General features: G+C 43.4%; 7 protein-coding genes across 20 annotated transcripts in view; 2 read left to right on the top strand and 5 right to left on the bottom strand.

The window, feature by feature from the left end:
• The window catches only part of LOC308349428 (fer-1-like protein 4), a gene marked incomplete at its 5' end in the record, with an annotated part of 33,535 nt that extends 12,672 nt beyond the window's left edge, over window positions 1–20,863 (bottom strand). The window contains 31 exons of the mRNA XM_080814119.1: window positions 16–147; window positions 237–295; window positions 425–623; window positions 3,914–4,075; window positions 4,178–4,294; window positions 4,964–5,137; window positions 5,263–5,397; window positions 5,820–5,944; window positions 6,079–6,232; window positions 7,282–7,434; window positions 7,769–7,885; window positions 7,960–8,047; window positions 12,832–12,932; window positions 13,350–13,470; window positions 13,566–13,743; window positions 13,935–14,043; window positions 14,319–14,677; window positions 15,313–15,499; window positions 15,575–15,758; window positions 15,887–16,046; window positions 16,284–16,368; window positions 16,449–16,511; window positions 16,767–16,898; window positions 17,017–17,077; window positions 17,614–17,769; window positions 18,063–18,104; window positions 18,300–18,391; window positions 19,756–19,855; window positions 19,970–20,058; window positions 20,445–20,500; window positions 20,785–20,863. Coding sequence (XP_080670245.1) covers window positions 16–147; window positions 237–295; window positions 425–623; window positions 3,914–4,075; window positions 4,178–4,294; window positions 4,964–5,137; window positions 5,263–5,397; window positions 5,820–5,944; window positions 6,079–6,232; window positions 7,282–7,434; window positions 7,769–7,885; window positions 7,960–8,047; window positions 12,832–12,932; window positions 13,350–13,470; window positions 13,566–13,743; window positions 13,935–14,043; window positions 14,319–14,677; window positions 15,313–15,499; window positions 15,575–15,758; window positions 15,887–16,046; window positions 16,284–16,368; window positions 16,449–16,511; window positions 16,767–16,898; window positions 17,017–17,077; window positions 17,614–17,769; window positions 18,063–18,104; window positions 18,300–18,391; window positions 19,756–19,855; window positions 19,970–20,058; window positions 20,445–20,500; window positions 20,785–20,863 — 3,969 coding nt within the window. The remainder of the gene's footprint in view (window positions 1–15; window positions 148–236; window positions 296–424; window positions 624–3,913; window positions 4,076–4,177; window positions 4,295–4,963; window positions 5,138–5,262; window positions 5,398–5,819; window positions 5,945–6,078; window positions 6,233–7,281; window positions 7,435–7,768; window positions 7,886–7,959; window positions 8,048–12,831; window positions 12,933–13,349; window positions 13,471–13,565; window positions 13,744–13,934; window positions 14,044–14,318; window positions 14,678–15,312; window positions 15,500–15,574; window positions 15,759–15,886; window positions 16,047–16,283; window positions 16,369–16,448; window positions 16,512–16,766; window positions 16,899–17,016; window positions 17,078–17,613; window positions 17,770–18,062; window positions 18,105–18,299; window positions 18,392–19,755; window positions 19,856–19,969; window positions 20,059–20,444; window positions 20,501–20,784) is intronic.
• Window positions 20,864–24,484: 3,621 nt separating this feature from the next.
• On the top strand, window positions 24,485–28,867 carry SPAG4 (sperm associated antigen 4; the record flags this gene model as incomplete). Of its 2 annotated transcripts, none has more annotated exons than XM_080813979.1 (12): window positions 24,485–24,860; window positions 25,374–25,478; window positions 25,743–25,809; window positions 25,977–26,038; window positions 26,280–26,323; window positions 26,638–26,663; window positions 26,782–26,890; window positions 27,152–27,227; window positions 27,397–27,512; window positions 27,858–28,025; window positions 28,520–28,609; window positions 28,718–28,867. In XM_080813979.1, 12 exons carry the CDS (start codon window positions 24,551–24,553, stop codon window positions 28,865–28,867), a joined length of 1,323 nt encoding a protein of 440 aa, XP_080670105.1. The 2 variants fall into 2 exon arrangements, with proteins under 2 accessions (XP_080670105.1, XP_080670104.1); XM_080813978.1 differs by having other exon boundaries at window positions 24,769–24,841.
• Window positions 28,868–32,676: 3,809 nt separating this feature from the next.
• Window positions 32,677–67,832, bottom strand: CPNE1 (copine 1). 8 transcript variants are annotated; one of them, XM_080814534.1, is made up of 17 exons: window positions 67,779–67,827; window positions 61,701–61,785; window positions 38,025–38,153; window positions 37,747–37,926; window positions 37,525–37,599; window positions 37,371–37,442; window positions 37,139–37,219; window positions 36,881–36,970; window positions 36,680–36,766; window positions 36,448–36,534; window positions 36,295–36,354; window positions 36,082–36,215; window positions 35,942–35,996; window positions 35,643–35,694; window positions 33,596–33,729; window positions 33,210–33,446; window positions 32,677–33,011 (listed from the first exon to the last, which is right to left on the bottom strand). In XM_080814534.1, exons 3-17 carry the CDS (start codon window positions 38,151–38,153, stop codon window positions 32,871–32,873), a joined length of 1,614 nt encoding a protein of 537 aa, XP_080670660.1. In that variant the 5' UTR covers window positions 61,701–61,785; window positions 67,779–67,827; the 3' UTR covers window positions 32,677–32,870. The 8 variants fall into 8 exon arrangements, with proteins under 8 accessions (XP_080670660.1, XP_080670655.1, XP_080670659.1 ...); XM_080814529.1 differs by having other exon boundaries at window positions 61,701–61,753; window positions 67,661–67,812; XM_080814533.1 differs by having other exon boundaries at window positions 67,661–67,807.
• Window positions 52,616–58,931, bottom strand: RBM12 (RNA binding motif protein 12; the record flags this gene model as incomplete). The annotated part of the gene is made up of 1 exon (XM_080814525.1): window positions 52,616–58,931. One exon carries the CDS (start codon window positions 58,929–58,931, stop codon window positions 56,055–56,057), a length of 2,877 nt encoding a protein of 958 aa, XP_080670651.1. The 3' UTR covers window positions 52,616–56,054.
• Window positions 67,833–71,415: 3,583 nt separating the features above from the next.
• Window positions 71,416–97,161, bottom strand: NFS1 (NFS1 cysteine desulfurase). 2 transcript variants are annotated; one of them, XM_080813279.1, is made up of 13 exons: window positions 97,029–97,161; window positions 95,875–95,984; window positions 95,053–95,169; window positions 93,246–93,329; window positions 86,016–86,168; window positions 82,318–82,411; window positions 81,434–81,568; window positions 77,695–77,852; window positions 77,163–77,268; window positions 77,002–77,083; window positions 76,243–76,326; window positions 75,552–75,641; window positions 71,416–72,088 (listed from the first exon to the last, which is right to left on the bottom strand). In XM_080813279.1, exons 2-13 carry the CDS (start codon window positions 95,899–95,901, stop codon window positions 72,025–72,027), a joined length of 1,194 nt encoding a protein of 397 aa, XP_080669405.1. In that variant the 5' UTR covers window positions 95,902–95,984; window positions 97,029–97,161; the 3' UTR covers window positions 71,416–72,024. The 2 variants fall into 2 exon arrangements, with proteins under 2 accessions (XP_080669405.1, XP_080669404.1); XM_080813278.1 differs by lacking the exon at window positions 97,029–97,161 and adding an exon at window positions 96,598–96,751.
• Window positions 96,770–98,425, top strand: ROMO1 (reactive oxygen species modulator 1). Its single transcript, XM_080813280.1, has 3 exons — window positions 96,770–96,855; window positions 97,044–97,174; window positions 98,236–98,425. Exons 2-3 carry the CDS (start codon window positions 97,044–97,046, stop codon window positions 98,342–98,344), a joined length of 240 nt encoding a protein of 79 aa, XP_080669406.1. The 5' UTR covers window positions 96,770–96,855; the 3' UTR covers window positions 98,345–98,425.
• A 1,326-nt stretch (window positions 98,426–99,751) lies between these two features.
• On the bottom strand, window positions 99,752–133,979 carry RBM39 (RNA binding motif protein 39). Of its 5 annotated transcripts, none has more exons than XM_080813085.1 (17): window positions 133,504–133,979; window positions 132,810–132,873; window positions 131,008–131,057; window positions 126,358–126,552; window positions 123,967–124,032; window positions 123,817–123,870; window positions 121,209–121,326; window positions 120,594–120,746; window positions 117,449–117,586; window positions 115,196–115,261; window positions 111,543–111,747; window positions 111,081–111,158; window positions 106,966–107,016; window positions 104,853–104,934; window positions 102,242–102,347; window positions 101,649–101,727; window positions 99,752–101,561 (listed from the first exon to the last, which is right to left on the bottom strand). In XM_080813085.1, exons 2-17 carry the CDS (start codon window positions 132,858–132,860, stop codon window positions 101,461–101,463), a joined length of 1,593 nt encoding a protein of 530 aa, XP_080669211.1. In that variant the 5' UTR covers window positions 132,861–132,873; window positions 133,504–133,979; the 3' UTR covers window positions 99,752–101,460. The 5 variants fall into 5 exon arrangements, with proteins under 5 accessions (XP_080669211.1, XP_080669212.1, XP_080669213.1 ...); XM_080813086.1 differs by having other exon boundaries at window positions 106,966–106,998; XM_080813087.1 differs by lacking the exon at window positions 123,967–124,032.
• Between the last annotated feature and the right edge of the window lie 7,997 nt (window positions 133,980–141,976).

The raw sequence follows: 141,976 nt of genomic DNA, 5'->3' as shown, positions 1-141,976 counted from the left end.
CGCCCCTGCCCCCACCTGGCCCCCGAGCTCCTGCAGTGATGCGTAGTACTTGGACCACCAGTCGAGCTCCTCTGGATCTGGGACTTCCTCCTCCAGCTCAGGGCCTTGGTTCAGGAGGCTCCCCAGGGGGAACTTCTTCAGAGGAGCCTGAGGGAGAGAGAACTCATTGCCCCTAACCCAGCACCACTCTAAGCCCTCCCCAGCCTCTTCTCCACCCATCTCGCATAGCCCATCACCTTGAGTAGCCGTCTGGGCATCCCCACTTCTGCCAAGAAGGGATCTGGGGACTTCTGTCCTGGGAGAGGGGAAATGACACCAGGAGGAGGTCAGGTGAGTGAAAGTGAGACTCCATGCCCCACAGGAGGGTCCCCTGGAATAATTCTCAACCAGGAACCAGAGGGGCTTCTGTGTGGTGGCCCCTTACCTTGTGGTCCCTTGAGCATTAGGTCCCCTGCCTCTTCCTCTTGTCCTTCCTCCTCGGGGGGCTCCTCATGACCTCGGAGTATGAATCGCAGCATGTGGGAGACGACATGCGAACCCACGAGCACTGTGCGGCCAAAGGCCCGGCGCTCGATCACCAGGATGCTGAGTGGGGGCTGCAGGTAGGGCTGCTCGGGGAGGTCCTGGGGTGGGGAGAGAGGAACTGGGTCTCTGAAGGCCTGTGGGCAAGGGAGAGGCAGCAGCAGAGACGGACAAACAACGCAGCCAAATCTGCCTTCTCAGCTCAGCTCCATCACAGCCTCACTGTGTCCTGTCTGGTAAGCGACTGAGCCTGCTTTCCCGGCAAAAAAGGGACACAATCCTGGACTCAAAAGACTGTTGTAAATATCAAATCACATAACAGATATAAGACTACTTTGGAGCCTACAAATCGCTATTAGAAACATGTGGTTGTGGTTGTTATGATATAATGGCACAATGTTCAGTTTGCCAACACAGATCTAGAGCCATAAAAATGAGTATGTCCTTTAATACAGGAATTCTATATCTATCAGTGGATCCTGAGGGGGAGGGACAATAATTAAAATACTGTATTGTTGGGTTATTTTATATATATATATATATATATGTATATATACACACACACATATATATATATATGACAATTATCGCACAAAGGAGGAAGGAAAGAATGTTGCTATAATGGAGAAGTGTTTTACTGGAACAAAATCAGTATTGTTCCAAAATAGATTGTGAAAAAATCAGTCTGCAAATTGCAATCCCTAGAGCAACTACTAAGTGAAAATCAACAAAGGAATTAAAGCAGTACACTAATAAATATATATTTAAAACAAAAGAAAGTGGTAAAGGAGGGACATAAAATAAATGAGACACAGAAAACAAATAGCAAATGGCAGATATAAATTCAACCATGTCAACAGTAACATCAAATGTTGCTTTGATGTGAAAACAAAGGCTAAAGAAAAAAATGAAATTTCCCTTGCATCCCATCAACAAGTACTTAAGACAGGCAGCGTGACCTTCCTCCAGGAACTCTGCTAGAGGCAAAAGGCTAATAACATTAGCCTGACCTCCAGGATCCTATAAATCTTCTTTAACAAATAAAAATCCCTGGGTGGCCCAGTCAGTTAAGTGTCTGCTTTTGGCTCCGGTCATGATCCCAGAGTCCTGGGATGGAGCCCCACATCGGGCTCTCTGCTCAGTGGGGAGCCTGCTTCCCCCTCTCTCTGCCTGCCTCTCTGCCTATTTGTGATCTGCCTCTGTCAAATACATAAATAAAATCTTAAAAAAAAAAAAAAAGCCTCTGCCTTCAGCTCAGGTCATGATCCCAGAGTCCTGGGATCCAGCCCCACATCGGGCTCCCTGCTTAGCTGGAAGGCTACTTCTCCTTCTTCCACTCCCCCTCCTTTGTTCCCTCTCTCACTGTGTCTCTCTCTGTCAAATAAATTAATTAATTAATTAATTAATTAATTTTAGAAAGTGTCTGACCCTTGATTTCAGCTCAGGTCATGATCTCAGGGTTATGGGATCAAGCCCCACATGGGGATCTGTGCTCAGTTCTGAGTCTGCTTGAGATTCTCCCCTCTGCCCCTTCCCACCACACTTTCTCTCTCTCTCTCAACTAAATAAACCTTTAAAAAAAAAAAAAAGATGCAACTTTCTGATGTCTAAGAGACACCCTTTAGAAAGATACAAAAATAGGTTGAAAGGAAAAGGATGGGGAAAGATATATGAGGCAAACAGTAGCCATAGAGAGCTGGAGTGGTTATACTATCAAGCAAAATAGACTTTAAGACACAAAATTTTACTAGAGGCAAAGAGGGACATTTTATAATGATAAACATCAATTCATAGGAAGCTATAACAATTGTAAACATACATGCACCTACTTCTCAAAGTAGAAGTAAACTGTGACTAAATTAAAGGTAAGAAAAACAACTGAACAATAATAGTTGAAGATTTCAATAGCATATTTTTTTTAAGATTTTATTTATTTATTTCACAGACAGAGATCACAAGTAGGCAGAGAGGCAGGCAGAGAGAGAGGGGGAAGCAGGCTCCCTGCTGAGCAGAGAGCCCCATGCGGGACTTGATCCCAGGACCCTGAGATCATGACCTGAGCAGAAGGCAGAAGCTTAACCCACTGAGCCACCCAGGCGCCCTCAATAGCATATTCTTAACAATGGATGGAACAACTGGGTCAGAAAATCACCAAGAAGACTTTCCTTAAGAAGGCCTGCAGAGGGGCGCCTGGGTGGCTCAGTGGTTTAAGCCTCTGCCTTCGGCTCGGGTCACGATCCCAGGGTCCTAGGATCGAGCCCCGCATCGGGCTCTCTGCTCGGCGGGGAGCCTGCTTCCCCCTCTCTCTGCCTGCTTCTCTGCCTACTTGTGATCTCTCTCTCTGTGAAACAAATAAATAAAATCTTAAAAAAAAAAAAAAAAAGAAGGCCTGCAGAACGTTACCAACCCAGCTGGACCTACCTGACACCCACAGAGCACTCAAGAAAAGAAAGCTCATTCTTTTCAAGGGCACAATGGAAAGAGGGATAGGAAATGGGAAATGAAAGGAAACACTTCCTAGAAGTTCAGTGAGCGAACTGCTTTCAGCTTCACCAGCTTACAGCACAATCAAGTTTTCAAACTGAAAACTCCTACATATGAAATAAAGTCAAGAAAATGTTAAGGTTTTCTGTTACTTTTGGTTTTTGTTTGTTTGTTTCTTTGTTTGTTTGTTCTTGTGGGGTTTTACCCCCCTTGCAGTCTGGAACCACTACACTTTGTCCCAGTTCCGCCCTCACAGGGACACAGCACTGTTCAGTTTGCAAACCCTTTCACCCAGATCCTTTCGCTCACGGGCTCCTCAGAGGACTCCTGCCTTCAATCTTTCTTTCTTTTGTACCTGTTGCTCCTTTAAACAAACAAACAAAAAACACTAAAGCTCAACTAAGACAAGCAATCTGACAAGCTCCTAATGAGCACTGCCAGAACTTGAGTCCAAAGTCCATACTACAGGAATTAAAAAATACACGAAGAATGCATGGGGTCTCAGAGACTAGACCGACTCCTTTTGACCCATACTTCATGACAATTACCTAACCCATCCCCTCAACAGAACCAAGAGAGCACCACCAGTTCATGGATTAATCCAGAGATTAGCAAACTGTAACCTGCAAGCCAAATATGGCCCACTGCCTGTTTTTGTAAATAAAGTTTTATTGAAACACTGTCATGTTTATTCATTTACTTATTGTCTAAGTCTGTTTTCACGCTACTAAGTCAGAAGTGAGTAATTGCAGCTGAGACTGTATGGCCTAAAATATTTACTATCTGGTTTTTTATAGAAAGTTTGTTGTTCCCTTGATTAATCTAAGATAACTGGCTGGGAATTCATCATCCCTCTGCCCTTTCACTTCTTAGTCCAGCATTTCCTGCTCCACGCCCACGTCCTCACCACTGTCAGGTGCCTGACGAGCTCAGTGAAATTGGGGTTCTCATGGTAACTGGCCAGGACCTCTGACTCCACGCGTCGCCCAGCCACCTCCAGCACCACCTGGGGCTGCTCCACTTCGAACAGATGCACACGGCCAAGGCCCCTCAGACCCCAGAACAGCACCTGGGGTCAGGAAGCGAGAAATTCAGGGGCCTGCACCTGACTGAGGGCACCCAGATGCATGTGTGGTGGGGGTGGGGGAGATGTAAGTGTGCCCGGCAATACCTCAACACGGAACTCCCTGAGCACTGGACGCACATCAGGTGGCAGGGACAGGCGTCCAGAGAGGTGCTCGACCAGGGGTGTCAGGTCCTGGGGCTCTACGTCACTGGGCACTGAGGGCTGCAGGGGGCAAGAGATCAGAGGTCAAAGAGGAATCAGGCCAAAGGAGGGAAATCTGGGCTCAGGGAGGGGACACTGAGAGCTCCCAGGGATATATCAATCCAGAGGAACTGGGCAAGGCTGGATGGGCAGGAAGGGAGCAGCCCAGGAAATATCCGGTCTAGGTGGGAGGGTGGGCATCTGAGGCACGAGGATCCACCTGCAGCCTTGGGTATCCAAGGTTGGAAGCCTGGCAAGGTAAACTTACGGTGTGTCTACTTCTAATGTTCCCTGAATTCAGGAGGTCCAATGAGGTGACCTCAGGACAGATCTGCAGCCTGCATTCTCTGGGGGCCAAGTACTTAGAGGAGTAATCCCAGGACATGCCCATGTTCCGTATTCTCTGGAGCTGGACCACCTGATAGACTAACAAGAGGAGGGGCGCCTGGGTGGCTCAGTGGGTTAAAGCCTCTGCCTTCCGCTCGGGTCATGGTCTCGGGGTCCTGGGATCGAGCCCCACATCAGGCTCTCTGCTCAGCAGGGAGCCTGCTTCCCCCCTCTCTCTGCCTGCCTCTCTGCCAACTTGTGATCTCTCTCTCTGTCAAATAAATAAATAAAAATATTTAAAAAAAAAAAAAGAATAACAAGAGGAGTCCACAGCCCGTGCTGGCTAACCCAGGGTATTCTGACCTCAAGGCGGCCACTGTAGTCCAGTTCAATGAGTTCAAAGGTGGCGATGAGCTCCCCAGCTGTCCGGGGCCCCTTCCTTAGGGGAAAGAACTGTAGCTCAGGGCGTTGATAAGGGTCCTCCATCAGCTTTACCCTTGGGGCGGCCAGTGCCCTGCCCAGGAACACAGGGGGGCCCTGTGGAGAGCAAGGCAAGGAAGACAAAAGTAGAAGATGCTCAGGAGCCAGGGGAAGGGGGCATCAAGATGAGGAGTGAGGGTGCTCAGGGGTGGAAACCCAGGTGGGGCCCAGGCCACACTCACAAACTTATTGTGGTCAAAGACATTGACGAGCACTAATGGCGGCTCCTCCTGCAGGTGCTCCCTCCTCCCATCTATGATCAGCTGATCAAACACCAAGAGCTCATCCCATAGGGGGCTCAGCGTCTGCTCCAGGACCTTGGGGGCCACGCAGAGAGGGACTCAAAGGCAGGCATCCAAAGGATCTCCCAAAACACATCCCAGGTGAGCATTCTTGCCCTAAAGTAATCCTTTAAGCAACTGTTTATCCCAAAAGGAGGGAGTGTGATAAAGATGAGAGTGCCCTTCACACTGGGGTTGAAGCCTGCCCTCCCAGCCAGGGACCCCTAACTAATCTGCTACCCTTGGGGCTAGTCCTACCGTCAACCCCAGAAAACCATTCCTCACCTTGAAGGCCCTCCAGTTTTATACCACCCTCTAAAATCAGGGCAGTCCAAACCAGTAACCTGTCCTGAAAACCCAGGGCAGGAAGAGACTTAGGGTCAGAGCAAAAGCTCAGCCTTCACCCCACTTTGTCTCCCGGAGTCCCCCCACAACCCACCACCCAGTTCAGCCCTCACTCTTGTGGTCTGGCACTGGGTAGAAATGAGGACTCGAGCAAAGGGGTCCGAAAGCCCACTGTCATCAGCTGCCAACACCCCTCGGGCCTGGTACAAGTGAGCTCGGAGCTGGAAGTAGCTGAAGTCTGGGTTGGGGAGAACACAAAGATGTTTGCTCAGGGGACCACTGGAGTCCTTGACCCCAGACCCCTCCCCCCAAACCCAGCTGAGCATCTAGCCCCATACCTTGGACAAATATCGAGCTGGGCCCTATACTCACCATCCCGGTACAGGTGGTGGGGCAGTCCCTCAGAGGGCTCAGGCAGCAGGTCCCGGGGGAGCTCTGAGGTGCAGGCCTTGGCTTGCTTACGGAGCCCCAGCCACAGGAAGAGCTCCAGCTTGGCACAGACCTCACCAGGAGCTGCCCCAGGTGCCTATTGTAGGGAGGTGACATGTTAGGGTATGCCTCTTATTACCCCAGCTAGACCAGTCCCTGTTCTACCAAGGCATGCCCATTCTCTCTGTGTCGCTAGACATTCCCCGATGCCAAACCCAAGGAGAGCTCTCTGTACCTTACCCTTACATCCCACTTCCTGCCCTCCATCCAGGACCCCATTATCCTGAACACTCCCATTCCCAGTCCTCCTGCCCCAACACTGTCACTTCCTATAGCAAACCCCACACCCTCAAGTGTGCACTCCCACACCCCACACTTACCTTCTCGGTCCCCTCCGCCCCAATGCATTTAGATTCCCTGTCCCTTACCCCAAGGGCCACAGCTTCTCAGCACTAGGGACCCCGTGGGCGTCTGTGCCAGGGACTCCTCAGTTAGAAACATTTTGCCCCCAAACCAGCTGTACTTATAAGAAACTGACTAGTTACTCTCCCATCTTCACCACCTGCTGGTCTGCCAGAGCCCAGTCAGCAAAAGGGCCAGCGCAGGCCCAGAGCTCTGAAAACCCAGTGTTTATCTCACATCAAAGTGGACCTAGGTAAAGGTATAACCTCTTTTGGTTTTGGGGATGACTGAAAAGAGTTCAGGTATACTTTCAAAAATAATAATTCTTAAATAATTTAGATTTAAAAACTAAAACATTTTTAACTTAAAAAATTTTTAATTGAGGGGCGCCTGGGTGGCTCAGTGGGTTAAAGCCTCTGCCTTCGGCTCAGGTCATGATCCCAGGGTGCTGGGATCAAGCCCCACATCAGTCTCTCTGCCCAGCAGGGAGCCTGCTTCCTCCTCTCTCTCCGCCTGCCTCTCTGCCTACTTGTGATCTCTGTCTGTCAAATAAAAAATAAAATCTTTAAAAAAAAAATTTTTTTTAATTGAAAATTGAAAAATATTTTAAATAAAGTTTTTTCATTTAAAAAGACTTTGGGGACCCCCTTGTTGGGAACCATAGGCCTCCACCCTCTTGTGCCCCTCACCCCCGCCCCTGGAGCTTCAGCCCACTCCAGTCTCCAGCAACCCACTCCCCCTCACTGTGAGCAGCAGACTCTGGATCTTCCCACAGTCCTGGCCCCGTTCCTCCTCGACCACGGAGAACAGCACATCCTGGGCAGGGATCCGGGCCCAGGCCACACGGCGCTGCCCACTGAACATCCAGACTAGCACATCTGGGAGGGGTGGCTGGGGCTGCAGACAGAGAACTGAGTCACGGATAGAGGTGGGACCACCTGTTCCCACAGCTTCCCCTGGACAGATGGACAAAATACCCATCTTAGCCCTGACACAGATCCGTAAATCCCAGATCCATGTGCCCACCTGCCTCCTAGCCATCTCTCGCCTAGATGCTCCACAGGCAACCTCATATCCAACCTCTTTTTTTTTTTTTGGTGATAAAATATGGGTAGCATAAAATTTACCACTGCAACCATTTTTAAGCGTATGGTTCAATAGTACATTGTTGTGCAGCAATCACTGTTGGGCAACCAGCATTCATGGTAGGGAAATGGTGGCCCGGGGTTACCTCCTGGGCCAGGAAGTGGAGTTTCGCCAAGAGCTTCTTGGCCAGTGCCACCCTCTCTTGCATATTGCCCTGTCTCAGACCCTGTAGAAGCCGCAGTCCTTGCTTTGCCAACAGGTTCTGGAAGGGCAGGAAGAAAACATGAATGGAAGGCCCAAGCTAGATGGCCCGGGTCCCCCTTCCCTGGACCGTACCAGGCTATGCACCAGCAGTTTCCCTCGGCAGCGATCCAGGGCGTTGGGCCGGGTCATTGTCCTGCGCTCAGCACTGTGGCAGAACTGTCTGCAGCGAGCAAGGGCGGGCATGGCAGGTGGGAGTCAAAGGAGGGAACGCTGACCCTTAGGAGTCACCTCGCTCCGAGCAGACCTCCCACTCCCAGACTTGCTTACAGCCCTTCTCTCTCAGTTCCTAAGCCAACCATGGCTTCTGTATGTGGACCACTCCCAAATGGAGTGGAGCCCCAGAATGCACTGGTATGCAACCACCTGCTGCCTGACTTCTCAAAGCTGGCCCAGGACCAACAGCGTTAGTATCACCGAGTTAGAAACACAGCATCAGCCCCACTCCAGAGCTGCTGCTAGAACCTGCGTGCTTATATCCTGGCAGATTCCAACGCACACTAAAGGCTCAGATGCACTCTGCCTGACAGTCCAACTGACCAGAGGTAGCTCAAACCAAGTGCATGATATCCAGTTACCCCCCACCCCAAACCGTGCTTTACTTCAAAACTTCAGAAAAGCCCTTCACTGCTCTTTCTTTCACTCCCATTCCACATCAATCCGTCGGCATGTTATTTAGGCTCTACCTTCAAGATACGTTCCACATCTGACCACTTTTCTCCTTTCCCAGCACTGCCTAAGTCCAAGCCCCCATCATTTCCCACCTAGGACTACTGCAACAGCCTTCTAGCTGCTCCCACTACATCTATGTTTTCCCTCCCTCTGCCCTGAATAGTCTCAATACAGCATCCAGAGGGATCTTGTCAACACTTTTCTGGACTATTTCATTCCTCTCCAGGAGTTTCTCAGCTCAGAGTCAACAACGGAATTCTTTTTTTTTTTTTTTTAAGATTTTTATTTATTTATTTGACAGAGAGAGACACAGCAAGAGAGTGAACACAAGCGGGGGGAGTGGGAGAGGGACTCGATCCCAGGACCCTGGGATCTGGACCTGAGCCAAACGCAGATGCTTAACAACTGAGCACGCAGGCACCCAACAACAGAATTCTTAAAAATGCCCTATGTAGGGGTGCCTGGGTGGCTCAGTTGTTAAGTGTCTGCCTTTGGCTCAGATCCTGATCTCAGAGTGGGATCAAGCCCCACACAGGGCTCCTTGCTCAGCAGGAAGCCTGCTTCTCCCTCTCCCACTCCCCCTGCTTGTGTTCCCTCTCTTGCTATGTCTCTCTAATAAATAAATAAAATCTTTTAAAAAAATGTCCTACACAATCAGGCTCCCTTGATCTCCCTGTCCTCATTAACTATTACTATCCCTTCATGCCCAACCCACCATCGCACTGGCTTTTCTTTTCCTCCAGAAACACACCCAGCCCATCACCACCTCCATGTCTTTGTATCAGCTGCTCCCTCTGCTAGAATGTTTGGCCCCTGGATCTCTGCATGGCTCATGTCCCTTCTCCATTCAGGCCTCTCCTCAAATGTTACCTCCTCTCAGACCTTCCTTGATCCTCCCTTCTAAACAGCCCCTGCCACTTTCTCCATCCTCATATTGTGCTTTTTCTGTCTCTCCAAATAAAAAGTAATAGAAAGTTTCTAGGGCAGGGACCTCATTCTGATTATTACTGTACCCTCAGGCCCTGGCACCTAATCAATGCTGAAAAAGTATTTGCTGGGTAAAGTAAAATGATTTTTTTTAAGATTTTATTTATTTATTTGAGAGGGAGTGAGCATGCCAGAGCGAGCACAAATGGAGGGGAAGGACAGAGGGAGAGGCAGAAGCAGACCCCCAGTGGAGGATGGAGTCCAACATGGGACTCAAGCCCAGGACCCTGGGATCATGACCTGAGCCGTTAAGACAGACACATAACGGACTGAGCCACCAGGTACCCCAGATTATTTTTGGGACATATTTGGGGTCCTTTAAAACCCACGATGATTTCTTAAGTTTTTATTAAGGAAATTTTCAAAAATATATAAAATAAATAACTCCAAGGATTTTTTCCCTAATACTGCTCCCAGAGCTTACACTTTTAGCTTAATAATGCTCTTTGCTCCTAAGACTTCCATTGGTAGAAATAATCAATAAAATAAAACTGAGTCAAATCTTCTTAATAAGATTTAGATCCACAGGGGCGTCTGGGTGGCTCAGTGGGTTAAAGCCTCTGCCTTCAGCTCAGGTCATGATCCCAGGGTCCTGGGATCGAGCCCTGCATCGGGCTCTCTGCTCTGCAGGGAGCCTGCTTCCTCCTCTCTCTCTGCCTCCCTCTCTGCCTACTTGTGATCTCTGTCTGTCCAATAAATAAACAAAATCTTAAAAAAAAAAAGATTAAGATCCACAAGATTGGATTCAGGGAAATTGGATCTGATAGAAATAATAGCCACAAAAAGAAAACCACACTGACCACCACTATAAATAGTGAAATATTATTTGGACAAATCTTTCATTGAAATTTCCCTGCCAAAGAAAAATTTCAGTAATAAAATAATTTTAGGGGTGCCTGGGTGGCTCAGTCGTTAGGCATCTGCCTTCAGCTCAGGTCATGATCTCAGGGTTCTGGGATCAAGCCCGGCCTCGGGCTTCCTGCTCTGCGGGAAGCCTGCTTCTCCCTCTCCCACTCCCACTGCCTGTGCTCCTTCTCTTGCTGTTTCTCTCTCTGTCGAATAAGTAAATAAAATCTTTTTTAAAAAATAAAGATAAAATAATTTTAGTAAAGTGAAAATAGAAGCAGTTTAATTGCCCTGTATGGAAAATCAAGCAAGGAATTAAATTGGATTAGGGGAGGTTACTCTTTTGGAGATGTAGACAATGTAGACAGAGAAAAGATACAGTGAAGCCCTGGGACATAATCACACAAACATCTGCAGTGAGTACAGGTCAAGAAGAGAGAGGGAACCAGCAAAAGAGAAGGAATGGCAAGGGAAGCAGAAGGAAAATGAAGGGCATGGAAGCCAACAGCAGACTCTTTCAAGAGGAGGGTGCGTCAACTGCATCCACTGACACTGAGAGGTTGAAAAATGAGGAAAAGTGACCATTGACAACCAGGTCCTTGACTGAGTCCTCCTCTCACCCTACCTCTGCATGCTGGAGCCCTCCAGGACCTCGGATTTCTTTTTTCTCCGCTCCCTAGACAATCTTAGCCAGTTCCATCTATGTGTTGACAGCTCACTATTTCTCATTTCTAGTCTAGAAGTCTCCCCAGAACTCAACTCAGACAGCTAACTGCCCAGCAGACATGTCTGCTTATAAGTCTAATAGACATCTCAAAGTTAACATACCCCAAAATGAACTTCTGATATGTCCTTTGCTCCCATCAGACCTTCTCCCTCTCTTGTTTTCCATCGCTCAGTAAATAGCACCATCTATGTAGTTGTGCAAGCCAAGATCTTGAGAGTCATTCATGACTCTCTGCACATCTTCCTCATCCCCTATACTTTCCATTCTCAAGTCCTGCATCACCTCCAAAGTCCCTCCAAAGTCCAAATTGCTCTTGAATCCATTCATGTCACTCTATGTCCACTGCAACCACCCTCACTTGAATTAATCATTATTGGTCACCTGGATTATTACAATGCCCTCTTTAGTAATCTCTTTGCTTCCTCTCTTATATCATCCCTCCGCCACCAACCCTTTTTTAAGGATAAGTTAGAGCATATCCCTTCTTTTTTCAAAACCTTCAGTGGCTCTTGATCTAAATCAGAGAAGAAGCCAAGGTCATTAAAATGGCCAATGAGGCTTCTACATGCCTCTCTTCACCATCATTTTCCTTTCCCCCCACACCCTGCAGCGTCATCTACTCTGCTCACTCTGCTGCCATCGCACTGGTTCCCTTCCTCCTCCTCAAACACACCAGGCATGTTTCACCACAGTGCCTTTGCACATGCTATCCCTCTGCTTGGAACACCCTTACAGATACAGCTTGCTCGTTCAGCTTCTTCATGTCACCTCCACAATGGCCTCTCCTCACCACCCTTTCTAAAATGGCTACATCTCTCTCTAATATTTCTTAGCTTTGTTTTCTCCCTAACACTATCCTTATCATAAGTTTTATGTTTTTTCCTTGCACTTTTACGTGTTTCCTATCGGTTTCCATCCAACTCCCTCCCTATCCCCCACCAGAATATAAATCTCGGGATTTTTTTGTGGGCAAGAATGCTTTTTCACTGTTATTCCTGCACCTAAAACAGTGTCCAGCGTGGTAAGTGCCATAGATATTTATTGAATAAATGGATTGATAAATCTTTTGAGAAGAGGATCAGAAAAACACTGAAGTACCTGGAGCAGGTAATAGAATTCAGGGCAGTGAAGGTCAAACATGGAAGTCACTAGAACAAGTATATGTGGTTACAATAATGACCGGGCAAACCAGGGACCAGATGATGCTGCAGGAGAGAAAGGGGGAAGTTGTAGAGCTAATTCCTCCAGTGAGTGAGAGATGAAATCAAGATCACAGCCGCAGCTATGGGAGCAGGGACCTTCCTCTGCTCTGGCAGGAGGGAAGGTTAGCAGATGGATCACAGAGCTGGCAAGGTGGTAGACTGGATAGAGGAAGCCGAGGCTCCTATTTTCTCCACGTAGTAGGAGGGGAGGTCGGTAGCTGTAACAAGTGTGGAGGAAAGGAGCAAAGGAGATTTGAGGGGAGGGTAGGTAAGGGAGCTTAAGTCTTTAGGAGACGGAGAACGGCAGCTTACTGGAGGGGAGTGGCCTAAACCCCGGTAATTTCCATCAAGTTCCCTTGATACAGATAATCATCAATCTTCTCATTCTTCTATACAAGTGCTGACCGAACGCAGCTTCCAGCCGCCCTTGGCTCCAAACACCGCCTCGAGCCTCCCTCTCCCTGGAATTTGGGGCGGGGACCCCTAGCAGCGACGCAGAGGCGCCCAGCTCACCTGCTCCCCGCCACCAGCTCTTCCAGCGCCTGCTTCAGCCGCGTGCAGGCGCCTGCTCCGGGCCTGCGCTGCAGAGTCTCAACCTCCTGCAGCCCCTGGTCCTGCGCGACAGAGTCCCGAGTGTCCCAGACTCCGACCTCTTTTAGACCACACCCCGCCCAGAAGCCCCGTCCACTCTCGGCCGCACCTCTGGGCGCAGCGCTTCTTTAGCTCCACCCAGCTCGCGGTTCCTTTTTTCTAGCTCTCTCCTGGCTCTACGCCTGTGGGGCTGAACCCCCAGTAGTTCTACTCACGACCGGCCCCTTTCCTGGGTGTAGCAATTCTGAAGCCCTGTCTTCCCACAATTTCTGGTCTCAGTTCGCCCGGAGCTGTGCCCTTTGGCTCTCCAGCCTTGCGGCTTCAAGGTGCCGGCTCCCCCATGCTCTATTAGCCTCGCCCCAGAGCCCCCTTCAAAGGCTGCAGTCTTCCCGACGCCGCTGAGTGCGGCCTCTCCCTGTGGGCGCCCGCCTCGCTCTCACCAGCCTCTCGGCCACTTTCCGCACGCAGTTAGTGCTCTGCAGGCGCCACGTGTGATCCTCCCAGCAGCTCCACACGCGTACGCACGGCTTGCGGTGACGCAGGGGCAAGCAGAAATAGGGCCTGTGCGGGCCAGGGAAGAACCGAGGCTGCGAGGGGCAGTCCTGGGCCGCTGGAGACCTCCCACCGCCCTCCTTCCAGCCACCAGGTACACTCACCCGTTGCCATCCATGGGCTCAGGTCGCTGGGCAGGGGTCCCTAGCTCCTCCCCCTCCTCCACTGGCCAGACTCCCACTTCGGTCTCCAGCAGAGGCTCTGCTTCCCCTGCCACGCCCTCCGCTCCCTCCCGGGCCCTGGCACCTGGGCCCGGTTGCTCCTCTCTGCGGCCTGCGCCACCTGCCAGAGCAGCGAGGGTAAGGGGGCACCAGGCTGAGGGGCTGACCCCTCCTTCAGACTTCCTCTGCCTCACTAATATTCAGAGCCCACCCCTTACTGAGACTCAACTGTCCGTTCCAGGGGCCCAAGTCTGGAACAAGAGTCACCACCCTCAAACCCATGACCTTCAGGGGTCCAGCTAGGCTACACACCAATGGAGATCTCGAAGCTGATGGGCTGGGAGGCCAAGGCAGGGTCAATCATGGTGGCCTCAAAAAGCACACCGAAGAGCAGGAAATCTTGCAAGGGCGCCAGGGCATTCTGAGGAAGGAGGGTCAGGCTGCAATCAGCCTCCACTTACCCACGCTGCAACCCGGACTGCTTGGCCACAAGGCCTAGATAGGTCACTACAAGCATCCTAACTCTGGTCAGCCCCCGCCCTATATTCATAAGAGCAAGCACGTGTATACACACACTGCATTCTTTATCCAGACCCCAACATTCAGACTCTACCCATTGTGTTAAATGCCTGGGAGCCAGTTACACACCCCAGAGCTGAGAGTGACCCTGTCGCTTTGCTAACCCCCAGGTCCCACCTCTGGCAGAGGCAGCAACTCCTCCACTTCCACCTCCATGGCACTGGGAATCTCAGGACCATCACCACTGGAGCTGGCATCCAGGGGCTGTGGGATCCCTGTTGGGGTCTGACCCCGCCTGGCTTTCTTCTTCTTTCTCATGAGCCGGGACAATCTGGGTCGCTGTGGGGCCTGGGGAGGCTCAGGTTCAGCTCTCCCTTCGGACACTTCCATGGACACAGCCACCAGCAGGCGGCCACGGAACCAAATGCCTTGGCCAAGGCCTTCATTGAGACTTTGAAGACCATCCCGGAGCCCCCCGCTGGGGGGAGATCCATAGAGAGGAACCCATGCCGGGCCGAAGGTGGGGTTAAACCCCGCTGTGGGGGACAAAAACAGCGTTTTGGAGGGGAGCATGGGGCCCATGGGTACCAGGTCAGTCTATGCAGCACACCCTTCTCTCCTGGGGCGGGGAGCCGGATTGGGCCTTGGCAGCTCGGAGAGGGAAGTCTGAGAACAGCTGCGGACCGACAGCCACGGACCAAGACCCGAGAGCCACTTCTAAACCAGTGCAGCTCCCAAAGGCTCTAGGGAAAACGGAGCTGTGGCGCCAGGGCCCGAGCCAAAGTCTTGGGGCTGGAGTCACGACTGGGTAAGAGCCACGGGTGATCCGGTGAGGGTCGGGGTAAACCGACAATGTACGTGGCTGGGCTTATTTCTGTACGTGTGTTGCTGTAGGGAGAGCACAGCTGGCGGGTTTACCGGGCAAACGCAGCTGTACTTAGGATTTCGTCACCAGAGGCAACCCGAGAGCGAGAGCGGAGTTTGTGCGAGAGCGGGGTTTGTAGTCTGGGGGCAACAGGTGAGGCTCCGAAGGGAGGGGCCGGCTTGGAGCGCGGGTTACCCAGTGGCCTGAACTCTAAGCGGAGCGGGGTCTCGGGGATGCCGTTTGGCGTCGGGGCGGGACCCAGGGCGGGCCGGGCGGAGGCAGCAGGCGCTGGCCCAATGCGCTCACCCGCGCGGCCCGGGTGTGAGATCTGCCTCAGGTCCAGCACGTGCGTGGCAACAGCCACATCGACCAGGGGTGCGTCGTCCCTCAGCTGCAGACGGAGGCCGCGCGTCAGCGGCGGGAAGAGCTCCACGAAGCTCAGCTGCTCGTTCCACTCGGGCGCCGCCGTCTCGCCGCGCACGGACGTCTCGCCCTGAGGGCCGCGGCGAAGGGTTCAGCGCGGGACCGGGACCTGAGCCTCGGCCGCGTGGGGACGGGAGGGACTTACCTGCTGCCCCAGGAAAGACACGCGCACGTAGGGGTCCATGAAGACGCGCTGGTCCTGCAGGGCGCGGGCCAGACTCCCCAGCAGCCCGGGGCGCAGCGCGGGGAGCCCCTCCGCGCGGTACATGCGCACGCGCAGCCGCGCCCACGGTCTCTGGGCCGGCACCCGACGCGGCAGGAGCAGGTTCCTAAGGGAGCGGCGCGCTGAGGCCGGAGGATGCCGCCGTCTCGGTCCCTCCCCTTCTCCGCCTCTCGGGAGGCCACGCCCCGTCCTACTCTCCACCTCGTCCCCCCACCCGCCCTCACCCGGGCTCACTTCTCGATGTCCGAACTGTGCCCCGGGCCCGGGGCTGGCAGCGGAGGGGGCAGGTCCCCGCGCGCCCGCACGGACAAAGTGACCTTGACGAAGCCTTTGGTCCCGGCGCGGGTGTCGCGGGGATCGTGAAGCGGAGCCCATTTCTGGTAGAAGTGGCCATCTGGGGGCGGAGGGGCGAGCCACAGATCAGGGGACACTCGCAAGCTGCACGGGGCGGGCGTGGGGCTGCGCTGACCGGGGTTCGTGTCCGACTCGGTAGGAAAGAGGAGCGGGAGTGCCTGGAGGTCAGCCTTCTGAAAAGGCTTCTGTCTCCGAAGTTAGTATCTAGGGATCAGTGCCCAAAGGGTCAATTTCCCCTGTCGGTGCAGATGAGTCTAAAGGAGGCTGGATTCGGTACCTGGCTGGTCGAAGATAATGCCCAAATCCATCCTGAAGGTGCCTATCCGGGAGGCCATAAAGGGGAGGGTCTGCGAATGGAAAGCCTGGGGGAAGGTGGGGTTAGTTCTGAAACTTTTGCATCCCCCTTTCTCTGGAAGATACCTCTCATCCCTAGCCGCCTCACCGTGATCTCCAGCAGCAAGTCTTGGAGGTGAAGCCCGGTCTCATGAAATTCGAACAAGAAGTACTAGGTTGAAGTGGGGTAACAAGATAGGTGAGAGAAAGTATATGTGAAGGGCTCGTGCCCCCTGGCCCCTGCCTCTTGCAAAGAGAACGCCCTCCTCCCTGTCCTGGCCCCTCTTGGCACCCGCTCCCTTACCAAAGCTCCCTTATCCCTCTTCACCAAAGGCACTGGCTAGATTCCACCTAGCCCACGCCCCCTCCGCCGACTGGGTAAATCCTGGGTCCCTCTCAGGCCCCACTCTTCCTTGGTTGCACGCACCTCATTGTAGAAGGGGCAATTAGTCCCACGTTGGGTGGCGGTCACTCGGCGCTGCTCCCCGACACGCACAGCCACATAGGGGTTAATGTTGACTCCTACCAGCTTCTGGGCCTCGAGCACTGTGACCCCCACCTGAAGGGGGCAGAAGCAAGAGAAAAGGAAGCCATCCCTGCCAAAGGAGGGGGAAAACCTCCAGTGTGCAGAGTGGGTGGTATTCACCAAGGGTTGGGGCCTAGAGGGAGAGTGGTACCTGGAAGTCCCGAGCTCCACACGCCTGGAAGGGATCCCCTCGAGCCAGGCCCCGAGTGCGGCTGCGGGAAGGACAGGGTCAGCTCTCACTTCACTTCCTCTCCTGGACCACCTACACTCTTGCTCAGTGCTAGGGATAAGACCTCCTCTCCCTCTGAACTTCTGGATTCTGAGTGCTTCCAGTCTGTCTGGCATCCATCTCAACCATATACCCTGAATTTGACTCATTCCTGGAGCCCTGAAACCATTCATTCATTCATTCATTCAACAGAAATTTGTTCAATACCCACTATGTGCCAACCCTATTCTAGGCCCTGGGACCCTGCAGTGAACAAAAGAGACAAAACTCCTTACCTTCATCAGGTTTCATCCCCTAAGTGGGCTCCAGTATCTCCACGTGTGCCAGTATAACCGTGTGCGTGAGTGGAGCAGGGTGTATGTCTAGGAGCAGGCAACACTTGACCCCAGGATATCCACTCCTCACCCATACCTTGGGATTGTGTGATTGTGAGCGTGGAGGAACATGGGCCTACATGTGTAAGCATGAGGCTGATACGCTGGTAGGTGTGGGAGCAGGTGTGCAGTGGGTACAAGTTACCTCTTGAGGTGGCTGAACACGACCCCTGAAAGCTCCACATCAGGGTCGTCCTCCAGCTCCAGCTCCAGCTCGTCTTCATCATCCTGCTGACCTAGGCCTCGAGCTAGCCTGTGGCCCAATGCCACGGCCCGCCGCTCCAGCTGGGCCTCCCGGGGCCTGATAAGAAAGGCCTTCAAGGAACGTGTGTGGAACCATCTCTGGCCACCCCTTGGCTTTCCTGACCCTAGGACTGACCTCTGACCATTAGACTGACCCCACTATTTCCAGGACTGACCCCTAACCAGGGACCCCTAATTCCAGAATTGACTCCTGATTCCAGGACTGACTTCTCACCCTAGAATTAATTAAATACTGGCACACACACCCCCAGACCCTGGGACTGACCCTGAGTCACTGACTCCTAGTCCCAAGACTGACTTGGTGATCCCAGATCAGCCCCATATACTTACTCCAGCTCCTGGAAGCCCACATTGGGGATGATCAGTTCTGAGCTGGAAGGAGGATAAGTGAAATGAATGAGGGACTGTGAGTGACTACAGAGCGACAGGCTGGGCAGCACGGGTCCAAGGGTCATCACGTCTAGCAGATCCAGAGAACAGTTAGGTCCCACTTCTCCCTTCCAAGACCTGGCTGGGCTGGAACAATCTGGCCTTGCTTAGATGGCAGGAGATGAGGGGCGGGGGTACCTGTCCCGGATGGATGCCCCAAAATCTTCCTCTGCCCAGGCTCCAGTTGCCCCCTCTGGGGGCTGATATTTCAGGTCAAGCTCCACCTGGATCTGAAACCAGACACACAGTGTGCCCCAGTGCCCCTCAAACTGCCTGGGGCTAAGAGAAGTCCAAAGACAATGGCTTTTTTTTTTTTCCCACCTGTACCCAGAGACCCTCCTGGCCTGCTTCTGTGAGGACTCTGTAGTTTCTCTCTGATCATTAATAATACTGACAACTTATTAAGAACTTAGCATGTGCAAGTTACCTCTTTCTTGAAGAGGCCAAACACGACTCCAGAATTCTCTCTTTGTTCTTGGAAATTCATGACTGTGGCCTTCCCAGCTCTGCATGGTCTGGCCCCTGCCAGTCTTTCCAGCCCTGTCCCATAGGAGGTCTGCTCCTGCCCTGCACCCCACTTATGCTCTCTCAGAGCACTGGGATTTTGCATCTGCCCATTCTTCTGCCTGGAGCATTCTCCCTTCCCACTTAGTTACCTCCTATCATCCTTCCATTCCAAGTTCAAACACTACTTCCCCGGGAACCTTAGCTGACCCCCAAATACACTATACCCCCAAATTACATACTATCCTAGCTCTTTTATAACAAACGCCAGTGACAATTTTGCATTTATTCGTGTGAATATCTGTTTAAGGTTTGCCTCTCTCTTTAGATATGGAACTCTAAGAGGGCAAATCCTTATCTGGCTGTGCTCACCACTCAATCCTCATTGCACAGCTTATAATCAGAGCTCAACAAACAACAGACTGACTGAAAAGTTTAACATTTCCTATGACTCCACAATAATGTAAACGAGGAAACAGCTTAGTGAAGCTAAATAACTTGTCCAAGTTCTCAGCTGGGAAATGGTGGATCGGAGATTTGAACCCAGGTCCATGCCTCCCAGGTTATATGACCCACCATGAAACACCAGGAAAACCCAGCCAGGTTCATCTTTGCCTCCCAGAAGAACTGAGTCTGGTCCTGGGCCAGGGAGCAGAACAGAGCTCCTTTTCTTCCCCCATTGCCACACCCCTGGTCCTCAGTGCTGAGCCTAGCTCTTAGCCCATGTAGGGGCTAACCCATTTAGGGGCCAGAGTGAAAGGAGCAGTGGCTGGGGGATCTTGTTATAACTCTTGTCTGGATCTGGGTTTTCCCCTCTGAAAAATGGAACTCTCTGGGGTGCCTGGGTGGCTCAGTGGGTTAAGCCTCTGCCTTCGGTCAAGTCATGATCTCAGGGACCTGGGATCAAGCCCCGCATCGGGCTCTCTGCTCAGCAGGGAGACTGCTTCCCCCTCTCTCTCTGCCTGCCTGCCTCTCTGCCTACTTGTGATCTCTGTCTGTCAAATAAATAAATAAATAAGAAAAATGGAACTCTCTATCTAGAGGGACTCTCAGGCTTGGGGATAGCAGACTGAGGATTGGTGAGACTCACGGGGGTCACTCGCAGATTCTCATCCACTAGGGCCTCCCGTAGCACCAAATGCCCAGTACTTTGTAGCTGCTGCAGGGAGACCACCAGGGTCCCGAGAGACCTGTGGGTATGGCAGGGAGCAAAAGAATGACCCACAGTGTTAGCCCCACACCACGTCTGGCCCCACACTACGTCCAGCCCCACCTGCATCCTTGGCTCCCCCAGGCCTACTCACCTGGGGCTGAACACACGGCTGCAGTTAACCACCTGCACAGACAGGCACTCCCCAACCAGCGGAGCCCCATAGTGTGGCCAACGGAACAGCTGAGGATAGGAGGAATCTTATGATACACAACGCTGGGCTGACCCTGGCCACCAGTCCAGAACCTATCCTAACCCTAAAACAGGATCCAACCCTCCGAACTTGGAGCTAACTCTCTGACTAATTTATCCTAAATCTGGAACCAAATCCTCCTCCCCCAACACAAGGTTGACTCTAAACTAGGGTTGATCAGAAGGTAACTAGCAGTCAAGAACTAATCCGCCCAGTCTTGATTCTGACTGGGTCTGGCTTCTCAAGTCTGAGACTGATCCCACTTCCTGAGAATACAGCTCCCAAAACCCAGGAATATGCTCCCCAGCTCATCTAAAGAGGAACTTAGATGGCGCACAGATCAGCTTCTCCCCCTCCAGGACCCAACCCCACTCACCTCACTGATATCTGCTTCTTGACCACAGCGAATTCTCCTTGTTTTTTGGGTGAAGCCTGCTCAGAATTGAAATAGTCATTTATCAGCCCTTCCCCACAAAGAAATCACACACACACACACACACACACACACACACACGCCCAGACCAGGGTCCAGTCCCCCTAGGTTCACCCTTAAAGAAAGGTAGAAGATGGACAGGGAAAGAGGCAGAGAACTGGGCTTGGGGAGGAAAGAGACAGCCTGGAGAGAAGTCTAGGCAATGGATTGGGGGCCTAGAGAATGGAGAAATGGGAGCCCCCCCCAGTTACAAAATCCTTAGAACACCCCTGCAAAGCCTCACCCCGAAAGCTGAGCCTCACTTGTCGGTCATGGGTGCCCGGCAGCCCTGTCAGTCGCCGCACACACACGGTCAGAGCCATTGTCCCAGGGCGACTGGCTCTCCCTCTGCCCGCCTGCCCTCCTGCCCACCTGCCCGCTCACCCCGTTTGCCTCTGACTCAACTGGACTCACCCAGCAGGTTCAGCAATCCCTACCCTTTAGTCAAACACACAGGCAGGCCCGGGGGTCATGGGTGGAGAGGGAGCCGAAGGACTGAGAAAAGGGAGTAAGGTCCCTGTGGTCAGCTCAGGCCTCCCTGCCTGCACCAGCTTTACCTCCATTCTGCATGCATTCTTGGGAAGTGGGAGCTGGGATAAGGTGGAGATAAAGTCAAGGGGAGAGACAGGACCCTACTCTGTCCCCACTAGCCAACGAAGCCTCAGGGCACAGGTCTCATGATGCTCCTTATTTATCTCTCTGTCCTCAGTGCCCCCTGAGGGTCTAGTACATGGTAGACCCTCAAAAAACTGATTAAATAAATGGATGGATTAATAAGTGAATCCCCTAGCCCCCAGCATTAGTGCTGCGGATGCACAACACATTGAAATTAATGAGTGGTTGAACGTATGTCCCTAGCTTACACACAGCAAGTGTTCAGAACTTCCTGACCAGAAGCCAGAGGTCTTTAACTTGGGGACTTGGGGTCTTACTAATGGGACCATAGAGAAGCTCCAGGGGATCTGAAAGTTCTTGAAATTGTCTGTAAAATATTGAACAATTGTGCATTTTCTGGACATAGAGCTCCTCACTTAGGTTAGTAACCCTTAAACAGATGTGCAATGCTTTTACTGAATGAAGGAATGAATGTATATGGTAGCCTGCACCCAGGTGTGAATGTTACTGGATGTGGAGTGCCTAGCCTGGCTATCCATTTCACCATTCTGTTTAAAGACACCTGCTATAGGCAAGACTTGTGCTATGCAGCCGCGTTGGGGAAGGGTGTAGCCACAGAGGGGACCCAGACACGTTCTCTGTCTTCCAGTAGCTTAGCAGCATCACAGATTCCAACACCAAACAAAGTGACTGCAAGAATCAGAGCAGGAAAGGGTCAGGACTCAGGAACTCAAGAGGAGGGTGGCCAGAGGCGCTTACCCTGAGAAGACAGTGTTTAAGATGGCCTTTTGAGGGGAGACCTGCCTGCCTCAGTCCGAAGAGCATGTGATTCTTGACCTCAAGGTCATGAGTTCAAGGCCCACATTGGGCATGGAGCCTACTTAAAAAAATAAATAAGTAAAATAAAATGGACTTTGAGGACAGAGTTTGAGCAGAGAAAGACATCCAGGCAGTGGAAAGGAATGCTAGGTGGGTTCTGGAACTGGCGATTTGTCATTTTGGCCTCTGTCCAAGGAATGTATCAGGCAGCAGCAGAGATAAGATTAGACCTTCAGAGGAGCTGGGTCTTGCTGTGTGGCCTTGAGCCAGACATAGTCCCTCCTTGTGCTTCAGCTTCTCCAACTTAATAGAGAGGTTAGAAAGCCCTGTTCTGTTTCCCAGGTGTTACCTGCCCAAACAAGCTTTGAGGTCTACAGAACACAAGACAATCAGGCATGGGTTGTCCCGTTTTTTAAGTAAGGTCCAGGTTAGACATTAAGGCCCCAGTTACTGGGGGAAGGCTTCACCTCCCCAGTTGACAGGGGCAGTGGGATCCAAAGGAAGTCAGAGAGGGGACCAGAATTCTTAGCTCGAAGTGCCTTGGCCTTTCCCTCCCTTCACCCCTGATCTCTGTGGCATCTAATCAAGCAGGGTATTCACCGCACCCTTCTGGAAACTAATGTGGGCATTTCCTCTCCACCTCCTCCCCCCAACTTGTCCCCCTCCTCCTCCCCCTCCCCCCACCTCCTCCTCCTCCTCCTCTTCCTTCTTCTTCTTCTTCTTCTTCTTCTTTTAGTTTTATTTATTTGAGAAGGGGAGAGAGAGAGAGAGCAAGCAAGACCACAAGAGCAGGGGGAGGAAGAAGGAGACTCTTGGCTGAGCAGGGAGCCCCATGCGGGGCTCAATTCCAGGACACTGGGATTGCCACCAGAGCCAAAGGTGGATGTGCTCAACAAAATGAGCCACCCAGGTGTCCCAGGCACATCCCCTTCTGGGCAGGAACACAGCCTGGCAAGTTTTTACTCCGCCCCCCCCATCCCCTCTAAGAACTGTCACTTTCTCTTCCTAACATTCCAAAGAAAATGGGATGTGGCAGAAAGTACTGGGCTCCAGGGCAGGATTTTGGAAATCTAATCTCTATCATAAAATGTGTGGACTCTAGAAACTCCTTTCCCCTTTCTGGACCTATTTGCCTAGCTGTGTAATGTGCATAGAATGCATTGCATTGCTTTTCAAAGTGTGGTTCTTAATCAGGATCACACATATGGTTGTTAAAAATGCACATTCCTCCACCCACTCAAGAAATGCTGACGTAGAGGGGCACCTGGGTGGCTAAGTGGGTTAAGCCTCTTCCTTCGGCTCAGGTCATGATCTCCAGGTTCTGGGATCAAGCCCCGCATCGGGCTCTCCGCTCAGCGGGGAGCCTGCTTCCTCCTCTCTCTCTCTCTCTGCCTGCCTCTCTGCCTACTTGTGATCTCTGTCTGTCAAATAAATAAATAAAATCTTTAAAAAAAAAAAAAAAGAAATGCTGACGTAGAATCTCAAAATGTACCTGGGAACCTGAATTTCTATTCTATTGCACAGCAGGAGTCTGGGAACCTCTGGTCTCTTGGCTGTGACCATCTGCGATTCCTCATTCCATTTTTGGTATCGCAAGGTGGTCGGAGTGTGGGTATGGTGGTTTGATGGGTGCTGAATTCTCACCCCATGGACTCCTGGTGAACGTGGGTCTGGGAGAGGGAAGCACAGATCCCAAGGTCAGAGTTCTCTGGCCTGAGGACTAGGAAGAGAGGATGGGCCTGAAGGGTTTGCTGATCAAAAGAAACTGTTTATTTAGAACTGCCCTGGGTGACTCCCTTCCCCTTCTCCTTCTTTTTTTTTTTTTCTTTTCGGATTTTATTTATTCATTTGACAGAGAGACAGAGAGAGAGAAGGAGGGCACAAGCAGGGGGAGCAGCAGAGGGAGGCAGAGGGAGAAGGAGGCTCCCTGCTGAGCAAGGAGCCGGATGCTAGGCTCCATCCCAGAACCCCAGAATCATGACCTGTGGGGAAGGCAGAAGCCTAACTGACTGAGCCGCCCAGGTGCCTCCCCACTCTACCCCTTCTTAATATTCATTCATTAAACCTATCTAGGTCTTGAAGGATACACTAGTGAACAGGACAAAAATCCCTGCCTTCATAAAGTTTACATTCTAGTGGGTGTGACAGGCAATGAAGAAATATGTAAGTAAAATATACAGCATATTGGTGATATGAGCTGAGGAGAAAAACTAAGCAGGACGGGGGCTAGATAATCTTTTAAAACAAGTGCATAAGATAGGGCATTCTGGGAAGTGATGTGATGTCATCGTTTGCTTTAACATGGGAAAGAATAAGAGACTGCCAGGGCTCCCACGGCTGTCACGACTCGTTCTATGACGCACCCTCAGGGAGTTCCGTAGAGACCATAGTCTCCTTTATGACGTCAGCAGCCGGGCTCAGCTACGAGGGAGAGGGTTGAATCCGGCTGGGGGCCCCGTCAGCCGCACACAGGGTCTGTGGGGTCCCGGCGGCGCACATCGGTTGAGGGAGAGCCGAGGGCCTTGGCGGCTGCGGCGGCGACTTTGGCGTCCGTGAGAGGGCGCCTCGGGGTCAGGATGCGGCGGAGCCCCCGCCCGAGCTCGGCCAAGTCCCCTCACAAGCACACGCCCAACTTCTACAGCGACAGCAGCAACAGCTCAGTGAGCGTCATCTCGGGGGACCGCAGCGGGCAACGGTCAGCTGGGCCGGGCCCCGGGGAGCCTGAGGGCAGAAGAGCCCGGGGCTCGAGCTGTGGTGAGCCCGCCTTGAGCGCAGGAGTGCCCGGAGGAACCACATGGGCTGGAAGCTCGCGGCAGAAGCCTGCGCCTCGGAGCCACAATGGGCAGACAGCCTGTGGCGCGGCAACCGTGAGGGGCGGGGCCTCGGGTGCGGGCGGGGTCGAACCCGGGAGAGCTGAGGGAGGGGGCGGGGCCCAAGGGGCGGGGCTTGCACGGAATCGGGATAAAGTATAGGGGGCTACTTCCTAAGGGGCGGGGCCTGTAGGGCGAAGAGGGGAGGTGCCAAATACGATTCCCTAGGGGGCGGGACCTTGGTGTGATGGACGGTCCTGGGAAGGGGCGGGGATATCCCGTAATTGGACACTACTGAGGAGGCGCGGTCTCGGTGTTCGCACAAGTAGCTACCTATAAATAAGGCAGCACCACGACTCGCTTGAGGGCGGGGCCTCCGTTCGGCCTCCGTTCGGATTACCAACATCTTGACTGAGCATCCTTGAGGGGCGGGGCCTCAGAGTGCAGAGAGACCTAGGGTGGGGATGCGGTGGGACCAGTGCCCGTGGAGGCTGCCCCGCTTCTGGGCTGGGAAATCTGCGGCCCGGTCCCGGGGAAAGAATGGACCTGCCTTGCGCAAGGCCCCAATGGCGCCCCTGGGCTCCCGCAGAACCGGTTGGATCTCCCGTAGCCTCTGAGGAGCAGCTCGACCTTCTCTCCACCCTGGATCTGAGACAGGAGATGCCTCCACCGCGCATGTCCAAGAACTTCTTGAGTACGGGCCACGCCAGCCCGGAGCCCCTTTGACCCTCTGGCTCCCCTCTCTGAACTCCAGATCTCATTTCTGAGAGACCTGCTCGTTCTGAGCCCCGCGCCCATGTCAGGCTCCAGCCCCTTCCCTGAGCCCGAGCCACCTTCTCTGAGCCTGAACTCATTCTCCTTGCCCCCATCTAATTCTCCTAGCCCACTCTTCTCTTCCCAAGACCTTCCTGAACCTATCTGAGCCCTTCTTCATCTCTGCCCCAACTCTTCTCTCCAGGCCTGCTGTTGCAGGTGCTGAGCGTGTTGCTGTCCCTGGTAGGAGACGCGCTGGTCATTGTATACAGGTCAGAGGGAGGGAATGGGGCGGGGAGCAGGGCCGGATCCGCGGAGGCTTGAGCCTGTCTCAATCAGACCTGGTTGGGTCCTGTCAGCAGAAGCTGGGTTTAGGGCCTGGCGTGGGGCTGCGGGGGCGCATTAGGGTCCGGGCCTCAGTCTCCCTCCGGTTCTTCAGGGAGGTCTGTTCCATCCGGTTCCTGCTCACCGCTGTGTCACTGCTGAGCCTCTTTCTGGCAGGTGAGGGGGTGGCGAATCCCCTGGGGCCCCAGCCCTGGATGCTTTGCAGCCAAACCCGGCACACTTTCTCCTGTATCCCTCAGCCCACTCAAGGCCTTCAGCTGCTCAAAGTCCCCTTCAGAGCCCACTAGGCCCCCTTAGATCCAGCAGCCCCCCTCAAGCCTTTTCTCTCCTCACCACCCCTTTATGCCAAGGAAACCCTCTCCCTTGGCTTGCCCTGAGACCACCCTTCTTTCTCTAGCACTCTGGTGGGGGCTGCTGTACCTGGTTCCTCCTTTGGAGAATGTGAGTCAGGGCAACTGTATCCCAGGGTGGGTAGTTGGCAGGGTATGAACCTGGAAATTGTGGGGTCCCCTCAGCTGGTGGGAGGGGACAATGCTGGAGGCTCTAATCCTAACAAAGGGATATAAACAGATCTCTCTGAAGGATTGTGCCCAGAGGCAGTTGGGGATCTCTGAGAGGTCCTGGCAGGTCAGGGAAGGGGAGGCAATCCTTAAAAAGTAGGCCCTTTGAGTCAGGCTGCTCCCAGGCTGAAGTGGGAGAAGAGAGTGGGTGGGAGCTGAGCAGCGCTGTATTTTGTCCCTCCCTCCCTCCAATAGGAACCTAAGGAGATGCTGACTCTAAGGTGAAAGGGCACCTGGGGTGGGGAATCTGGGGGCTCAAAGGCACTTCTGTGCAGGACCTTAGGGGAAGTGCCCAGGGGACAGAGCGCCAACCTCGCTGTGCCAACCTCCCGCCTACAGCGAGTACCACGAGCGTGTGCGCTCCCAGGGGCAGCAACTGCAGCAGCTCCAGGCTGAGCTGGATAAACTACACAAGGAGGTGTCCAGCGTTCGCGCAGCCAACAGCGAGGTGAGGCTTGCAGCCTCCTATCTCTCCAAAGTGCTGCCCCGTGTCTCCACACACTGCTCAGTCCAAGGTCCACCTTAGAAGCTCCTTGCGGAGCCCGTTCCCTGGGTCTGGAGCAGTAAACCCCGCCCCAGAGCCCCAACTTGGGATTTCTCTCTCGGGGTCCACAAAATCCAATCCAGAGAACCTAGTCCCAGAACTCTGCCCCCCCATAAATCCACCTGCAAGCTCCATCCCTCCAGGACCTGCCTTCCCTCTTTTCAGAGAGTGGCGAAGATTGTATTCCAGAGGCTGAATGAAGACTTTGTGAGGAAACCTGACTATGCGCTCAGCTCTGTGGGTAAGACCCAGAGACACTGCAAGAGTAAGACTCAGAGACACAGAAAAAGATGGAGACATTGATACAGACCTACACGTATAACCAGACCAAAAAGATGGACCTCAAACACCCTGCCCCAGCTGTCAGTCAGGCCTGGGAGACCCTGAATGATTGCTTCTTCCTGCTCCAGGGGCCTCCATCGACCTAGAGAAGACATCACATGACTATGAAGATGCAAACACTGCCTACTTCTGGAATCGCTTCAGCTTCTGGAATTACGCGCGGCCACCAACGGTTATCCTGGAGGTGGGCCTGGAACCTGGATCCCAAAACCAGACCAGGGGCGGGATGCTGGGGAAAGGACCCAACAGCTCCCTATTGGTGGGACCCAGTGGAACTGAGGTCGTGGTGCTAGGTGGGGTCCTGCCTGGCAGAGGATGGCCCAGCTGGAGGCCGGGTCTAGTGGTCCTAGGGACTGTGGCATTTAACAGGATCTGGCAGCACAGATACCCAGGCTCCAGGTGGAGGGCTGGGGGGTGCCGATGAAGAGGTTCGGCTTAGGGTAGGGCCTACCTGAACCAATGCCCAGGCTGGGGAAGGGCTGTAGTTGCTCTGTTGGTGGATTCTGAAGGTCTACCCGCTCACCTGCAGCCAGATGTGTTCCCTGGGAATTGCTGGGCTTTTGAGGGCGACCAGGGCCAGGTGGTGATCCGGCTACCGGGTCGTGTGCAACTGAGTGACATCACCCTGCAGCATCCACCACCCAGTGTGGCACACACCGGGGGAGCCAACAGTGCCCCCCGCGACTTCGCAGTCTACGTGAGTGGGGCTAAAGCTAAGGAGGTGGGGGATTTTGCCTAGAAAGTACCAGTTATAAAAACTGGTGTCACTGAGTCTTCGCCTGCTCATCTATAAAATGGAGATATTACCACTCATCTCTCAGGCCTACAGGTTAAAATTACAACCATATCCAAACATTAGGTATGGCTTTATTGAGCACTTATTCTGTGCTAAGCACTTTACATGGATCATCTCCTTGCATCCAGTCAACAACCTAAGTATTTTCATCTCCCCCCCTCACTGATGAGGAAAGTAATGCTCAGAAAGGAGATGTTATTTGCCAAGGTCACACAGCTAACAATTGGCCAAACTAAACTGCGAACTTCTTAGCGCCCACGTCCCACACTACACTATCCTAACACCAAAAAATGAGAGCGTGCATACAACTATGCCATAGTAGGTCCTCAATAAAGTTCCTTTCTCCCTCTTCCACCTGTGCCTCACTGTTCCTCTACTCACTCTTCACCCACCAGGGCCTCCAGGTTGATGATGAGACTGAAGTTTTCTTGGGGAAATTCACCTTCGATGTGGAGAAATCAGAGATTCAGACTTTCCACCTACAGGTGTGTGTCTCTGGGGGTGAGGGTGCTAAATGGGACAGCAAAGGAAGACTGGGGAGGAAGGCAGCCTTTGGGACAGCAGGCTTTGGCATGAACCATTTGTCTCCCCAGAATGACCCCCCAGCTGCCTTTCCCAAGGTGAAGATCCAGATTCTAAGCAACTGGGGCCATCCCCGTTTCACATGCTTGTATCGGGTCCGGGCCCATGGCATGCGAACTTCAGAGGGGGCAGGGGACAGTGCCACAGGGGAACCCCATTAAACATGCTGATTGTTGGAGTAGAGTGCAGGTCTGTGCTAAAAGCAGCTGGATCCATGCTGAGGTGGGTAGGGAGGGCTCTGGTTGCTTTTGGCATATAAATATGGTGTGTGGGGGGTTCTATTTTCCAATCCACCTTCTTAATTTGGAGAAGTTCAGATCAGTAAGATAGCAGCTCATGTTTATGGAGTGCTTACCAGGCACAAGAGATGGTAGTCTGGACATTCTACACATTAGCTAATCCTCGTAACTTCAGAGGGGGAACCACTCAGGTCAGGAACTGTTCAAGGTCGGTCACACAGCTAGTGAAAAACGCCACAGTGGAACCCAAACCCACCTTCTTCCAGAAGCCACCCTCTTTAACTCAGAGCTGCCAATCAGCCTGAAGCTGTATTTGTGCACCTCAGTTCCTACCTCTATACTCTGGGATAGTCTCCCCAACTCCTACAGGTACAGTTGGAGAAGTTAACTACCCCCTTTTTTTTTTTTTTAAAGATTTTATTTATTTATTTGACAGAGATCACAAGTAGGGAGAGGCAGGCAGAGAGAAGGAGGGGGAAGCAGGCTCACCACCGAGCAGAGAGCCCGACGCAGGGCTCAATCCCAAGACCCCGGGACCATGACCTGAGCCGAAGGCAGAGGCCTCAACCACCGAGCCACCCAGGCGCCCCATCTACCCCTTTTCTTGAACTAAACATTCAAAACTAGAGAGAGACTTGAGAACCTCTAGGAAGTACTGGAGTCAGAACTGACACAGGCCTCGTAGTCCCATCTCAGGCTGTCTTTACTACAAGGCCCAGTACAAGTGGTCTAGTGTTCATCAGTCCCTGCCCTCAGGGAGCCTGACAGGGGAGGGAGGATGCTCCAGGAAAGAATTCCTTTAGATCCAAGAATTCTTTACTCTAAGGGTCAAAGTAGAATTGGAAGAATAAAAGATGGAAGAATCAGGCTTCAAAGATTAAGAAGTTCTACCTGGGCAAAAAGAAAAGGGGGACCAGCCTGGGCAAAGGAACATGTACCATCTTGCCTGTTCAGATCCTCCCAGTGTGTTCATGCACTGGAAGAATATATATACAGATTATAAACAGTGCTTAGATCTCTAGGAAGTAGAATGCATGCATATGTGTGAGAGAGAAGCACATATCCATTTGTTTAAATTTTCAGGATATTACTTTCATAATTTAAATTACTCTACTGAGGGGCACCTGGCTGGTTCAGTTGGTTGAGCAGCTGCCTTCAGCTCAGGTCATGACCCCAGGGTCCTGGGATCTCCCTCCTGCTTCTCCCTCTCCCTCTGCCTGTTGTTCCTCCTGCTTGTGCTCTCTGTGAAATAAATAAATAAAATCTTTTAAAAATAAGTAAAATAAATAAGTACTGAATGCTCTCAAAGCCTAAGGTTAGAAATACGAACTAATACAAGGTTCTCTGGAGGGCAGTTTCACAATGGGAACCAAAAGCCTTAAAACTTTTTATTATTCTCTAATCATAGTAATTTCATTTCTAAGAATGAAAACAAAGGATATATCAATGTAATCAAAGATAATACTTTTAAGGATATTCATTACACTATAAAGAGAATACGGAAATAGTATATAATAAACCGACTTTTAATTAATTTATTTATTTGAGAAAGACAGACAGAATATGAGCAGGGGGAGGGGTGGAGGGAGAGGGAGAAGCAGACTCCCTGCCAAGCAGGGAGCCCATCATGGGACTTGATTCCAGGACCCTGGGATCATGACCTGAGCTGAAGACAGACGCTTAACTGACTGAGCCATCCAGGAATCCCATATAAGAAGATAAATTATGCTACCAAAATAACGTGACCAAAAGAAATGGTCATATTTAAGGGAATGTTTAATTTCATGGAAAGCAATTCATGATATATGGATAATTTCTTAAAAAGCAAGCTAGACTGGTATACATAAACTTACAAAGAGTTCTATGGATTAGAAGATACTATAAATGAAAAGGCAATAACTTGGGAGGAAATATTTTCCACATGTGTAAGAATAAAGGCTGAAACAACAAAAAAAACTATAAATGGACTATTCAGAAGAAATATAACTCACAAATACATGAAATGGTACCAATAAATTCAAGCTAAAAATGAAAATATTTTCTGCTTGTCAGATTAACAGAAAAAGGGATATAAAAAACTGTTGTTATAGAAGGCAATTTACAGTATCTATTAAAATTTTAAATATTCATATCATTTGATCTAGCATTCTACTTCTAGGAACTTCCTTCAGAAATATTGTGGCAGGGGCGCCTGGGTGGCTCAGTGGGTTAAAGCCTCTGCCTTCGGCTCAGGTCATGATCCCAGGGTCCTGGGATCGAGCCCCATATCGGGCTCTCTGCTCAGCGGGAAGCCTGCTTCCTCCTCTCTCTCTGCCTGCCTCTCTGCCTGCTTGTGCTGTCTGTCTGTCAAATAAATAAATAAAATCTTAAAAAAAAAAAAAGAAAGAAATATTGTGGCAAATGCACAGGAATATTCATTACAACACTTTGGAATATTGTAAAATTGGAGGGGACCCAAATCTCAATGACTGGGGGCACCTGGGTGGCTCAGTGGGTTAAAGCCTCTGCCTTCAGCTCAGATCATGATCCTAGGGTCCTGGGATCGAGCCCCGAATCGGGCTCTCTGCTCAGCAGGGAGCCTGCTTTCCCCTCTCTCTCTGCCTGCCTCTCTGACTACTTGTGATCTGTCAAATAAATAAATAAAATCTTTAAAATAAATAAATAAGTAAATAAAAGACTGGCTAAATAAGCTATAAGATATTCATACACAGAGTAATTTATGCATTAAAAAGAATAAGGTCACCAAGAAGTTCTAATGGGTAAGGCACTCAAAATATAATAAAAACAAGGTACAGAGTATGCATAATATAATATCCTAATTAGAAAAAAAAAATGTCAGACCTAGGAAAGATAGGAACCCTCACCTGCTCCATTATCTATTTTATAAAATATTTATATTTGAAATAATTTTGTACTAACATGCATTTTAAAGCACATTAAAATAGTATGTATAATATGACCCCATTTTTGTAAAATAAAAAACATGTATAGATTATAGTTTTGCAAGACAGACTAAAAAATATCCCCAAATATTTTTTGGCGCATGGGAGTCTGCATATTATTTTTTTCTGTATTCTTTCTTTTATAATGAAAATATGTATCAATTTTCTAGTAAAAAAATTAGCTGTTAAAAAGATTCAGGCTTCTAGCCTATCTTTAGGATTAGAAACACCACTTGGGGCACCTGGGTGCCTCAGTGGGTTAAAGCCTCTGCCTTCGGCTCAGGTCATGGTCCCAGGGTCCTGGGATCAAGCCCCGCATAGGGCTCTCTGCTCAGCAGGGAGCCTACTTCCCCTTCTCTCTCTGCCTGCCTCTCTGCCTAGTTGTGATCTCTGTCAAATAAATAAATAAATCTTCAAAAAAAAAAAAAAAAAAGAAAGAAAGAAAAGAAACACCACTTCTCCCTCCTCCAGAAGACTAGCATAGTCCTTAAACTCATTCCTCGCCTAGCATGTTCCACCTTATCTGTGTTCCCAGCTCAGCCCTGTCCTAAGGCAGGGCAGGCTGGCTGTCTGGCTCACATTCGATCCTTGTATTTTAAAAACAGAAGCGTTTCTAGACTTCTGGCCTGGAATACCGAATTTCTTTGCCTAGGCCTATGATGTCAGAGGTATCCTTCACTCAGCGACCTCTAAGGGGATAAACCGAGGCTCAGGAAAAATAAACATGGCTAAAAGTCAAAAGTGGGACTTTTTCAGTCCCACTCAAAAAGAGAATGGTGGCAAAGCAGTTGGTCTTCATTGATCTTTATTAAATGAAGGACTCCAGGTGCAAGCAGGAGGGATCAAGAGCAACAGCAGGAGCAAATACAAAAGTATAAAATGTAAAGTGCAGCACTGGGGAATTTGTGTAGGGTTGAACATGCCCACAGAGACCTTGGGGACATAAGGCTGAGAACCAGCCATAGCCCACCCTCTGAGGGAATCTAAGCCTGAGGAGCATGTGCAGGGCTCTTGGCTAGGGGTGGAAGTGGCTTGAATGGGGCCCAACCTTGGGCCTTGAAGTAGGAGACGAGTTGTGTGGGTACTTCTGCAAGCACAGTCTGTGCCAGTGTCTCCCGAGGGGCCTGCCAGGAGAAAAAGGGCAAGGTCAGTGATGACCCATGACAGCTTCCCAAAGTCTACATTCATACCCAAAAAAGGATACAAAGAATATAAACCCCAACACCCAACCCTGCCCCAATGGAAGGGTGAGAAGCCCCACTCAGAGAGGTGGAAGGATAAACTCCCAGATCTGGTCTGCCCCCAGGCTTGTCCCCACTCACATTCTGGAAGCGGCGGTAGGGCACAAACTGCACTATGTCACGGGCAGCTGCCTCCCCAGAGCGTGCACGCAGGGGTCCACCATCAGCATCCAGCTGCTCCATGGCCTCAAAGTCAGCACCACCCACACCCACGATGATCACTGACATGGGCAGGTGGGAGGCATGCACCACAGCCTCACGTGTAGCCTCCACATCTGTCACAGCACCGTCAGTCAGCAGCAACAGCACGAAGTATTGCTGGGGATAAGTCCATTCACAAACTGAGGCAGACCTTCTAAACACCCCAGCCACACATTCCCATACTGGTGGTAAGACTATTGTTACATATCCCCCAAGGGAACCCTTGACCAAGACTGCCCACCACTACTACCTCCAATGATCCTCACCGAGGCAGTCCTTTGATGTGCAGCCTGGGTTGCCAACCTAGCCACATGGTTGATGATGGGTGCAAAGTTGGTGGGGCCATAGAGGCGAACTTGGGGCAGGGCTTGGCGGTAAGCATCCACAATGCCCTGGATGCCTAGAAAAGGAGGGCAAAAAACACTGTAAAATGCCAATCCTGACATCACCATCTTGGCCAAGGAGATCTGGGAACCTGGGTGCATTTCATTCAATCACCCCTATAAACCCAAGGTACTAAACTTTATTCTAATGATAGGAGAATTAAGACCAAAGAGAAGGGCACTTCCCCTAAATCACAACTTGAGTTAAATCTGATTAAGGGGGTCCCCTGAAAAACCTAAGATGGTTAAGCATCAGATTATAACCTGCTTAATAAAATTAATTATAATCCATTTAACAAGAACCCCTAGATAAGTAATTAATGGGAAAGAAGAGAAAACTTTTTTTTAAAAAGATTTTATTTATTTCACAGACAGAGATCACAAGTAGGCAGAGAGGCAGGCAGAGAGAGAGGGGGAAGCAGACTCCCTGCCGAGCAGAGAACCGGATGGGGGCTCAATCCCAGGACCCTAGGATCATGACGTGAGCTGAAGGCAGAGGCTTTAACCCACTGAGCCACACAGGCGCCCCAAGAGGAAACTCTTAATAAATGCAGGAGGAGGAATTACAAAATCATCTGACAAACACTGACTGCAAAGATCATCAATGGGTGCTAAAACTATAGGATACTAAAACTATAGGGTACTAGTTAATGAGTAACTGGATATTGATATAGTCTCAAGGCATCTTCCCCAAAGACACTTATTAATTACAAACAGTGGACAAACCCGGCAGACTCTACCTTAACCAAATGATCAAAGTTAACATGACTAGTAATAGGATAAATCAACATCAGGGCCTCCTGACATGGTATACTGAGAGAACACATAGCATCGCTTCTATAATATGCCCACTGGAAGTACATAATCTCAATCTAATCACAAATAAATATCAGATAAACCCAAACTGGAGGACATTCTACTTATCTAGCCTGTAATCTTAAAATATGTCAGCATCATGAAAGACAAGAACTCTGGAAGACAGACAAATGCATTATGTGATCTGAGATTTTCTTTAACTGTAAAAGACAACTGGCAAAACGTGAATAAATTCTAGACTGGCTAATGGTATTGATGTTAATCTCCTGATTTTGAGAATTGTACTGTAGTTACATAAGAGAATGTCTTTGATTTTAGGAAACATCCACTGATAAACAATGAAGGGTGCAAAGTTGGTGGGGCCATAGAGGCACACTTGGGGGAGGGCTTATTCACTGTAATTCTCAAACATTTCAGGAAAAAAAATGTGTATACACACATACACACACATACATATATATACATGTACACAAAGATATAAATATATAGCTATCTATATACATAGCACAGGGGATAGGGAGGGAGAGGAAGGGAGATAGATGAGTGACAGAATCACAAAGCAAATGTAGTGTTTATGGTTGGGGAATCTGCGACCTAGGGCCTGACTGCTGAGCTCCAAAGACCTAAAGCCCCTATAACTACACTCACAACTTTTCTCTAAGTCTGAACTCATGTCAAAAACCCAGGTCAGATCAGGTCAGGTCAAGTTTTCCCCTTTAGTTTGTTGCCCACTTGGGGGTACTGGGGTGCTACAAGGTTTGGCCCTCTCTAGACAAGAGTGTGGGCAAAAGGCACCCTGAACGCCCAGACAGGTACCAGTGAGCTTCCAGGCAAAGGTAAAGTGGTAACAGCTACCACTGCTTAGAGAGAGCTTATACATATCCTCTCCTTAAATATTCAACATCCTATAATATGTATCACTTTTATGAAGCCAAAGCAAATTGGCCCCAACTCACATGGTTTTAGAAAGAGGCAAGATAGGGGCGCCTGGACTACTTCTCTGGACAACAGAATCAGGTATCTGCCCCATTACCCCCACAATCCCTTGTCTGCATGGGCTTGGCCTTCTAGGTGTAGACAGATCTGCCTTACAGTGGAGTTTGAAGGAACTTACCTGTGCAGTAGGGGTTACTGGGGTTGAAGTTCAAGGCAAATTCATGGGAGACCTGAGGGCAAGAATCAAAATGAGGTTCTTTTCCCATGACCATCTATGTGCAAAGAAAAATGACACTGTGGTATACAGCAAGCATTGTGGGGGAGCTATGTAGTCCTGAACATTCGTTGTACACATGTCTGTAGGGATACATCCCTGCATCTCCGCATAAAGCTGGGTGCCACACAGCAAGTCAACCACATCCCCCCAAATCAGGACCCTGACACTGAAAATAGGAGGTGGGGAAGGAGAGTGCTCACCTGCCAATCAGGGGGTACCTGGGCCCCAAATCCAAATGCTGGGAATAGCTTGTCCCTGTGGGAAGACAGTGAGTTGAGAAGAGACAGACAGGGGACTGTGAGCCCAGAGGCTGAGGGATGGGCAAAAGAAAGTTACTCACGAGTCATAGTCCTGAATCACGAGGCCCACACTCCACAGTGCTGTCAGGTACTCGTTGACCCCTGTTGGGCTCAGGTAGTGCAGGGAGTCCGGGGAGGAAGGATCTCCATTGGAGCCCGTGAAGTCAATGCCCACCTAGGAGGAGGAGAGGAGGGGAGCTGAAGGCCACTCTGAGACCCAGATCTGTTCTCTTATTCCTGATAAAGCAACTTACAGTGAAGTTGATTTGACAGCCTCCCATCACATAATCCAGGAATGAATACTGTGTTTCTACCTGCAGATGAAACCAGGATCATGGCTGGGGTAAAGGGGTTGGGGCCATGGAGCACAGGGGTCAGAGCCTGGGTCCCATGGGCTATTGCCTCACCTGGCAAATCTTGACACAAACAGTCCCAGAGTTCTTGTAGCTTTTTTTTTTCTGCTGTTTCTCAGGGTGGATACATTCAAACTCAGCCTGGTGAGGAAAGAAAAAATAAGAGTAGGAAACTCCCAGAGCATCAGCTGGAACTGGTCTGCCCTCCCTCCCTTTCTCCCTCTCTCCCTGGGGCTGCAGTCCTTTAGAGCCCACCTCAACACTCCTGAGCAGGGCTGGCACTCACCGGGACTGCTTGCAGCTGGGCCAAGCTGGTGTAGAAGGTACCAATAAGATCGTGTGAACCATCACTGTCATAGTCTGAGCACCGCACCTGTGTGTGAGGAAGGGGGGAGTGAGGGAAGATGTGTATGTGTATACAGAGACCAGGGATAGGGGGCAGGTGAGAATAAATCCCTCCCCAGGTACATTCAGGAGGCAAACTCACCTGGATGGGTGTGCTGGGGTCTCCCCCACAGAAATGCTGAAGGGGAACAGAGAAGCGCTTCCATGTAGGGTTCAAGTTGTTCTTGATTACCTGAAGATGGAGGGTAAGGCCTCTAGTGAGCTCTGGGCTGGCATATGGGGAGCTGTCACCCTTCTCTATCCATACAAGGTCTATTTCTCCCTGTTCCGAACCTCAGTAATCACAAGCCCCAGGAGAGTCTCTCCTATCCCACTTCACCCAATCCCAGGGGTATCACACCTCAGATCTGTATGCCAGGTGCCATTTCCCATCACCCTGACGGAAGAACTCCAAGAACGGATCCGATTTCCCCAGGAAGTCCTGTCAATGACACAGAGACCCCAGTATAAGACTCAGGGAGAGACAACCATTTTGCCAGTCCCCAGTCCCACCCCCGTAATTCTTAAACCACTCCCCAACACCATTCCTGCCCCTTAATTCTTAACCTCCCAGGGCTTTTTTCCAGACACACCTTCTTATCTAGGTTTCTGGCCTCCACCTCCATGGTCACTATACGACTATCCTTCATCTCCTGAGCGGATACCTAGGAAGGGGAGGCAGGAGACTGTATCCCTTCATGAATTCCTCAGTGATGTAACCCTCCTCCCCCCAGAGTTCTTTCTTACCGTGATGGTCCCCCGCCCAGCAGGTTTTCCAGGCTTCAGCATCAACGGTAGAGTTATTGTCTGGCTGGACACAATCTGGGGCAGAGCAGAATGGATGGGGGAGCAAAATCTCAGGCAGGGTTAGGTCTTGCTTACCCCCACCTTCACGTTCCAGACAGCCTAGGCTGTTAGGGCTCTTACTGAACATGTGTCTAAAGTATTTTAATCCCTAGCCCCACATACCTGCCCTAGGGAACACTCAGCCCCTCCTAGGAAGTCATCATCCCCCAGCGCAGGTGTCTTGTTGTCTATGTCATAAATGCCAAATCGGAGCTTCTGGACTGTTTCAAAGTGGTACTCAAGCTGCAGAGTCTTGGAGAACTCAGGGCTCGAGCAATTCCGTACTCGCTCAGTTCGGCCAAGCTGTGGGCAGAGGCCAGCAGTATCACAGTCACACACCCTCCACCCCCAAAACAGTTCTAATCTTCCTCCACAACTTTAACCCCCAAGGCCCTTCTCACCTCAGCCCAGCTGCCCCCTCCCACATCCTGTAAAAGGACGCAGAGTGGGTCAGACTTGGAGCCAATGTCCTTGTCAATGAGGTGGTCACAGGAAATGGAGAGCTGAACCAAGGTCACGCAGTGGGCCATCTGGGAAAAAAGGACCCAAGTCAAGCACTGAGGCCCCTTCTCTACCCTTCCCTGACTACATGTCCCAGCTTGGAAAGCCGAGTAGGCTTCCCCCCAGGCAGGGCTGAGCCTGTATCCAGCTCCATGACACCCAAGGAAGAGAAGGTCTTAGAGCTTCCATACTCCTCTATTTCCCTCAGGTGAGCTCAATGGGATAAGACACAGTGAGTACAACCAACCCTGGTTATGATGGAAGATGTAGAAAAAGTATACTGGCCTTCATCGACAACTTTGAGCCCAAACTGGTCCTCAGCCTAAAATCCCTATAATGTTCTCAAGACCCAGAATCCAACCCTGATCTTCTGAGATCAATGAATCTCACTCTGACCCTTTACTGGGCCCAGATCAGACCCTAATCCCAACACGACCATGATGCAGATACAACTCCCCCAAAAGTTCTTCCTCCAATGATTTCTCACTAACTCTCAGGCCCTGCATCTTGAGGTGGTATTGGGATCCCCCAATTGATTCTCTGAACAGGCAATCAGCTGCTCACCGCCACCACCCAGTCCAAGCCACTGGGCTTATCGCATTAGCCTCTTTACCTGGTCTCCCTTATCTGCCATCCCCACCTCCACCTCCATCCTCACACCAACAGACTATTCTCAATACAGCAACCAAGGTGATCCTGTTAAAACGTAAGTCAGGTTATGTTACACGTCTGCCCAAACCCTCTAATCATTATTGTCCATTACTGAGGGAAAAATGCAAACTCTACCATGGTCTCCAAGGTCTTGAAAGATCTAGATCTCTCTAACCTGATTTCCTAACACCTCTCTTGCTCACTCCATTCTGAACACACAGGTCTGCTTGCCTGCCATTCCTCAAATAAACTTGATTCTTCCTTCATATTATCCACATTGCTTGGTGTTTCTTCACTCCTTCTAGGTCTTTATTCAAAATCACCTTATTATGAAGAAAAAGGTTTCCTTTTCTAGGTACTTAACATTACATCCCTACCACTACTAATGCATCACATACCCCTTTCCTGCTTTTTCTCTTTAGCATTTATCATTGATTGTCTAATATATAACCTCTCTTGCCCACTAGAATGTAAACTGAGGGAATGTAAATGTGGGGGAAGGGATATTTTGTCTTGTTTATTGCTCTATCCCAAGCACCTAGATAATATTTGCTGAATGAAATCCAAAAGGCCATCTTCAGTCTCAGCTCCCAGCCCAGTCACTGCCAAACTGACTGGCAATCAAGGAACACTAATTTTTCCAATTTACCCATCTCCTTGGCTGAAACACTATCTTCTTGCATGGATCTCCTTGACTCCCATGTAACCCCTCCTCCTACAGTCCCCATTAACAATTACCCTCAGACTCCTTACTATCCCTGTGTCCCCGCTGACTCATACACCCGCAGACTGTACCAAAACTGCACTTGACATCAGATCTCTCATCCAGCTTCACTCAGCACTCCAGGCTTCCCAACACTATACCCCAGGACGCCTCTAGCGTTAGCCTCCCCTAAACTGATCCTCAATCAATCCTTCCCCCAACCTAGCCCACAGTTTGTGCTGTTCCCATGTTGGTGCCTCACAGTCTCCATCTGGAGTGCTATTATATACCAACGTTAGAATGACTCTTAAACTTTGGCTTGCTTCACATATTGCCTGTTCATAGGACCTCAGTCTCTGCTTGAAAGCATCCAATTATGGAAAATCCACCGCTCTTCTAATACATTAGATAGTCCTGCTTCATAAAGTCCTACCAAACCAACTCAAGTCTGTTAAATTCTCATTTCTACGTTATTTGTCCTATTTCTTCCCAGTCTAAACTTCCACAAGGAAAGCCTCTGAGAACCCATCTGATACTTGGAAGCAGTGAAATCCTCAGCTAAAAATCTAGAAAAAGAGCCCCAGTTCTTTTTGAATGTTGCCCCTAGAATGTGGATTTTAGACTTTGACCAGCCTTATCATCCCCCTTTTGGAAGGTCCCTAAGAAAAGATCCAAAGAAGAACACATACTCCCAAAGGAGTGGGACCACAACTTCCCCAAAGTCACAATCTGACTCCAGGCTTCTCACATCACATGTTCTTCTGAAGCAGTGTTTGCACACAACAGAAACAAACGAAGAATGTTCATTTCACTATTGCTGAGAAGAGTAAAACACCTGAGACTGCCAAAGGTCTATCTATTGGGCACCAAGTAAATTACAGTACATTAAAACAATGGAATGTTGAGCAGCAGGTAAAATACAAGGCAGAACTATATTATATTGGTATTCCATGAAAAAATAAAGTCATAAAAAATGGTAAGTAGGACTCCATTTTAAACTTCAACTGTATGTGTATGTACAATAGATTTGAATAGGTACACAAAATAAATACACAGAAAAATGGAAGGCACACCAAAAATTGCAACTTTTAGGTACACCTCAGGGAAGTGGAATGAAGGTGAGGATTTTATAATCTATATATACTTCTGTATTATTTCAATATTTATTTTGTATTTTTAAAGGGCATCATTAGTTTTTTTTTCCCCTCAATCCACAACTCAAGTCTTCTTAACTATTCAAAGTCCAAAGCCTCTACCTCTGGTTTAACAATCCCTACCTAACTTCAGGGCTCATTGTCTCTTGCCTCTTCACTGGCTTCTCCTCAACAATGCCTCAGCTAGTCTTCCTTGTGTCAGCTTCCAGAGTCTCTACCTTAACTAGAAGTCCTGCACAGATACCCATGGCCCTTAGGTTCAGAGCCAAGCTCCCTAGCAAGGCCACCTTGAGGCATAACTCCAGACAGTACATCTATAGAGAATTCAGTAGGTGTGTAATATGGTGACCCTGCATCCCTAACTGAACCTTCAAAGCCTTTCCCAGTCTCCTCTACCTCCTGTTATTCTACCACCCAACCAACTAGTCATCCAAAGCTATTTCTGGCTCCTGGAACATACACATGCTGATACCTCTGACTTTCCTAACATATGCCTTGCCATCCAAAGTTCTGCTAGGACATTATTCCTTTATGAAGCCTCGCCCAAATTCCCCAAGTAAAATTTATCATCTCTCCTCTGGATGATTACATGGTCTCCTCATCATATTCCTGCAAACACACACAGACACATTTCTGTGCTTATTAGCCAAACAGAAACTAGACCATACCATTTCTCCATTTAAAACTCTGGAATGGCATCCCCAAATACTCAAAAGTCCAAAGTTCTTTCCCTGGTCTACAAGGCCTTCCCTGAAAGACCTGACACTTAACTAATCACCTAGCCACATAGGTATGTTTCAGCCAGGTTTCATTTCTGACCCACACACACACAACTTCAATCTCATTCCCCTTATCAGGGCTTCTGCGGTGTCTTTATCCACAGACACCCAAGAAAATAAGCTGGATTAGAGTAGGAACCACGTCTAGTTTGCCTATCTATCTCCAGCATCTTTAACAGTACCTATCCTATAGCAGGTACTCAGTAAATATTAGTGATATAACACTGAAACTGCCATATCAAAAACTTAACTTTTGTCTGTCTATTCTCACAATCTATGGCCTCCTTGGAACTAGGGCTGGGTATGATTTCTGTATCCCTAATACCAGCGCTTAGAACATAGTTAGTACTCATAACCATTTGCTGAATAAATGGTAATATGTGTTTTTGCTCAACTCAAACTTTGAGGCCTTTTCTGTTTGAATTACTGTCCCAGCAGTAAATCTTCTCTATCCTTATCTTGTACAACTGAGCTTTAAAATTTAAATGCAGGACTCCTCCAACTCAATACTGACAATTTAAAATGGGCAAAAAATTTGATCAGTTACTTCATAAAAGAAAATATAATTGGAAATATGCAAAGGAAGAGTGATCAAAGGCACTAGTCATCAGGGAAATGCAAATTAAAGCCACAAGATATTACCACATACCCACCACAATGGCTAAAAGTAGAAAAATTGACAATGCCAAATGTTGGCAAGGACATGGAAATCTCTACATTGTTAGTGAAAGCATTAAATATACCACTTTGGAAACTGTCTGGCAGCTTATTAGAAAACCAAACACACATCTAGTCCAAGAGCAATTTCACTCCTAGATTTTTATCCAAAAGAAAACATTATGTTCACAAAAAGATTTGTACAGGAATGTTCATAGCAGCTTTATTCATAATAGCCAAAAATTTGAAACAGCTCAAGTGTCCATCAATACCAGAATGAATAAACCATAATGTTTATACATGTAATAGAAAACTGCTCTGGTAACAAAAAAGAAACAAACTATTAGTATCTGCAACAAGGAGGAATCTGAAGTGTAAAATACATAGATTCCACTTATAAAGTTTTTAAGACAGGCAAAACTAACCTATAGTGAAAAAAATTCAGAATACTGGTTGTTCCTCCCATGTACCCCGAGGGCAGGTATGAACTGAGAAGCAGCAGGAGATGGGGGGGGGGTGCCCAGAAAGAAAAGTTCCTTATCTTGACAGGAATGTGAGTCACAAATGCATTTTTCATTTTTATCTAATGGTACACTTAAGGTGTATATATGTTATTTTATGTAAAGGTTACCACCTCCCTCTGCCCAACAAACCTACATGAAATAATGAACACAAGACATGATGAAACATTTCTGGGTGAGGTGTGATGTTCGCAATTTCTTTGAAATGCACCAAAAAAATAAAATGGTATGTTGAATGGATATGTGGTAAAACACATATAGGAGCATTTAAATTGTAGGATCTAAATGGCAGATATATGGTTATTTCCTGTAAAATTTTTTTAAACTTTTTTGTACGTTTGAAGTTTTCACAATAAAATGCTGGGGGAAAATTTAAGTGGAGGACTCCAAGTGGAGAATTCTGTTTATTCCTGACACTTTGTTGTTAACTACAGAAGTACTGCCAGGAATTATCTGTAATGGTGAGGTTACAGGCAACAACGGGAACTGCTGCCTTTTCCACCACTCTGACTTCTCGAAGATCCCAGAAAGAGGCTTTTCATCTGGGGAAGACACATTAGCACTGGGTCAGGTGCTGCTTCTGGTGAGGCCTCAATTTGTGGTAGACAAGAGCATTCTTTCATAGTTTATTAGCATGTCTACCCTTTCCCCACAATTGGTCCTGTTCTATACTTTTTCAGTTTCTTCTGGGATCAAACTAAAACCCCAACCAGAATGTTGTGGGCCCACATGTGCATATGGGACTGGATTCAATTTCTAAGAGACCAGGGCTTGCTGTGCTACCAGTTGTTTTCTCCTCAATCTCCCCGCTTTGCTTCTCACTGGAATTAGCAATCCTTTATAAGCAAATCTTTACAATGTACACTCTTCTATCGGTCATATTCCCTTTAAATTATCTAATACTTGGGATTATTAATCTCTCCCAAATCCTGATCTCCTTTAAAATCTATTTCCAAGCCTACCTCTGTTTAGAAATCTTACAGAATTAAAATCCCTAGTTCACGTCACTTTTCCGTCCTATATCCTTTGAACAGCTACATCCTTAAGCCAGACTCACTTACTTTTCATCTAGTGCCATTACAATGAATCTCATGGGACTTTCAGCCTCCTTTAAAGGGCTGAAATTTTACAAAACCATATTAAATACGACATTTAAGTGAGTCAATAAAAATCTCAGAAATTTTATTTATTTTTGTAAGACAGGTCTAGCTAATATTTGCCAGGTCTTTGTGTCCAGTCTCTTCTGAACCAACATATCTTGCCTGGATGTCTGTAACAGTCTCCTAACTAGTATCTTCATTTCCATTCTCAGTTCAACCAAGTCGAAGACCCTCCCTGACTCCAACCCAACAAAACCCAGCTTCTCATAGACCTATCAAAACATGCAACTTATTTATCTATTACATCTAGTAGACTATAAATTCAACAAAAGGGACCAGATCTGTCTTGCTCCCATTCTAGTGACTCACACACAGCAGGCGCTTTGTAAATATTTGTTGAATTACTGCTAGGAAAGGAGTGATAATCCAAGGATCCTCAAAATGACCCAAATCTAGACCTAGCCTGCTGCTGAAACCATCAAGGGAGAAATGAGCTTTTTAGGAACACTCAACACAAAAGACTAGCTTGTTATTTCTATGTGCTCCCAACACTCCCAACCTTTCTATTTGGTGCTAGTCAGGAACTGCAAACAGAAACAAGTAAGTATACAGGACCAATCTTTTCTGCCTCTGCTTTCTACCACTTGAAGTCTTGTTTTCTTCTGCACTCCCTTGTAGGCTGTTTTCCTCTGCTTTTCTCCATTGTCAGAAATAAAAAGGAACTGAGTGATCATTTAAATCCAAGACCTTCAATTCAAGGCAGAGAGGTAAAATGTGATTTAGCTAAGGCCACATACACGGCTAAACAAAATGAGGACCAAAACTCAAATATTCTGACTCCTACCTCGTGTCTAGAACTTGGGAGTACAGTCATACTGTCCTCTCCTGAAGAACTTTCCTTCTTATATCCAACAGCTATGTGATGTAGTGGGCAAGAGCATGGGTTCTGTTGATGAAGTGACCAGGCTCCAAATACTGGCCTTACTTCTCTCCCTAGCCACAATGAGCTATCACTACACACCCACCAGAACGATGTTCTCCTATGTAACTTAGGCAAAATACTAAGCCTTAAGGTTCCTCAAGAGTAAAGTGGGGGATATTATCTTTTTTGGAAGATTCATGTAATGTATGCAAAGTGCTTAGCACAGTCTGAACTATTATTACCAATAAGTGTTAGCTATTATCATCCTCCTTCAAGCCCAGCTCTCATATGCTCTTTTTCACAGTATCTCCATCACTCAAAAATTTCTTACTCTGGCTACTATACTCATCCACACCACAACTGTAGTGTCAATGTTTCTAGCTCCTCAACTGTCTGTAAAATAACATCTTTAGAACAAACACTGCTATGCATCTCCTATTTCATACAGCACAGACCTAACCATATGATAGCAATTCAAAGTACCTCAAGGAAAGGTTACAGCAGTGCGCTGGAGCAGGCTTGTACGGTTTTACAGCACGTCTATCCAAGTGTTAAAGTTTTAAGCCACAGAAATTGGGCAAATGCTAAAAATCAGAGCTTCCCTTCCCAGAGCTAGCTGGTTTACCATTGTTGATAGGGAAACCCGCTCTGCCAAAAAGGGAGTGATGTGCCCATTTTCTAGGGCATCCCCTCCCCTGCCTTGGAGATTCTAACTCTGCTCTTCATAAATCCACGAACACATCACTCCTCTTAGATCCAGTTCATGCCAGTCAAGCTGAAATTCATTGGTCTTTCATGCTCAGGTATTACGCTGCCATCTTCCCTTCCCAAAAGCCTAACAAAGAAAGGAACCAGCCTCCAATTCCATTTCCAGGCTTTGAAAAGGAAGAATAGAGCACCAAAATGTCCGGGCGGCAGGATTACTCCAACAAACCAAAGCCATGCTCACACTCCTGTTGCCTACCTTTGCATGCTGGAGCAGCTCAGATGCTCAATCAAGTCTTGAAAGCCAATCAGGAAATTCTCCACAGGCTCCCAAACGGCAGAGCACCACCCATGGAATATATTCTTTTCCCTTCAGATTAAAAAGATGAACTACGCCCATCACCACTGTTTCTTTCCTTCTCTGCCTCCTCAAGGGACATGAATAAGGTTGACAAGTTTTTCTTTACCCCTGCTTCTCCCTTTATTAACTCAGAGATGCCCCAAATTTAACAGCCCCCAAAGACAGTCCTCATAAGTCACAAACTGAACCAATTATGCAAATCCCTACTATAAAACTATATGTTCTTTATTCACACATATGATTACAGGCTACAAAAATTGTGTTAAAACTAAAAGTTTAAAAAATAATTTGGTTTAGATCTTTATAATACTAAGTAGTCTGGCTGCCACTGTATTTGGCAATACTATAAAGCTTAAAATGTGAACGTCACACAAAAAGTGAAATGCAGGAAAATATGGTATAGTAAATGGTAACAGGGTAACAATGGTAACAGGACACTGTTAGCAGGATATCCTGCTATATTCTGTAAAGGTCAAAAAAGTTTGGAAGTCAAACTACAACATCCCAAGAAGACTTATCCAAAGTTGAACTACAACCTGTGTTCAACTCTTCAAAGAGAACCTAGCTTGAGCAGCAAATTGGGTATGAGGAAAGAAGCAAACTGAGGAAGAACATATGGGCTTCAAGCAAGATAGGACAGTACTGGAACCAGAGTTTTTCTCTGCCCTAAGACTCTGATTGTGTTTACATGAAGCCTCTACCTGCCTACTTCAAAATAAACATTGGAGTACTGGAGCAGGAATCCTTTCCAGAATCCTTTCCCCAGCAGGCTCAAGACCCCTGACAGAAGAGTGCTGCCAGTGGCCTCCATGTCTTCTCCCAAAAGTTAGGGACAGGCAATGGTTGAAGGAGGGCTCTGCCTCTGGAGTCATGCAGACAGCCTATGACCAACTCATCTCTGCTTACCCTTACTATTTTTTTTTTCAGGGATGAAGCTACATTTTATTTTTATTTATTTTTTTAAATTTAATAAACATATAATGTATTTTTATCCCCAGGGGTACAGGTACCCTTACTATTAATCAGACTTCGAGCAAGTTATTTTGCTTCTCTTCCCCTGATTTCCCCACTAGTAAGGTAGGGAAAATAATAGTATCAACCTTTCAGGGTTATTGTGAGGATAAATGAGGACAACCATGCAAAGTATCCCCTGCCTGACACTAACAGAGTAAGTGCCGAATAACGAGTTAACTGCTCCTCTTCTCAGTGCTCATAAATGGATCCTTTGTACCGTTATCTAAATAGCTGATTCATGGACAACCAAGAAAAATGCCTCTGGTCTACCTGCCCCAGAGGACCTAACTGGTGGGAATGAAGAACCTCCCTACTTTTCTCTTCTAATGAAATTCTGAAGCTGCAGTGTGACCGCTGTCAATATCAGAAAAAGCATCAAAGCAGTACCAGACCAAAATACTGAGTTCCACTGGATTTTCTGTAGTTTAAGGTTCAAATTACCTACAAACTTCCATAAAGAAACAGAATGGCTGGGCTCATAAAATCACAGAAGCTTGACACTGGGCATAATGAGATTATCTCATTTAATCTTGTTGCTTAAAACACTTAGGCCAGAGAAAGGAAATGACTGATCCTGGGACATATAGTAACAAATGAACCACAGCTCTTGAGAATATGATTTCTATTCCATCCATTTTAGCAACAGGTCGCACCTTGTAATCCAGTCCAATCTGAAATCCACCTGGACACATGAGCACTGAGGCTCATGTGGCCTCTTCCCATGACCTATACCAACTAGCCTTATACTAAGATGGAAAAGAATTCTGCATCCACCACGTTTCCTCTATTTGTCCGTCAAGCAGGAATAGAGGAACTGCTAGATTCTGCGTGTATAGGACTAGAATTTAAGTTTATTCAAAGGAATAAACCTTAAATAACAAGAGCAAGCTCTGCAAACAAAGTAGAACTCAGTTCAGGAAAATGTGATTTTTATCAAAATTTTCAGAGACTACCTATTAGGCAGCCAATTCTGCCCCTAGTCGGCTCTGCTGGAATCTACACTCAGTAGATCTACCTTCTTTTAACAAGACCACTGCCTATTACCTGCAGAGTGTAGAAGACAACAGTACTGGACCACCTTCCTGAGCATCTCCAGGGCAAAGACATCAACAAGAGCTTGTGCATTTCCAGTGTGCAATGTGATCTATGGCATAAAGAAGCCAAGTGAAAAGCAGCAGACGAGAGCCCTGGGAAAAGAAACCTACCTAATGTTCATAGTGCAAGTTCCTCTTACTGGAATAAATCCACTTGGGATACACAGGAGATCTTAAAATGGGTTGTTCTTCAAATTTTGTGTTAGGCAAGTTGAGAAAAGAGAGGGTCCGAACAGGGGCGCCTGAGTGGCTCAGTGGGTTAAAGCCTCTGCCTAGGCTTAGGTCATGATCCCAGCGTCCTGGGATCAAGCCCCACATCAAGCCCCACATCGGGCTCTCTGCTCAGCAGGGAGCCTGCTTCTCCCTGCCCCTCTCTCTGCCTGCCTGTCTGCCTACTTGGGATCTCTGTCTGTCAAATAAATAAAAATTTAAAAAAATTTTTTAAATAAATAAATAAATAAAAGAGAGGGTCTGAACAGTAAGAAAACTGCATTACACACACACAATGACTTGTTCACTTCCCACTGCAGGTGGGGTGCAGGGGGTAGGGGTTGGCAGGGGATAGGGAAGAGTCTAGTTCTGTTGCTGAACTCTGGTGGATTAATTTCACAATAGAAGACCCAGTTAGCCAGTGAAAAAGTTCACTGTAGCCCATGAAAACGGTAACTGAGGCATGTTAACTGCTTCAAAAAAAACTCCCAACATAACTGGAATGGGAAAGGTTAGGAGGAACGCAACAAAACTCAAATACTTAAAAGTAAAGAAACAGCTCAAAGAGGCAACACAGCTTAGAGAGAAATGACAGGGGATAACCTTTCTCATAATCTAAATCTGTACCATCCAGGATGGCCTCCTACCCACAAGCAGATATTGAGCACTTGAAATATGCTTAGTTCAAAAGACAATGTGCTGTAAAGTATAAATTGAAAACAGTACCCCCCCAAAATATCAATAATTTTATAGAGTATACACTGAAATAGTAACATTTCAGATATACTGGGCTAAAATTTATTATTAATTCCACTTGTTTCTTTTTACCTTTTTCGTGGCTACTAGAAAAATTTAGATAACATAAATGACTCTTATTTCTATTGGTCAATGTTGCCTAACATGGTGATCTCCAAAGATCAGATATGAAGAGGAAATTTTCTGTTGCTCTGTGAAACTAGGATTGTGCTGTTCAATAGCTGCCACTAGCCTGCTTTTTAAACTTAATAGTAGCTACAGTAGCTGGGCCCCTGGGTGGCTCAATCAGTTAAGCATCCAACTCTTGGTTTTGGCTCAGGTCATGATCTCAAGGTTGTGAGACTAAGCCCTGCTTTGGGCTCCATACTCAGCATGGAGTCTGCTTGAGATTCTTTCTCTGGCCCTCTGCATCCCCCCTCTGCCCACTCACATGCACTCTCTCTCAGAACAAATAAAATCCTTAAAAAAAAAAAAAGTAGCTACAGTGGCTAAGTAACATGAGTGCTGATGAGAACATTTATGATGGACAAAATTCTTAGAACAGCACTGCTCTAGAAGAACAAGAACAAAGAGGTAGACATTTTATACAGAAAAACTAAAACTATCAAGTCAATGCAAAACTGGAAAAGAATCAATTTCATATAGTCAACTGTGTAAGTAGTGAAACTGATGGGAAAATTCACTTAACTCCAGCATTTATGAATGTCTTATTAGGCCATTTGTTTATAAGAACTGGTACATGACAGCTAGTCAAAGGGTTATTAGAAAGATAAAAGGTTCTATCCCTCTGGTAGGTCAGGACACCCCTAGTACAACCCTCACCTGCCTGCCTTAGTCACCATTCAGCTCAGTCACGCCACTCAGGCTACACTGTTAAAGACAACTTTAAGAGCTTCCAGGACAAACACCATTTTAGGGAGAGCCACTGTGTTCTCTCACACTACTAAACATTTCATTTTACTAAATTAACATACTCAGCTTACACACAAGGCTTCCATTATACTTCCATTATACTTGTTTAGCAACTGGCCAGGAAACCCCTATCCATCCAGTTCCTGTAGGACATGAGTGGTCCTCGTACATGCGCAAGTACAGCTGAGCACTTACTTGTATTATTAAAAACCTTAGGTCTTTAAGAACAAGCATCTTATTTTGCTTCCTTTTCTATCACAGTGTGGAAGTGCTGGGTGCACAACACTGCTCAAAAAATTTAGTTAACATGGGTTACTGCTATGGCTAAGGTATTATCCATGTGAAACGGTCTTAAAAGCTTGGAGGCAACAGACATTTCCAATTCCAACCTGTCAATTCAATGGTCACAGAAGCAAAGATAATTGGCAGTATCTACTTCAGAAAGTTAGGAGCTGCATTAGTCTTTCCACTATAGCCAGATTTATAGCAGAGGGACCCTACTGGTCCCACAGGCCCACACCACAAAAGAGAGTTATGTATAAAGGACAGAACCATCTCTGTATAGCAATACAGTATGTGGGAGAGTACAGTGGAGGATGGCATTCACTCACAAGTGGAACAAAAGAAAAATGACATCAGCACCAGTACCAGTTAGTATGACTTAAGATCCCTTAAGCAGCTGAGTATCTTTACACTTAAACATTCTTTGCTCTGCAAGGACTAACAGGTGACTTACAGTAGTATCACAATGTGGTTGGTTACATCTGGCATGTAACACAAATGCTTAAGTAACAAATCTTATTCACTAATCGAGAACTGTGAGTGAGCTCACATTCCCCCTTACCCCCCAAGTTAGGCAGCTAGGCTACAGAGATAGATAGCAGTGAGAAACTCATAGCCCTGGTTACCAGCAGACTTAATAATGAAAGCAGGTAAAAGGGAAAAACTGGCAGCATCAGAATGGAGAGGGAATGAAACACTAAGGGGCAGACTGTTTAAATATAGCACATTCCTGGGAGTGTCTTATGCTTCTTCAACATCTGACTGTCCATATTGAATTATGTTCTCTTGCTGGTCATGGCTCTGTATTTCTCCAGTAGTCACCTCCTCCTCCTTTCAACATGAAATAGCAAGCCACCTGCTGACTAGGAAAAATGATTTGAATATTAAGCTACTAAAATCAGAATCCAGATGTCTGGTACAGCTGGGATGCCAATTCCAATGTCTGTTGTGTCATTTAACCCACAACTTGTGTTTCCTTAGGTTCTAGGACTTAACTATCAACATTTTCACCAGGGGAAGGTCCCTGGGCCTCTCAGAATTAAAAGATGATGGTTAATGAGGTTTTCCCCAGCACTGTTTGCTGCCCCCAGATTTTTAAAGTGCTGCCCTTCTGCCCCTGGGGTTAGAATGCTTTCTTTCATCAAGTGGCTTTTTTGCCCCTTCTGGACTCTTCAGTAGTAGAGCAATATGTAGAAAAGCACTGCCACCTTAGTTGCTCATTGTTAATTACATTGATCCAGAAAAGGAGCCAAATTCTAAGATGCTTGTGAGATCCTCTGGCACAAAGTAGTACAAGGCAACAAGAATAAATCCAGGAACAGCACAATAAAGAATTAACATTTACAGGAACAGGCACCATTAAGAGATGAACTTGCTCATACTGTCAAGAAGTGTTTTCCAGAAAAGTCACTACAGCATCAGAGAACTATGCCACCACCAGAATACATTCTTTCCAGAAATTTCAGAGTAAGTCTAAGTGATCGATCAGATTTTATACTAAAAAGACAAAACTGAAATCAAGCAATTTTTTAATTAAAAAGAGTCATACGTTTGGACTCTACCATATCCTATAAAAGCTCTAATTTGGGGGAGGGATAAGGAGAATGGTGGCGATGCACATAACTGATAAACCATTTTCTGCTGTAAAACACTGGAAAGCAGACAACAATGAATTAAAGTGAGTTTTCTCCTGAGCAAGAAAACAAAACATATTAGCATCAGTCTATCCTTTTAAGATGGTAAAGACCATTCTGGATATCCGTAGGCAGCTGATTCCACTCTGTGATTTTTCAAATACTTAGTCAAACCTTCATAATTTTAGAACAGTTCAGCAACCACCTAGAATTAAATATGTTTAAGTCTAAACCCCTCTAAAACAACCTGGGTATTGAAACTCAAAAACAGGCTAAAAACTCTTTCGTGATAAAGGTAAAAGTTATATTATTTTTCAAGAGCCTTGGTTAAAAGGAATAGCACACTAATTTCTCTGCAACTCCAATCCAAAATTTTTTCTTTTAAAGGACTCCGGAGTTTATGGAAACTTCTCATTTGCTAATTTTTGTCTTTTAGCAGCTGAACAAATGTGGAAGGGACAAAACCAGAGCATCAATGTCAGAAAGCACCAATATTTTTGATTCCTCTCCCCCTTCCCCACCTCAAAATACCTCACATACTAATGCAAGAATAAGTAAACAAAAAAGAGAAACCTCTAGTTAGAAATATGTGCAATTGACAATGTATTCTGAAGATTTCTTTTCCCATTTCTTAAAGTAATCAGTTTTTAAGAAGACAATCACAGCCCCCTTTCAGACACCTCTGTAAAAAGGAGCACCTGGTTTCTGTTTCTTTCTGAGTCCACAAAACGAAGTGGCTTGCTAGCAAACCATACAACATAAAAGTCTGAAAAGGTGGATACCACAGATTTGACCTAGAATCAAGTTTCCTCCCTGCCGTTCCAGGTTATCTTCTTTCCACACTTCAGCATTAGCAGACAAGGATAAGCAACAATGGTTACCTCCCAGATCACCAAATCCACCTTTCCAAAGGCACAAAATATTTGTAGGAGTTTAAAAAAAATAACAAAGACAACAACAAAAACCTGATGGTATGGCTCAGTAGAGTACTCTTGTGTAAAGCATTAAAAGCATCAGCCTCTTTTATTTTGTGACAAGTTTATTGAACAGTATTCAAGACTTCACCTTTATAAACAAAAACCTCTGCTGAACGATGCCAAGGCAGTATTTGCTGGCAATGTTGTGGCCATATTGGCAATGAATCATTTTATTGTGTTTGGTTTCTAACTGCTTGGACTACTACAGAACTGCCAGTAAAACTAAATGTGGTTAATTTTGCAAGAGTGGGAAATAAGTTTTAAAAGTGATCACTGCTAGACATTCTTTACAGATTTAACTAGCAGTAACTTTACGGCTTCTTTACTCATTTTTAAGTATTCTTGAAACTGATGAGTGGATTTATTTTTAAACATTTGACCCACACCTGTACACAATGACAGAATCCAATAAAAAGGACTTTGAGTTTGATTAAGGCTTTCATGGATCCTTATTTTATCCAAGGTATGTTTGTTTATGTCCATACACACCCCTAGATTTTCATCCAGTGGGTTAAGACTGACCTAATTACACTAGACATTAATTCTCTGAAATTCTGAATAAAAATTTCCCTAATGAAATTTTCATGGTTGATGCTTTGACAACTTGGAGCACAAAGCTAGGAACTACGTTTCACTCAACAGTGTTGCATTTTTTTTTAAGCCACTAATAATTAATTGTACATCCAAACTACAGTATTAAACACAAAATACACCTCCAAATTTTGCTTGTGGACTAAATGTTTAACTTAAGTTCAGAAAAAGTTTACAAATTTGCTTATTTATAAAATACATTTTGTAGTATCTCTAATCCTTTAAACTAAAAAAAAAACAAAAATGCCCTGGCAAGGGGGTGGGAGGAATTAAACCTAATGGAAAAGATTCTCTTCCATTCATGTCAGTCACCAAAGACAAGATTTACACATAAAATTGAAAATATCATGATAGTGTTTACAAATGCACACAACTTTGAGCAAAGCTTTACAAATCCTTCATACCATACAAAGCAAATGAGAAAATAAATTCATTTCACCCCAAACCTAGTTCTTCTGAGAAAATTTGCAGGAAGAGAGGTATGAGTGATTGCACAGAACATATTTTCAAGAATTTTTTTAAAACTCAAACTCCAGTGCCCAGAACAAGATGAACAGTACGCTTAGCAGTTAGCACTATATTAATAAGTCTCAGATACACAAATATCAAGTTCCAGAGGGCAAAGCATTTAATTACATTTCACAACGAGAAGCACTGTTGTGACTCAACCAAATATAGAACATAGTTCTCTCCAAATTCTACACAAACCACTATTTTCTTAATTTATTTAATTTGATGAACAATGAAATCAAGTTTTCCTTTTCAGCATTTATCTAAGATGTCGAAATAACAAAGTAGTTGCAATAAAGTATATGAAATATTTAATAAGATTGTACGAACATATAACCAAAATAAACTGTGAAAAAAGATAAAAGGCTTTCATCTTCAAACAACCCATTTTTCTAAAATGAAAACAGTCAGCTCTCCAATGGGGAAAATAATCTGCAGTTGAAATAAGACTCCCAAGCAGCGCTGAAGTTTTCTGCACTCGGTCTTTGGAATGAGAAATGATTACTTAACAGAAAACTTAAATTGAACAGCATATATAAACATCATATTGCTTTTTTTAGTTGAGGAGGCAATATCTAGCGATCTGTCAAAGCAAATATGTATTCATGAATTGTCAAAAGACCCACAACACAGCCATGTCTTCTTTGAAAGTCTAAACAATCCTTTCCCTAAACAAAAAAATCCTGTACTGTCAAACCTCTAAGATTGTAGTGATGAAAAGGCTTTCCAAATCTTATCACGCAAATGAAACTGCTGCCACTCTTAACTCTAATAAGTTACACGAGACGCTGTATTTCAGTGTTCCACTGACTTGCAACACCAAAAAGGCACTATTTTTTTTTTTTAATAGGAAATAACTCTTTTAAAAGGCTGACCCCTTTGTAAGTATATTGATTTGCAGGAAATGTTGGGGATGTTTCAAACCAAGACAGACCCATGTTAAAGACAAAATTTGTTTTTCATGATATCTCACCAATCTCCTATTCCATGTATGTTTATAATATAATGTGACACATCTTTCTTTAGAGCATTTTAACTAAGAAGGAAAGTAACCATAAATAGAGCCTTTTGTAGCAGTGAGCAGGATCTTGTAAGGCAAATGTTTTTATGACAAGGACACTTACCAACCAGAACCCATGTGGTCCTCCTGCCTTAGTGTCCTGAATGCCAAAGAAGAGTATGAAAGGGCAAAGAGTCTCAATTCTCTCCCCTCTGGCAGCTGCACTTGTACTCGGTATGAAGAATTTTTATGAACAGGCTCCTGATCAAACAACTAGACCAAAAAGCCTCCAAGTAACAGGATTAAATGCACATCTATGGAACAGCTTATGAATCTTTTATTCTCTAACACTACTGCTAACAAAGCTAACAATTTCAACTTCAGTTTTTAAAAAAACCTAGATATAATACTCTTATAAATGGACCCTCTTTGTTTAGTTACAGGCCAAAATTTCACACAAATTTGGGACAGAAGGAAACTGCCAGAACATTAGTCCATTATGGACAGGACTTCAAATCTGGCATTTTAAACAATGATCATTGGAAGTGGTTTCTGGTTTTCAAAGCCATCCAAACAACATGAACAATTTTTAAACTGACTAAACTAAAACATGGCGGTCAAACCAAAAAGGCTCTGGTAGGTAGAGGACTCTGTATTTTATTTTTGTGGCAGAAGTTCTTATTTCACACAGTTTTAAGTGTGACATTAGAAATCAAAGTTCAAGGTTATAGCACAAACCAAGTGTGGAGTTTTATATTAAAACAACAACAACAAAACAGTTCTGCTCATTTACAAATGAGTCAATTAGGCAAACAAAAAAAAGCAGCAACTTCAGAAGCAGGACTGTCTATACAGCAAGAACCCTCAAGAAGCAATAAAGGTACATACAGTGAATCTGTATACAGAGATTTTATTCAATTTTAAAAGAAAATGAGGACTTTAGACAAAGCTTTGACCCTATAACAAAGCAAATCTGTCCAGCTTTAAACCAAATTCCAAGAGTAGCCAACTTCTATTTTTCAGCAGCTGGCAAGAGCACCCTTAATGAGCTCTATTGACATTTCTATTTTCTTCATCCCATATGGTATAAAACAAAACCAATCTAAACTCCTTGATAAGCTTTATGTGGTCATTTGTGTTTTACAAATGGTTTCTCTAATGATACGCCAAAATCATTTTTGTATTCTCTCCAGACAGCTTTACTGTAACATACAGCAATATTTATCCTGGTAGTGAGTCTTCTGTAAACAGTCAACCAATGCTCTATGTTACAGAAACCAATCTATATGCAATTGAAACAATCCACAGGTTCTAACCTGGAAATACTAGGAAAACAATCTGGATGCATTAATCACAGCACTATGAAGATCTACCCTATAAAGAATTGATGTGAACAGCTACCCTAAGACAAGTTTTACTTTCCTTGAGCCTATAGGTCTGTCATTTAAGTCAATGACAGCAGCTGTGGCTTCATCCCGAGATTCGAAGGCCACCATGGCTTCGCCTGTGGGCATACCTTTTTCATTGTATTTTAAACACACTGAGCCTGGGATCACTTGATAGCCATAAAAGAAATCTAAAATCTCATCAATAGACACAGTGAAGGGCATATTCTGCACTTTAATTACTGTTGGTCCTGGTTTTCCAGAACTAGATCCAAAGCCAGGGGGACCACCAATGTGAATCGGGCCAGGGCCAGGCCCAGGCCCAGGCCCAAAGGCTGGTGGCCCACTCAAATGCCCAGGGGCACTTCCGAGACCAGGAGGGCCACTTCCAAAGCCTGGGGGGCCACCTAAACTACCAGGGCCATTTCCAAAATTCTGAGGGCCTCCTCCAAATCCTGGCCCACTTAAGTTATTTGGTCCACCTCCAAAACCTGGAACATCCAGTCCTAGACCAGGCAAACCACTATTTCCAACTGAAGGCATACCAGGCCTAGCATCACCAAAGGCTCCTCCTAATCCTGGAGGAGGGAGTGGTGGCCCAAAGGCATTGGACCCACCAAAATTACCAGGAAAGTTAAATGGAGGCCCATTGTTGGCCTCCTTAGATCCTACAGTCAGGAAGGCATGCTCTTCACCTCCTGCACCAGGCATTCCTGCACCAGGCACTCCTGCACCAGGCACTCCTGCACCGGGCACTCCTGCACCGGGCACACCTGCACCGGGCACTCCTGCGCCGGGCACACCTGCGCCGGGCACGCCTGCGCCGGGCACTCCTGCACCGGGCATTCCTGCGCCGGGCATTCCCGCACCAGGCATTCCCGCACCGGGGATTCCCGCGCCGGGCATTCCCGCACTGGGCATTCCCACACTGGGCATTCCTGGAACTGTAGGATTACCTGGCACAGGCATCTTTAACCCTTTTTTTCCTTGGGCAGGGGGATTTTTTTCAATCTCTCTCATATCTTCTAGAGTAACTACATGAACAAAAGCTTCTCTCCCATTAAGTTTTTTACGGTGTAAGCGTTCAGACTTACGTGCATCATCTTCATTTTTAAACTGAACCAATGCCTGTCCTAGACCTTGCCCATTGTTATCAACAAGAACATGTACAGCATTTTCATCCACTGGGATTCCTTCTAGGAACTGAAGAACATCCATCTTGGTAATGCTGAATGGAATATTTGTTATGTGAGCACAGACTTTGGCAGAGCTGACATCCCCCTCCGGATTTAACATCATTTCCCTCTGGTCATAGCTGAAGTTCTGCAGTCTTTTACGAATCATATCTATCTTTTCTAGCATACCTTTCTTAGTAATTGGATGAACTTGAATAAAGCGATTGCCCATGTATTGTTTATGACGACACAGAGCAGCCTTATAGTCAGCCTCATTCCTGAATTCTACGAAGCCTTCACCAGTTGCTTTCCCATTGGGTCCATAAGCAATATAAATACTATCTTCCACAATATCCAACTTTTTAAAAAAATCAATGACATGTTTGTTTTCCGCTTCAAATGGTAGCCCTTTCAAGTAAACACAAAAACCAGCCTCATGTGGTGATCTTGACCTTGACCTTTTCTGCCCACTGGGCGATTTTGACCTGGGAAGTGTCTGAGGAGGGGGATGGGTTTGTCCAGAAGGTCCTATACTTTGCTTAAAAGTGATATGGCCTCCAGCAGCTACCCACTGTCTCTCTGTGGCAGGACTAACTTCCACATAGCGTTGAATCATCAGCATTCTGTTTCGTTTCAAAGCTTCAAATGTATCTTGAGGGGAGAGAAACTTAACCAATCCATTCCCATTATTTCGACCTACATGATCTTTCAACAAATGCACTGCATCAACACGGAGCCCATGGAAAAAATCTCTGACATCATTTTCCATTGCAGAAAAGGGCATTCCATGCACACTGACATATAGATCATCGGGGTTGATGGGAAGTGGTTTCACACTGCTTTGAGAGTTCATCTGGATAGGGTTAACAGGATTCAGAGGACCCAGAAACACAGGGTTCAGGTTATTGTTCAGATTCATAGGTGCTCCAGAGCCATTCATTCCAGCAGGCAGGGGTGCCACAGGTGGCGGGTTCAAGGGTGGCATGCCAGACATGGGTGGCAGTGGGGTCATGGGTGGCACAGAAGGGACTGGGGGAATTGGGGGCACAGGAGGCACTGGAGGCAATGTAGGTACCGGAGGAGGAACTGGTATTGGGGGAATGGACGGCATTGGTGGCAAAGATGGCATCGCTGGGATTGGAGGAATTGGTGGTGGTGGGACTGTGTTCATTGGAGACGCTGTGCTCGGAATGGTTGAACTAAACGTTGGGCTCCCAAAAGAAGCCCCCATATTTGGAGGAGCCGATCCTATGCTGGCTGTGGAAAATGTCTGTATATTTTTGTTGCTTTCATGAACAGACGTGGCGGCAGTAACTACACTGGGTGAAGGATTATTAAAGTTAGGTACTGTTGTAGGCAAGTTTACCCTGCCACTCATTCCTGAGCTAGGTGGCGGTCCTGATCTACTAGCATTTGCTGGTGGTATATCTAAGTTGGCAGTTTCAAAACGCCTACGACTCAGTTCAATCATATTCTGCATTTCCGTTTTACTACTCAACAAAAGTGTTACTTTTGACCCTTTAATTGTACCACCTGTGCGCATCATACCAAGCCTTGCATCTTCATCAGTGGCAAAAACGATGAAAGCCTCACCCAGTTCACCCCCTACAATATGCACGCCCCCATCAGGGATGGTCAATCCAGAGAAGAAGTGGCGAATGTCCATGGTCCCCGCCACAATTGGGAGACCTTGCAAACGGATGACCACAGCCATGCTGCGCTGAAACCACACACACCTGCAGATGAGAAAAGGCAACGGCCAGGTCAGACTCCTGTTTATCACACCAAGTTTTTAACTAAAAGAAATGACCAGCTACCATATTAGGCCCTCAAATATACCCTCAAACTATCACAAGCAATGTAGGTTGTTTTCTTTATTTGAATATTCTAAAAACTGAACATTATGGGCCATTTACAATGTAAAACCTAGACAATTTCAACTTCCAAACGCATTACTTCGGTGAACAATTAGAAGTTCAGTGCCATGACTCAAAGTTTCAGGGAAAAAACCACCATAAGAAGTAGAATCACCAGTAACATTCAGACCACTAATTATTCAGTAAGATTTAAAAGAAATGTGTAAGTCAAATCAGGACACAAAGTTGAACAATCTGCAGGGGAAAAACATGGAAAGGATGTATCAAAGTTAATATTTAAAAGTGGCTTAGCATTTTCCTTATAAAAATGACAACTCTGTAGAATTATCAGGGTCATTTTATAACACTCAGTCTCAGAAGGAAAACAGAAACAGAAAACTGCAATACTAATGAATTACAAATAATACTTAACAATAAAGTAGACTCAAGTCTCAAAAAAAAAAAACAAAAACGGATTCCATATTTCAACCTAAAACTCTTCAATCTGCACTACAGCTCTGTTTATTAAGGAAAACTATATATGGAATTATTTATTACAAAGTTAACACATACAAAGAATCCGAAGTAAATACTGAATAAAATAGCCAAAATCTTAGTTATCTATATTCATCACTCCAAAAAGTAGAACCTGGTTGCAGTGCCATTCACCACAGCTGTTTTAATTTAAACTCATATCCAAAGACTCATTTCCAAACTCACCATAAAAATAGTAACAATAATACACATACATGCGCGCACACACACACACACTCCCCCAAAAGTCTTGTTTTCCCCCAAAGAAGGATGATAACGAAAAAAGGGTATTTTCTCGTTTTGCTTTTGTTTTAAAAAGAACTAGGGTATGAACTTTTATTCAGTGACTGTTATAGTCTCTACTCAACATAACTCCTGTGAAATTTCTGGGAGCTCACTGCTGTCCTTAAATAATGTCCCATTCTGAACTTTTTTTCTTTTGGAGACGTTTCTCCCAGATTTAAGTAAAATTTCAATATTTCAGTTCTTATGGCTTCCAAGAGCAAATTCAAGGGAAGCCCTTTGTAAAGCGGTATAAAATGAATTCTTGGGACTGGAAAAAGTATTAATTTGAAATTTATGTGATCAACAACACAGGGTGTTTTCCAAGCCATCTTATAAATCAATATTTAAATATAAACCTATTAAACTAGTTCTGTGACTTTAGAAAATTTATATGATTTGAGCTTTGGTTTTATCAATTCTCAAACAGGAACATGAAAAGAGCAAAGTTTCCTGCTGAAAGCTCTAAGAATCCTATAACTCCATGAAAGCAGTTTTTCAATGTCAAATATTGTGTGACTATTAATTTGATACAACAATCCTGTAATTACATCTCAACTATTATGACTGCTGTACACAAAACAGAAATATGTTGTTTGGCTTCGACAGTTTTCTCACACACATACACAAAAATAAAAGCCACTTTCAAATTTAATTCAGAAAGATGGACCGGCAAACAGAAAATGCTCTTTGAGGGACCATTATTAAACACTAGAAATTTGGGGGAGAAGGGAAGCTTTTCATTTTTGGTTTGCAAGCGTCAACAAGAAAAATAAATACTAAAAAAATAAATCACACCAACAAACTCTTTTCTTCGTATTTACTACTATTTAGCAGTCTATAGAGAAGCTCATCAAGAAGATTTCAAGACATTAAATCAAATTCTCATTCCTTACTGTCTGTAGCATATTGGCTACATGCAAAATTAAGACAGCATTCCTGTTCACCTTCAAAAAATGCTTAATCACTTAATCACATCTTGGGTAAGTAATCTAGGCACCCAAAACGACTTGAGAGATAGAAAGATGTTAGTTTGCACTGGGACACTAAAATGGGAATTTGATATAGTCCCAAGAACACAAAAATTAAACACAGGGCTAAAGTGACACACACAGTAATTCTTCAAAAACCATCTGCTACTAAGAGAAGGGCTTTAGTTAAAGTCTGCACAGGTACATATGAAAACATGATATTGAAAAATCTGCCCAGATTACCAGTTAGAAAAGGACTGAGAATTAAACCAAAGAACACATGAATTATTCATAAAGCCATCTAAAGAGAAAAACAGTTTTTAGGTTCTGAAAAAATATGAAGTAAGATCTGCTATTCTTCGAAGCGCCTGTTTGACTGGTAAGTTATTTCAACTATCTTGAGCCTACCTTTGTTATTTAACAAGAGAGTTAGAGTCCAATCACTTAATTCCATCTAAAGTCAAAATAGGTACTCTAAAACATAGGACCCATTATCTACACATTTACCTCTAAGGAATATTAAAAAACCATACCAATAACAAGCACCTACATTTGCAATTAGCCTGGAATGCTACACGGAGGAAAAAAAAAAAAACAGCCTACTGCCTAATAATCAGCAATTCAGCAAAAGAAATGCATCCATAAAAAACTGAACCCCGAAGAAAGCAACAACTGTTCAAGGCACCCAGTCCACCCCATCCCCATCCCTCAGAAAAGACTTTAATAAAAGAAAGAAAGAAAAAATCCCCCACAATTCAGTTACTACACATATTTTCATGTTACTAAATAAGCTGTCTCATTTTATTTTGTATAAAAACAAACCTATTCAAAATCTCTTACCTGATAAAACAAGAGATGTATTTTCTTAACAAGAAGTAGAGGCCAAGTCAATCCTGTGGGCAACCAATTAAAACCAACTTTTAGACTGCAATAGAGAATAAATGGAGGCAAAAATCAATGCAGGAAACACAAAACAACACGCACAGGCCACACTGAACTGTACATTATGAAGGCGAGTCTGAAACCACCAGAGTACTTCATTAGAATGCATATCAAAAAAAAAGAAAAAGAAAGAAAGAAACACGTGTACCAAAATCCCACACATGCGTTACTTGGTATTGCTTTCAAATTTGGTATCTCTCAAAACATTATATATTTACATATATCAAGAATGTGCCATAAATTAGTCCAAGAATGAATCAATTAAAAATTAAAACAGTCATAAACCTCAGCTTCACAGCTGGTAATTACTTTTATCACTTGATGATTAAGCCAGTCCAGAAAATTCCTTAATACAAGTCCAACTACAACCTATTTCCTCAGGTCCCACCAAACACTTGATGAAAAAGCACAAGTTCACACATAAACAGTTCCAAGACAAATGACAAAATCATCAATTCAAGGGTACTTATGGAAATTCTTGCAGTTGCTCTTTCAAAATATTTTCCTTTGTACCAAAATAGCATCAAGCATCAAGAAACATAAATGAAGTGACAGTTCAGGCTGTAATGATTAATTCCTACTTAAAACCACTGGGGTTCAAAATCTTAAGGAAAAGTGCTTTTTCTTCTAACACCAAAACTGTTCCAAGAAACTTGTAAAAAAAAAAAAATCCCTAAAAATGGCATATTAAGACGACTTCCCAAAGTAAAAATGAGTCACTTATCTCTTACTGGAATTTCTCCCAAATCAGTGAAGTTGTGAACAATTCACAAGCAATATATAAGACCAAATAATTAGACAACTATATGCAAAAGATCATTTTTGAATTCAGAGAAAGAAAGAAGAAAATCGTCACTGTTAAGTATAAAGATACCAAAAGAACACTACTTAGAACGATGCTCATTTTTAAACTATCTTTCAAGTTCGAGATATCACCTGTGAGCTTAATATTCATCACCAAAAAGTAAAATGTATTAAAAAATTCTAGTGTTACTCCAAATGTTTTCTAAAGGACAAGCTAAACATCTTCTAGACAGCTACTCAAATTACTGAAGAGTAAGATTGTTTTGCCACAAAAGCTACGTATGTATGTCATAAACAAGCCTTTCAAAAGCCCAAAGCATTGTATTAACTTTTTATATGTTGTACAAATCAATTCTAATTAGGTTTAAAGAGTTTTAAAACTCCTTAAAAGACACACCTAGAAGTTTATCTAACAGGGAAACTTGAAATACAAAAAAAGCATGCTTTTAGGTAAAGGCTATGCTCAATGAGGAAGAGCATGAATTCTGCAATATTATTTTCTAAACATTCAAGTTTGACTCTATAACCAACAGAACCACAGTAGTTTTCTAGTCAAGCATTTAAGATTAACATATGATCCGCCACTGGAGATTCCAATTCAAAGGGTCTGGTATGGGGCCAGGATAAGTGCCCTGAAGGGAAACAAACAGGTTCCCCAGCCTCTTCCCTTACACACCCAAGAAGACTCCAAATGGCCATCTGGATAGGAACAAGTTTAGAGTCAGCTAGTTATGCCCAAAGGAAACAACATTACACCTACTATCAAAAATTTCTAAAGGGGGGCGCCTGGGTGGCTCAGTGGGTTAAAGCCTCTGCCTTCCGCTCGGGTCATGATCCCAAGGTCCTGGGATCGAGGTCCGCATCGGGCTCTCTGCTCAGCGGAGAGCCTGCTTCCCTCCCTCTCTCTCTCTCTCTCTGCCTGCCTCTCTGCCTACTTGTGATCTCTGCCTGTCAAATAAATAAATAAATAAATAATCTTTAAAAAAAAAAAATTCTAAAGGGTTCCCAGAAGTTACTGTAACAAGAAGGAAGTCTCATGTCACAAGAAAAAGTTTAAGTTCCAGCTGAATTCGGCAAATGCCTCATTCAAATTTTACGTTGTTCAATTTAAAGTAAAAAAAATCAATCCATGGGCGCCTGGGTGGGTTAAGCCTCTGCCTTCCGCTCAGGTCGTCATCCCAGGATCCTGGGATCGAGCCCCTCATCTGGCTCTCCGCTCGCCTGCTTCCTCCCCCCGCCCCCGCAACCCTCCCCCCTGCCTCTCTGCCTGCTTATGATCTATCTCTCCCTGTCAAATAAATAAAATCTTAAAAAAAAAAAAATCAGTCTAGAAGTAAATTCATGAATCTTATCTATTTAAGCAAAGGGGAAGGCCCACATCAACCCATACCAAAGAAAAGTACCCAGAAACTTCAGGCTTGAAGCTAAAACTTCACAACTCTTGGTGTTACACTTCTTCCTTCATACGTACAAAGTAAATAGAAACTGAGACTGAAGAAGTACTTTTGTTCTCAAACACCCCCCCCCCTTTGTAAAGAGCACAATAATTTAATAGAGGCACCACTGTTGTCCAGGAACTACTCATTCCTGTGTTCTAAGTGTCAGCTAGCCACAGAATTCAGGTTCCCAAAATGAAAATTCCACTCCAACCACCTAAGACTTGGTGAATTTTAGTTAGAAGGATAAGACAACCAATTGTATGCAACAAAACATCTAACACACGTTTTACCTATTTAAAAAGTATAAAGGTACAAAGGAGAAAATGGGCCTGATTTGCCATTGAATTCACTGATATATATCAGAAGATCTAAAACAAGAAGATTGCTCTAGTATACTTTTCCACTTCGTTAGGAATTAGTCCTAACATAGTGGCTTTGCTTCAGCTTTAGAAATACCACATACATGAACAAATTACAAATATCTGCTATGAACATTTCACATATTATTATGACACGACATATATTCTTATTCACTAGTCATTTCAATCACTTGGAATTTCAGAGTAAAATGTCCGACAACAATCCTCTTTTATCAGAAAGCCAAAGCACAAACCAGTTGAACTTAACCGTTTCACTCTTCATCTGGTGATAAACATCAAAAAGTGAATTTTAACTTTGTTTAGTCATCAGTCTTTAATCAACAGTAACCAGGGTACAGCAGAGCTAAGTTCTTTAGATTCAAAACACAAAACCAGCACCCCTCAAATGTTCACCCTCAGAGATGAGCAACAGAGAACCAATTATAATGGGCACAAAGCTATAAGCCGCATAATCACATTATGGAAAAAAACCACAGCTTCATCCACATGATTTTGTCCCCATCCCCAAATGAATCACATTTCAGATTCTGGGATCATTCTTAATGAAACAATGCTTCTGACACAGAGGGACATGAATCCTTTAGACAGCTCGTTATTCCACTTCCCCATTAAGCTCCAGAAAGTTCTCAAAAGTGGCAAGCCAAAAGACATTGCTAAATAAGATATATATATTCCTCCTGCCCAAAAGACTATAATATTAAGTTATTTTTCAAGCCCTCCCCACAAATGCCAACAAATGTGTTCATTGTCTTGACTTAAAAGCAACAGTATCACTTCTAACCTAGCCAACCAAATTCACCCTCACTGTTGCTCTTAAAACTTAAAAGGTGGCCAGAAACTTAATGAAATAAACTCGTTGCAAACCAGAAGGTTTATGAGTGGTGGTAGTAAAATCTGATAAACTACCAATCAGATGAGGTTATTTTTCTGCTTAATTCTAAACATTTAACAACATTCATTTATACCATGAACATTTATTAAGCACTTGTGGCAGGGACAGGAGATATAAGAATGAACAGTCCCTAGATTTTAGGGAGAGGTATCTAAAAGCATCTTTTGTGCAATTACTGACATTTAGAAATTCTTTCTACAATATCTGCAGAAGAAAACATTCATCTAAACCAAAAGATGGAGTAACTCTCTACAAAATGGAATAAAAACGTTATGAACATGGTCACTGGATTCCAGCACCTGGAACACACTGGTCCACAAAATCAAGTTTCACATCTAAAAATTGTATCAACAACCCCCAAACTCTCAATATGCAATCATCAAAACATTTGGCACGTCACAAGAAAGTGTAAGAAGCCAGAAGTATGCTGATATTAGCACATAACAATAGGTTCCAAGGAACAACCAAAATGGTTTCTAAAGCTTCACATTTTCACCTAACAGATATGAACTTAAGAAAAACACAAATTATGCATTACATTCCATAAACAAAATAAATATTCAATTGAGCTTATAAAGATGATATAAAATGCATTCCCTGTTTCGTCAAAAATCTTCCAGAAATAATTCTGAGCACATCCTCAACCTTTATATAAACACGCCAAACATTTCATTTTCTTAAAAAATTACCATAAAGTTATTTTAACCACCTGTAACAGTTCTTCCCAACTTTTTAATATTCTTGGAAAATGCCTGAACACAATTACTTCCCACTATCCGGCCAAAACCACCAAAGCTCAAAAATGAGTACAACCAGTCTTGTATTACATTTCTATAAAACAAAACAAACAAAATCAGTCCGTATGTCCACACTTGGACATTTCTGAACTGCAAACGCTCTGAAATACATTAACAATATAAACTTTGTAACAAAGTCCAATGCAATTCATTTTACTAATACTGCATTTAACAAAAACTACACGATTTTAAACCATTCAAGCAAGAAGCTCTAAGAATACTCCAGTTACAAGTTCCTCCTTCAACAATCTCTCAGTTGCAATTACATTTTTTTCTCAGGTTATACTGGCTGCAATTACACTTTTCTTGAATAATACAGAACAGTTCCTGACAACTGCCACAATTTACATTAAATAATCTCTGGAAATTCAGGAGTCAAGGAGAGTTTCAGAGTCCAGAAACCTCTCCTACGGAGCCTGCAAGTCAGGGTACAAAACTCCCAGCATGTTTTGTGCTGAATAACACAAAGTTACCTTCACCGAAGCCGTTGAGATGTTTCACTATAAAGTACACATTACGGGCACACATGAAGTCCATGCATTTACAACCTGGCAGCTAAACCTCCTACACTGGTGTCCATCCCCGACACAAACCTGTAGATTCTCAAAGCCCCACCCACCTATTTCACGTGGCTGCCAGCTAAAACCTCTAGCCTCTACTAAAGAAACTCAATTCACTCATCGAAAGCACCCCCCCTCCACCTCCTATTGGGCCTGCTCCTCTTCTAGTGCTGGAGGATCTCTCCCAAGAGATATGTAAAGGTGGTGCTCTTTGCAGCCCCTACCCTGCTTGGGGTTCAAGGGCCTGGCATCTTACGACAATTCTTAAGAGGTCTGGGAGGCGTACTCACCCCCACTTTCTCGCAACAGAGGCCGGCTTCTCAAATCGCCGACACCCTCGAGGGTAAGCCCCGCCCAACGCTGAGCCTAGGGAGCATTTCCCTGCAACCCCATCCACCTTCAGGCCACGACGGCGACCAGCGCTAAGATTCCCTTGCTAGACTCAGAGGAGTGTACCGACTGCAGCTTCTTCCCCACAGGTGTGTCTAGACTCTAGTTCCCTTTTCCTGTTAGGCCACGGGAGCCTCTTTTCCACCTCAGATGGAGGGAGTGTCCTCACTACGTTTAATCTCCTCACTACTGGGCACAGAGATGCAGTTAGAATCCCTGTCCCTTTTGGGAAGCAAAGAAAATCTCGCTCATTCGGGATGTAGGTGTGCTTTTACTGCAATCCCCGTTAATTCGCAGGCCGCTGGGCCACCCAACTGTGGCCTCCTCCCTCTCAGACCACGGGGGCGTCCTCCCTATGGCCTCGTCCCCACTTCGGTATGCAGGCTCATCCTCTCCTGCGTCCTTCCTGCATCCTCTCAGGCTTCAAAGGCGCAAGCGGCTCCCCAGGCCCTCCCCCCCGCAGCCAAGCCGCGACCCTTTTGTGTGGGGCGCTCGCTGCGGCGGGCTCGGAGGCCTCCGAAGGCCCCGCCCCGGGCCACCAAGGGGCGGCTCGAGCCCCGCACAGCCCCGCCCGTTCCGGGCTGCAGGAGTCTTACCGGGGAGAGCTGCGCGGCACCCGAACCCAGACCCGAGTTACCCCCCGCGCGAGTGCCTCCGCCCCGCGGCCGACAGCCCCAGCCCGAACGGCTTCCCGGAGCCCACTGCAGCCACCACCTCTTTCGCCGCTTCACAAAATGGCCGCCAGCCCGCTCAGCAGCTCCGCGTTCCAAAAGGGGAGGGGCGGAATGGATACGTAAGGGGGCGGGGCGGCGCAAGCGCGCTAAGGTTCTGGACAATCTCCCGGAAGTTGCGGGTGTTTGTGGCGAGAGGAACTTTGAGTCTGTGAGTGCGAAGATTTGCGCACTAACCCCGCCTAAGGGGAGTGACGCTGTGGGGTGGGGTGGGTTAAGAGTGCCTGGCTCTGCCCCTCGCTGCGGGACTTTGTGCAAATTACTTCTCTTCCCTGATCCTCTGAGAAGGGGAAGAAGTAGTGCTTTCCTCGCGTGATTGCTTTGAGGATGAAATGAACCACGAAGTATTACCTGGTACTGTTGATGATGCCCTGGCAGAAGAACCCAACCTGTTTTTTTGTGGGTTTTTTTTTTTTCCCATTTAAAAATTTCAGTCCAGGGAGCCTTACTGGCCAGTCCTCGTTAACCCCATTCACGGTTGCCCTTTAGTATTATTTTATTATAGAAAAAATTATTCTCATGCTGCGTTGGTTCTAGCCTCCCAAATTCCACTGCCCCTGCCTAAACTGTTACCGTGATTGAAGCCGGTATAGAAACGTAAAGATGGATAGAAATTAAGATGGACACACTAATGCTTCATCAAGACTGACTTTTTTTTTTTAAGATTTTATTTATCTGTTTGATAGAGAGAAAGAGATCACAAGTAGGCAGAGAGGCAGGCAGAGAGAGAGGGCGATGCGGGCCCCCCGCTGAGCAGAGAGCCTGATGCGGGGCTGGATCCCAGGCCCCTGAGATCACAACCCCAGCGGAAGGCAGAGGCTCAACCCACCAAGCCACCCAGGCGCCCCCAAGACTGACTTTAAACTGAACAATTTCCCCCCTCTCTTATTGATTCTTAAAGCTTCTCTTTTCCCTTCACTTGTTTTTCTGTAGAATCCTTTGTTCCAGGAACTCTGTGTCAATGTTGACATCTTGCTTACCTCAAAGTATACTTAGGAATGAGACTCGGATGGCCATTGCCAGCGCTAATCATGAAACCACTTTGAAGACATAACCAATAGGACTGGCAGTACTAACAGATTCCTATCCAAACCGCCCAGACCCTCCCTGTATTTTCCTTAAAACCACTCAGCCTTTTACCCAGAGCGGGTCTGCGGTTTTGAAGGCATTAGCTTGCTGCAGCCTCTTTTGCCTGGAAGTAATAAAACTCTCTTTCCTCTTTACCCCAAAACACTATCTTTGTGTTGTATTTCAGCTCTGGAGCACAGAGCCCAGTTTTCAACAGCATGACTATCACCAATACTGAACTAATCTTCCAAATCAGAAAGTGAAGAGTCTACTGAGCAAGAAAATCTGGGACTAAGTTCCCACAATTCCAACAAGCTTTAGGGAAGATTTGTGTGGCAGACTTGCCTGGTACTAGCCCAGTATACCAAAACCAAACTAGAAAACTAGGCCACCTTTTTATTTTTTATTTTATTATTTTTTAAAGATTTATTTACTTCTTTATTTATTTATTAAGATTTTACTTATTTGTTTGACAGAGAGAGTGCTGGCAGAGTGGCAGACAGAGGGAGAGATAGAAGCAGGCTCCCTGCCAAGAAAGGAGCCTAATGCGGGACTCGATCCCAGGGCCTTGGGACCACGACCTGAGCTGAAGGCAGCCGTAACCAACTGAGCCACCGAGGCGTCCCTAGGCCACCTTTTTAAACAGAACCTATACTTTGTTATATGTACTCTTTGCAGGTATAGTAGAGTGCATTGAAAACAAAACCTACATGCAATGTTGTATTGGGATTGGCTCCAGGAATAGAAAAGGGGCATTAGTGAGAAAACTGGTGAAATCTGAATAAAATCTGAAGTTTAGTTAATACTAATGTACAGATGTTACTCTCTTAATTTTGACAAATATACCATGTAAGTTTTATATTAGATGTTAAAATTAGAGGAAATTGGGTGATGGACATCTAACTCTGAACTATCTTTGCAAACTTTCTCTAAATCTAAAATTATTCAAGGGAACCTGGGTGGCTCAGTGGGTTAAAGCCTCTTCGGCTCGGGTCGTGATCCCAGGGTCCTGGGATCGAGTCCCGCATCGGGCTCTCTGCTCAGCAGGGAGCCTGCTTCCTCCTGCCTCTCTGCCTGCTTGTGATCTCTGTCTGTCAAATAAATAAATAAAATATTTAAAAAAAAATCTAAAATTATTCAAAATAAAAATTCTTTTTAAAAAACCTCCTTCCGGGGCACCTGGGTGTCTCAGTCATAGAACATCTGCCTTCAGCTCAGGCTCAGGTCATGGTCCAGGGGTCCTGGGATGCAGCCAGCGGCCGGCTCCCTGCTCAGCAGGAAGCCTGCTTCTCCCGCTCACACTCCCCCTACTTGTGTTCCCTCTCGCTCTCTCAAATAAATAAAATCTTAAAACAAAATAAAAACTTCCTCCTCCTATCCATCTGCATTTACCATAGTGCTAGTTAGTAGCTTTCAAAATTTTTTACCATCACTCACATAATACATTTACAACCAGGTATACACATTTAAATATATAATCAAAATAAAATGGTTAATGGGTGCCTGGCTGGTTCAGTGGATGGAACACACGACTCTTAATCTCGGAGTTATAGGTTGGAACCCCAAATGGATGTAGAGATAACTTAAAAATAACTTAAAAATAATTTAAAAAGGGGTGGCTCAGTGGGTTAAGCAACTGACTCTTGATCTCAGCAGGTCTTGATCTCAAGGTCAGGGATTCAGGCCCCACATTGAGCTCCACACTGGGTGTACAGGCTCCTCATAAATAAATAAATAAGTAAAATCTTTAAAAAACAAAATAAAATACTTAAAATATGTGTGACATACTCTAATGTTTTCTTTTTCTTGCTTTTTTTTTTGTTCTGGTAACTATTCACCTACAGTGTCATACCCACAGATGGAAAAACTACTCTAGCTATATTAGCCTATTGGTTTCTCAAACATATCATGCTTTTTTTTAACCTCAGGCCCTTTATTCTTCCAGTTCCTTTTCATTTCTCATTCATCTCTAGCTCTTTCCATGGCTGGAAATCATATTTTTAAAAAAATTTATTTATTTATTTGACAGAGAGAGAGAGAGAGAGGGAGAGAGAGAGAGAGTATGTTAGCTTAAGCAGGGGGAGTGGCAGGCAGAAGAAGAAGCAGACTCCCAATAGAGCAAGGAGCCCGATGAGGGGCTTGATCCCAGGACCCCGGGACCATGACCCAAGCCGAAGGCAGACGCTTAACCAACTGAGCCACCCAGGTGCCCCTGAAAATCACGTTTTTGCTTACGTAACATCTCCTTCAAAAGTCACCTACAGGGCGCCTGGGTGGCTCAGTTGCTTAAGCGACTGCCTTCAGCTCAGGTCACAATCTCGGAGTCCTGGGATCGAGTCCCACATCGGGCTCCCACCGCTTCTCCCTCTGACCTTCTCAGCTCTCATGTTCTTTCTCACTCTCAAATGAAAAAATAAAATCTTTTTAAAAAATAAAAATAAATAAAAATTTAAAAAGTCATCTACAGGAATAAAGTGGAGTGGTAGTTTGTTCCTGGTTCCCAAGGACAGGTTAAAATTTTCTCTGAGATTTTCATAAAGTCACAAATTAAATAGAGGAAGGTGATTTTATTTCTCTAATCTGCAAATTAACAATTTTTTAAAAGAAACATAAATTATTAGAATAGTGGGTGGAGTCATAGATATTTCTAGCTCCATTCAGTCAAAAAAAATGAAGGGGGACAAGAACAGGAGATAAACCTTCTAAGAAACTTGCTTCAGTCTATAATCAACATGAAGAGGTGGATTGTGGAGCCAAAAAAGAAATTAAATAGTAGATTATGCTTGTTCCTGAAGGAATCAGTCTTGCTGAGCAGTAGTAATAATTCAAATGTCCACATAAAGCACTGAGGTCTCTGAACAAAGAACCTTCTTCCAGTTGCTCTGGCTCTCCACACCAAGAACATCCATTCACCGTAACACAAGAGGACTCCTGGAGAGAAATGGTGAGGGTTCCCCACCAAAGGAGCTGAGGCTCAGGAAAGATAGTTTGTGTTTCTATTTTGGGTTGATGGTGGGCTGATGCTGAAGTCAACTGGGCTACAGCAATTCTGGTTTGAACATGAAACACCCACTGGGCATAACAAGGTACCCAGATGTGCATGGGTTGGTGAGGCAGGAGGAAGCAAGGCTGGCACAAAGTCAGAGGCCCAGCCCATTCTTCTAGTGTTGGGTCCACTTGATGCTCTTGAGGTCAATGCCATCCTGCACCATCTCCCAGAGAGGGCTGTCAAGGAAAAGAGACACTGGGTGAGTAAAGGCTTAGATAGGAAACAACTGACATTGCTCTCTGACCCTTGAGTCCTGAATTATCTCCACCTGTTCTTCTCGCTCCATTTTCTTGTCCTGAAAGACCCAACATGGTGGTTAGCGAGTCTTTCCCAACTCTCTCTCTCTCCCTTTTTAAAAAGATTTTATTTATTTATTTGAGAGAGAGAAAGAGAGCAAGAGCAGGGGGAAGGGTGAGAGGGAGAGGGAGAAGCAGACTTCCTGCTGAGCAGGAAGCCTGATGTGGGACTCCATCCCAGGACCCTAGGATCGTGACCTGAGCTAACGTCAAATGCTTAACCAGCTGAGCCACCCAGGGGCCCTCCCAGCTCTCTTTGAACACTTGTCAGCTCTAGCCTCTCCATAGCTGCCAACAAACAATAACTGAGTACCCCAGGCTCAGCTCCAGTGGGGCCAAGCCAGTGGTATAAGGTTGTGGTTATATTCAACAAGCTCTCATCCATTCGTGAGAGACTATGGACACATTTTCCCTGGTGGAATCAAGACCATTGGAACTGTGTAAGCAGCAAGTTTCAGCCTCTACTCATCCCCATCATACATGAACCACTTTCAACACTTCTCTCTGGTTTTTGCTCTACTTCTCAGTTAGGTCTAGACCTTAGTCCTGAATTACCTAGGTATGTAGCAACTGTAACCAATTCCTACCAGCCTCATCTCCCCAGAGTTGGACTGTGCTTCCAATTCAAAAGTACCTCTTGGATATTAGACTTGAACGTCCCATCTCACACAAGAACTACTGCTGATAAACCTACTAAGCTCTGATTCCATTCAGCTTCAATGCCTGAGATGATATTCCCAGAACAGATATTACCTTAATGTGTTATGACTATGGGATTCTGGTTTGGATTTCCCCAGTTAATCTTCTTCTACCCAATTTCATTCTGTTCTTGCCTTATCTCTCTCCTTTATGTCATGCATTCCCAGCATGCCTTTTTTTTTTTAAGATTTTATGTATTTATTTATTTGACAGACAGAGAGCACAAGTAGGTAGAACAGCAGGCAGAGGGAGAGGAAGAAGCAGGCTCTCTGCTGAGAGGGGAGCCCGATGCGGAACTAGAACCCAGGACCCTGGGGTCATGGCCTGAGCCGAAGGCAGCCACTTAACCGACTGAGCCACCCAGGTGCCCACCAGCATGCCTATGTATGACATTTTCCATGGCTTCTAAAGTTAGCCATCTCCTTTCTGTCCTTTCTCTTAAGAGGTCACTTACTGTCATAGACGTACATTATAAAGCTTTAGCTGAGGGCTAATAAGACCAGGCTGAATTTAGTTTGCAAAGGTCAGAAGAAATAGGGTGGAGACACTGAAGCCACAGATAAGAAGAATAAGGTTTTGCAGAAAGGTCTGTAGAAATGCCCCTTCAGTGTGCCAGAGAGTACCAAAAGCCAAGCCAAGGAGGAATCTTTTTTTTTTTTTTAAAGATTTTATTTATTTATTTGACAGAGATCACAAGTAGGCAGAGAAAGAGGAGGAAGCAGGCTCCCCGCCGAGCAGAGAGCCCGATGCGGCGCTCGAGCCCAGGACCCTGGGATCATGACCTGAGCCGAAGGCAGAGGCTTTAACCCACTGAGATACCCAGGCACCCCAAACAAGGAGGAATCTTAAGCCTAAGAAAACTGAGCAACCTGTAGATATTTAAGCAATACAACTAGACATTGGGAAGGAAAATCCAGAGCCCAGAAAGGTCTAGTAAAGTTCATAAAGGGAAGAAGGGAGTATACACGAACTTCCTCACTCAATAACTAGACCAAGAGAATCCTGAAAGTTGAATTTAAGGAGCATGGAGCCAGACTCTGAAAAACTCCAGAGGCCTCAAAGTCCCCAGGAAGAAGTGGAGCTCTACAGCTACTACAGGAAGCCCTGGTGGCAGCAGCTGACAAAGCATCTCTTGACCTTGTTTATAAAGCATCTTTACAAAGAGCACTTTTAGTAGTTCCCAACCTTTTGAGAATCTGATGAAAACTATGAACCCGCTTTCAAAAAAAAAAAAAAAAGCAAAACAACAAAATATTTAGAATACAATTTCAGGGCTATCATGTACCTCCTAAAGTTGAGCCACAGAACCCAAATTAAGAATCCCAGGGCAATGGGGCACCTGGGTGGCTCAGTGGGTTAAAGCCTCTGCCTTCAGCTCAGGTCATGATCCCAGGGTCCTGTGATCGAGCCCCGCATTGGGCTCTTTGCTCCATGGGGAGCCTGCTCCCCCCACCGACCCGCTCTGCCTGACTCTATGCCTACTTGTGATCTCTCTCTATCAAATAAATAAATAAAATCTTTAAAAACAAACAAACAAACAAAAGAATCCCGGGGCACCTGGGTGGTTCAGTTAAGTATCTGCCTTTGGCTCAGGTCATGATCCCAGGGCTCTGGGATCAAGTCCCACATCCAGCTCCCTGCTCGGCAGGAGGCCTGCTTCTCCCTCTCCCACTCTCCCTGCTTCTGTTCCCTCTCTCGCTGTGTCTCTCTCTGTCAAATAAATAAATAAAATCTTCAAAAAAAATTAAGAATCCCTATCTTTTTTTTTTTAAGATTTTATTTATTTATTTGACAGAGAGAGAGATCACAAGTAGGCAGAGAGTCAGGCAGAGAGAGAGGGGGGAAGCAGGCACCCTGCTGAGCAGAGAGCCCAATGTGGGGCTCGATCCCAGGACCCCGAGTTCATGACCTGAGCCGAAGGCAGAGGCTTAACCCACTGAGCCCCCCAGGTGCCCCAAGAATCCCTATCTTGAAGGAAATTTATCTCTACTTAGTCTACAAATCGCTAATTTTGTATTGATAATAATACTACAATAATGAAAAACATCTGAATTTATGTAGTTCTTTAGTTTTTAAAAACTTTTTGTCCTGGGGCGCCTGGGTGGCTCAGTGGGTTAAAGCCTCTGCCTTCGGCTCAGGTCATGATCCCAGGGTGCTGGGTTCAAGCCCCACATCAGGCTCTCTGCTCAGCAGGGAGCCTGCTTCCTCCTCTCTCTCTCTGCCTGCCTCTCTGCCTACTTGTGATCTCTATCTGTTAAATAAATAAATAAAATCTTTAAAAAATAAATAAATAAAAAGATTTCATGTTCTTTAAAAAAATAAAAAATAAAAAAAAATTAAAACTCTTTGTCCTATCTGAAAACAAGTAGCCAAGATCATCTACTACCAGGCTTTGTGGAACTTTTATTTATTTATTTAGTAAGCTCCATATCGAATGTGGGGCTTGAACTCACTGCCCCGATATCAAGAATCACATGCTCTACCAACTAAGCCAGCCAGGGGCCCAACTCTGTGGAACTTCTAAATCCTAAAATCCAAGTATTCTCAAAGGCTGGTTTCTGGCAAGGTGAACACATAGCCTGAGGACAAGAGAAGAGCCAGCACTACAATCTCTTTCAAAGGCTCTCTGCTACATAGTGCATACCTCATTTCTCGAAGACGCTTCACATGGTGAATGCACTTCTCCACTGTGTAGTCCACTTCCTCCTCTGTAGTGAAACGGCCAATGCCAAACCTGAAAAAAGGCACAAGAGAAGAACTCCGCATCTGAACTCTGGCACCAGAGTAAATTCATTCAGCAGATACTCAATAAGGATCTATTCCACAAAAAACATGGAAAGAGCAAAGCCAGAGTTTCTCAGAGCGTGGGTCTGTGGATCACCCACATTAGTGTCACCACAGTTTTCTTTCTTTCTTTCTTTTTTTTTTTTTAATTATTTGAGAGAGAGAGGATGAGAGAGAGAGCATGGCGGGGGGGGGGGTCAAAGACAGAAGCAGACTCCCCGCTGAGCAGCGAGCCCGAAGTGGGACTCAATCCCTGGACTCAACGGTCATGACCTGAGCTGAAGGCAGTCGCTTAACCAACTGAGCCACCCAGGCGCCACCAGAGAAGTTTTTCTCCTCCAGTCCTAGTGAATCAGAATCTCTGAGTGTGGGACTCAGAAATCTTCACAAACTTCCCAAGTGATACTCAATGAAGTCTGAGAGCCGCTGCTCTAGCAAATTTCAAGAAGAATCAGGAAGGGATAAGGAAAACAAGTCTGAGGAGACTATAATAGGAGATGAATAACACGAAAGAGGATGTTTTCATAAATGTTGCCTCTCAACTGACTGACCTGATAGAAGAGTGAGCTAAATCCTCATCAGTGCCAATTGCTCGGAGGACGTAAGAGGGCTCCAGGGATGCAGAGGTGCAGGCACTGAGGAGAAAAACAAGGAGACTTGCTCAGTTCATCATCAATGTCTGCTTTTAGCCACAAACCTCTTGATCCCACCCCCAGGTCCCTGAAGTCATCACATGGAGATAAAAGAGACATTCTCATCTGGTAGAGCTAAAGGGCCTGATGCTGCCTCCATTTTCTGGAATGTGAACCTACCACCTCTGGCCCTTGTGGAGGATATCCTCCTTGAGCAAGGACATTACCAAAGCATGACAGAACATGACACCATGTGAGCTGGGTCTGACCACCAGAAACAGTGGAGAACCAAGTGCTCACTCCCCTATGACTGAACACACCATAAGTACCAGCCTAGAAGGCAGCTAAACCCTAGGTGGCCTTTCGAGCATCCTTCAGTTCTGGAGGTCTGCAACAGAACTGTTGCAGCTGTTCTGTGCCAGCATAACACAGAACAGATGCATGCATCTCCTGCGGCCACAAAAGGCACAAAATTCTACTCCAGGAAGCCCTCTTACGGTGGCAAACTTCAGCCAGTGGCAAGCCAGCTAAAAAATCAGCACTTATAAAATACCTCTACTTAACCAAGAGCTCTTGTGCCTGTCATCTTCACACTAGGAAGCTTAATAATCTGCTTTAGTACTTAGAGGCCAGGCTAATGAGCCCTGTCATAGTTCTGGTCTATCCAGTCCAACTCACCTCCCTGAGGATAAGGCGACATCCTTGAGTGCCATCAGCAGACTCTCCCCCTCCACATATGCAAAGGAGAGGTTGATACAGCCTGGAGAGAGAATTACTATGAAAGGAGGTTCAAAGTCTCAGACTCTTCCAGAACGGGGATAGAAAGGGCATGTCCATACCTGGGTAGTGGTGCTCAGGGTCCCCATTCATCACCACATCTGGAAGGCTCTTCATTATCTTCTGTGTGAGCCGCTCTGCTAACTTGGAGATCCGCTTATGGTCGTACTGAGGAGCAGGTAATGGAAGACTAAGCATAGTGACCAATAACAGCTCAGAAACACACAAGATAAGGAGTCCTCTCCCTGTGCTCAGAAGTGATTGGGCATCAGACCCACCTATCATCCTGTTATTACCCATGGAGACCACTGTATCCTCAGCACAGAGCACAGCACCTGGCATGCAAAGCTGCCCCATAACTGGACTCATGGTTCCAATAAGCTAGAAATAAATGAGCTGATAATTACTAAAAGGACCCAGATTTTGGAGCCCATAACACCTCCCTCAGAGCAAGATGCCAGCAGCCCTGGGACAAGGACAGATTTTCTAAATCTCCTCTTCTGGCAGAGGTCTGACTCAGTTGTGCTGAGAAGCCTCTAATGGGAGACCCAGCACAGGGGAAGAAGTTGAGGAAGGGAACTGCTCTCCCCATACCTCCATCTCTTGCTGTGCCACCTCACATGCGGCCCCCAGCCCCACGACCAAGGGTGTGGGCACTGTCCCAGACCGCATACCCCGCTCCTGCCCCCCTCCACTCTGCAGGGCCTCCACACGCACACGGGGCCGGCGACGAATGTAGATGGCACCAACCCCTGGGAAAAAAAGTTTGTTACAAAAGAGAAAAAAAGAAAAATGCGGGTGAAACAAACTGTCACTTTCAAAAGGGGTCAAAATATTCTTTCAACTTTACTGTAAGCTTGAAACTTTTCAAAATAAAAAAAAATGGAGGAAAGGGAGAAACCGCAGTAAAAGCATAATATTTTTAAAAATTATTTACAATCAGGAAGGTAAATACTTAGAGTAATGACCACATGGTTTAAAGTAGCTCCCTATGCATGTCTGAAATGAGATCATGCAATTCATCATTATTCTTAAGAGTAAAATAACCAGAAACAACTCAGATATTCATCATCAGGGGAATGGGCAAATAAATTATGATACAGTCCACACACAGAAATACAAAGCTGGTGTATACAAGAAAGAGGAAGCACCTTGTGTACTGCTACTGTAAAATCGCCAAGATGCATTGTTAGAAAACTGGTGAAATCTAAATAAAGTCTGTACTTTACGTTAAAAAAAAAGCCATTATTAGGTGAAAAAAGGAAGATGCAGAACAATGAGTATACTATGCTATTTTTTGAGTAAAAACAGAGGAGGAGGAGGGGTTAATATATATATGCTTGCAAACACATAGAATAATATATATATGCTCGCAAACACACAGAAAAATATCCAAAAAACAGCCTCCTCAGAGGAGAACTACATTAATGGCAGAAAGAGGTGACAGACTTTCTGGCCTTGTACTTTTTTATAGCTTTTCAATTTGGAACCATGTAAATATATTACCTTGTCTAAACAGAATAAAAGAATTTTTAAGATTGATTTATTCATTGAGAGAGAGAAAGAGCAGAGGGAAGAGTGAGAGGGAGAAGCGGGCTCCCTCCTCCACCCAGGAGCACCCAGAATAAAATTTTTAAAAAAGGGGCAGGTAGGGACGCCTGGGAGGCTCAATTGTTAAGCATCTGCCTTTGGCTCAGGTCATGATTCCAGGATTCTGGGATAGAGCCCCACATTGGGCTCCCTGCTCAGCAGGAAGCCAGCTTCTCCCTCTCCCACTCCCTCTGCTTATGTTCCCTCTCTCTCTCTCTCTGTCAAATAAATAAAAAACAAATCTTAAAAAAGAAAGAAAGAAAGAAAGACAGGCGCCTAGGTGGCTCAGTGGGTTAAAGCCTCTGCCTTCGGCTCAGGTCATGATCCCAGGGTCCTGGGATCAAGCCCCACATCGGGCTCTCTGATCAGCGGTGAGCCTGCTTCCCCCTCTCTCTCTGCCTGCCTCTCTGCCTACTTGTGATTTCTGTCAAACAAATAAATAAAATCTTAAAAAAAAAAAAAAAGAAAGAAAGAAAGAAAGCATTAAAAAAAAAAAAGGTGGGAGGCAGGTGCCTGGCTGGTTCAGTCAGTGAAACATATGACTCTCGATCTTGGGCTTGTAAATTCAAGCCACATATTGGGTGTAGAGATTACACAAAAATAAAATCCAAAAAAAAAAAAAAGAAAGAAAGAAAAGAAAAGAAAACAGGTGCACCTGGGTGGCTCAGTGGGTTAAGCCTCTGCCTTTGGCTCAGGTTATGGTCTCAGGGTCCTGGGATCAAGCCCTGCATCGGGCTCTCTGCTCAGCAGGGAGCCTGCTTCCCCCACCCCTGCCTGACTCTCTGCTTACTTGTGATCTCTCTGTCAAAGAAATAAATAAAATCTTTAAAAGCAAAAACAAAAACCAGAAACCAAAAAACAAAAAACTTTGGGGAAAAAACAGAGAAAGATCAGAGTGGATTTAAAAATTACAATCTCCCAAAGTGTATCAAAGCTTAAAAATGTATATAACTTAAGGGGCAGCTAGGTGGCTCAGTCGGATGAGTGTCTTGACTCTTGGTTTAAGCTTGGGTTATGGACTTGGGGTTGTGGGATTGAGCCCCATGTCAGGCTCTACACTCAGCAAGGAGTCTGCTGGAGATTATCTCTCCCTCCCTCTGTTCCTCCCCCTAGTTGTACACTCTCTCTCACTCTCTTTCAAATAAATATAAATAAAATCTTCATATACACACACACACACACACACACACACACACACACACACACACACATATATATATATAAAACTTAAGACTTGGCAAACTTACAGGAATTTCATGCCAAAATATGAGCATGAATGTGCTAAGATATTCACAAAGTAGTCACAGGTTTTAAACAGAGTGGCCACTTGGTAAAGTTCATCTTCTTCCACACAGAACAACTTCTTGGGCAAAGATTGTAGGTACTACCAAAACTAAGGCAGTACCCCCAAATTTATGACAAAGGACCCCAGTTTTGAAATAATTTATGTAACAAACTACACTTAATTAAGAAATATTTGGGGGCACCTGGGTGGCTCAGTGGGGTAAAGCCCCTGCCTTCGGCTCAGGTCATGATCCCACGGCCCTAGGATCAAGCCCGGCATCAGGCTCTCTGCTCAGCAGGGAGCCTGCCCACCCCCCCCACCCCCCACCCACCCGCCTGCCTCTCTGCCTACTTGTGATTTCTCTCTCTGTCAAATAAATAAAATCTCTTTAAAAAATAAATAAATACAATTAAAAGAAAAAAATTATTCATTTCCTCATCAAATTCAAGTATCCTTACTATATGAATCTCTGCGGTTCCCAAGTTCAGAGAGCACGTGCTCTGACCCCACATCTGGTAGTGAAGGATACCATTTTATCTAAATCCACTGAGATCATGATTTTAGAAAGCAGGAGTTTGGATAGTGAGAGATACCTATACACATTTAAATGCTTATCAGAGTTTCTGCTCCATTGGTTTTGTCAAAATACATATACCCACAATAAAAGCCAATAAAGGCAACATTTTAATTAAAGATAGAATACCTATTGCATTTTTTATAATAATAGCTCACAGAAACACTCTATAACCTCTGGGAACCTTGAAAAGAAGCCATCTTACATACTTCCAGGAGCTATCACAGCTTTTTCCTCAGGGTGTATACCCCAATGACATACCCTACAAACGTAGAAAGTATACCAGCAATACCAACCCCCACAGACCCTCACCCCAGAGACAAAGGAGTTTTATGGCTACCTCCATAAAATAGAAAACAAGATTGGAATGAAAAAAATTCTAGCTAGGAAACATTCCTGGGCCAAAAGGACCATAGGGAATAGACAAGTATCCTTGAGAGACTAACAGGAACACATTAAATCTAGGCATAAATACTAAGACATGTAAAAGCCTAATCTCCCCCTAGGCTACAAAAAGACAGGGAATGAAGGACTCAAAGAACATTGCTCTGAATATCACAGTGTGGCAGACAAGATAGCTGGACTTATCTAGCTAAATTTGATATGACAAAACCCTTTGTTCCTCAGTCAAATTAACCTCTACTTGCTCTCCAAGAATTTTCTAAAGAGACCATGGAACAATGGACTGCTATATACAGTTAACTTCAAGAGCCTACAGACAGGCAAGTGTTCCTGGTTATTGCTAAAGGACACTTGCATTCTGCAAGACACTATGAATGTAAACTTCCTCTGAGAGCAACGGTAGTCCCAAATGAGTTCAAGGAACTTCTGTCAAGGAGTTTACTGGGAGGTCTGAGAAAAGGAACTCTAGGAGAGGCTGGTACCTTTGGGACCATAGATTTTATGACCACTGATGCTCATGAGATCAATTTTCATGTCATTGACGTCAAGTGGGATTTTTCCAACAGCCTGGGCTGCATCGGTATGGAAATATATCTTTCTGGAACTGCAAATCCGCCCTAAGGAAACAACAGAAGGGAAGAATCATAGCACAATGTTGGGAAGTCACCTGGCAGTGACCCGACAATGTACCTTGAGTTCTAAAGCAAAATTGCATTTGGCACTAGCCTCTAGCCATAAAATAAATAACTTCTCATTCTCTCTCTCTCTTCCTTTCTTTCCCTCTCTCCCTCCCACTCTCTCTGTCATTCTCAGCTAGCTTCCTTTACTAGAAAAAATAAGGGCAAGTACACATCACCAAATCAAAACATCCCTGATATTCTGATGCCTAAGATTCTTCTTACCTTGTTAACACAGCCTTTTGATATACCAGATTAGCTTTTATATTCCTCTTAATTTAAAGGAAGCAAAGATTAGCGGATCTATTTGCTAATATGCCTTAGGAGTTACAGAGTGAGTCTCCAGCTGTAAGTGAGCATAATAAAGAGAGGTACTGAAGTGACAAAGGTGAAAGAGGAAGAGAAGAAAGGGTGGTGTTGTGTTTTGGGCAGCAACTGCAGTTAAATGAAAAGAACAGAAAGAATACTAGACCTGGATTCAAATACTACTATGCCATACACAGGAGGTCTTTGAGCAAGGATCTGAAACTCCCTTTCCCTTAATCTCCCTCCACTGCTATGCCATACACAGGAGATCTCTGAACAAGGATCTGAAACTCCTTTTCCCTTAATCTCCCTCCCAGACCACTCTTATTCTTCATATGGATCCCAGTGGTGGGCAAGCATCAAGGTTCACCCATAGTACTCACCTATTTCCGCAATGGGCTGCTTCACTCCAATCTCATTGTTCACAGTCATAACTGAGACCAGGCTGGTATCTGGCCGGATGGCAGACTCTAGTTCCTAAGAGTATCAGGAGCAAGGAGACTATACAGATCCAACAAAATCCTCCCTAACTCAGAATGTAGGCAAGCTTAGTCTTGAAAAGGGGCCTTTCACCACCCACTTATCAGAATGGTTAAAATAAAAATGGTGACAACCCAAAATGCTGGCAAAGATTCAGAGAAACCGCATCATTCACACACTTGGTTATTACTATTAGTAAGAACGCAAGATGGCATAGCCATGCTGGAAAACAGTTTGGCAGTTTTTGTCTCCTACTAAACATGAAATTACCATATGGCCCAGTAATTGCACTGTTGGGCATTTATCTCAGGGAAATGAAAACAGATTCACACAAAAAACCTACACATAAATGTTCATAGCAGCATTTGTCAAAAAAGCCCAAACCTAGAAACAATCCAGAGGTCACTCAACAGGTCCATGGTTAAACTGTGGTACTTCTACCACATGGACTATGACTCAGCAATGTGGGGGGCGGGGGTGCAGGGAGAAGCAGGCTCCCTGCCGAGCAAGGATCCCGACACAGGGCTCGATCCCAGGACCTTGGGATCATGACCTGAGCCAAAGGCAGAGGCTCAACCCACTGAGCCACCCAGGCGCCCCCAACTCAGCAACAGAAAGAACAACTACTGAGTCATATAACAACCTAAATGACTTGCCAAAGCCTTGTAGTAAGTAAAAAAGGCTAGTCCCAAAAGGTTACATACTTTAGGATTTCATTTATATAACATTATTGAAATGAAAAAATTAAAGAAATGGAGATCACATTAGTGGTTTTAAAAGAACAGCGTGACACATCACTGTGATGATGACACTAATTTGATGGTGGCGGTAGTTACACAGACCTACATGTGATGAGTGAGTCCAAGTTAAACCGGGAAAAGGAGAAGAAGACTGGCAGACTGTGTCAATGTCAATACCCTGTTTGTGGTATTTTACTATACTTCTGCAAGATATTATCACGGGGGAAACTGGGTAAAGGGTACATGAGCTCTCTCTTACTATTTCTCACAACCACATGTGAATCTACAATTATTTAAAAATTCAAAATTTAATAAAAAAAGAGTGAGAGAACCTTTCCTATGTAAGGTTGTCAGAGTAAGCTGCAAACAACAAAGTAAGTAACAAAAAACAAAGTTATTGGTGACAACACTGAGGTAGGGACCTCATCGGACTAAAATGTTCCTCTTAATGGAATTATTAATCAGCCTCCCAACATCTTGCTTTCCCAGACACTGGTCTATTAGGGGGCTCAATGTCATGTTTCTTTCAGCTTCTTGTTTGCTTCCTTCATAGCATTCATCCCAATTTCTAACTACTTCATTTATATGTTTGTTTATATGTTAACTGTCCCCTTCACTAGAATGTAAGCTCCCTGAAGACAGGGACTAAGCTTGTCTTGTTCATCCCGATATCCCTAGTGCCAAGCACTATGGCATAATAAATATTATAAGGTGAAAGAAAACCAAAGCATTAAGGAATTTAAGGAATTTAGTTCTCTAAATTATTAAATATGAAGTATTTATTTATATAAACATAAAATATTAATAGGGGTTGCAGCAGCCAAAAAGATTTCAGCAAAAGAGCGGAACTTGAGCTAAATGGTTAGAAGAGGGGGAGAAGTAAGGAAATTGCAAAGAAAAGGAGAAGAGATCAAAGGTGAGGGCCTATGTGAGAACAGGTCCACAGCACGACTGGCCAGGGCCGATCAGGGAGATACGAAGGCAGTGTGGCTGAAGTGGAGGGTTTTAAGACGGGGCACAGTGGTCAACAATACTGGAACACTAGGTGACAACCACCATGCCTATTCTGAGACCAGTATTACCCTTGTATCCAAACCAGACAAAGATACCACAAAAAACCTACAGATCAGGATACCTGATGACTACAGAAACAAAAATCCTTAACAAAACACTAGCAAACTGGATGGCTCAGTAGTTAAGCGTCTGCCTTTGGCTTAGGTTATGATCGCAAGGTCCTGGAATCGAGCCCCACATCAGTCTCCCAGCTCGGCTGGAAGCCTGCTTCCCCCTTGTCCACTCCCCCTCCTTCTGTTCCCTCTCTCACTGTCTCTCTCTGTCAAATAAATTTTTAAAATCTTAAAAGAAAAAAAAAACACTAGCAAACTGGGGCACCTGGATGGCTCAGTCATTTCAGTGTCTGCCCACAACTCGGGTCATGATCCCAGGGTCCTGGGATTGAGCCCTACATCGGGCTCCCTGTTGAGTGGGGAGCCTGCTTCTCCCTCTCCCACCTGCTCTTACTCTCTCTCAAGTAAATAAAATCTTTAAAAGACAAACAAAACAAAACAAAACAAAAACACTACCAAACCAAATCCAGCAACCTACCAAACAATATATACACCATATTAATAGAAAACAAAACCCCCTCAATAAAAACAAAAAACTGATGAAACCAAAATGTATTCATGATAATAAAAAAAAAAAAATCAACAGACTTGGAGGAGAACTTCTTCGATCTAACAAAGGACATTCATGCAAGAATGGCTCTGAAAAATCCACAGTTAAGAACATACTTAATGAGGAAAGCTTTCACTCAAGATCAGGAACAAAACGAGGGGGTCTGCTCTCACCACTTCTATTCTGCTTTGTACTAGAAGTTCTTGCCAAGCAACTGGGCAAGGGGAAAAACAAAAAAAGGCATCCAGGTTGGAACCAAAGTAAAACAATCTCTACTTGCAAAAGAGAGAGTTCTATTCACAAACTGCATCTCAGGATTTGACTAGGGATGCTGATACTCAAAATGTGGTGAACAAGGGGCGCCAGGGTGGCTCAGTGGGTTAAAGCCTCTGCCTTCAGCTCAGGTCATGATCCCAAGGTCCTGGGATCGAGCCCCGCATCAGGCTCTCTGCTCAGTGGGGAGCCTGCTTCCTCCTCTCTCTGCCTGCCTCTCTGCCTACTTGTGATCTCTGTCTGTCAAATAAATAAATAAATTTTTTAAAAAAATGTGGTGAACAGGGCACCTGGGTGGCTCAGTGGGTTGAGCTGCTGCCTTCGGCTCGGGTCATGATCTCGGGGTCCTGGGATCAAGTCCCGCATCGGGCTCTCTGCTAGGCGGGGAGCCTTCTTCCCTCTCTCTCTGCCTGCCTCTCTGTCTACTTGTGGTCTCTGTCTGTCAAATAAATAAATAAAATCTTTAAAAAAAAAAAATGCGGTGAACAAGATGCGTGAACTCACTACGCAAAATGTACATATAAGGATATGGGCCATAAAGGGAAATATTCTTCACAAAAACTACACCTCCACTTTAGAGGGATAAGAAACATCAGCACAGGGGAGGAGGAGGCCAGAGTTTTCCATGGTGAGTGTTGAGTCCCTGGCATCCTGCACACACACCCAGTGGCCCTCAGACACACCAGGAAGCGTTGACAAAGCTGAGAAACAACTCCTCCAGAGAAAAAGAAGATGGTACATACTCAAGGGGAACATATGTTCATATGCTCAGTTTCTCTCCCAGGCCTATTTCTCTAAGCTTCCCCTCACCATTAGATCTAGTCCTTGAAGACCCAGCTCAAGCTGAAGACAGTTACAGGCTGAAGCCAAGCTGCTCCTATTTTGCCCCTCCTGTCAGTAGCCACTCTTACCTTCAGGTCGATGATCCCACTCTTCTTCACCGGGAGGTATGTGACCTGAAAGCCCTCAGCTTCCAGTGAACGGCAGGAATCCAAAACACATTTGTGCTCTGTCTGAGTGGTGATCAAGTGCTTTTTCCGTGACCTATAGAACCTGGCCACCCCCTAGAAATTGGTGGTGGTAGAAGGAAGGAAGGTATACTCAGATTAACAGCAAGGACTTCAATCCCACTTGAAAGAAAAAGTGGGAAAGAGCTGTATGCTCCAACATCAATTCTGTGACACCAAGTGCATGTCCTACAATTCAACTGAATTCTGACACTAACTACCATGAGTTAGTACAAATCCCGCAGCTTACGGGGCTCAGTCCCACGAGACTAACTCCACTTCAGATGTCAGTCACAAGGTCCAGGTGTCACAACCCAGCTTCCAATACTTTCGCCCAGCTGGCTACAAATTCAGGACTTCCCATAGCCCCCCAATAATTCACCCAAATAACTCTCCAAAGTGGCTGAAAGCACTACACTATTACAGTTTTATTACAGAGGATACAATTCAGGAACAGCCAAATGGAAGAGATGCATGGGCGAGGCTGAGGAGGGGATGGGCACAAAGTTTCCATGCCCTGTCTTTGTGAATCTAGGCAAGCCACCTGTCCAGCACATCCATGGTGAACACCAACCTGGAAGATCCTCTGAGCCTTACTGTCTGGAGTTTTTATGGAGTTTTTTAAGGCATGACTGATTAAATCACAGGACTGAGCTCAATCTTCAGTTCCCTTCTCCTACTCTGAGGAAAGTAAGGTTGAAAGTTCCAACCCTCTAAACACATGTTTTATTCTTCCGAAGCAGGAAGCCAGTCCCTTGCAACCAAGAGTCCACCATGAGTCACTTCATCACCATAAACTCAGATATGATCCAAAGGGGTTTGTTATGAATAACAAAAGGCATTTCTATTATTCAGGAAATCCAAGGATTTTTGAGGCTCCAGCAGGAATTTTTTTATATAAAAAATATATTTTTTATAATACCACAGGCAGAAAATAGGGAACATGCCTATACTTGCATCCCAGAAAAAATCCTCTCTCTTTATTTCCACTTAATAGTAAAACATGCAAATATGGTGACAGTGATACCCAAAACTGGCAGTGTAGAAGTGAAATGCATATACTCATTCCCTGCTGATGTAAGTAATTATGCTAGAATCTCTTCAGAAAATTATTTAGAAAGATGTCTTAAGGGGCGTCTGGGTGGCTCAGTGGGTTAAAGCCTCTGCCTTCGGCTCAGGTCATAATCCCAGGGTCCTGTGATCGAGCCCCGCATTGGGCTCTCCGCTCCATGGGGAGCCTGCTTCCCCCTCTCTCTGTGTCTGCCTCTCTGCCTACTTGTGATCTCTGTCTGTCAAATAAATAAATAAAATCTTTAAACCAAAAAAAAAAAAAAAAAAGGAAAGAAAGATGTCTTAAAAGCTGTATTGAGGGGCACCTGGGTGGCTCAGTGGGTTAAGCCTCTGTCTTTGGCTCAGGTTGTGATCTCAGTGTCCTGGGATCGAGCCCCACATCAGGCTCTCTGCTCAGCAGGAAACCTGCTTCCCCCTCTCTCTCTCTGCTTGCCTCTCTGCCTACTTGTGATCTCTGTCTATCAAACAAATAAAATCTTAAAAAAAAAAAGCTGTATTTTTTTTTAAAATGTATTTATTTGTTAGAGAGAGCGAGCGAGCACAGGCAGACAGAGTGGTAGGCAGAGGCAGAGGGAGAATGAGGCTCCCTGCCGAGCAAGGAGCCCAATGTGGGACTCGATCCCAGGATGCTGGGATCATGACCTGAGCCGAAGGCAGCCGCTTAACCAACTGAGCCACCCAGGCGTCCCTGTATTCATACTCTTTAATTGTGATTCTTCATTTGGGGATTTACCTTAGGGAAATATTTCAAAAGACAGGTCAAGCTACAGAGATTAAATACATTTTTGCGGTATTTATAATCTTTAAAAAAATAGAAAAATTATTGTTAATTGAATTTAAATTTTTTAAAAGAGGAAAAATTAAACACATCTAACAACAGAGAAATAAAGAATAAAATATGATAACACAACTCCATGAAAAAGAAGGTAGTTATATTAAAAATTATGAAGTTTGAGTGATGCCTAGGTGGCTCAGTCACTTAAGCATCTGACTTCGGATCAAGTCATAATCTCAGGGTCCTGAGATTGAGCCCCATGTGGACCTCCTTGCTCAGTGGGGAGTTGGCTTCTCCCCCTCCCCCTCCCCCTCCTCCCCCCTTGTTCTGGCTCTCTCCCCCCATCTCAAATAAATAAAATCTTTAAAAAATTTTTTAAAAAAGTAATAAAAAAAAATGTGGTGGATCTCAATCTTGGGGTCGTGAGTTTAAGGCCCACAGTGGCCTCCACACCCAGCATGGAGACTATTTAAAAAAATAACAAACATGGGGCGCCTGGGTGGCTCAGTGGGTTAAAGCCTCTGCCTTCGGCTCAGGTCATGATCTCAGGGTCCTGGGATCAAGCCCTGCATCAGGCTCTCTGCTCGGTGGGGAGCCTGCTTTCTCCTCTCCTCTCTCTGCCTGCCTCTCTGCCTACTTGTGATCTCTGTCTGTCAAATAAATAAATAAATAAATCTTAAAAAAAAACACACAAAAAACCCCATGCAACCCAATTCCCCCAAGCTTATAATAGAGTACTACTTTAAAAGCAGAATATGGGGGGGGCGCCTGGGTGGCTCAGTCATTAAGCGTTTGCCTTTGGCTCAGTTCATGATCCCAGGGTCCTGGGATCGAGCCCTGCCTTGGGCTCCTTGTTTGGCAGGAAGACTGCTTCTCCTTCTCCCTCTGCTGCTCCGCTGCTTGTGTTCCCTCTCTTGCTGTGTCTCTGCCAAATAAATAAATAAAATCTTAAAAAAAAGAAAAAAGGCAGAATGTGGGATGCCTGGATGGATCAGTCAGATAAGTGTCTAATTCTTGGTTTCGGCGCAGGTCATGATCTCAGGGTTCTGGGATCCAGCACCTCCCTGGGCTCCACATGCTCAGTGTACAATCTGCTGGACATTCTTTCCCCTCACTCTCCCTCCTCCTCTGCTCCCTGCTTGCACCCTCTCTGCCCTCACACTCTCTCTCTCAAATAAACAAAATCTTTAAAAAGCAGAGTATAGGGGTGCCTGGGTGGCTCAGATGGTTTAGCATCTGCCTTCACCTCAATCATGATCTCTAGGTCCTAGGACAGAGCCCTGCAACAGGCTTCCTGCTCAGCAGGGAGTCTCCTTCTCTCTCTTTCCCATTGTCCCTCCCCACTGCTCATTCTCTCTTTCTAATAAATAAATAAAATCTCAAAAAAAAAAAAAAAAAAGGCAGACTATAGGGGCACCTGGGTGGCTCAGTGGGTTAAGCTCAGGTCATGGTCCTGGGGTCCTAGGATCCTGGGACCGAGCCCTATGTCAGGCTCACTGTTCAGCGGGGAGTTTACTTCTCCCTCTGTCTCTGCCTCTGCCCCTGACTTGTGCTTGCGCTCTCTCTCTCAAGTAAATAAATAAATTCTTTTTTTTTTTTTTTAAGATTTTATTTATTTGGGAGAGAGAGAGAGAAAGAGTGCACAAGCAGGGGGAGCAGCAGGCAGGCAGAGGGAGAGGAAGAAGCAGGACCCTGGGATCATGACCTGAGCCGAAGGCAGACTCTTAACCGACTGAGCCACCCAGGTGCCCCGAAACAAATAAAACCGTTTTTAAAAAATTTAAAAATAAAAAAGCAGAATATAAAACTAATTAGGCCAAAATTATAACTACATAAAATTTATATGTTCTGGAGGATAAGGATCATAACAAGGAAAACATTTAAAAGTTCCCCACTCCTGGACAACCCATTCAGGACCCCTCTCACTCCAGAGAGCTTTCTTTCTTTGCTTTCTGTTCTCACCTTCCCTTAATAAATTTTCACTTCACTTAAAAAATAAAAAAACAGAAAAAGTTTCCCACCCCCTTCTACTCTCTCCTATCTGAGTTACCCACAGTGTTGAATTCTCTAACAACAGATTTACCCATTTAGGAGACTAAGGGGAAAACTGTTTTTTTGTTTTGTTTTTTTAATATTTTATTTATTTATTTGACAGAGAGAGTGAGAGAGCACAAGCAGGCAGAGGAGCAAAGGGAGAGGGAGAAGCAGGCTCCCTGCTGGGCAGGAAGCCCGATTCGGAGCTCGATCCCAGGATCCTGGGATCATGACCTGAGCCGCTGGCAGTCGCTTAACCAACTGAGCCACTCAGGCACCCAAGGGGAAAACTGTTACAACTATTCTTAGCAATCCTGGGCCTCTAGGTTTGAGTAGAAACAGTAGAGAGTTTCAAAGTTTTAAAAATGCTCCTCATTCCAGAAATCATCCCCATTTCTGGAGGGATCTCCACCCTGGTTCTGTAGTTTCTGCGTTCCAAAGGATGGACACCTTCCAGCTAACAGAATCAGACAGATGACTCTGGAGCTCCTCCCAGGCCCCCTACACCCACTCTAAGCTCAGAAAAACCAAAACTGGCAGCACAGTTGAGACACAAACGTGAGAGGGGATGGAGCCAGTTGAACCTAGAGCAGTACACCCTTTCTCAGAGCCTTGGTATTTACCCAAGTGGTACTGGCAAGCAGGCCCAGTACAATGTGATTAAGTTGCATGAAATACCAGCATGACTGCTGAGAACGGAACTGTACTTTTGTTAGCACCAAAGACCCAAAGATAGACTGACTGATCTCAGAGTAGGTGGTGAATGTAGAGGTTGCTTTTAGACAATAGGCTTGAGCAATAGACACCTGATCAAAGTAAAAGGGCCCACAACAACTCCCTTGCTAAAAACAGACATCATGAGACTCACCTCAATATATCCATAGGCCCTGAGTAAACAACGGGCTACTTACAACCAGGCACAGTTGCCAATCCATCCCCATACCTCCTCACCTTCCCCTTTAACAAGTAGCCTCCACCCACTGCCTTCTTGCAGACCGTCTCTCCTTTGCTCTCTTGCCCACCACTTTCCTGGTGTGTATTCAATAAACTTCTATTGCCTTTGTTCTACCTCAGGTGAATCCTTTCATCAGCTGTGAAACCAGCTTCGACCCAATCAGTTCACCCCACATTTTGGGGGCCTCCATCTGATTGAGAGAGACACCACAATGCAGTGAATGCCTGCAGAAGTGCAGCAAACAATACCTCAAAATGGGAACATCTAATGAAACAGGAGGGGCACCTGCCTGGCTCAGTCATAGAACATGCAACTTTTGGTCTTGGGGTTATAAATTCAAGCCCTACGTTGGGTGTAGAAATTACCTTAAAATATAAAATCCTGGGGTGCCTGGGTGGCTCAGTGGCTTAAGTATCTGACTTTTTTTTTTTTTTTAAGATTTATTAATTTATTTTAGAGAGAGAGCACACAATCAAGTGTGGGGAGGGCCAGAGAGAGAGGGAGAGAGAGAATCCTCAAGCAGACTCCCTGCTGAGTGGGGAACCTAACATGAAGTTTGAACCTAGGACCCTGAGATCATGACCTGAGCCGAAAAGAGTCAACCATTTAACTAACTGAGCCACCCAGGCACTCCTTGGTTAAACAACAACACTTGATTTTGGCTCAGGTCATTATTTCAAGGTTGTGAGACTGAGCCCTGTGTCAGGTTTCATGCTGGGCATGGAGCCTATTTGAAAGTCTCTCTCTCCTCTTCCTCTGCCCTTCCTCCTCACCAACTCCCACTCGTGCGTGTTCTCTCTCTCAAAATAAAAAGCGAGGGGGCCACCTGGGTGGCTCAGGCGTGAAGCATCTGCCTCTGCCTTTGGCTCAGATCATGGTCCCAGGGTCCTGGGTTTGAGCCCCGCATAGGGGTCCCTGCTCAGCAGAGAGTCTGCTTCTTCGTCTCCCACTCCCCCTGCTTGTGTTTCCTCTCTCGCTGTCTCTCTCTGTCAAATAAATAAAATTGTTAAAATATATATATATATATATGCACAAAATCCTTTTTTTTTTTTTAAGATTTTTATTTATTTATTTGACAGAGATCACAAGTAGGCAGAGAGGCAGAGAGAGAGGAAGGAAGCAGGCTCCCAGCCAAGTAGAGAGCCCGATGCGATCTCATGATCCCTGAGATCATGACCTGAGCCGAAGGCAGAGCCACCCATGCGCCACTATATGCACAAAATCCTTAACAAATTTAAAAATTTTAAAAAGGGTACCTAGGTGGCACAGTCAGTTAAACATTGTACTCTCAGTTGGACTCTTGATTTCTGCTCAGATCATGATCTCTGAGTCATTGGATCAAGCCCCATGCTGGGCTCTGTGCTCAGCATGGAGTCTGCTTGGGACTTTCTCTCCCTCTGTCCCTCCCTCAACAAAATAAATAAATCTTTTTTTTTTTTAATAAACCTTTAAAAATAAAGAAATGGAAAAACTTGTTCCAAATAGATCTCATCAGAAAGAAAAAGGAAGACTGAGAGGAGGGTTAGCCCTGAAATCACATATGTAAGAGTGAAGCTGGTAACCAGAAGCAGAGGAACATGCCCAACTACAAGTGGATTTTGGGCTTCACTGTAATTAGATCAAAAGGATGGTGAAGGGGCACCTGGCTGGCTCAGTCGGTGCAGTGTGTGACTCTTGATCTCGAGTTTGTGAGTGGGAGCCCCACAATGGAAGTAGAAATTACTCAAAAAAATAAAATCTTAAAAGAAAAAAAAGCATGAGGAAAAGGGTTGAGTCACCATTATCCACTCCCTGAAGTAGCTGCCATCCAAAACACCAGTGGTTTTTTGTTTGTTTTTTTTTAAAGATTTTATTTATTTACCTGACACAGAGACAGCAAGAGAGGGAACACAAGCAGGGGGAGTGGGAGAGGGAGAAGCAGGCTTCCTGCTGAGCAGGGAGCCCGATGTGGGGCTCAGTGCGGGACTCAATTCCCAGGACCCTGGGATCACCACCTGAGCCGAAGGCAAATGCTACCTAGGTGTCCCCAAACACTAGCGGTTAATGGTTAAAAAGCCACCTCTTTTCATGTCCAACTACCTCACTGAACTTAGTTCAACAAGAACAAAGATTTAAGAAGAAGTAGATCACAGAAGGTTGAAGGAAGCAACAGATCAGAAAGAATGTATGTTTGCCTGTGTCTTTTTTTTTTAAACAGGGTAGGAATAAGTAGCTGGGAAATACATATATGAGGCCAAATGATGGAGGGACACCATCTCCCATGTCAGGAAAGCCCAGATATGCCCTCTGGTTCTCTTACCTTAATTGCTATGTTGTTAGATTCAGTAGCGCCACTAGTGAAAATGATCTCACGAGGATCAGCCCCAATTAGAGATGCTACTTGCTGCAAACCAAGAAACAGAGATAAGTAACATCAGTCTCCCAGGCAGGAATGTAACTGCAGACATAGCTAGGACAGAGCTCTGATTCAAGAGGAGCTCCACTGCATCCTATCAACTACCCAAGAAGCTCTGGACCCACCACAGTCAGACAGATTCAATTCCATCCCAGATCTGAGGCTCTTTCCTGCCTCATACAAAATAACAATAATAATAATAATAATAATAATTCTTATTTTTTTTTAATTTTTAAAATTTATTATTATTTTTATTAACATGTAACGTACTATTTGCCCCAGGGGTACAGGTCTGTGAATCATCAGGCTTACATATTTCACAGCACTCACCATATCACATACCCTTCCCAATGTCCATAACCCAACCACCCTCTCCCTACCCACCCTCCCCCCAGCAACCCTCAGTCTGTTTTGTGGGATTAAGAGTCTCTTATGTTTTGTCTCCCTCCCAATCTACTTGTATATTTTTAAAAGATTTTATTTATTTCTTTTTGTTACAGATTTTATTTATTTGAGAGAGAGAAAATGAGCAGGGATAGGGGCAGAGGGAGAGGGAGGAGCAGAATCCCCACTAAATAGGACCCTGGGATCATGACCTGAGCAGAAGGCAGAAGCTTAACTAACTGAAACCACCCAGGCTCCCCAAAGATTTTATTTTTAAGTAATCTCTACACCCATGTAGGACTCACAACCCTCTTATCAAGAGTCATATGCTCTACTGACTGAGCCAGTCAGGTGCCCCTATATTGGCTTTTTAATTATTTATGTATTTATTTATTTATGATCTATTTATTTATTTGAGAGAGAGCATGTGCAAGCAAGTGGGGCCCAGCAGGGGGGAGGGGCAGAGGAAGAGGGAAAGAAAATCTCAAGCGGACTCCTCACTGAGTGTGGCTGAGTGTGGAACCCAACATGGGTCTCCATTTCAAGACCCTGAGATTCTGGCCAGAGTTGGAATCATGAATCAGATGTTCAACCAACTGAGACACCCAGGTGCCCCAAAATACTGGCTTTTTAAAAAAAAATTTTTTTTTAAGGTTTTATTTATTTGACAGAGAGAGAGAGTGCAAGCAAGGGGAGCGGCAGGGAAAGGGAGAAAGCAGGCTCCCACAGAGCAGAGAGCCCGATGAGGGTCTTGATCCCAGGACCCTGGGATCATGACCTGAGCTGAAGGCAGACACTTAACCAACTGAGCCACCCAAGTGCCACAATATTGGCTTTTTAAAAGCTGGGTGGCTCAGTCAGTCAAGCAACTGAGTCCTGATCTCAGCTCAGGTCTTGATCTCAGGGTCATGAGTTCAAGCCGTGCATCAGGCTACACGCTGGGCATGAAATCTACTTAATCTACTTAAAAAAATAAAAGGCACTTACTGAGCTTAGTATGTATAAGCATTGTGTTAATAAATACATCATCAGCAGTTTCTCACTGAATTCACACAAAAACCCTAAAGAATAGGAACTATTACAATCTCCATTTTCAATGTATGGAAATTAAGACTTAGAGAAATTAGGTAACATTCCAGAGGTCATTTAGCTAGGAAATGTAAAAACTAATAAAATCCCATCAGAGAGACCCCAAGGCCCGCTCTTTAAATCTCTTCCTGAAAGAGCCCCAAACCATTTCCACCTCCATCCAGAGCTATCAAGTAAATGCCTCCCACAGTCCATTGAACCTCTGACATCAGAACCTCCTAGAGTCTTCTATACTCACCTGGCGAGCATGTTCCATGGCTGCCTCACTCTCCCAGCCATAAGCATGTGTCCTGGAGTGTGGGTTCCCATAGTAGTTGACTAGGTAAGGGATCATGGCATCAAGCACCCGAGGATCCTGAGCACAACAGAAAAGATCAGTCCCCTTGAGTCCATAGATCACTCCATCCCCTCAGACCTGCCCAATCTGCCTCAACATACTCTGAGCCCTTCAGACACTACCTAGATTGAACCTCAAACATTCTTCCATCCCCTCAGGTACTAAACAAATATCAGCCTAATATACGCCCACTCTCAACCCACCTTAAATCATTCTACCAGATGATTATTCTACCATCTCCTCAGGTAATCTACAAACATTGCCTTGTCCTTGCAGCTGTTTCTGCATCCTGCCAGGTGATGTGATCTACAAGGGCCAGCATATGACAAGAAACCACATGTTGATGAAATCTTCCACTAATATCGAAGTGCTTATCATGTGCCAGTTTCTGTTTAAGGGGCTGCTTTATGTCTTTTAACCCATTTAATACTTGCCCAAATTCACATAGTAAGTAGCAATCCAGCTAATTCCAAAGCTGATGCTTTTATTCCTACTATAGTGCCTACGCTGAAGTGATTTGACCAAGGTCAATAGCTAACAATTAGTAGAGGCATTTCTAGTTTATTACAGCTTAAACCTCCTGACTTCTGGCTCATTGCTTTTCCCAACACATACTTCACAATGGCTATCACTTCTGGAGGATCCAGTCATTTCTGTGCATTGTCACTTCTGCAATATAATTGTTATAAACAGCCTTGGGGAGAGCTGTCCCTCCATCCTTACCAGAGGAGTCGTAGCTTGCACATCCATATACAGAGGTCGCAGCTCTGACTCAGCCTGTGGAGCAGTGGCTGTAGCTGAGGGAACGTCAGACTGGGTAGCATGGTCTACAACTGACCAAGAAAAAAAAAAAAAGAGGTATGGAGTGGCCAAGCTGAGAAAACCTATGGACACAGGGTATCCAAGACAGCAGAAGGTGAAAGCTGGATGGAGGTGAGATGAGCTGAAAGGATGCTGGGGTTGAAGCTCAATGGAAAAGAAAACAAAACATCAGAGAACTTAAGCAAACTGTAAAGGAAGAGAGGGAGACCGTGGCCTTGGAGTGGGGGTGTTGGGACAATATTCGAATTGCTTCGTTGAGAGCAGGGAGGGATCTGAAAGGGCAAAGCCATTTACAAGGACTGAGGAGACAGAGTAGGTAAAATCTCCCTCAAAGATTACTGGCTAGACAACTAGCATCTCTTAAAGTTGGCCAGGAGAGGTCTGAAGACCGATCAAGCTTCCAAGGATCCCAGGGCCTGTGGGGTAGGATCTGAAGGGCGACAAGGTGAAGTCAACCGATCTGAGGGCGAGCCTGAGGAAGTTTGAGGGGTGCAGCCAGAAGGCAGGGTCAGGGGTCTGGGTAACCGGCGGAAGAGCGAGGCTCTGTTATATTCAGGTGCGTCGCCACGCCAAGGGGGAAGGCGCCTGCAGGGACGGTGATGGCGAGCAAGGCCCGGAGCGTACCGCGCAGGCGCAGCCCCCGAGTGGGCGCCGTGGAGCTGGGCCCCGGAGCGACCGGCACAGCCGCGGCCGCCCGCCTCCAAGCGGTTCGCAGCAGCATGGTCCCGCAGAAGAGCCCCCCGCCCGAGGCGGCGGCAGTCCTCAGCTACGCGCTCCCGGAAGTTCTGCTCCGCGCCCCGGAAACAGTTCCTCCGGTCGCGGCGCGCTCCGCCTCGCGTTCTGTGTGAGACGTAGAGCTGAGCGACCGAACCCGCGAACGAGGTGAGGTGGGGGGCACCGTGGCGCGGGGACCCGAACGCTAAGAGGGTGATGGAGTCGGGTTACGCGCTTATTTTCCTCCCTGGACTTCCCCGAACCCTTGGATCCGCTCCCCACCCCTTCCCCTCCGGCCCCCGCCCGACTCGGGCAGGCGGCTAGGCCCACACTCCCCTAACCTTCAAACCCCGCAGATGCCGGTGGCTGTGGGGCCCTACGGGCAGTCCCAGCCGAGCTGCTTCGACCGCGTGAAGATGGGCTTTGTGATGGGCTGCGCAGTGGGCATGGCGGCCGGGGCGCTCTTCGGCACCTTTTCCTGTCTCAGGTGAGGGGCGCGGGCGGTGATCTCTGGGCGGGACTACCGGACTTGCCCGTCCCGCGCCTCTTGGCCGGCAGCCTGGATAGAGCCTACTTCGTTTCAGTTCCCTCGCTGTCCTATAACGAGCGAGACAGATTTCCTACTCACCTTCAGTCTGCAAGGAAAGGTTGGAAGCCTCGGCGCTTGAGAATACGAGTTCTGACTCAAACTGAAAGTCAGAAATTCTGACTCTACTCCTTCTGTAACCTTAAGCACGTTGGAGTCTGGGTTTCCTTAAGTGGAAAGAGGTCAGTAACATCTACCTCATAGAGGTGTAAGGGTCTAATCAGAGCACACGTACCACAAAATGTGGCATATATTAAGTGCTCAATAAATGGTTGTTACTACTGTCGCTGCTGTTATTTTTATTTCTAGTTGCGCATCATGAAACTAAGTTGAGCAATTTTATTGTCCGACAAACAAGATATAGATACGGAGCAGATAAACTCTAAACCTACACCCTAAATGTCATTTTCACGTGCAGTAGATTATTATTCCCATTTTTCCACAGTGTTAAGTTACCATTTACTGAGCACTTACCCAGTGTGAGTCACTGGTCTAAATGCTGCATGTGTTCTCACAACCATCCCGGGGTTATGGTCCCCATTTCAGAGTTAGCACAGCCTGTAAATTGCAGAGCTGGGTCATGAACACAGATCTGACTCCACAATCATTGCTTAAAACCAGGAAGCCATCAGAAAGACAAATGTCTTTATTGGAGCATATGGGTGTTTTATACATAGATTATATCCTGGAGGTAAAAGCAAAACAAAAAACTAGTTTCTCAATCTACTTTGCATCAGTTGCCTCCCACAAACTGAAGGCAGGTCATACGATATTCATCAGAATACCCCTAGAGACCCTGAAGCATTGTTTTCTTAGTCATTACCCACCTCAGGTGGGAAGAGATAATGTCTTGGCAGGCTTCAAGAAAGCCTACTAGGAAAACAAATTGGAAAAGGGCAGTTAATGCCATTTCTTGTATTTTTGTTCCCAGTTGGCCCCATCTTCGTTTCCTCCTCTTTTAGGATCGGAATGCGGGGTCGGGAGCTGATGGGCGGAATCGGGAAAACCATGATGCAGAGTGGCGGCACATTTGGCACATTCATGGCCATCGGGATGGGCATCCGATGCTAATCAGGGCAGTGGTTGCCCAGTACAGCTACCCCTTCCCATCAGTCCCAGCTCATGTACTATAATAAAACAAGTCTTTGAGTAGTCGGAGTGTGTTTAAAGGCCATTTTTTTCTTCACTTTCCACCCATAACCCATCTTAGAGAAAGCTTCAGAGACAGGCCAATGAGTAGGTTTGGGGTCTGTCTCTTAAATCCTGTTAATCCAAAATTAGGAAAATTTTCCATGCCTGGAACTTATTGTAGATTCTAATAAACTACTATTCAACCCCATAAAGTTGATGCTGTTCTCACCATTTTAAAGATTTATTTGACGGACAGATCACAAGGAGGCAGAGAGGCAGGCAGAGAGACGGGGGGGGGGGGGGGGTGCGGCGCGGCGCGGGGGAAGAGGCTCCCTGCTGAGCAGAGAGCAATGTGGGGCTCTATCCCAGGACCCTGGGATCACGACCTGAGCCGAAGGCAGAGGCTTTAACCCACTGAGCCACCCAGGCACCCCTGTTCTCACCATTTTAAAGGTGAAAAACTAAGTCTAGATTTCCTCAAGGTTGCACTACAAAAGGTAGTGTTAACCCAAGTCTAATTTCCAAAGTTATGTTCATCCAAAAATTATCCTTCAGATTTTGTGCAGACTTCAGAAAAAGAACAAATCATCCACTGGGAAACAAATTCAACAAACTGACACAATGTAGCTTAATGTCATAAACCTCCCAATTTTCTAACCAGCCATCCACGAGGTGGTCAATTTTATAAAATGGCCCCCTGCTATATACACACAATTCAGTTAATTGGGTTCATAAAATCGGTTCTTTGTAATAAGGCCAAGCGCCTCTCCCCCACTCCAGCAACACAGCCCTTGACAGACTTTGCTTTGAACTGCATTGCCCCTCAAGGAAAATGGTAACGATGGACATAAGAAACTACACTGGCAGGGGCGCCTGGGTGGCTCAGTGGGTTAAAGCCTCTGCCTTCAGCTTGGGTTATGATTCCAGGGTCCCAGGATAGAGCCCCGCATTGGGCTCCTGCTCAGCAGGAAGCCGGCTTCTCCCTCTGCTTCTGTTCCCTCTCTCATTGTGTCTCTGTCAAAAAAATTCTTAAAAAAACAAAAAAACTACACTGGCATTATTTGGGGGGTCGTAAGGACACTACCAAAATAGGTACAGCAGCTAGGTTTTCCAGTGTGGCATGTTGTCTCAGGAATGGATTACTTCTAACATTCACTCGGAATTCATATGAATTACTTGTCACACTACTCAGATTACTTGTACCACATTTGCTTTAGTATCATTTACAACCCAAATTTCATTCCGGGGCAGTAGGGAAATGTTTTAGCACCACCTCTTTTTAACATGAGATTATAATTAAGTCTGCTGCCCCAGCTCCCCAGAAAGTAATAACAGGACAAAGCAGATAGAATATCAATCAAGAATAAAAAATTTAATTATGAAGATACTTTGGGAAAGAAAAAACTGTTAACGTAGTAAGTCTGCCCGAAAAAACACTGCTGTCTACTGTTGAAAAATAAACTTGCATCTTGAAAATTTTCTTTAGGTTAAGTAACTGAAGCAATTAAGTAATTTTCAGTATCCATCACAAAGGATCAGTTGGTATAAAATTGTGATGCCTCCAGATTCAACTGATTATTTTCACAAATGAATAAACCTATAAAATTTGTGCCTTAACACTAGTAATCTGTAGAAAGCAGCAGGTGAGGAATCAATACTGGAAGTTAATCATTCCATTAAGAGCAACATTGCCTATTCAAAGGTTCAAGGTAGATAACAAAAATTTGAAGCAGAGTTCCGAATATAAATGGCTTGTTGCCTAAATACACTTAAAGCTCAAATTCCTTAATAAAATAACATGCAGCTCAGTTTGGGAAATCAGTTAAATGTTTCAACTTTAACCATTTTGGTATTTAAATAGTGAAACATTTTTTCACAGAGATGCCCTAACATAGTAGAGACTTAAGAATACCCAGGTTTAAGGGCTAAATAAATTTGTTTTCTTGTTGGAAAATCCCTAAGGTTTTGATCCATTACCCTAAAAAGTACAGTGCTAAAATATGGTGAAATGGAGGAACGTACAGAAACAATTTGAGGGCAACAATCTCCCCAAACTCTGCACACTAAGCATTTTCCCCAAGAAGGAAGTCTTGAATAACTACTAAAAGTCAAAGAAACTAATATTCTACATTCAAGTTTCTATGACTTCAAAACATTTCAAAAATGAAGATTTCTTGTGGCCTTTTTAAGAGAATTTTATTTGAGTGGTTCTTACAAAGGTTGTTGCAATATGAAAGTCATTTGTTTGATAGAAATATCAAGCTGTCTTGTCAAACACACTGAAGTAACCCAAAAATATATTTCAGAGCTCACAGAGCTTAAAAAGAGCAAAGATTATATGCAACCAGACAAAACCTATTTCTGCATTTCCTATTTCTTGCTCAGACTGCTCTGCTTACCAGACTGTCACTAAACATCTTGAGGAAATGCAGGGATCATTTTGTTTGGAATCTTAGACACATCAGAACACATAATATTTACAAAGAAACTTTTACAGATACATTAATTGAAAAGATACCATCCAGAAATGTAATCTTGAAAACTCCTTTTCTTGCCAATTGATCACGATGCAAGATGAGATGTTAATCAAACAGCCCTTTAGCTGTCTTGAATTTCCATACACTAAATGTGTACTCCAGAAACCTCTGCTAAACCATTAGCCAAGTATCAACATTAGTGAAACGTGTAATGTAACTGCTGTGTAAAAAGTTAGGCTTCTGAAACATTAAAAACATAATTACATCCCTGTCTGCCTTTTTACATTAAGCACATCTGTTCCCCCCCTAGAGCTATTCCTATAGATCCTTAATGTAAATTTCTACATGTACATTTAAAAGGCAGAACAAGAGAACAGCTTTGTATACAGTGGGATTTGCTAGTTAGGGATAATGAGCACACTGCATTCCTGTTAACATTTTTATTTTTTCAAGGTAACAGGAATTGTATACAAATGACAGTAGACCCTTGCCTCTTTATTTTTATCTAAATAAAAGATAACTCAAGATGAATTCTCAAGAAAGAAAAAAAGCTATGTACATAAGGGACTATATCTTCCTTCATCGTCTACTTGGAACCAGTAGTTGTGTTGCTGTCATAGAATCAGGGAAGAGGTTGTGGTAAGTTGGAAGAGGTACATATGCTGCTGTTATCATTTTACCTGTTGAAAGAAGCAGATATGAGGGTTTAGCATTTTCACTGAAATTACACCCTTCGTAATAATCACTCAGAAAAAGATGAAACTCACCAGCAAACCACCTGCCATGCAATGCATTGACAGCAGCAATGGCTGCAGCAATTGATGGGCACTTCACATACACGTTGCCCTGAAATACAATTAATAAAAAAGATAAGGGATGTATACAATTTTTCCAAATTTCCTGTAAATAAAAAAAAAAACCTCAGAGCTCTATAACCAAATACTTTTTCATAAGCTAGTATGTACACCTAGAAATTTACTGAAATTAATTTACCCTCCCTGAACTTGTCTTCTTTTTTTCTATGACTTGAAAGCAGCTGAAGAATGAAGATGCCAGGATTTCATGACAAACTTTCAACACTACCAGCAACATTGCCACACTATGGTCTGGTCTAATCTTACAATTAGAGGAGTGTCCTTATGTTGGGGAATATATATTTAGTCACTATGTTAAAATTTCTATCAGAATTAAAAAACAAAAGAAAAACTTCCTGGGACAGTGATGATATGCCCCAAGTATGTATGAAGGCTAAGTCATAAAAGAGTAAAACATCCTATCTTTATTAACATCATAACACCTGAAATGAGGTGCATAAAGAGCAGATTAAACTTTTCGGGCGTTAGAGGGGAAAAAAAAATACCTGAGCTGAATTTTTGTCAACATAAATATGAATAACTCCGCCATGTTTATTACATTCTTCAATCACATCATCCTTAATCTCTGTATCCCATCCAACTTCTTCTTCTCTGTTAAAACAAAGTATTAAGGTCTATTAGACACCATTCAAACTTTAAAAAGTTACATATTCATCTGTATAAAAATATGTCAAGTATGAATTCACTTAACTAATTTAAAAATCATTGATGTTAGCAGTGTACTGCACTGGAGAAAATAAAAAGGATTTAAGGCACTGTTTAGAACAAAGCTTATGAATTTTTTAAAAAGACTTTGAGAGAGCTGGTGCCCATGTGTGCACACGAGTATGGGGAGGGGCAGAGGGAGACAGAGAAGCAGACACCCCACTTATCTTGGGAGTCCAACATACCAGGCTTGATCCCAGGAACCTGAGACCATGACCTGAGCCAAGTCAGACAATTACCAAATGAGCTACCCAAACATCCCAGATCATGAATTTCGTAACTCTAAGTTAACATTTAAAGTGGTTATGGACATACAGCAAATGATATGTATACCAACAGCTTATCATTAACCAAAGCTTTAAAAAAAAAAAAAAAAAAGATTTTCATATTATCTGGACACCTGGGAGGCTCTATCAGTTAAGCGTCTGCCTTCAGCTCAGGTCACCATCCCCGGGTCCTAGGATCGAGTTCCACATCAGGTTCCTTGCTCAGTGAGGAGACTGATTGCTTTTTCTTTTTTAGGTTTTTTTTTAGGATTTTATTTGAGACCCCGAAAGTGAGAGAGATTACAGAGGTGAAGGGAGAAGCAGACTCACTGCTAAGTAGCATCCACTTCTTGCCTGCCACTCCCCCCTACTTGTGCTCACACTCTCACACTCTCTCTGACAATAAATAAAATCTTAAAAAAAAAAAAAAAAAAAAAGAATTTGGTGTTACCAAAAGAACACAAGAATCCAAGGCTCGTGCTCTATGGTAAACCATGAATATAAACAATGCGAAGAGCATGGGACAAACTACTGTATATAAAACAATGTTTCATAACATGTAATGGTTCATTTATCAAATCAACTGAAGAGGTTATCTTCATTTACCTCAGAATGTATTACAAATATGATTCATAAAACAAAACACAAGAGTTTGGACTGATAAATGGCATTCTAATCACTGTGCCTGGGCATTAGGAAAAAGAAATTCCTAATTCCTGGACTGCATTAATCTAAGAATATTTTAAAAGGTCCTCTTCTGCTATATAAAATTAAAATAGTATGAGAATCTCCAAGCCAAGAACTGCTAGCAGAATAAAGTGGCAATAGAAATAAACACAAAGACACATATGAACAAACAAAACAAGCAGAAGAACACCCATAGAGAACAAAACGGTGACTGCCGGAGGGGAGGAGGGTGTACGGATGGGTATAATCGGTGAAGCGGAGTGGGACGTACAGGCTTTCAGTTATGAACATAGTACGTCCACAATGATGAAGAGTACACGAAAGGGAATATAGTCAATGATACTGTAATAGCCGTATATGGTGACAAATAGTAAGCTACAATGAGCATAGCATAGGTGTAGTGTTGAGCAACTATTATGAGCCTGAAACTAATATAACACAATGTATGTAAAATTACAAGTGATAAACACTGATAGAAAACTTCTGAGAAAACTACTTAGAGGGGCGCCTGGGTGGCTCAGTGGGTTAAAGCCTATGCCTTCGGCTTGGGTCATGATCCCAGGTCTTGGGATTCAGCCCCGCATCGGGCTCTCTGCTCAGCGGAGAGCCTGCTTCTTCCTCTCTCTCTCCCTCTCTCTGCCTACTTGTGATTTCTGTCAAATAAATAAATAAAATCTTAAAAAAAAAAAAACCTACTTAGATATAATTGGTAAACAAAATCTGTATACCTTTTACATCAATTCCAATCTTATAAACACACCCAAAGGATTTAGCAATAAAAAGGTTATTAAAATACCCTAAAAAAGGATGAAAACTGTTGCTTACTATTTGAAATGTAAAATATATTGAAGCCTCCGGAATGTTAACTTAGAAAAGCTGAATATTAATATTTTCACAGTACAACATGGGTTTCAATTGCACAAGTCCACCTATACAGTACAGTACTATAAATGTAGTTGCTCTTTAAGATTTTCTATTCTTTAGCTTATTGTAAGAATGCAGTACAGAAGACATGTAACATATAAGATATGTGTTTATCAACTGCTTATGTTACTATAAGTATTTCAGTCAACAGGCTGCTAGCAGTTAAGTTTTAGAGGAAGTAAAAATTTATGAAGATTTTTGACGGTGCAAGCAGGGGTCTGCACCTGTAATCCCTGCACTGTTCAAGTGGCAACGGTATATATACCCCTTTTTCTTTTTCTTTTTAATTTTTAAGTTTTTATTTATTTATCAGATAGAGATCACCAAGTAGGCAAAGAGGCAGGCAGAGAGAGAGGGGGAAGCAGGCTCCCTGCTGAGCAGAGAGCCCGATGCGGGGCTCAATCCCAGGACGCTGGGATCATGACCTGAGCCAAAGGCAGAAGCTTTAACCCACTGAGCCACCCAGGCACCCCTATATACCCCTTTTTCAACTTGACCAAAGTGTATTACTTACGTTTGAGGGTTAAACATGTTAGAAAGTTGGAAACACTGTGTTGCAAGAGGCTGAACAGAGGCAGCTGCAGCTAAAGCTGAAGCTAAAACAAGAAAAAAAAAAAAGAGAGAGAGAGAGAAATCAGCTTCATGGAAAATGCATCAGAATAGCCCTGATGAGTAAAATAAAACCAAAACCCCACTAAATCCCAACTGTGAAACTAGGATAGTCAAGTCACTTCCCTAATTTGCTTAATAATGCTATCAAAGTGTGTAATGGTACCCGACTGGAGTTGCCAGAAAACTGAACCAACCGAATATTTGAAATAGCCAACCTTAAGTTGGAAATTTTATTTTTAGAAGGAAAATTAACCTTTAGGTGTAATCAAAACTCATTCAATTAGAAAAACTTAAAAATCAATCCAGAAAGGCAAAGGATAAAATAGAAGATTGATTTTGTAAAACTGCTTGAGTTTATACCCCAAGAAGCAGGGAACAATGAAAATACCATCTTTTGTTTTTGCCCATGAATACAGTTACGTATTTTCTTTTAAATAAACATTATAAAAAGACTTTAACAGAGAAGATGCAGAAAACCATCCATTTAAAATTTAATATCCTGGAATATAAACCCTATTTCAAAATCAAATGAGTATTTTTTAAATGACTAGGTCACAGCACAAGAAACACTAAAAATACCATTCTGTTATTATACTACTAAGACACTAATATCCAGGAGGAACATTTAAAACCCATACTGGTTTTAGGTTTGAAGTGAGAGCACTGTCCAAGACAGCTGCCCCGTTGCTTTTATATGGGATTCACAAAACATTACCAGTAGCTGTTACAGAACTCACCGTAATCAATATATTTGACCAAATTTCATTCCAATATATAACAACAAACAAAGCTAAGGATAAAACAGTGCATTAGAAATTATGGTAATTAAAATTAACAATCACCTGAGGAAATATCAGATATTATTCCACTGAATAAAAATTAGGGCCATGCATGAAATGCATCATAATAAATGATTATTTGTTATAATTACAAAAGTGCTTTTTGCCCCTTTATTACTTTATTACTTCAATAAACAAGTTTATTCTTTCATGAAGCTTTGCATGAAAATATAAATGCTAAAAAAAGCTAACATGTCACATTCCATTCAGAAAGGGTGAAGATGTAACCATGCTTATGTTATAATGAATATAAAAATGAGACCCATTGTGTACTTTATCATAAACAAATGGAAATATTCTTGAAAATAAACACTAGCTTATTATAAAACTGAGAACTACTTAATTTTTTTTCCATTTTCTTAAATGAATTAGGACAAAAATTTAGAAAATATGCGATAGGAACATTCCAGCTCCACCTAGATGAATGCAGAACACAATGAATTCAGCACAGAAATATAGCGAATAGAAAAATCCACTTATACTTTTTAAAATCTGTTGCAAAAAAAAAGAATTGAGTGTTAACTGTCTCACTGGAAAAAAATTAAAATACACATTTAATTCCTATCACGGAACATGGTAGACATTTTCATATAGAATCATTCTCCTAAACTTTTAAGTATAACCTATGAAAGATGGGATACTGAATTAGCTCAACAGCAAAATACTATAAACAAATGGCAGAGATTTGGCAATCAAAAACAAGAAAAAATAGCCTACTTCAGAAATAATTATTTCAATCTTTGAAATATGCATGCAATTTAGTTCTGGCTAACTGCCTCATTGCTTGGTACTGTTAATACAAATCACTGAAGTTAAAGTCCTTAACCTTATGTTAATTAAGTTCAGACTCCTAAAAGATTTATGTGCTGAAAAAACAAATTCCATATTCTGACTTCTATACAAAACAACCAGAACACAAAGATAAGCATACAAAACTAAAGATAATCCCAAACTAAGCAACAAATGCCCATGCACAGACATTTTAATTTTGTTCCTCGGAATTGTAATGATTTGGATTAAGCCAACTGAAATGTACATTAATAGATGGCTTAATGTATATACACATTATGTCATTCTTTAAAAAAATCCAAAATCCAAAATATTAACAAGTGATATTATAACTATGTCTTGCTACATTAACATCTATTTCAAAGACAAATAAAAAGCTCAACTCACCTTCAGTCTGTTGAGAAAGTCTTGTTTGCAAATCTATAACAAAAGAGAATTCTACAGCTCAGTGCAGGAACAATGAAGAGCCTCAACTAACAGGGTAAATGTCAGGAAAGCATTAATAAAAGAGGACTACATAGCAGGGTTTATCAAAATAAACTTCTAGTAAAACCTGGCAGCCAAACCTCCTTCCCCATTCCTCATTGACAAGGCTTTGGGGCCTTTTTCTTTCCTTCTATCCTAGGAAACTTCTTATGCCTCTGTGCTCCTACTCCTAGTCCTCTACCACATCTCCTATGTATTCCACATACTACTCTTCACATGGGAATAATGGGAAATGGGGAAAGGGAAGCACACCGGTCAGAAAATCCATGAAAACCCTGATCTTGAGAATTCAATTCCAAGTACTTGGGATATTCAACTCTGGCCGAGAAGATGACAGTTTAATCAGATCTGGTTTCCTGGCATAGTATGGAAATTTAATGAAGCAGAAATAAATTTTAACCAAGTTTACTATAATCTATGAAATACAAGAAGAATTCAATCATTTAGTCACTATTAAAAATAAGAATGGGGATTTTTACCAGTATATTTCCCCATATAATCATTAAATTCTCCAGGGGAAGTGAAGTTAACAGAAAGCTGCTTAGCACTGAAAATAGCAGCAAGTGTAAATGAAAAAAAAAAAGTCACTGTGCTATCCTGAAGTTCAAAACTATGAAAAAACGTAACATAAAAATTATTTAGATCCAGTAACAATTTTTATTAACATGTGATTTAACTGTAACACGTTATCATCATCTAGGTGTCTTCGTGAGTACAGAAAAAAATTTAAAATGGGCAAAAATGTCACCTTCCTGCTCAGTGGACAGTGCAACTCCAACTCAGGGTTATGAGTTCAATCCCCTGGATGGATGTAGACATTGCTTAGAAACAGAATCTCAAAAGGTGGGGCAAAAAGGAAAAGGGATCGCCACCCCAAGTTATGCTGAGATAAAATATACTTGGGTCCTAGGGGCTCAAAATAGGTATCTGAGGAAGTTGAGGAAATGTAACTGGTATATACTGAAGGAACGTGAAAATATGACCATAGAAACACTGTCAAACTTTGTAACACAATTTGTCTTTTCTTTCCATACAATAGGGGAAAAAAACCTACCATAAGGGATGCCTGGCTGCCTCAGTCGGAAGAGCACAGGACTCTTTTTTTTTTTTTTTAAAGATTTTATTTTTTATTTATTTGACAGACAGACCACAAGTAGGCAGAGAGGCAGGCAGAGAGAGAAGGGAGGAAGCAGGCTCCCTGCTGAGCGGAGAACCCGATGCGGGGCTCGATCCCAGGACGCCGGGATCATGACCTGAGCCGAAGGCAGTGGCTTTAACCCACTGAGCCACCCAGGCGCCCGAGCACAGGACTCTTGATCTCAGGGTTGTGAGTTCAAGCCCCACACTGGATGTAGAGTTTACTTAAATAAATGAATAAATGAAAACTTAAAAAAAAAAAAATAACCGACACTATTTTAAGGGTATGTAAATCCCTATCAAGATTTCAAAAATGATTTTAAAGGTCATTTGTAACAAGTTAGGAAACAAAGTACAGGATTCATAAAGATAAGGACTCTATCTTAGGAACAACTTCTTAAATTTCTAAAATAAAGTGGATAAAAGACTCACCCTTGGTTTTAAAAAAACAGCTTTAAAGAACTGAGGAGAAAGGGCTTTGGACACACTGAAAAGCAATTTATAGCATTTCAACAAGAAGATTTTAATGATGACTATCGGGAGAAAAATACCAAGTTAATGTAAATATTTACCTAAAAATTGAGTGATTATTAATTCAGTAGCAGTAACAATGTATGGGAATTTTAAGAAGAATGAATCAAACTTTATAATCATCTCAATAAACACTAGTAAGGGTGAATATAACAAATACAGTAACTGGCTACTTAGCCAATCCACATGCACCTTTACAGAGTTCTAGTTGATCACAATCAGCCCACCTTAACTATAAACTGCACAGTAAATGTGCCCAAGGTGTAGCCATACATCATGCATCAAGAAATAATGGCTAAGGATAGTTATAATGTCTAATTTTCAAAAATCTTCAATTACGTGAAGATACTGTTTATGAAGAACATCAAATCAACATATTTGATACCGCACCCAGGATATAACATAAGATTGTTTAGAAACAAACCCTATGTTACTACAGCAAGTCTTCAAAGACAGCAGACAAATATTGACTAGCCTCTAGTGAAATAACTAGAATATGATAAACAGTCCAGCATTTTCTAAATTATTAAAAGAATGATCTGAACAATGGGAAGCAATATAAGGTTAGTTTTCAGATTAAATAGCAAGTCTATTTACTGACTTAAAAGACTTTATTTACTATAGACAGAGAAAGCAAAAGAGAGAACACAGGCATGGGGCAGCTGGAGAGGGAGAAGCAGGCTCCCTGCTGAGCAGGATGTCTGTTATGGGGCTCCATCCCTGGACGCCCAGATCAGGACCTGAGCCAAAGACAGATGCTTAACGAATAAGCCACCCAGGTGTCCCAAAATAGCACGTTTAAAAGCAGAGACTGAGTTACATTTCTGGAAGGGATGGATTCCTTAATGCCTTTGATTAAACCAAGTGGCATTCTTTGGTTATTTGGTGACTCAAGCAATTAAATGTCCAATACTTGTTTACAGAGTCAAAATAATTTAGTGATACTTGGGGGAGTGCTCCAGTGACTCAAAACACAGAAGTCCATTAATGGTTATGACTTTTCCCCATAAAGACAAGCTAGTATGGTTTTATCAGAAGAAAGATTCACTTATTTGAGAGAAAGAAAGGGAGAGACAGTGTAAGTGCTAGGAGCAGAGGGAGAAGGGGAGATCATTTCTAGCAGACTCCATGCCCTATGCAGAACCTTTGATGTGGGGATGATGTCACGACCCTGAGACCATGACCTGACTGAAATCAAGAGACCGATGCTTAACCCACTGAGCCACCCAGGCACCCTGGTTCTTTCAAAAGTTTTATAAATACCTATCAGATTTCAAAATAAATAATAGAATCTGACAGGAGAAACACAAAAACAGAAAAGGCAGATTTTCTAAAGTTACAAACGTGTGGACATCCACTAAAAAGAAAATAATGAAAAGGCCCTTCTCTCTCAATAACAAAATAGAAAAGCAAAAAAAATGATTCTCCTTTAATAAGCTTTTGATTTAAATGGAAATCATGAATCAATCATAAATTATTCTTTCCTTTAATTAATAAGCTTTTGATTTAAATGGAAACGATAAATCAATCAACTACATAAAGAGGTCCATGAATCAATCATGGACATTTATGCATATTCAGATGCAGTACTGTGGTCTTAAACTTACAAGCTGTCAGTTACAGAGTCTCACTTTGAAGATAATATTCATAATATAAAGTGCCATACTTTCTTGGGATATAGATTTCCTGTCTTCCAAGGTCCAAAATACAAATGGTTCTTCTTAGATGTTCTAAAAGCAAGTTCTTCAACATTTCAAAATGAAATGCTACCCTGGCTGACAGGTTCTGATAAGCATCAAGGTTTTTAAGAGGAAATTTGAGGAACTTAAGCCAAACGAAAACAATGTTTATCGTAAACCAAACCCCTTGTTACACAACTACAACAGACCATTGCTTCTCTATTTTCCTGCCCTGTTCATGAGCTCCCATTCCCCTAACTGAAAATCTCAAAATACCATGTACTGTTTAGACAAAAGCACTCTTGATATTGTAATTATTTTACATAAAGCTTGATTTAAAGGCCCCTAATAGTTTTCTCAACTCAAACATTACAAAGAAACATTTTTTGAAACAATATACACTTGGTATTTAAGAAAAGTTATGGATTTACGAAGGTCTAACATGTAATTCCAACTAAAAATGGTAAGTAGGGTTCAAGAAAATGCCCTGATAGCCTATTATTAGTAGTGAATAATTCTATTCTGTATATCCATTTCCTTTACATTTACAGGCTAAAAAGTACTTGATGAATTGAATTCTCAGTAAGTCCTTTTAAATGCAAAAATTTGGCAAATTTTCGAATTAGGTGAAAAACAATGATTTCAAATTAGAAAAGATTCAATTCCTACCTGCCACAGCACCAAATGCCAAAGAGCCACTCATTTGTAGAGCCTGCTGTGCTGCTGGTGGAATCTGCAAACCTGTACCTATGTAAAAGAAAATAGATTTTACAGTCCTTACCTTGTTAAAAGCAGAAAACCCCAATTTTCTGGGTGCTTACTACTACCAAAGTTACTTCACTAGAAGTATTTACAAGCAAGACTTGTAATCCGGGCAACTGAGGATATAAATATCATTAAGAAAGCAAAAGGAATCCTATAATGTATGCTGTGGCACTCAAAAGGCACCACAACAAAGTAGATTCCATTAGAACTTTTTAAAAGTAGCCTCATCTATGAAATTGCATTTACCACCCAAGAATAATAAGGTCAACCCCAAAATTAAAAAAAATTTTTTTATTAGTCTGTGTCAGTTACCTTACTCATTACCATATCCACAATAAATCATTCACAACACACGTGAAAACTTACCTTCTGCAAGTCTTGCCATTAATTGGAGACGACCAGTTGTTCCCAAGTCAATTCCAGTCCTTTCCAGTTCATCACTGTCCAAGAATGAGCTAGCACTGGAAGCATCAGTACGTTCAGTAACATGACCAACTTTCATTGGTCTTCCTGCTAACTCAAATCCATTAAGCTGTTCCAAAGCCTTCTTGGCACATTCCGAATCAGAAAACTGTAATTGAGGTAAGGGTGAAAGTAAAAAGTCCAGTATGTGAGTTCATGTATATACCTAAGGTAAAGAAATGCTTACTTATTAAGTCTAATCTATTCAATAATTACACAAGTGGGTGGATGGCAAAGTAGAATTTCTAGCTTTAAGTAATATAAGCTATATGATCAGATGATAAACTCATTCAAATTAGCTTTGTTAATGTGATGATTTGAACAGCAAGATATTACGAAATGATACCAAAATTTGGAAATAAGGAATCTTAGTAAGAGTGCATATGAAGTAATTTTCCTGACATCAAAACTCTTTTTAATGTGCTTGGATAAACTAAAATGGTGCTCTGTTTCCTTTCATAAAAAAAGAGCTATTGGTGTGCCTGGGCGGTTCATTTAGTTAAGTATACTGCCTTCAGCCTCAGGTCATGATCCCAGAGTCCTAGGATTGAGCCCAACATCAGACTCCATGCTCAGCAGGGCGCCCGCCTCTCCCTCTCCCTCAACTGGCTGCTTCCTCTGTTTGTGCTGTCAAATAACTAAATAAAATCTTTTAAAAAAAATTTAGAAAAATTAAAAGTTCACTCAGCTATTATTAATACAAAATTGTGGGTCATTTTATTGCCAATAAAATCATAAAAAATATTTTTTCTTTAAATCGTGGAAATTCTTAATTCCCAGGATGCAAACACAAACTTAGTTGCACAGATTCTCATTTTTAACGGGGGGGGGGGGGGGGGGGTGGAGGGCACCACACAATGATGATGACAACACCCTCCCAGCAATCCCACAGCTTAGTATCTCATCAGTATGGTTCAAAACATTTTCTCCTACTGAGAAAGAAAAAATTACAGATACTTACAAAACATTTATGAACACACAGAACCATGTAAATTAAAATAATCTAAGCTTTGTACATAAATAACTAAATCATTGCCAACAGTTCACACATAGTTGATATTAAAGATGGTTTGTTTTGTTTTTTTATTAACATATAATGTATTATTAGCCCCAGGGGTACAGGTCTGTGAATTGCCAGGTTTACACACTTCACAGCACTCACCATAGCACATACCCTCCCCAATGTCCATAACCCAACCACATTCTCCCTACCCCCCATCCCCTCCGACAACCCTCAGTTTGTTTTGTGAGATTAAGAGTCTCTTAGGGTTTGTCTCCCTCCCGATCCTATCTTGTTCCATTTATTAAAGATGTTTTTAATAGGGGCAGGTCATGATCCTAGAGTCTTGGGAGTGAGTCCCAAATTGGGCTCCCTGCTGAGTAAGGGAGTTGCCTTTTCCCTCCCCCTTCCCCCTGCTCCTCTTCTCTGTCTCTCAAGCAAAATCTTTTTTTTTTTAAAGGTTACTAACAGGGGCACCGGGGTGGCTCAGTGGATTAAAGCCTCTGCCTTCGGCTCGGGACATGATCTCAGGGTCCTGGGATCGAGCCCCGCATCAGGCTCTCTGCTCGGCAGGGAGCCTGCTTCCTCCTCTCTCTGCCTGCCTCTCTGCCTATTTGTGATCTGTCAAGTAAATAAATAAAAATCTTTAAAAAATAAATAAATAAAAAGTTACTAACAGTTTTTGATAAGATTTCATTTATTTGACAGAGAAAGCGCACGTCCACCTGCACAAGCAGGGGGAGTGGCAGGCAAAGGGAAAGGGAGAAGCAGGCTCCCCACAGAGGAGGGGAAGCCGGATATGGGACTCAATCCCAGGACTCTGGGATCATGACCTGAACTGAAGGTAGTGAATGGCTCAACCAACTGAGCCACCTAAACGCCCATACTAACAGTTTTGTAAACAACTTTTCTCCTTCCACCAGTGTATGAAGACCAATAAAAATAACCAAATGACCAATAAAACTTTCTCTATAATTAAGAAACAGGTTTGCTTGTTTGTTTGGGGTGGGGGGGGAAGAGTCTCAAGCAGACTCCATGCCCAGTGTGGAGCCCAACGCAAGGACTGCTCTCATGACGCTGAGACCATGACCTGGGCCAAAATCAAGAGTCAGATGGCAGGGTTGCCTGGGTGGCTGAGTGGGTTAAGCCTCTGCCTTCTGCATCCCATCAGGCTCTCTGCTCAGCAGGGAGCCTGCTTCTCCCTCTCCCACTCCCCCTTATAGCCCCCCACCCCGGGTCAAATAAATAAATAAAATCTTAAAAAAAAAAAAAAAAGAACTGAACCTATTTATATTTAAATTTTATTTCCCTATGGCAGCAGCAATGGTGACAATCTACCTGCATTTTACACTAGCAATAGCAGTTCTCAGAACTTTCCAAAGTTCTAAACATCAAACATTTAAAAACTCTATTATGTAATTAAATAGCATCAGGAAATAGAACATAGGAGGGTTTACTTTTAAAGGGGCACTTCCACTCAGTTATTTCAGCTGCCACCCAACACCCTAATCAGGGAATGGGCTATGATGGTTTGACAACACCTTTTTTTAGATTTCATTTACTTATTTATTTAGAAAGAACACACATGTGTGAGCACGGGGAAGAGCAGCAGGACAGGAAGACAGAATCTCAAGCAGACTCCATGCCCAGTGCAGAGCCCAATGCACTGGGACCCTAAGATCAGGACCTGAGATGAATTCAAGAGACAGATGCTTAACAAACTGGGCCACCCTGATCATGGTTGTGAGATGCATCCATATAATAAAAAAGTAAGACAGAGTATCAAGACATGGGCACCTAGGTGGCTCAGACGTTAAGCGTCTGCCTTCAGCTTGGGTCATGATCCCAGGATCCTGGGATCAAGCCCCGCATGCAGGTTCCCTGATCGCTGGGAAGCCTGCTTCTCCCTCTCTTGCTCCCCTTGCTTGTGTCCCCTCTCTCACTGTGTTTCTCTCAAATAAACAAACAAAATCTTTAAAAAAAAAAAAAAAAGTATCGGGGCGCCTGGGTGGCTCAGTGGGTTAAAGCCTCTGCCTTTGGCTCAGATCACGGTCCCAGGGTCCTGGGATCGAGCCCCGCATCGGGTTCTCTGCTCGGGGACCTGCATCCTCCTCTCTCTCTCTCTTTGCCTGCCTCTATGCCTACTTGTGATCTCTGTCTCTCAAATAAATAAATAAATAATTTTTAAAGCAAAATAAAATTAACTTATTAAAAAAAAAGTATCAAGACTCGTTCATTCAACTGACAGAAACATCACAAAAAGTATTACAGACCAAAAAAACCTCATAATGGGGTCATAAATTTCAATCACGTGGATACCAGCTATACAAAATTAACTATATTCACGGTAAGAGAAAACTGGCTAATCGTAAGCATTAACATTTGGTATACATGGCTACCGAAGGCAAACTATTTTAAACCATTCGAAAAAAGAACCAAGCACCCTTTCCCACTATCAATAACTAATGAAGTATTACTATATACTTTGGTCTAAAACCTTAAAGTTATTCAATCAATCAAACTTTAAGTCATAATGTTAACAATAGTAATCACTTACCGTAATAAATCCATATCCCTTAGATCGACCTGTTTCACTATCCATCATGAGTTGGATACTTTCAATCTAAAAAATAAAAACAATTATTATGTAACTGCAAAGGAGGAAGCAAAAGCATTTTATTCCTTGAAACGTGATTTAAAAAGTCTCCCCCCACCAAAAAACCAAAAACAAATCATCTCAACCCATCTCCAAAAGTACTTCTGAAAGCCTAGATGCTTCTCAACCAAGAAGTTACGCACTGTGGAATAAAAAGTACAATCTTCTGCCTCAGAAACAAACCACTAGGGGCGCCTGGGTGGTTCAATGGGTTAAAGCCTCTGCCTTCAGCTCAGGTCACGACCCCAGGGTCCTAGGATAGAGCCCCATGGGGAGCCCTCTTCCTCCTCTCCCTCTGCCTACCTTTCTGCCTACTTGTGTGGTATCTGTGTGTTAAAAAAATAAATAAATAAAGTAAAATAAAAAAACACAACACTAAAAACTAGAGGTCCTTTGTAAACTACAATCAGGTGTTAGAAATTAACACTTTGTTTTCTTTCCATTATGCTAAAAACACCAAATTCCCAATAATATCAGACATGACAAATTGTCCAAGATGTTGGAATAACTAAAACAGGGGTACCTGGCTGACTCAGTCAATAGCCCATGCAATTCGTGGTCTCATGGTTGTGAGTTCAAGTCACACAGTGGATGTAAACATTACTTAAAAAATCTTGGGACACATGGGTGACTCAATCTGTTAAGCATCTGCCTTTGGCTCAGGTCATAATCCCACCCCGGGGTCCTAGGATGGAGTCCCACAGACTCCTTGCTCAGAGGGAGCATGATTCTCCCTCAGCCTGCCATTCCCCTAGCTTGTGTGCATGCGTACTCTCTGACAAATACAAAATTCAAGAGAGACAAAATAAAAAAAATAAAATCTTACAAACAGGGACACCTGGGTGGCAGTTACGTGCCTGACTCTTGGTTTCAGCTCAGCTCATGATTTCATGATTTAGAGATCAAGCCCTGCGTCATACTCCACACTCAATCTGCTTGAAACTATCTCCTCTGTCCCCAACCCTGCTTCTCCCAAATAAATAAATCTTTTAAAAAATCTTAAGAATAAAATCAACCCTGAATGTAGATAATCACTGCACAACTCTGGGTAGCCATTTAAAAGGCAATGAATTGTTCACTTGAAGCAGGTGAAGTACATGGTTTGTGTACTACACCACAGTATCTCAATATAGCTGTTCATACACAGAGAGCATAAAAAATTAAAATACAGCATGGATGTACTCTATTTCTTCACGTCCGGTAATTTCAGGAATGCATTAACTTTGCAGTCACTGACCAAAAAAAAAAAAAAAAAAAAAGATTTGTATGCCACAAGTGTGTGCACATTTCTAATTTAATAAAAAGCCCACAGTCGACACCCGACTTTTACCATTACGCACTCTTTGAACAGTTTAACAAAGGGGCTGAATGGAAATAGTAAAAAAGTATATCCAAGGGAAATGAAAATTAGTAGTGGATGCAGTATTAACAGTTACCAACATTTTTATTCACGGCCACATAATGAATATTTTACCAACATTTTTATTCACGGCCACATAATGAATATTTTAAAATACAGTATGACCCACTATTATTAACATTTATTCTAAAATAAAATGTCATGATAAAATGAGGACCAACTGAACAGGAACAGTCTAACTACTTAATTGAGTAGATAGAGAAAGGGTTCTGTACATACCCCTTAATGTTCCATAAGGCCAAAAAACAAGCATCCAAAGAACATCAACAGGGGGTGCCTAGCTTGCTCAGTCAGAACATGATGCAACTCTTGACCTTGGGGCCATGAATTTGGGCACCCACATTGGTGAGATAGATTGTACTTAAAAAAACAAAAACCAAAAAACACACCCCCCTCCCCAAAGACCCAACCAAGGAAAACAAAATCTCTTGTTCCAAATGCACAGGAGACTCTCATCATTCATGTTGACTTGAAAAAAAGTGATTGTTTCTAATACTCTACGCATTTCACTGCAGCATTATGAATGACAACACTAAAAGATTCTTGATCTTCAAATGTTACCCTTCTTTCAGAGATACTACCTTAATCTAAGATGCCACAAAACCCTCTCAGAACCACGCTTTCCCATCTTATATTAACCTCATTGAAACATGACAAAGTAGATACACAGAATTATTATGCAGTTATATTGTAAGAAGAACCTATTAAGGATCATTGAAGATAATGGGACTTACCCTTCCAAAAGGCTCAAAGATTCCCCGAAGCATATCTTCAGTTATGTTAAAGTGTAACGAGCCCACATAAAGCCTCATAGGTCCAGCACTTCCCTTTTGTAGATTGTTCGCCATTGCTGCAGCTCTGTTTTTTTCTGCCTGCAAGGTGGGTAAGACAAAATGCACATCACAGAGCACTAATCCAAAATCATTCTTTTAGAGATTTTATTTATTTATTTGACAGAAAGAGAGGGAATACAAGCAGGGAAAGAGGGAGAAGGAGAAGCAGGCTTCCCACTGAGAAAGGAGCCCGATGTGGGGCTTAATCCCAGGATGGTGGGATCATGACCTGAGCCAAAGGCAGATGCTTAACAACAGAGCCACCCAGGCACCCCTCAAATCTTTTTTTTTTTTTAAGATTTATTTTTTTGACAGAGAGAGAGATCACAAGGAGGCAGAGAAGCAGGCAGAGGGCAAGGGGGAAGCAGGCCCCCTGCTGAGCAAAGAGCAGAATGTGGGGCTCAATTACAGAACCCTGGGAGCATGACCTGAGCTAAAAGCAGAGGCTTAACCCACTGAGACAAACAGGCGCCCCCATTTTTTTTTGAACATTTTATTTATCTGACAGAGATACAGTGAGAGAGGGAACACAGCAGGGAGAGTGGGAGAGGGAAAAGCAGGCTTTCTGCCAAGCAGGGAGCCCAATGTGGGGCTCAGTTCCAGGACCCCAAGATCATGACCTGAGCTGCAGGCAAACGTTTAACGACTGAGCCACCCAGGCCCCCCTAATCCAAATCATTTTAATCATAGTAAAATTCTATTCGTTTTAGGTTTGCTTAGTGACAAATAATATCAAAGGCTAGTGATGAAATTACGCTAAGTTTAGTAAGTCATAGGACAAATACTCCCATTTACATGTGACTGATTAATGGCACTAAATTAAAATTTTAAGAAAATGGTTCAAATGACAATTTTCTATATTTTACTGAACTTAAGGTACATATTTTGCCACAATAAAAAACTTTTAAGTTTTACAAGCATAAATCCTATATAAAGCAATCATATACTCCATTTCATATGTAAAATGAAATCAATCCTAAAAGTACACTATGCCATCTAAATGAGATGCATCCTGGTATCAGACATACTAAACGTGGAAAATAAGACTGTCTCATGGAATTCGTTGTTCATCAAAATTAATGTATTCTCAAAATCATTGTTACTCAAAGTACAGTACTCACCAACTGGATGGCTGACATAAAGGGGCTTTTTTGTCAATATAAAATCACATCGAGCAAAGCATTCAGTTTAGCTGTCATTTATTTCCAAAGGAAGTCTTTCTCAAAGGTAATGGTTATTAACTCATATTCTACCACAAGTTCCTTTTCATGTTAACAGATTGAGGAATTTTGAGTATCAATGTCCAAAAGAGGTTAAAATTAAATCAACTCAAAACCTCATTTTAGGGGCGCCCGGGTGGCTCAGCGGGTTAAAGCCTCTGTCTTTGGCTCAGGTCGTGATCCCGGGGTCCTGGGATCGAGCCCCACATTGGGGGAGGGGGTTCCGCTCAGCAGGGAGCCTGCTTCCTTCTCCCTCTCTGCCTGCCTCTCTGCCTACTTGTGATCTCTGTCAAATAAATAAATAAAATCTTAAAAAAAAAAAAAAAACCCTCATTTTAATCTGAGGACTCTAGCCCTCTTCATGACAATCTACACACCATTTAATTTGTTCTCCAGGGGCGCCTGGGTGGCTCAGTTGTTAAAACTTCTGCTTTTGGCTTGGGTCATGATCCCAGGGTCCTGGGATCAAGCTGCATATCGGGCTCCCTGCTCAGCGGGAAGTCTCTTCTCCCTCTCCCACTCCCCCTGCTTGTGTTCCCCCCCCCACTGTGTCTCTCTGTGTCAAATAGATAATCTAAAATAAATAAAAATGAACAAATAAATTTGTCCTCCATCGCAGGAAATGATTCAAGGAACTAATTTTTCCCATTTCCTAACAATTATTTTCCTGTTATAAATAACCTAATATTAAGTGCTTCTAAAACACTAAACAGAACCTATTATCTTTCAGATATGACAAAAGCTACGAACTTGACCAATGTTACATACAGCTTATTAACAGTGAGTAAAACTGGAATTTCAAGTCAGATCTGGTTCCAAGGCTTGTGCATAACTTTACAATATGAAAATATGATGACAGATTATTTAAAGAGTTACAGATTACTTATTTCAGTGGTCTGGAAAGCTATCAAAATGACTATTTTATTATGTGTTGCTCGAAAATATTCTTTAAATCCTATAATCGCCATTAAAAAAACAGCTAGCAAGCAGTGACAAATTATCAATCATGGCATCCTACAAATGCTTTCATGTAATAAAACAATACATCTCAGTTTTTCCACATTTAAACGCACTAACGTTACTAACGCTAATTTCATTTCCCGAAGGCCAATACTGGATTACTATAAAGTACCAGCAAAGAGGAATTAAACAAAAGAAATTTTAAACAGAAACATTCACAAGATTAGTTTAAAACATTTTACCCTCAAAAAATGGTAGAAATAAAAGCTGCTCAAACTACTCAACGTTTTGCAAAATCTCATACAAGTGTGTATTAAACACTGAAAATACTTAATTTATTAAAAATGTCAAAATCAGGGGCGCCTGGGTGGCTCAGTGGGTTAAAGCCGCTGCCTTCGGCTCAGGTCATGATCCCAGCGTCCTGGGATCGAGCCCCGCATCGGGCTCTCTGCTGAGCAGGGAGCCTGCTTCCTCCCTTCTCTCTCTGCCTGCCTCGTGATCTGTCTGTCAAATAAATAAATAAAATCTTTAAAAAAAAAAAAAAAGTCAAAATCATTCCATTTGAAATAAAAGGTAAACGTGTTTTTAAATGTTCTTTTATCCCCAACTAATAAATTATCACAAATCAAAAAGTCTACACCATGTTCTCACGTCTTTTTCATGAAATAGATATTTAAACCTTAGAACAGGATGTTGTTGAGAATATACGATTATCAAAGTAACCAAAACAAAGTTTAAGGGAAAAAAAGCTGTTCTGAAAACATCTAACTCAAACAATTAATGATTATGCAAGACACTGTAATACTAAGCAACAGCAGGTTTTTAGCACGATCGTTAATCAAATTCCTAACCAAGCAAATGATTACCTGTGATGCTTGTACTATGATTGGCACTCCTAAAACACGTTGGCCAGTTAATCCTATTGCTAGAGGCACTGAGCTAACATCAACAAACTCCACATATGCAATTCCTTTGGAACGTCTTGAATTTCTATCAGAAATCATTCTCACATCTCGAACCTAAAAACAAAACACACACTTAACATAAGCTTCTGTTTATTCAACAGTCCACTGTAAACCATTAAAAAAAAATTTTTTTTTACGTATCATATGGTTTAAATTTACTTTTAAGTAATCTCTACATCCACAGTGGGGCATGAACTTGCGACCAGAGATTAAGAGTTTTATGTTCCAAATGAACTAGCCAGGTGCCCTTCAATGTTTTAACTAAGGGAACATGTCAGTCCACTTCTTCTTTTTTCTACTTTTGATCAATGTGTGATAAGTTATTAATTCCAACATTATCAAATTCCAATGGAGGCAAAATAGAAATGTTCCCCAAAAGTTTCCCTAACTGAATTCTACTAAATTAAAAGATTCGGTGTTTAAATATTCTCTAATTTAACCTAACATACTGACAATTACTAAATTTTGTTCACAATTCCTATTTATTCAACCTCCCTAAACAGACTAAAAACTTACCTTTCCTACTGTAGAGAAAAACTCTTCCAAATCCCTTGGCCGAATTCTTGCTGCCAGCTGCATGCAGAAAACTGTCCTTGCATCTCTTTCTTCAGGAGTTAGATTATCAATAGGTTCCCTAACAGGAATTAAAAAACAATGCATTTTATAAATTATTCTAAAAATAACCTTATGATTTTCAATGAACAGAATAAAATTTGCAAGTAGCTAGTCATTATTCCCAAGCCCATTTTCTTCTTTTAAGATTTTATTTATTTGAGAGTGAGGGGGAGAGAGAGAGAGCATGCACAAGCAGGGTAAGAGGCAGAGGGAGGGAGCAGACTCTCCACCCCCAACTGAGGAGGTGGGATCACAACCTGAGAGGGAGAAACAACTGGAGGCACCCAGGTGTCCCTTGCAAGCACATTTTCACTAAGATTTATACAAAATATCCATAAAATAATTCAATGTGACTCAATTCCTTCAACAAGATAACTACTAATGTTTCTTCTGCTAGCATCTTACATGACATCAGAACAGAAGTCCATTGGATCTCAAGTCTTACAAATGGTATGTCTCCAGATTAGTAAAAGACCAATCCAAAGCCTTAGAACTTAAGAATAGTCTCTTAACCACTTACTAGCTACAACGTCAGAATGGTCCAAAACCATAAAACCATGAAGTGAAATGAAGTTTGACAATCATAAACGACTAACCTGAGATGATAAGAACTATTCTATTCTGATTTTTCCCCTGAGTTTTTATTTAACAAATTGAGATAGATATATAGAATCATGACCTGGTTGCTTATTCTATCAGTCTTTTTTTTTTTTAAAGATTTTATTTATTTGAGAGAGAGAGACACCGCAAGAGAACAACACAAGCAGAGGTACTGGGAGAGCGAGAAGCAGGCTTCCCTCAGAGCAGGGAGCCCAAGGAGGGGGCTTGATCCCAGCACCCTGGGATCATGACCTGAGCCGAAGGCAGAAGCTTAACAACGGAGCCACCCAGGTGCCCCTATTCGCATCAGTCTTCTAAGACTCTATAAATCCAGTATACAAAGCAATGTTTCTTTTTAATTGTTTTTTAAAGATTTTATTTATTTGACAGATCACAAGCAGGCAGAGAGGCAGGCAGAGAAAGAGGGAGAAGGAGGTTCCCTGCTGAGCAGAGAGCCAGATGCAGTGCTTGATCCCAGGACCCTGAGATCATGACCTGAGCCAAAGGCAGAGGCTTAACCCACTGAACGACCCAGGCACCCCCAAAGCAATGTTTCTTGATGGTTATAAAATACAGAAACCATACCCATATACAAACCAAATATGAAAAGCAGGAAGTTAAATAAATACAAGTAGTAGAATTCAGTTTATTCATTTTTACAGATAGCCTTGACAATCAAGAGCACTTCTGACTGTATGGAGGAAATTAAAGTGCCCAAGTAAAAGAGCACAAGAGATCAAATTATATGAATTTCAAGGAAAAAAAACAGAAGTGCCTATTAACGTTACTTATTATAAAATATCACTAAAGGTTAAGGTTCTAAGTGAATCGCTAAAGATAAAAGCACAAACATGCTCTTATCCACATTCTGGACATTTTCAAGAAGGTACTTTTGAAGTATTCCACCTACAAAATTCTGGTACATTTCTTTGGTAAATTAATAAGTAATTTTAAACTATAAAAGAGGTACAAAGCTAAACTACATCCAGAAAATGAGAAAAGGGGATTTTTTTTTAAAGATTTTATTTATTTATTTGGTAGAGGGAGATCACAAGTAGGCAGAGAAGCCGGCAGAGAAAGAGGAGGAAGCAGGCTCCCTGCTGAGCAGAGAGCCCGATGTGGGGCTCAATCCCAGGACCCTGAGATCATGACCTGAGCCGAAGGCAGAGGCTTTAACCCACTGAGCCACCCAGGTGCCCCCAAAGGGGATTTTCTTACAAGAGTAAGTATTAAAGAGTTTTAAAAAAAAGCTCAGTAGGTACAAAAAGAGCCTTTAAAATCATTAAGGTTTTCATCAAATCCTAGAATTAGAATATACCCTAACAAATATAACAAACAATGAATTCTAAGTTAAAAGGTGCCCTTTAAGGGAAGCCAGAAAGGTATCAGTGCTGCCATTTCTCAAAATTTTCCTTGAATGAAAATAAATGATAGACTTCACAAGAAAGTCTCATATTCATTTAAGAAGAAAGTAACTCACAAACGTAAGATTACTACTACTCAGAAAGAAGTCAACTTGGTTAAGACTTTGGAAATTACTTTATGTCAGTAAAGAGAGTCAGATTAGTGAAACTCATGTTTGTTACAACCAAGTTCCCATGAGGCAATTTTAGTAACTCAAAATTTATTAATTCCAAAGATAAGCAGAGGCAAGTCTATTTCAAGTTTCTATAGTTACCACTAACTTTTATTTAAAAGGGTTTTAAGAGCACATGTAATACCACCTTGTATCTTAAAATTGTAATTACTGCTCCATTCTTATAGGAAACTAAAATGAAAACTTACACAACCACACTGATTTAACATAGTCCAAACTATTAAATGTTAATAAATTTATTAGCAGCATAAGTTGCAAAAGCTTTATAAAAGCTGAAAGTGCCAAAGGAAAAAAAATAGGGACAACAGCTACCTCACAGGGCTCTTGTCTTTTCTGAATGGACTTTTGCTTCGGGAACGTCGTCTGCTGCAAAGTTAAAAAGTTTCAGAAATTACCCAAACAAGTACACCACATTAGTTCCTTGAAAAACAATTTAAACAATTCAGAAGTATGTTTAAAAACCTTAATTTGATGCTATGAGGCAACCCAATCTTTCCTCGGATGGCACTGTTAAATTTTGGTCCGGAGCTAAAAAGGAAACACAAAATTACACTAGTTACAGGGTTAGGGTCTTGCTAAGATCGCGTTCATGCGCTCTCCAGCAAGTTTAACATTGTTTAGGCTGATTTTTTTTTCCACCTCAATTATGAAGAGGAAATAAGAGACTTTTTTTCCTTAACTTTATCCCAGGCAACTGCTTATAGTTATCCATCCTGGACCACTGAGAGGTGCCAAGAACAAGGTTACAGCCTCAATATTTTTCAGATTCTGAAAATTCTATCATTTTCAGTCTACCGTTTTTTCTTAATTACACATTTATGAATACATTCCTGAGGCTTTTTTTTTTTAATGAAAATAAATCTTATTTACAAGGAGTAGCTACAGTTAACAATTTTGTATGAATCTTTGCAGATCCGTTCCCAGGAATTTATGTATTTATATGTATATATGCACAAAATTGATAAATACGTTTCTCGTTTGAGAAAAAAATTAGAGGGACTAAACTCCAACTTTTCCATTTAACAGTAAATCTCAGAGACTGCATGAAAGCAGTTTGTGTCATACTTCACTTCTTTGTGACAAAATATTCCACAGTAAAGATGTGAAGTTCATTAGTATTTCAAAAAAAATTATGTGAACTTGACCTAATAAAGCAATGTTTTCAAAAGAGATCATAAAATTATTTTAAGATCCAGTTTCATTCTGAATTCTAAAAAGGCCTTATAGTTTTAGGGCCTTTTTTTTAATTTTGAAAGACCAAATTAACTTAAAGGGACAAGTCATATGTCCCTTAGTGCTCATCCTACTCTCCTTTTCAAGAAGGGTAGCAAAATCGAAGTACCTAGTGGTATGTTATCCACATTTGGACTCATTTTCATGAACTCTAGGCATACCTGAAACACCCAAGCAGCTCCAAATAAAATTTTATATTAAATGGGTCCTTCACAATTCAAACTAACAGTCATAGTTAAAAATATAAATTTACTGACTAAATTAAAGATCGCATGAAGCCAGACATAAGAACTAAATCATTTTTTAAGTCAGACCAGGGTTATAGGCCGACTTCAAATATTCATTACTAAAACAGATACATAATACACAGAATTTATTAAGGTAATCCCTTTCCCCCCTATTTAATTCTGATAAAAACAAATATGGTAAATCTTAATAAATTTGACCAAGAAAGAATCATTCGGAATTAAAACATGTGGTACTCTTTCAGCTCTTAAATGTTTGTGAAATAAGCAGCTAGGAAGAACTCGAGAACAAGGAGTTCAATCCTTTTTATTTTAAAGGTTAAAGAGCCAGAATCAGAACCCAAAATGTTACTAACTTTAATGGCTTCAAATAATACCCAAACATTTCATGAATATCAGTTAAGTATTGTGCATCCTTTATTTTCATTCTCTTGTCAATTCAATACTCATTAAAGTTCATCTGTCAGTTGTTACCTTTCTTAAAAAATGAGAAAACTAATGCTTAGAGTGTTAACTTGTCCAAGTCAAAGAGTCAAAACTCTTATTCACGTCTTTGTCTTTCAATTCTATCTCCACCCCTTCAATTTAGGAGTGCTTATTTTAATACACTCCCCCCCCCCAGTTTACAGTAGTATATTCATTAAGACAAAAGAATAAAGGTAAAGGGCTAAGGACTGCTAGATTCAATCCTTGTGTTAAGAGTTGTAGGTAGATTCCTTCTAAACTTATTAACATAGCTTTTTAAATGACTATAATAAACCATGTTTCCAACTTGTTAAACTACAATCAAATTTCCATAGGGATTTCAAAGCACTTTGAGTGTTTTACTAATTTTAAAAACCTTGAATACAATGTGATGAGCCCCCAAATTCATCATTATCAAGGAGCATGCACCAGATTCACAAAGGATCTGTCATTTCAGCTGAAAACAGCCAGACAAAATTCATAATTACATATCTGACTGATCATATGTATTAGTAATTTATCTATTTGAGCTTTAAAATTTTAAATAAATTCATGTTCAGCAAAGAGTATTTGAAATAGCTCACATACCTTTAAGCTTTCAAATTTTGGCACTACAGTATCAAGTCTTTTAAGCACTCTAGTGCTTTGGACTAGTTTGGATTGGCATACTGTTAAAATATTTTGAATAGAGTAACAGAAAATAATCCGTATGCCTAGTAAAACAAAAGTTATGTATTGGTCCATGTGCTGTTTTTCTATGTCTTTTCAATGCCAATATCCTTATTTAATAATGCTTAACTAGACATATTGAAAAACAAAATTTTATAATGTACATTACTCAGGTTAAATTGTTTTCTGGATACCTAGAGAATGACTCTCAAACCAAAATCATCAAATTATAGTTACATACTAAGGACTTCTGTAGCGGCCTCTGAATCTGCGATCTCGACTTCTTGAGCGGCTCCGCCTCCTTTCTTTGCTCCTACTTCGCTTCCTTTCACGGCTTTTGCTCTTTTTCCTTTCTCTATCTCTACTTCGTTTCCGTTCCTTACTTTTGCTTCTTTTCCGTTCATGACTACGACTTCTGCTCTTGCTTTTTTTCCTCCTGAGAAGAAAAAAAATTACCATTATCTTGCTGGTTTGAGAAACTGCCCAAATATACTTCCTCTTATGGTCAGAAATCTTTATCTTTCTGTAAATTTATCTTGCTATTTTTACTATTATACAATGATACATAATCATACTTATGGAAAAAATAATTCCTAGGTAAGGCATTTGTCTTCTACTACTGAAAATCAGAAGTCAGCTGACAATCAGTTGAGAGCAGGAACTCTAATGATTGCTCCTGAGAGTCAGGTACAGCTTTAACAAGGAAATCATTTGTTGAAACCTGAACTTTTAAATCAACTTTGACCAACATGTAACTGGCCAACAGAGTATTACTGTAATCCACTAGATACAGTAATAAAATAAAAGTTACAATAAAATATTAAGTAACAATGGGTCATACATAAAAATTATTAAAAACACTTTAACTTCCTTTACGTGAGCCAATTTTGACCCTATTTACACATATGAATATTTTCTACTTCAAAGGGCCATACAAGCATCAATACTTTGGTTTTCATGGGCAAACTTACAAGTATTGACAAAGAACAATTCAACTAATGCAATAAAATGTATTCTGACACACCTAGACTTTTGTGACCTTTTTGGATATGTTCTATTTAAAGTTATAATGAATACACCAGAAAATGGAGCATGCCAGTTTATACAAGCCTGTGGGGGTACAATCAAAAACAAGGATCAACACCTTTAATCAATCTTTATAAAATCTCAAACTCTGAAAGGTAAAAAAGCCAGTCAGTCATATCTTTCTGTTCATTTCTGTATTCTTCACAGTATACCACCCGTTCATTTTGTAATTAAATCTTACCATCTGTACCTCTTTGTCATCACCCAAATTTTAGAGGTGCCTTCAGATATTTCAGTATAATTTCAAAGACATTTAAAAATAAACTTATTCCGCTAAAATGTCAATTTGTAGTGGCTAAAAAGATAATTAAACATTTTGACAATTCTACATCATTTGGAAAATTTAATTAAACTGTTTAGTCCTTATCAAAGCAAAGTTAGCATAAGAGCAATTGAAGTCTGCCTCAGAGAACCTGTAAGCAGGTCATCTTAGAGTGCATTGAAAATAGAAAATGAAGACACCCACCTTCTGGAATCTTGAAACCCACACTCCAATCACAAGGAGATGTAGAGCTTTCCAAGGAGGCAGAAACTTTGTCTAAAATTTCAAGATAATCCACCTGACTGTCAGAAATGTATATGCTAGGTAGCACATGACAGAAAATTAGGCTACACTCATTATTTATATAGAAGTCATCAAAGCAATGCCCAAAAGGGCAACAGATTACATTCCAACTTTGTTGCCTGCAACACCTCACACTGTCTTAGCCTAAGAATTCTGTGAGATAGCTATCATCAAAAGTCCTACATATAATCAATCAGGGGACAAAGTAAAAAGTAACTCCATCCCCCACAAAAAGGACAGACAAGTAAAGTATTGCTCTGCTCATAGACGGTCCACAGCAGAGAGGCAGCCAACCTCCCATCTATGTCTTTTTAGGCCCAAAACTTATTCTGCCAAAGGAAAGGACTGGAAAATTGGAGAGCTAACTTCAACTAAAAGTCTTCCTGGAACTTTTTACAAATGAGTCCCCACCCACATCTGAAGGCAACCCCAGACAGGTAAAAAGACAGCAACATACTAAGACATTCAGAAGCATGATCCTCTTCATAAAAGCCCAGACAAAAAATTAAGAAAGCAATATACTTCTCTATAACAAATTGCAGCTTGAAAGAACATTAAGTTAACTAAAGAAGGGTTATCAAAATCCACACTAATAGTCAAATCCTGTTACAACTTAAAAGGGACTTTCCAAAGTCTTTAGTGGCAGTGGAATTTTGTACTGAACATCATTGAAGTAAATGGTCCACTGGGCTGGGCCTTTGGACTTTTTGGTTATATGGCCTCTGCTGTAAAGGTGTTTTGCTATAACTGGATTTGACCTCTTCCATGTAAGAAGATCTAAAATTTAAATGCAAAGTACTCTGGAAAATAAGAAAAAAAATAGAAAAGTCATTTATTCCAAAATTTATAGATAATCCACACACAGTAGCCAATATATTTCAACTGTGTCATTTTATTGTTATCCTTTTGAGTAATTCCTAAAGAGCTTAACTGAATGGATGCTACTTTAGACTTTCCGAAAATGGTTACACTAACAAATAATATTCCCATGAAGGCAAGCTCAGATATTTAAAAGGTGTACTTTGAGTTCTTGCCAAACTCAGGGGTATAGCTCTTCAGAAAGTAGGCTAACTGATAACCAATTTATATTAAACTTAGTTCCTTCTACTACTACCAGAATACAACTGAGTGTAGGTATTGAGAATCAGAACTATTTTTTGAAAGAAAACATTTACTAGTCGGTCAACTTTCAATGCCTCAGGTTGTACATTTTTTCTTAAAACTTTATCCCAACGCTCAACTGTTTTTAAGACAATGAAGTTTTAGGATAAAAAATGCAACTTGGCACTTTCCTTCAGAAGAATATATGCAGAACACTAATGCGCAAAACACTGTCATTTTACATTTTATCTAAATTTAAATATGAAAATTTATTTCTACATAACTTTAAAATAAATTTGAAAGCTCAATTCCCTTTAGAGAAATGGGTGAGAAGTTCCTGATTGAACTAAAAAGCCATTTATTTAAGCAGCTTTAACAGAGAATGAGAAATATGACAAACAATTTGTACATTTAAAACGATACTAGGTGGTAGTTGGGATATTTCAAACGGACGTTCCTTTATATTGGCTACCCTACAGCCAATCAAAGAAAATTATCCATTCTTCTATTCAGTGTCACAAGACTCTACAATAAATAAAGGCCACAAAGCATCAGTCATGGAGACCGTGATGCTGAATTTCCTGTAAAAGCTTGGTAGCCTTAATGAGCTTAGATGCACAATGAAAACAAATATGAACTGGAGATCAAGTTAGTAGCAAGGAGTGACATCTGAGAATGGTCAAACAAAGAAAACTGTGACCGAAGTGCATGTCCTCATCCTTTTGGCACTCAGGGTAAGATCTTTACCTACCCAATAGGCCTGATACCTAGATTGGATAATTTCAATTTATGTGGATAGTCCTTTCTAGGTTTTCATTACAAACTGGGAATTAAAACCATTCATTAGGAAGCTGTTACTTTGGGATAACGTCTAAAACCAGGTGACATTAAACAATGCAATAATTGGCTGATTGCCTTAATCCTAACAATTCAAGACTAAACCCGATATGATTAATTCCCACAATCTGTTGTGATTATAACAGACCCTCTACCCAACTTTGAACCAAAAAAAAAAAAAAAAAGACATTTTCTGCAAACTGCATCATTTTAAATCCGTTACATTTTTTACGGGAATTATTAAGAACAAAATAATCAGCGTAACAGCCTACATTATCCAATTTAAGAATCTTCTCATCTCTTTTGTGAAATTCTATCAACCTACCTAATAAAAGTTGTTGTGAGGAATTTGAGGTAGTGTATTATGAAGTATTTTGAGCTCTTATTAGGAAAAGAGCCAGAAAATGAAGGAAGGGACTATGTTATCATTTTGTTGTTGTTTTCCATTAGATGGAGTCATGTACATTACAAATTAATGACATCACAAAATAGGCTACTGAAACAACTTGAAGCTTATAACATGACCACGTGATGTTAAGAGTCACTAATTTTTAGAGCAGAAAGAATACTCCAAAAATAGGATCCAACTTTATAAAGTGGTTCTGGTTTATGCTGTCATTGAAACATCATATACTGTATTCTATACTAGTCTATAGCACTGAGTTACTATTACAGGTTACTCATTTAACACAGTAAATTGCATTAATATGCACTTTTTTAAACACTCCATTTTCACCATTCAAGTAATAAAGTTTTAAAAGCTTAAGCAACAAAAGCCATGTAAAAGGCACCTAAAAAGTACTTAAGTATGCTATAATGTTGCTACAAAAAAGGGCCTTTAAGCGGCAAGATGCATAAATAATTCACAGCTCTGACTCCTTTAAAGCAAACAATGTTTTCCACAGGCCGGTTATTTGTTACCTTTTCTTCTTCCTAACCCATCTTCAGTGGATATGGAAGTTTTATGGGTACACCACCAAAATATTAAGCCCAAGTTTATAAATTTAAGACAAAGACAAACTCTAATACAGGAACTCTTATCCAGATTGTCGTGAATAGACTTGGAGGGGAAGGTGTCCAAAAGATCCCTGAAACTATACCCTGAAATCTAGGGAAAGAATCCATAGTCTCATACTCTCAAATAGTTTCTCATCCCTTCAGAAGATAAAGAACGACTTCTCTAAGAGAGACAAGAAAAAGCTTCTGAAGAGAACTTTGTTTGATGCTACAGCCACAGGAACACAACTTAAGATCTCAATCATATAAAGGTCCCCCCACCCCAGGTCCCTACTTATAACTTACTTTTTGCTACGTTCTTCATGGCCGTTAGCACTGCTCAACTTGTTCTCATCCTAAGCAGGGTTGATAGAAGAACATCATGAGGACGAAGTGGTAACATTTCAAGTTGTCAAAGGGTAAAGGGAATAGGAATAAGAAAATACAAAACAATTTTAAAACTAATTACTTGTTTATAGTTTAACATGGAAGGCTATAAAAAAATTTAGATGGGTACGTGTTTAACCACTTTGTTGCTTACAATTAAGTCATCAAGATACAAAAATAAAAATGCATATTAACATGTTAAATTTTACTTTCTTATATAGTTAGATATTAAGTTATCCACATTTACAGTTGTTGAAGTGGTTAAATAGAATTTCTAAAAAACATGAATGAAGTCGTTTTGAGTTTTATTCCATGTGCTATGGTCCCTTTGGTCAGTACCATGGCTCTATTTCTGCCTAAGCCCCAAGTGGCCATGCTAGCAGCCAGCCACTATCGATTTCCTGTGACCGATGCCATTCCTGAGATCTTCGCCCATTTCCGTTGGAGGGTTGGGACTGTAAGAGCTTGATGCCACCTCTGTCACACATCTCGCCCTGAAGCAAACAGGGATTCACACTGCTTTAGTAATGTTGACTCCCAAGAACCCAAGAAAGTCAATTAATAATCCACCAGTCCAACCTAAACATTTCCTACTTCCATACCTGTTTACATGGAATTACATCCATGTTAAACTAAGACACAAGAATCTTAACATTAAAACAGAAAGTAGTTCTTCAAGAGTCTAAGCATTATAAAACTACATACACTATTTAAAGCTAGAAAGAATTCATCCAAACTGGTACCACATGGTCGTGCTATACACTCCAAAACAGATGTATTATTTTAAAAGGTTTAGCGCAATGTTTATTTTTTAAAGTTTGATCACATCAGTTATAGAAGTGCTAACTTACAAAGCTTACAGTTTGCGACACCAGTGATAATGCATGCATACTGCTATTTTCACCACCAACTGGTGAAAGAATGAAAAGACACTTTACTTTTACTGTGATACTGAAATGGGTCAGACTATACTACTAGCCAAAATAATTCCTCTGTAGCTTTTAGTGTGAAATATTATGGCAGGGACTAAGTAAAAATAAAACAATATGGAGCACAGTAAAAGTCATCAAGTGACTCTTAAGTTGTGATACTGGCTCCTTTGCTTTAAAAAATTTTTTTCTATTCAGGGATCCAAGAATTTCAGTAATTTTTAACTGAGCAGATCATCACCTGCCTGTTTCAGTATTTACTATCACCAGTCATATATATATAGAAAAAAAATTTAAATCTCACCCATTTCTTCTTGTAAAACTTAAAGATTTGCTTGCCATAGACTGGTTATACTTTGTTATTCTTGGACCCCTGCTATTTTCCCAAACCACTACATTCACCTTTTTGCTATACCAAACTGGAGCTGGTAATTCTTAGTTGAGTCATTTTACCTAGGGGACCACGGTACAGCGATAAGTCACTCAATTACTACCTTATGATTGACAGTTCACACTGGAATCAAAGGTGAATTCATGGGAGTAGAGGTGAGATATCGTTAGGCAAGTCTACAAAGAGAGATAGATGGGCATTTATTCATCACGCTGAAGTGAAACTACTGCACAATATTATTACATCAATAGCATATATTTACTTTTGTAAGTTACACGTAATGCATCTCTGATAAGATAAATCAAGAGGGCTCCGGGGATGTTAGTTTACATTTCAGCAGTAGTTTCGTGATAATGCTAAATTAAGAAATATATAAACCTCACCGACATGTTTTTTCTCACCTTCTTGTAAGGAGCCTCAAGCATTGCTTCAATATCAATATCGTCTGCCATTTTCTCTAATCGCCTAGAAAATAAGAAAGGTAATTCAAGTGAGTGAACATTTTCAACTGCGCTCAATCTCCTTACCCGACAAACTCCCCAAACTTCAGAAAAACCTTCAAAAAGCCCTCGAGTGAGTAAAGTGGCACGATGCACTTAACCAGGCTTGGTAATTAAATCTGAAATGTCTCCAAGACTGAACACACGGAAATACATTAAATGTACGGTAAGAAAAAAAAAAGGCCCACAATTAACTCTAAAAACAGAACCCGCGCGCCGTGAGTGAAGACCGCCTCTTTTCCGCGCAAAACCCGCGCTGCCATTTTAGGGGCAAAGGGAAACTCCCTCGGTTGGGAGGGGTTGTATGCCGTGGTAGCGTTCGGCTGGCGCCATGTTGGGAGGTCGCGGCCGGCCAGGCCTCGAAGGGACCGGTCGCCATCCGACCGAAGCCTCTCTGGGATCCCGGCCATCCAAAAACCCCAAAATCGAAACGACCGGAAAATAAGGGCGCGGTCGCCGAAATGCAGCCGATTTCTCGAGCCAACCCCCCCACCCCGCAGTGCTGAAAGACCGCCTAAGAAGTGCCCCTCAAACCAGACAAAACCCAAACCTCTGAAAAGCTCTGACAATACACAGGCCCGCTACATCTCCTTACCTGTGCGGGCTTTCGGGCCCCTGGGGTGCTTGTATTCGGAAAGGGGGGGGGGGGGCTGCTGCTGCTGCCGCTGTTGCTACTGTTAAGCCGCTAGGCCCAGGCCGCAGTACCGCCCAGCCCGAATTTCGGGCTCCGAGGGCGGATAGGCCCGAGCGAATCTAAAAGAAACAATGGGATTAGAGGAGCCCGCGCGGAAGTTCAGGACGGCGGCTTCGGCAGCTCAGGATCCACCCCTGCGACAGCTTCGGCAAGCTCTCTGAAATGGCGGCCGCTGCTTCCCCGTACTCACATCCACCAACACACATACACACACACAAACACACGGGGCCTCACGGAGCTCTCAGCACGGGCTCTCGCGAGAAGCTGCCTCCAGTTCCAGACGGAGCAACTGAAATATCGCGAGATACAAGCATAGCCCCGGCGACCATGGCCCAATCTCGCGCAATGATTGCGCCACAGATATTCCCATCCCCCACTCGGAGCGGAGCCTTTGACACCCCCTCCGCATAGACGTTCGTATCTCGCGAGACCGCGCAAGAAGCTAGAGCAAAGACAGTTGGTACACATCCCGTCAATCTTTTTAAAAACTGAACGCTGAGTGGGCCTCGGTGGTCTCCTCCTCCTTGTAGCACCTCCTCACAGCGGTCTGAAGATTTCTCTTACAGAGCTGACCGCCTCTCTCCTCCCCCGGGTCTCCCACCCTGGTGTCTGTCAAGGTCGCCATAAGGCAACCTAGTCCATATGGCGATAGACTACAACGAAAATCGTCATGTATGTATAGATTCTCTGCCAGGAGTGACGAATTGAAAAAGCATGCAAAAGAGAAGGCAAGAAGAGACTATAGGGGGCTATTGCTGTCGAATAAAAATTAGATATTCCGGCCTTTTGGAGGCAGTGGGCTAGTCACCGCTAACTAAACACCCTTGGAAATGGTGGAGAAAGGCAAAGAGAAGGTGAAAAAACAAACTGCTTCCCTCGGCAATGGATAAGCTTTTTGCCCCGAACTTTATAGTATGTCCTTGTGTCAGGGATGCTATTGTTTCCTCAAAAATGTCCCCCATTCCCCTGGGACTTGGCTTTTCGCCCCTTAATTCTCCAGATGAGTATAAAAGCACCACCTGTTCTCTGGTCAACACTATGAAAAAAGAGGCAGCAGAGAGGTTGACTATAAAGCTAGTACTCCAAGGTAAAAGTATTTGAAAAAAAAATTTGAAAAAACATTTGGAAAAAATTAGAGGACTTAACGAGCAAAAAAATCTTACACGTAAGTCTATTAACAGCTTAGTGATGGGGGGTAAAGATTTGACATGAGATAATTCGGTTCTTATAAGCTTCCAACACTGTGTGACCTTGGACAAGTAAATTAATCTCTTGGAGCCTATCCTCCATTTCCTCTTATGAAGAAGGGGGTAGCATAATTACTAGGCTAAACTTCTAATGAGACTGACCTAGGTTGATAATGCTCACTCCTGAATTCTCTGAGTGCTTAGCCTGGTGCCCAACCAGTTGGACACCCAATAAATGAATGAAGACCTAATAGGAGTGGGGCGCCTGGGTGGCTCAGTGGGTTAAAGCCTCTGCCTTCGGCTCAGGTCATGATCCCAGGGTCCTGGGATCGAGCCCCACATCGGGCTCTCTGCTCAGCAGGAAGCCTGCTTCCTCCTCTCTCTCCGCCTGCCTCTCTGCCTACTTGTGATCTCTCTCTGTCAAATAAATAAAATCTTTAAAAAAAAAAAAAGACCTAATAGGAGTATAGTGAGTATTAAATGAGACAGCATCTGCAAAGTACCTGGCAAATATTTAATCCTCAGGAAAGTTAACTTCTGTTATTGCTAAACACTTATTTAGAGGAAATGTAAGTGTAAAGGGACTTTACGTTCCTGGTTAATTTTCCACACAGGTGTTTCTCTTAGAGGATTAATAGATGTCGCACACTTAGTAGTATTCCCTTACTCCTTTTCGAGAAAATTCAGATCCTCTTTTAAATTTTTAAAGTGTTGAAAATCATCACAGAACATTAAAACATAATATGTTCAAGCTAACAAAAAAAACCAAAGTTAACTTTTGCCTTCTCTTTGCCCCTTTAATTCTATTATTGTGACTTGTTAATTGTGCAGATATCAAACCATAAAGGTGTCCCCTTAATATGTTTTTGTTTGGGAACATGACAACACAGAATTTGACTTAAACCTCTAGACTTATTTGGGAATAGGAAGGTTTTAAACTTTCAGTCACTCGATTATTGAATGTTTCTTAAATTGTTTTCTGTTCAAGAGTGGTAAGAGTGAACCTGGAAATATAGGGCACAATCAAGAAACATCAGCTGGAAAACTCTTCTCTAAAACAAAAGTATTTTTTATGTTTAAAAGAAAATATTAACATAATATGCTTTTCATTCATTTTGCAAAATCTGTCTCTGACTCGCTTATGGACATTCTGCATAAATTAATTTCTTTTTCATGATTTTGTTCTTATTTGAACCAGATAGTCATTGGTTTAAATCATCTCCACCACCAAAAATTTTATTCTGGGGGCGACTGGGTGGCGCAGTGGGTTGAGCCTCTGCCATCGGCTTGGGTCATGATCTCAGCGTCCTGGGATCGAGCCCCAAATCCAGCTCTCTGCTCAGTGTGGAGCCTGCTTCCCTTCCTCTCTCTCTGCCTGCCTCTCTGCCTACTTGTGATCTCTCTGTCAAATAAATAAATCTTTAAAAAAATATATTATTCTGGGGGTACCTGGGTTGCTCAGTCCCAGGTGACTGCATTTTTTTTAAGTAGGTTCAACATCCAGTGTGAGGCTTGAACTCATGACCCCAAGATCAAGAATTGCACGCTCAGGCACCTGGGTGGCTCAGTCGTTAAGCATCTGCCTTCAGCTTGGGTCATGATCCCAGGGTCATGGATGAGACCCGAGTCTGGCTCCCTGCTCAGCGGGGAGCCTGCTTCTCCCTCTCCCACTTGCCCTGCTTGTGTTCTCTCTCTCACTGTCTCTCTCTGTCAAATCAATCAATCAATCAATTTTTTTAAAAGGGGGGGGCACCTAAGTGGCTCTGTTTAAAGCCTCTGCCTTCGGCTCAGGTCATGATCCCAGGGTCCTGGGATCAAGCTCCACATCGGGCTCTCTGCTCAGCGGGGAGCCTGCTTCTCCCTCTCTCTTTACCTGCCTCTGCCTACTTGTGATCTCTCTCTCTCTGTCAAATAAATAAATCTTAAAAAAAAAAAAAAAAAAAGGAATTGCATGCTCTACAGACTGAGCCAGCCAGATGTCCCTTGATACTCGCATTTTAAAAATTAATATTCAATTTCTAAAGTAAGTGCATTTTAATAGTTATCCTTAAAACTTTAAGACTCGGGGGGCACCTGGGTGGCTCGGTCATTAAGTGTCTGCCTTCAGCTCAGGTCATGATTCCAGGGTCCTGGGATCAAGCCCGACATTGGGCTTGCTGTTCTGCAAGGGGCCTGCTACTCCCTCTGTTGTGTTCCTTCTGTAGCTGTGTTTCTCTCTGTCAAACAGATAAATAAAAATCTTTAAAAAAACAAAAACTTTTAAGACTTGCAATTTTTAAATTTATGAAGCAAAAATTCTAAAATCACCTTTATTTTATCCATTGAGTTAAATTCAAGTTGAACATGGATACCTAGATAGCTCAGTTGGTTAAGCATCTGCCTTCAGCTCAGTTCATGATCTCAGGCACCTGGGATCAAGTCCTATATTGGGCTCCTTGCCTGGTGGGATGTCTGCTTCTCCTTCTGCCTGCTGCTCCCCCTGCTTGTGCTCTCACTTTCTCTTTCCCTCTCTCTCTGACAAAGAAGTAAAATCTTTAAAAATGAAATATAAATAAATTCAAGTTGAACAGACTAAACTCTCTTTTAAAAAAATTAGCCCCATTTACATTAGGGAAATCTCCTCAAATTTAGTATACTTTTATCATTTTGGGGGGTGTAAGTTCTACACCCAACATGGGGCTTGAACTCATGACCCCAAGATTAAGAGTCGCACACTCTTATCGACTAAGCCAGCCAGGCTTTTATCATTTTAACATGTATTATTTTTGAGCACTTTAAAACTTTCCCAAGTATGTAAATAATTCTTTCAAATCCAGGATAATAAAATTATAGAGGGGTGCTTGGCTGGCTCAGTTAATAGAGCATGTGATTCTTGTTCTTGGAGTTTTAGTTTCAGCCCTGTGTTGGGTGTAGAGATTACTTTAAAATAATTTATTGGGGGGGGTGGAGGGGCAGAGGGAGAGGTAGAGAGAGTATCTCAAGCAGGCTCCATGCCCAGTGTGGAGCCCCATGTGAGACTCAATCTCACAACCCTAAGGTCATGACCTGAGCCAAAATCAAGAGTCAGATGCCCAACTGACTGAACCACCTAGGCACCCTAAAAATAAAATCTTTAAAAAAAGAAAATTACAAGTACAGTTACTCTTAAAATTTCTAAAAAATTTCTGATGTAGTCTTCTATAACTTTCTACATAAAATCTCAAATCTCACTCAATCATACATATTTAACTAGAGTCTTTAGTATGCAAAATTCCCTTAAACATTATAATTTAATTATAAATATATACAAAGTATCCCTAAACTTTTTTTTTAAAGATCTTATTTATTGGGGTGCCTGGGTGGCTCAGTGGGTTAAAGTCTCTGCCTTCGGCTCGGGTCATGATCTCAGGGTCCTGGGATCGAGCCCCACATCGGGCTCTGTGCTCCGTGGAGAGCCTGCTTTCTCCTCTCTCTCTGCCTGCCTCTCTGCCTACTTGTGATCTCTGTCTGTCAAATAAATAAATAAAATCTTTAAAAAAAAAAAGATCTTATTTATTTATTTGACAGAGAGATCACAAGTAGGCAGACAGGCAGGCAGAGAGAGGGAGGCAGGCTCCCTGCAGAGCAGAGAGCCGGCTGTGAGGCTCGATCCCAGGACCCTGGGATTATGAGCCGAGCCAAAGGCAGAGGCTTTAACCCACTGAGCCACCCAGGCGCCCCGGGAATGGCAATTTTTTTTAAGATTTTATTTGTTTGTCAGAGAGGGAGATTAAAAGACAGAGTGAGCACAAGCAGTGGGAGTGGCAGGCAGAGGGAGAAGTAGGCTCCCCGCTGAGCAAGGAGTCTGGTGCTGCAGGACTCAATCCCAGAACCCTGGGATCATGACCTGAGCTGAAGGCAGACTTAACCAACTGAGCTACCCAGGCGTCCTGGGGAGTGACTATTTAATGGGTATGAGATTTCCTTTTGGTATGATGAAAATGTTCTGGAACTAGCTAGCAATGATGGTTGTTCAACACTGCAATGTAGTAAATGCCAAAAATTAGACCCATTAGCATGGTTAATAATTAATTTCATGTTATGTGAATTTTACCTCAGTAAAAAAGAAGAATCTTCTATGGGCCTCTAGAATAGAGCAAGATGCTGGAGGGAGATAATGGAAATAAAAAGACCCCAAATCTTTGCTTTCTAGTACACATCTCTCATCCTGTTACGGCTTCATTTGTATTTTCAGGATATTGATATAATTCCTTAGGCAAATATATACTGACGTTTTACAATGTGTTAGTCACTAAACTAGGCACTAGGAAAACAAATGATAGAGTACAAACACAGTCATGGCCTCTGCAGTCCTGGAATTTACAAACCAGTTGGAGGAGGCAGGCATTGATCAAAAGACTGTATCTGAAAAAAGATGCACAACTGTGACAAATGCTACAAGACAGGTTAAGGTGTTATGAAGACATCTTAAAGGAAAATTTAGTATGAGAAAGAGCACTGAATAGGTGAAGAACATTCCAGTCAAAGGCTAGAATGTGCAAAAGGCCTTGTAGCAGGAAGAAGTGTGTTGTCTTTAAGCATCTGCCAGAATGTCATGTATTTGTAGCAACGCAGCTTATGAAAAGCCAGACCATGCAAAGCCTTCTGAACCAAGTAAGGTGATTCAGTTACTAGTTATTTTCTCACCTCCAAATCCATCCTCTCCTTTAGGATTTTGGGGTTGGGAACTCTGCAGATATTTCTCCATTGCATAGTGGCTCTCTCTTAAGGACTCCCAACAGAGACTACTAGAAGAACCCTGCAAGGCTCAGGGGGAAGGATGGAAACCTCTTCCTGTTGGCTTCCTGTTCCTCTCTTGGCATCCAGCAAAGTTTCTCAGTTCCAGGAGAAGCAGTCCCTTCCCACTGCAAGCAGCTGAATCAGAATGCAGTTTTTCCAACACTTACAGAACCAGTCTCATTATTTCTTCTTTGGAGACACCAGCACTGACTACCCAGGTCCGCTCCTACTCACAGGTCTGGGTCTCAAGCCCATGGGGCCCTTCCTCTGAATTCAGAGACACAAACACCTGTCAAGCAGCATCTTCTCTTTTTTTTTTTTTTTTAAGAGAAGCCTTCAAGCTTCTTTTTATTTTATTTTATTTTATTGTTTTCATTTGACAGAGAGAGATCACAAGTAGGCAGAGAGGCAGGCAGAGAGAGGGGTGGGGAAGTAGGCTCCCCACTGAGCAGAGAGCCTAGATGCAGGGCTCCATCCCAGGATGCTGGGATCATGACCTGAGCCAAAGGCAGAGGCTTTAACCCACTGAGCCACCCAGGTGCCCCAAGCATCTTCTCTTTAGACATCTGAATTTCAGCTCTTTTTGGCCCTTTTAAAAAAATTTTTTTTAAAGTTTTGTGTTTTAGTAATTTCAACTTTTACCCTTTGTTTTAGTAATTTCAACTTTTACCCTTTGTTTCCTCAGCCCTAGGGGGTGATAGCTGTTCCTACAGTTATTACCACCACAATACCTTAGATTTCTCCTTTTCTTTCTTCAGTTATGTAGTCAACAATCCATTATATTGAATTCTCTCTCTTTTGGGGTGCCTGAGTAGGTCAGTTGGTTAAGCAGCTGCCTTGGCCCAGGTCATGATCCCAGGGTCCTGGGAGCGAGCCCTGCATCCAGGCTCCTTGCTCAGCAGGAGCCTGCTTCTCCCTTTCCCTCTGCTTGCCACACCCCCTGGTTGTTCTCTCTCTCTCTCTCTGTGTCAAATAAATAAATTCTTCAAAAAGAAAAAAATAAATAAATGACTTCTCTTTTGTAACATGTGGTTTCTACCTCCTTACATGACCTTGACTGATATATAAGGATCTGACATTTACTCTTCAAGATCCATTTCAAATGCTACCTTCTACATGTCTTTCCCCATTTCCCTCAGTCAAAATTATTCCTTCAGTTAATTTTTTTTTAAGATTTATTTATTTATTTTAGAGAGAGAGAGAGAGAGCAAGAAAGCATGCTCTCAAGTGGGAGGAGGGGCAGAGGGGGAGAATCCTCAAGCCAACTCCTTGCTAAGCATGGAGACTGATGTGGGGCTTGATCCCAGGACCCTGAAATCATGACTTGAGCTGGAGTCAAGAGCTGGATACTTAACTCACTAGTTACCCAGGCGCCCCTCCTTCAGTTAATTCTTAGTATCTTTCTTAAGGCCTATAGGCTTTTGTTTTTCTAATCATAAGCCAAATCACTCCCACATGCCTAATAACGTCCTTCTGTTGCCCTACAATTACACTGAAACCCCATCACTCAAATTAACTCTGGATCTAACAAATTCACCTACCAATTCTAATAGAGCAGGGTAGGTATAGAGCAGGCAGGAACAGATATGGGTTCTCATCCATTTTCGTACATATTGTAATTCTGTGCAATTTACTTAATCTCTTAGCTAAGTTTCACTTTTCCTAGCCTTGAAGACAGCTCTGAGGAGTAAGTAAAATAATATAAAAAGATTAAGATAATGTATGTGAAGACCTGAGCACCATTCAAAAACATGAGCTATTGCTTTTCTTATTAGTTTACAATTTATCCGGCTATGAATACTAAGAACTAGTTTTTGTTTAGATTAAAAAAAAAAAATGCCAGGGGCACCTGGCAGGTTAAGTGTCTGTTGGTTAATGGTCTCAGTTGGTTAAGTGTCTGCCTTCGGCTCAGGTCATGATCTCATGGCCCTGGGATGGAGCCCCACATTGGGCTCCCTGCTCAGCTGGGAGTCTGCTTGTCCCTTCCTCCCCACTTGAGCTCTCTCTCTCTCTCAGATAAATAAAACCATTAAAAAAACATGATTAAGTACAGTTATCACACTTTTCCTTGCAGATTCCCCCTTACTCTCTCTGTTCTAGTCAACTGGCTTCCTTGTTGTTCCTTAAATACCCAATCTATATTTGTACCACTAAGTGCCCTGCATTTGCTCTAAGTTTTGCCTAGGACATTCTTTTCAACATAGATGCAACTCTGTCTTCTTCCTATCTCAAGGTCACTAACCAGATGTTACTGTCTCTCTGAGGCCTTCCCTGACCATCCTATTCAAAATGGTGGCTGGCTGTCAGGGCACCTGGGTGGCTCAGTCGATTAACTGCCTGCCTCCAGCTCAGGTCATGGTCCCAGGAGGTCATGGTCCCAGTGTCCTGGGATTGGGCTCTGTGTCAGCCTACCTGCTCAGCAGGGGGCT

This window comes from Martes martes, assembly GCF_963455335.1.
Source record: "Martes martes genome assembly, chromosome: 9".
Lineage (NCBI taxonomy): Eukaryota > Metazoa > Chordata > Mammalia > Carnivora > Mustelidae > Martes > Martes martes.
The sequence above is the reverse complement of the archived record's forward strand: the minus strand, read 5'-3'. Positions and strand labels throughout refer to the sequence as shown.

Coding starts and splice junctions, on each gene's coding strand:
- CPNE1 (XM_080814527.1), bottom strand. Junction 37,600..37,746: donor CTGAGTGTTCCCTAGGGCAG/GTATGTGGGGCT, acceptor GCTCTGCCCCAG/ATTGTGTCCAGCCAGACAAT. Junction 33,730..35,642: donor CAGTAACCCCTACTGCACAG/GTAAGTTCCTTC, acceptor CTCCTTTTCTAG/GCATCCAGGGCATTGTGGAT.
- NFS1 (XM_080813278.1), bottom strand. CDS start 96,694: ATGCTGCTGCGAACCGCTTGGAGGCGGGCGGCCGCGGCTGTGCCGGTC. Junction 95,170..95,874: donor TGCAAGCTACGACTCCTCTG/GTAAGGATGGAG, acceptor TGTTGTGCTCAG/GATCCTCGGGTGCTTGATGC. Junction 75,642..76,242: donor TTAGCTCACTCTTCTATCAG/GTCAGTCAGTTG, acceptor GCCTTTTTTCAG/GTTTGGCATTGGCCGTTTCA.
- ROMO1 (XM_080813280.1), top strand. CDS start 97,044: ATGCCGGTGGCTGTGGGGCCCTACGGGCAGTCCCAGCCGAGCTGCTTC. Junction 97,175..98,235: donor GGCACCTTTTCCTGTCTCAG/GTGAGGGGCGCG, acceptor CTCCTCTTTTAG/GATCGGAATGCGGGGTCGGG.
- RBM39 (XM_080813085.1), bottom strand. CDS start 132,860: ATGGCAGACGATATTGATATTGAAGCAATGCTTGAGGCTCCTTACAAG. Junction 117,587..120,593: donor TCATAGTACAAGCATCACAG/GTAATCATTTGC, acceptor CCCACCTTGCAG/GCAGAAAAAAACAGAGCTGC. Junction 115,262..117,448: donor TCTTTGAGCCTTTTGGAAGG/GTAAGTCCCATT, acceptor TTTATTTTTTAG/ATTGAAAGTATCCAACTCAT.